Source organism: Vombatus ursinus, unplaced genomic scaffold (genome assembly GCF_900497805.2).
Source record: "Vombatus ursinus unplaced genomic scaffold, bare-nosed wombat genome assembly UNPS02014935.1, whole genome shotgun sequence".
NCBI classification, from domain to species: domain Eukaryota; kingdom Metazoa; phylum Chordata; class Mammalia; order Diprotodontia; family Vombatidae; genus Vombatus; species Vombatus ursinus.
This window is the reverse complement of record NW_020954713.1, coordinates 2,396,825-2,541,003: the sequence shown is the minus strand read 5'-3', so window position 1 is coordinate 2,541,003 and position 144,179 is coordinate 2,396,825. Positions and strand designations below refer to the sequence as shown.

Genomic DNA, 144,179 nt, shown 5'->3' with positions numbered 1-144,179 from the left:
ATCTTCATTGAGTCCATCAGCTCTCTATCTGGAGGTAGGCAGCATCTTTCATCATGAGTTCTTTGGAATTATGGTTGGTTATAATGTTGGTCAGAGTTACTAAGTCTTTTCAAGTTGTTTATCTTATTGTCACTGAGTAGATTTTTCTTCTGGTTCTGCTCACTTAACTTTGCATCAGTTCATTTGAGTCTTTCCAGGTTTTTCTGAAACCATTCCCGTCATTGTTGCTTACAGTACAATAGTATTCTATCTCATTCTTATAGCATAACCTGTTACCCAATTAATGAGAATTCACTCAGTTTCCAATTCTTTGCTATCACAAAAAAGAATTGCTCTAAGTATTTTTGTATGTATGGGCCCTTTTCCTCTTTATTTGATCTCTTTGGTGATACCTAGTAGCAGTGTCACTGGGTCAAAGGGTATGTACAATTTAATAGCTTTTTGACCAGAACTCCAAATTACTTTCCAAAAAGTTGAACTAGTTCACAGCTCCACCAACAGTGAATTTTTCCACAACCCTTCCAGCATTTGTCATTTTCCCTTTTTTTCATCTTAGCCAAACAGATGAGCATATCACAGAGTCATTTTAATTTGCATTTTTTAATTATTAGTGATCTAGAGCATTTTAGAAAAAATAGGGCTATTGATAGCTTGGATTTCTTCCTCTGAAAACTGCCTATTCATATTCTTTGACCATTTATCAGTTGGAGAATGGCTCTTATTCTTGTAAATTTGACTCCATTCTCTATGTATTTTAGAAATGAGACCTTTATCAGAAAACTTATTGCAAAGATTCTTTCCTTCAGTTTCCTGATTTTCTTCTAGTTTTAGATGCATTGGTTTTGTTTGTACAAAACCTTTTTAATTTTATGTAATCAAAATGATCCATTTTACTTCCTATGACCCTTTTTATCTCTTGTTTGGTTGTAAATGCTTTCTCTATCCACAGAGCTAACAGGTAATTTCTTCCATGTCCCACAATTTTGCTTATGATATGAATCTTTATGTCTAAATCATGTGCCCATTTTGAGCTTATCTTGGTATACAGTGTAAGATGTTGGTGTATGCCTAGTTTTTTGCTAGACTGCCTTCTAATAAAAAAAATCAGTTTGTGAGATCTTGCCCTCAATAGCTGGGATCTTTGGATTTATCAAACACTAGGTTACTGTGCTCATTTGTTTCTGTATGTTGTGTACCTAGTATGTTCCATTGATCAGCCTCCCTATTTCTTACCTAGTACCAAATTGTTTTGACATTTTAAGTCTTTTTTGGAGGATTTTGGGAGACAGGGGAGCTCACTGTACAACTTTCTGCTGCTCTACCATGTTGGCTTTGCCTCAGAAGCTAACATTCTAAGGGGAGAAGACAATACACAGGAGGACACTGAAAAGAGGGAGGGAGGATGAAGGTACCATGTGTGTAGATATGGTTTTAAAGTCCAGAGGAAAATAAGAACAGGGCTGTGAGAAGGAAGGCAGGACAGACTTGAGCCTCCACAAGATGGAGGCTCTAGGAGGAACTCCCTAATGGAAAAAGGGGAGGCAGCGCAGATCTTGCAGTGGTATGTTTCATGGTGAGTGGGCTGTGGTGGTTGTAGGCTATCCCAAAGTAGAAAGAATCCAGGCACTGAAGAAAGTGCCAGGATAAGCCAGCAGTAGTTTTGAAATCCAGAAGATATCTGGAACAGAGTGGAGATGAGCAAAGAGGCTCATGGGAAGACTAGTGCCTGATAGAACGGCATTTTTCCTGTTACCTCAAAGCCAGAAGTCTGGAGCACAACATGGGAACTTAGTGAATTTGCTTCCTGGCATGCATGATGAAAGGGTCCACTTTAGGGCTGGCACGAGTATTTTATGACTGTTTCCCATATACTTACTGGGTAATGAAGAAAAGCCTTTTAGTTGGCTGCTGGGCTTGAACTGAGTATGCATGCAAAAGGCTCTAGACCTCTCTCTCTCCCTTGAAGCTATTGAGTGGGGATGGGGAAGGACTGTTATGGGGGCCAAGATGGGTCAGGAACCTCATGATTTCTCTTCCACCAGGGCCAAATGGTCATGAACACATGGCTTCTCCCTTTATTTGACTCATTGTGTTTGTTTGCTCCTTATCTTAAGTAGATGAATGTTGTAGTTGAAGTGGACCAAGTCTTGACTTTGTGGGCTTTGTTGGAGAAACCATACAAGATCCTTTAACTGGAATCCATAGCAGAATGTGCCACAGCCACCATAGGTGAACTAGAATTTCCTCAAAAAGCAACTTGGTTGATGTAACCCAAGAAAGTATTGAACTGGCAGCTGAGAGAGATATCATGCCCTGAAAATAAGGAGTGACTCATCCATTGGCTGTGCCATATTCAGAAGTTAAGATGGTAGGAAGAATGTTTACAGCAGCTCCTTTAAGTTTGAGACTATTCTCCCCAGGGACCAAGGTAGTAGCAGGGTTCTTTCCAGTTTGGGTAAAGGGTATGGTAAGGAGAATGTGTTTGTACTTTTGTCATTGCTGTATCTTCTGGGTAAATATCCTTTTGTTAAATCTAATTGATGTTAACTGTTCGTGGTATTGAGGAGATGACAACTGATTAGAATATATTGAAGAAATAACTGGTCAACTGATGTTGGGAATAATACACTATTTAGAGGATTGAGCCAATAGAATTGTAAGCATGTGCTCAACCCCCAAGGGGTACCCCTAGAACCCAAAGGAGAGATGTAGCTCTGGGGCCTTGACCTGACCATTGGAGTGGATATCCTTCAGAATTGTCTTGGCTCATTGTATTACTGAGAACAGCTAAGTCATTCACAGTTGAGCATCATACAATAATACTATTACAGTGTGTAATGTTCTCCTGGTTCTGCTCATTTCACTTTGCATCAGTTCATGTAAGGGTTCCCAGGTTTTTCTGAAAGCATCCTGCTTGTCATTTTTTTTAAAGGCATAATAGTATTCCATCACAGTCATATACTATAGCTTGTTCAGATATTCCCCAATTGGCAGACATTCCTTCAATTTCCAATTCTTTGCCAACACTAAAAGAGTTTCTATAAATATTTTTGTACCATTAGAGGTCTTCCAGCAAAATCTGCGTGATCTCTATTCAAGGATGTTGTAGAGGGGCTTCCTAGTCTGGTGAGGGTTAGATAAAGTCCACACTAACCTGAAGTTTCAGAATCCTCTCTCAAAAGCAGAAGTTGAAATGCAAGGAGGCTAACCACCAAGCCTTGGGCTTGGTTAACCATTATAAGGAAGAGGAATGAAATACAAGTGCTTCATCCATGGGGAGCACCCAACACAGTCAGACACACAGAAAATGGTCCAAGGACAATTAAACTAACCTGTGGTGCTGAGTCCATGACCAGTGGGTGCTTAGAGGTCAAAAGATAAGTTGCAGCCATCTTGGGAGGGCTTCATGGAAGATTTGGGACATTGAGTTGAGCTTTGAAGGACAAAAGGGCTTTCATTAAGCAAAGGCAAAGGGGAAGAAGGGGAAGAAAAGTGAAGGACATAGGGAAAAGTGAACGAACATAGTATGTGAACATTTGATTAAAATTGTCCTTTACCTTATGGTAATATTAACTAACAGATTTTTGAGGAATTTTTTTTAATTGTATTTACATCATTTGTTTTATATAGCCTCCATTTCCAATTATAGTATATCCCTCCTGTCTTCCCTGCCCAGAGAACCATACCTCCTAGTAACAAAGAAAAAGAAAGACAGAAAACAATTCAGAAAAAAACCAATTTGTAAACAGTGTTATGTAGTATATTTAATATTCCATGCTCATAGATTCCAACACTAATTAATCTTTTAACATCTTTTAACAGGAGACTCCCAGGGAGCCAGATAAAGTAAATCTGTGGCATTCTTAGCTGTGCCCAGGAGAGGGCAGCCCAACCATTCCAAGGTCGGTCCCATTGAGGTAGAGTAGATATAGGGAAGAAGGTGGAAAAGGGAGGAGAGGCAGGCAGATGTAGGCTTCTCTCCTGCTGTTGCTTTGGGGAGGGTGGAATGGGGGGGGGGATGGCCTGTTGCTTATGACTCACCTTTGCCTGGCTCCTGACCCAAAGAGGTCCCAGGCAAGGTCATTGTAACCCTGTGGGGTGCTGTCCTCAAAAAGGACTGAGGACCTTGATCTCTTGGGGCATTTGAGCCCCAAATGGAAACTGTTCTAATCCAGTGCCTGCTGCTTTTAAGTAAGTATTGATTGATGGCTAATCTAGTCCATTTTTGCCACAAGCGATATCCGCAGGGGGTAGACAGCTCATCCCTTCCCAGGACTGAAGTGTCCTCTCTGCACATTAAGGTTGCTGCAGGTGTCCTGTTAACTGGGGAAGTCATCCTGGGACTAGCTGAACCAGGAACTGCCTGTCTAGCTGCCTGTCCGTTTTTCCATCTGCCTGCCCACCTGAGACTTAGTTCAGTTGTTTCTCATGCATCGATCTACTTGTATGTCCCTATGGTGCCTCTCTGCCAAGGAGGGAATGATCCTTATTAGCAGCACTATAGGGTACTGGATAGTTCTGGGATATTGGATTGGGAATTAGAAAGACCTGGGTTCAAATTCCACCCTGATAATTACTAGTTGTAAAACCTTGGGCAAGTTACTTAACCTTTTGACCTTAGTTTCCTCACCTGTAAAATGGGAATAATAATAGCACCTACCTCGCAGAGTTATTGTGAGGATCAAATGAGATCATATTTGCAAATCTTAAAGGGTTTTACACATGTTAGCCATAATTTTATTTCCCTACCTGGAATGCCCTCCTCTTCTCAGTGCAAGTTAGTTGAAGATGAGTCACTGAAATTCAGAAGAAGAATGAGGGATATATGTATGTGTGTGCATACATACATACATACATACATATATACACATATACATAAATATATATATAGATAGATAGATACAGGAAGAGAGAGAGATTTGTTTAGTTGTTTTTCAGTCATTTTTGACTCTGTGTGACCCCTTCTGGAGCTTTCTTGGCAGAGATACTGGAGTGGTTTGCCATTTCCTTCTCTAGCTTATTTTACAGATGAGGAAACTGAGGCAAACAGGGTTAAGTGATTTGCTCAGGGTCACACAGCTAGTAAATATATGAGGCTGGATTTGAACTCAGGAAGAGATACAAACACATATACACACATGCACATACACATATATATATACACACACATATGCATACATACATATATACATATACTCATTTACTGCTTTTGTAGTATATGTAGTATATATACAAATACATACACACACATACATATATACATATATACATATACATATACATACATACATACATACACACACACACACACACATATATATATATATATACACACATATGCACACACAAGTTTGGGAGTCATCTAGACCAAGAAGGACACATGCTGGGAGCTGTCCTGGAAGCCAACCAAGATTTTGTTCTTGTTCGCCTCTGAGGAATATCAGCTAAGAAACCCTGGGTCAGTCACCGATGCCTCTCAGTGCCCCGGGTGACTCTCTGAATCCACAGATTGCAGACAAGGTCGTGCTGTGCTTTGGCAGAGGGAGTTTTTTCACCTGAGAGTTCCTCCTACCAGTGAAATCAGGTTCAGTCACCATCATTACCTGCCTTGAGGTGATGACTGAATCTCTGGATGCTGTGAGATCTCTATGAGAGTGTAGAGAGATAAAAGAGAACTTGGGACAGAACCTTGGGGGCCACTTATGGGTAGGGAGCAAACCTTGGAGAATGACCCAGCAAAGAAGACAGGTAGGAGGAGAACTATGAAAGAAGGGTATAACAAAAGCTGAGGGGAGAGAGTGTCCAAGAAAAGCAGGGTGGTCTACTGTGTCCAATACTGCAGAGATGTCAATTAAACATGAAGGCTCTAGGGCCTCAGTTTCCTCATTTGTGCAATGAATGGGTGGACTAGATGATTAACTCTTGATCTACGATCCTATAAGACCTCCTCCTACTCCTCCACTGTTAACCCTCAGAATACAGAAATAGGTCTAACAATGCTGTCAATGAACTTATACTGTAAAGAAACTCTGGCAGGGACAGCTAGGTGGTGCAGTGGATAGAGCTCCAGCCTTGGAGTTAGGAAGATCTGAGTTCAAATTCAGCCTCAGACACATGACACTTAGAAGCTGTGTGACCCTGGGCAAGTCACTTAACCCCGATTGCCTCACCAAAACAAAAGAAAAGAAAAGAAAAGAAACTCTGACTTCTTATTCCAATTCACACTGGCCTTGGCAGCTCAGATCCCAGAGCACAACTGGCTGTATCTTTCCCTCAGGGTTTAGTGGTAACCCTGAGGGGCAGTAGGGTCCTTCTAATGCTGTTGGCCCATGTCTCCATCTAGTGATTACTGCTCCAATATCATTTGCTAGTTTGAGTTCGTATCTCCCCAGAATCACTTAGCCAGTTGATTGATATCTTCATGATATCATCAATGAGCAATTAAAGTAAATTAACTTTTGCAAAGGGATACTTCCAGAAACCTTCAACCTGGAGCATACTTTTTGGTCTATACCTCAAGCTCTGGAAAGAGTGGGCTTAACCTTGAAGTGGTAGCTGCAAATATTCCTCCCACCAAGTTCACTCCCAGTGTGGTATTGCCACACTAGCATCACCATAGCCAGTGGGTGAGTCACTCCTTTGTTTTCTGGATGTGGTGCCTCGACTCCTGGGTTAATTCACTGCTTGGATGGGTCATGAAGTTCACTCCCTGGAGTTGTGCTGGCTTCTCATCACAGCTCACCTAAGGTGGCTATGGCAATTTGTTCTCATTGCTGGATTTCTAGTGTCTCTCCTGTCCTTTTAAGCTCCCAAGGTCACCCTATGTCCAATACTCTCTCTTTTTTTTTTTTTTTTTGGCTAGGCAATAGGGTTAAGTGATTTGCCCAGGGTCACACAGCTAATAAGTGTCAAGTGTCTGAGGCTGGATTTGAACTCAGGTCCTCCTGACTCCAGGGCCAGTGCTCTATCCACTGTACCACCTAGCTGCCCCACTCCAATACTCTTTCACCAAAGATCAGGAAAGAATAAACATGACAGGGTCAGAAGAAAAGCAGAGACATATATTCATGGGCCACACATGGAGATCTCTATGTGGGGGATGTGAGGAGGAGATATGGCATTGCTGAAGTTGCTATCCCTACCCCCAACTGGAGGCTTACACCATTTCCTCCTCCTTCACCACAAAGGAAGAGAGAGATTAAATTCCTAAATTGGAGGCTTTTATATACACACTCACTTCCAATTTAGCATCCAATTAAAAGTCTCTCATCATACTTTAAGGAAGCAGTGACAGAATGCCTATTGCATCCTCTGAAGTGGAGAGCAGGGTTCTCCATTCTGAATGCCCAGAAGCATACTCACCAAGTCTCGCAGGTGAGTTGGCAGCAGGCAGACCACTCTGTGCATGCTTGGAAGACAGGGGCCCTATTGGCCCTGTTGAAAAACTCTAGTAAAGAGACATCTCATTTGCTCAAATTACTGTGATAGAAAGGAAAATATGTTAACAACAAAGGAGAGGTGGGTGGGGGTGGAGGGAGGTGGCAATGCTTGAAGACATTTGAGAAGAGAGAAGTTAAAGGCAGCTTCCCATCTCACAGAAGAGGGAGGCAACTGAAATGGATGTTGAAGGAAGGAGGAGAAGACTTTAATGGACAGACATGGGAGAGAGTAGGAGGAGAAATGATGAGAAAGCAGTCAGTCTTGGCTAAAGTATAGAAGAGAAATACTTGAAGTTTAAGATTAAGATTGGAGGGGCAGCTGGATGGCACAGTGTATAGAGCTCCAGCCTTGGAGTCAGGAGGACCTGAGTTCAAATCCGGCCTCAGACACATAACACTCACTAGCTGTGTGACTCTGGGCAAGTCACTTAACCCCAATTGCCTCACCAAAAAGAAAAAAAAAGATTATTTGGGGGTAAGGAATTGGATAAAGGACAGAGACAAAAGTGAGTCAGAGGTAAACTAGGGAAAAGGACTCCCATCCCAACTGGTGTGTATGTAATTAAGGAAGGGAATCAATAGATCAATCAGTATGAATGTATTAAATACTATATGCCAGGTGCTTTACTAGATCCTGGGGATACAAAGGATCTATGTAAAAAGTAAAGTAAAAGTAAAGAGCAGTCCTTGCCCCCAAGGAGCTTATACTCTGCTGGGAAGACATGTATATAAATGTTTTATACATACACACATACGTATATATATATATATATATATATATATATATATATATATATATATATACATACACGTACATACATACACAAGCAATGGCGATAATCAGTGGCATCAATCCCCCTGATCTGTTGGATTAGGGCACTTTCCATGGAGTTGGGCAGGCATTCTGGTCCTTTTCCATTGGACATGTCCTTCAGCAAGGGGCCAGAGCACATACTCCACTGAAAGGAGCCAGAGTTCATGTCCTTGGGATTGGGGGGGGGGTGGGGGTTGAACAACAAGATAATCTGTTGAAGGGAGGGAGCAGGAAATGACTCATTTAGGAGGAGGTGTTTGAGGTGAGTTTTACAAAGAAAATTAGGGGTTCTACAAAGTGGAGGGGAGGGGGGATAGTGAATTCCAGACTTGAGGGACAACCTTCACACAGAGGCAAGGAGATGGTAGACAGAATGAGTATGACTAAAGGGGAAACTCTGTCACAAATTTGATCCTTTGACCCTTTCATGAAGACCTGTCAAAGATTTGATCTTGGGGAAACTAGCCAGTCAGGTCCTGCAGTATCATTAACTTTGATCTTCCAGGAAATATCTAAGGCAGGGTAAAATTTTAACTTTGATGAGACCATAAAAACCTTGTTGACTATCAGGTAATTTTCTGAGCTGTGTTGCATAAAAACTGGATTATAAGGTTGAACAGAGATCTGGGAGGAGCCCTTACAAGTGCTCAGGAGTACCTGCAAGGGTGACCACCCATCAAGAAATGGCTGAAAGTGGACAGAGGAGTCAGCCCTTGGTGTGGGGCAGCTCACTGTACGACTCTCCACCCCCACTCCGCTAGCTCTGCTGTTCAGGGATGAGCCCCTGGATCTAGACATGGTTAGATTAACTCTGAGCACAAAACTTTGGCTCCTGCCCTCCTGAGCTTACACTCTAATTACATCAGACACAGAGTCATCGCTTAGACTGAGTTTAAATCCAGCCTCAGACATTTACTAGCTGTGTGACCCTGGGCAAGTCATTTAACCTCTGTTTACATTAATCCACGGGAGAAAGAAATGGCAAACTGCTCCAGTATCTTTGCCAAGAAAACCCCATGGACAATATGGTCCACAGGGTCACAAAGAGTCAGATATGACTGAACAACAACAACAACAAATTAAATTCGAGAGGCAGTGTGGTATATAGTGGAGAGAGAGTTGTCTTTGGAAGCCAGGAATACCAGGACCAGGGTTCAAGTCTCTCCTCTGATAGGTACTGGCTGTGTGACCCTGGGCAAATCACTTAACTTCTCAGTCCTTTAAGCAGCTCTCTAAGACAGTAAATTTCAGAGACAGTGCTGACCTGTGCTGTAGAGTCCTCTGAACTGGGAGCTCCTTTACACCAATGTAATCACAGATCCAGTCCCCCTCCCTTTGATAAATTTAAGTCAGTATACAAAACTTCATCTCCAGAATTTTATTCTTTGTATTTTCAAATGTTACATTTTCCCCTTTTTTTATTTCTTTTTTTCTTTTTCTTTTTTTTTTAAGCTATTACTACCCACCACTTCCTCCTATGTTCAGTAGAAGTCCTCCCTTATAACAATTATAGAAACCAACACACTGTCCAGGTCTGAAAATTGATGTTTCCTTCTGTATCTCTAGTCCATCACCTCTTTGTGAAGAGGAGGAAGCATGCTTCATTATGGGTCTTCTGAAAGTCCCCATTGGTTACTACCATTTCCTTCTAGTCTACTGGAATATGCAGTTACATTTTTGGACCTTCAAAATATCTCCCTGGGCCAAAGTACCTTTTGTCAACAAACGAGAGTACTAGGCAATACCACACAATATAAAGATGACCAGACTCAGAGATGGGGAGTCTAGATGACTTAGGGAAATTCCCTTCCCTTTACTTAAGCTAGCTCAGTCGTCCTCTCCTCCTCAGCTCCTGCTCTTCCTCAGCTTTCATGATGGTGTTCCCTAACCATTCTGACTTCCCAGTTCCTCCAATCTGATGACTTGATCTTCCACCCCACCCTCAGCCACACACAGAAACAGTCACATTCTGGATCTCACCATTACCCATAAATGTTCTGCTTCCTCCATCAAAGACTTGACATTTCTCTGACTGTAACTTATCATTCCATTTCTTTTTATGCCTCAGCACTTCTAAACCTGTTCCTTGCCCTTGGCCCAACCTTCAATCTCTCCACCCTTCAGTACTTTCTCAGGACATTGTTTCTTTTGAATTTAATTTTTCTTCCTTCCCAATCTTAACCCTAGAGTTAAAAAATTCTCCATACTCTCCTTTCCTCTGAAGGGGAAATAGAGACAAGTAGGATATTTTTGAAAGTTACACATTGAATTTATGATATTACTATATCATACTTTATATATGCTTAAAAGGAAAAGTAAGATATATAAAAAAGATTCACAACTTTATATCCAATCCTCCAACCCTCCTTTTCTGTTCTACTTTGTATATGGAAATACTTCTTCTATTTGGTGTTTGTTTAGTTCAAGATAAAAATGTAAAAATTATTTTAAAAACCAAACCAGAAGTGGGGTGGGTCCAGACTATAGTAGCTTTCCAAAGGCAGGCTCTGGAGCTTGAGTTTCATTCTGAAGGCAGCTTTAGCCTTCATTCCCAAAACTTCTTTTTGTTTCCCTGTTGGCCTCTGAGATGGGGCTCTGGGTACACTTCAGTATAAGGGTTTGAGAAAGTGCCCTACCATAATCTTATTACCTGTTTGGAAGCAACCAGTCAGAGCCTAACCCAAGCCTTTTCACATTGAAAAGGATCCCCAAGGTCCTCAAAGACTGGGCATGATACAAGCTGTCAACCTCTTCCTCGAATGTAATTGGCCAAAGCACCGAGGGGAAATATCCACTCAGTTAAAGGCACTTTGCCAAATATTTTAGCACACCCACATCTCCTTTGTGTTCAATGGGATCTTTTTTCAGTTTAACAGAACACATTTATTAAGTGTCTAATATATGCATGATCCTGTGTTAGGTGCCAGCATTTTAAAAAAAAGTGATACAGTTTCTGCCCACACAGAGGTTATGGTCTACTGGAAAGGGAGGGAAGGAATATGTTCCTGTATGTGTATTGCAGGCATTGAAGGGATGTGGCACTGCATTCACCTTCTCTCTACCTGGGATGACATTCTCTGGAACTCCCAGGTTATTCTTGTTGTTTGTCAGTTCTAAAAGAGGAATATGAGATCAGGAAGGTGATGCCTTGATGTACAAATGAACAGGATTATAGTGAGGCAGGGCTGTGCAAAGTCACCAGCCTCACTTTCTCCTCCAGAGCCATCTGGGTCCAGTGGCCAGATATAGGTCAGGATGATTGTAGATGGCCCCCAGTAGGCAAAGGCAACTTCAACATGGAGGAAGTCTCTACAGTGAAGTGGGCCCAGGGTTCTGTCCCAGGCAATGACAGCACAGGAAGCCTAGATCATGCTGACAAGTATAGAAGGTTTTCTGAGCAGGGGAAGAGGCAACCAAGGACACCATACTACTGCAACTCGTGGTCCTGAAAGTAATCCTGGTATAGAGGAAATACATGATTATACTTAGGACTGTAGCTCTTGAATTCCTACTGATATATTTGTTATTTACACAAATTAGTCATAAGGAAACAATGAACTCTTTTTAAAAATATATATTTTATTATTATCTTTTCTTTTCACATCAGCTAGATTTCCCCATGTTTCCTTTCTCCTTCCCCCTCCCAGAGTCATCCCTTAAAATAAAGAATTAACGAAAGACAAAAATTCATTAAGATCAATCAATACATTGACAAAGTCTGACATATGTAATGTTCTACACCTATGGAACATTGACTTCAGCAAGGGATCAGGGAAAGGTGACTTCTTGTATCTTTTCAATGGGGCCAGGTATGTTCATAATTTTGCAACATTCAATTTCAATTGTTTTCTGGTACCATTAATTCTTAAACATGAAACTTTTACTAAATGAAAAGACAAAAGTAAGAATAATAAATAAGAATAATAAAAATTAACATTTATACCACAGAAGACAAAGTCAGGAATAATCAAAATATAAGATTCTGTCTGTTAACCTAGATCACATTCTCCTTCCAAAGCACATAGGTTTTGTATAGGCATAAACTTGGGAACCTAAGCCGTAAGGCAACTAAGTAGGGAGATCTTTGTGCCTAAGGCAATTCACAACTCTGGACCATAGGCCTAGATGCCTATGTTTTCTTTAAGGAACAGTCTATACCACACATCATCTGCTGGGTGGGACCCTCCTTTCCTGCTTCTCTCAGGGTACTGAAACAGTGTTAAGCAGCAGTAAACCTTTTTTTTTTTTGGCTAGGCATTGGGATTAAGTGACTTGCCCAAGGTCACACAGCTAGTAAGTGTCAAGTGTCTGAGGCTGGATTTGAACTCTGGTCCTCCTGAATCCAGGGCCGGTGCTCTATCCACTGCGCCACCTAGCTGCCCCAAGAAGCAGTAAACCTTGAATGTGCAGACCTTCCCCTGGTCTGTTCCATTGGCTAGGCTCTGAAGCAATGTTATACTCTTACAATGAAAAGCAGTTCTCTTTAAACCTGGGATCTGCAAAAGCTATAGCAATCTGCTCTCTCTGGGTTTCTCCCTTTTAGAGTCATAGAAAGAAGTAACAGACAGCGCAGAAGAATCTCTGGGAGTTCTTCCTCTCTCAAGGGTTAGTGATGACAGAGAGCAAAGAAGACTTTCCCCGGCCAATTCTTCAAACAACATAGGGTGCTGTTTTCTCAGTCAGGCCCCATCATCAACACAGTTCCTCCAATCAGAACAGCTCCCTGTACCAACTGCAAAGCACTGCCTGCCTCTAGTCAGCTGACCCTGGCTTTTTTCAGCTCTTTTGGTTTCTATGTTTTGTCTCCAATTTCTGTAAGCACTTTCTCTCACCAGCTTTTCTATCTTTTTAACCTCAAATCAGGACCTTTAATCATGTTAAAAAATTCCAAATCCACTTTTCTGTCAGATGTGCTACAAAGAATTAATACACAATATAGTCTCAGGGTCCAAAACAATTCTTCATTCTAAGTTTTCCAACAATAGATTTCCTAGCCCTCAAATAATAATAATAATAATAAATAATCCGCTGTGAATTAGCTGTTGGGAAACTGCATTAGTCATCTTTACAATTGGTCAATACTTTGTCATCTGAACAGCTTGCTTTCACTCCAATTCTCTCAGGACTTTGGGTCTTTCTTCAAGTTCCTTTTTTCTCAGCACTTGGTATTTCTCTTCAAGGTGCCTTTCTGTGTATTTAACCAAAAACAATATCTATTCACTTTCCCTTTTCAGTAAATAAAATAAGGAAGGGGAAGTATCTTCCATTTATATGGTATGTATGTGAATAAGGATGAGACAAGGTAAAATGTGACAGGGATTTTACAGAGATGCCGATAAAACATTCTAAGAAAATAAGAGTAGGCAGAAAGACTTTATACTCAGGGGAATTGAGGAAGGCTCCCCCCAGGAAAAAGCAGCACCAAGAGTCAGAGCTAAGAAGGGAACACATCCCAAGCCTGAGTGGGGCAGTCTCACAAATGAAAACAAATGGCCAACCAGTCCAGTTTGGCTGTCAAGAAAAGTGAGGTAATGAACCTCCTCCCAGGGTTGTTGTGAGGAGGACAGGAGATAATAACTGTAAAGCGCTTAGCACAGTGCCTGGCACGTAGTAGGTGCTAAAATCAGTTTCCTTATCCGTATAATAAAGGGACTGGATGAGATGACTTCTTAGGTACCTTCTAGGTCTATATCTATGATCCTTTGACAAGTCCTGGGTTTTCCTGGAGGTGGATGGGGCTAGACACCTGCCTTTGTTCCTTTCAACTCAAATTCTTTGATTTTATATCTGTACATGTTGCTTCCTCGCAATAGAACATAAACTCCTTTAGGGCAGGAATTGTCTCACTTTTGTCTCTGTATTCCTAATGCTCAGCACAGTGTCTGGCACACAGTAGGCTCTTAATGCTTGTCAAATGAATGTGAGTGAGACTGGGAAGGTAGAGGGGGGCCAGTTTGGGAAGGACCAAATGATGCAGCTAGGTGGTGGCGCTGGGCACAGAGCGCTGGGCCTGGAGTCAGGAAGACTTGAGTTCAAACCTGGACTCAGATATTTACTAGCTGGGTGACTCTGGGCAAGTCACTTAACCCTGTTTGCCTTGGTTTCCTCATCTGTAAAATGAGCTGGAGAAGGAAATGGAAAATCACTCCAGTATTTTTGCTAAGAAAACCCTAAATGGGTTCACAAAGAGTCAGACACAATTGAAAACGTCCGAAGAATGACAGCAAAATGAGTTTGAATTTCAGCCTATTAGCAATAGGGAAGCATGTAAGACTTTTAAGCAGAGGACTAATATGTTTGGATATATGTATGAGGATGATTTTGATGGCCAAGTAAAGGACAGAAGAGAAAGAGGAACGACTGTAGGCAAAAAAAAAGCCCTTTGGAGCCCATAATAATACCCAGGAAAGAAGAGATGAAGCTTGGGCCAAGGTGGCAGCCACTTGGCATAAGGCCTTTCTCTCCCTCATTTTTATTAGAAACTATGACTTTTAGGAATGGACTGGGTAGGCAGGCAGGCCAGGGTGTGGACAGAACTCATCAGGATTTTGAACCCTACTGGTGGAGTCAAATCCGTGGGTCTCCCAGATTAAAACTAAGCATTCAGAAAACCCCAGCCCAGGTGTTGGCTGAAAATTCTAAGGGAATCTAGACATTCATTCCTCATTTTTCTTCCAAAAACTGTCAACTATTTTCTCTATGGCATGGTGCCTGGAATGCTGGACAGGGACTCAGAAGACCTGGTCTTGGATATTGTCTGAAACTAGCGGTGTGACCATGAACAAATCACTTAACTTTTCTGAACCTGTTTTGTCTATAAAATGTGGATGATGATACTTGGAGTACCTATCTCATAGGGCTGCTGTAAGGTTCAAATGAGATAATGTACGGAAAACGCTCTGCAAACTTGAAGCTTAAGTAGGTAGGTAGATAGATAAATAGATAAATAAATAATAAAAATAAAATAATAAAATAATTTATATAAATAATATATAAATATTATGTTATGTTATATATAATATATTATAGAAATAACATAAACAATAATAAAATTAAATTAAATTAAAATTAAAAATTAAAAAATAGATAAATAAATGCTAGCTTAAGTCAGTATTCTCTGATACGGAAAATGGAGTGAGATGTGAATCTCAATCTGTACTACATTTTGAGGGCAGATATGTGAGAGTAGCTGACCCCTCCCCCCCACCTTGTCTCTCTGTCCCTAGCACTTAGTATAGTGCCTGATATACACACCAAGCACTTAATAAATGTTGATTGGTTGACAAAAGGATAAGGGGCCAAGAGTAAGAGAGATGAGGATAGGGATGAGAGATACATAACAGACCAGATGAAGGGTGAGGAGAAATACTGATGAGAGTTAAGGAGACAGAGGTCCAAAGGGATGGGGAGACAAGGGGAAAGAAGGTTTAGGTTGAGAAGGGACGGGGAGGTGGGAAGAAAAAGAAGACAGGGAAAATGAAAGAAAAGAGGATGAGGGACAAAGATGAATCAATTAACCATGCATATTTATTAAGAGTGTTAGGCACTAGGCTGCCACTATGGACAGAAAGACAGTTTTTACCTCAAGAGGCTAACATTCTAGCAAAAAGATGGGTTGAGGAGAAAGGGAAGAAGGTATCCAGAGGGTGCCTTGAGGTATGTTCCATGGTCCCTAACCAAGATCCTCTAGAGGCAGCAGGTACAACAGGGTTGTAGCCTCTATAGGCTAGGTGGCCAAGAGTTCAGCATTTAGTGTCAGGAAGGGCTGAGTTCAAATCCTGACTCAGATACTTAATAGCAGTGTGATCCTGGACAAGTCACTTAATTTCCTCTCAACCTGTTTCCTTAGCTGTAAACAGCACCTACCTCACAGAGTAGTGGTAAGGATCAAATAAGAAAATATATGCAGTGTTTTGCAAACTTTAAATGCTAACTATTATTTCTATGAACAGTATTTTATTTTCTGCATATTTTCCTAAAAATAAAAAGGGGGTCGGGGATTTTTTGGTTCTCGTCCTTAATTCTCTTCCTTTCTGGGCATTCTAGGCTTTTATTCCATGTTTCATGGTCCTTATGCCTATTTATTCCTTCTTTAGACTATTCCTCGTGGAATTTCCACCGCAGAAAGGCCTACTTTGGGTTCCCTCTTCTAAGCAGCGCCTGTGTTACTGCTAAACGGCGGTGCAATGGCCTGGGAGTCACAAAGACCTGAGTTCGCATCCTGCTTCAGACCCGCAGCAGCTGTGCGCTATCTACTAAGGTAGTTGCGTGGATGAAATAAGATGTAAAGCGCTTTGGAAACCTTAAAGCGCTACAAACACTATTATTATTATTATTATTATTGTTATATCTGGGATCCTATGCCCTGGGTTCAAGCCCTGCCTTGGCCACTACAGCCAGTCTGGCCTTGGGCAAGTCGCGTTCCCCCGCTAGCCCTCAGTTTCCCCCTCAGGCTCCCCGGCCCCGCCCAGCTCCAGAGAGCCGCTCCTGTAACCCCAGGACACAAAGACAGAACCGGCGCTGCCGAGATCTCGCGAATCTCGGCGGGAGGATCTAGAACCAATGGGTGCATTAACGCCTGCATCTCTGCTCCGTGATTGGTCACTCCAGCCGCGATTGATCTCTTTAGTACAAGACTGAAGACGTGAGGGGCGGGATTTAGGAGACGCTTCTGGTCTATGATTGGCCAACATGGATCTGGGAGAGGAACCAATGCCTGGAGGACTCATGCCGCCATTGGTCCCTACCGCGGGTGGGGCGGGACAGCTTCGGAGGAGGCGTGGCCGGGACCAGGACCGGGCGGAGAGTGGGAATCTTTGGCCTGAGGAAAACTTCGGATCCAGCGCGGACCTGACCTCGGTGAGGCCAGGACCTCGGGCCTGCGGGCGGGGAGAGGGAAGACCCGGGCCGGACCGGGCCACGTGGTGGGGAGCCCGAGGAGGGGGAGGAGGGATTGAAGGGGCCTGTGGGAGAGGGGGGCCCAAGGGGGTGTCTGAGGATGTTTAGAGCGGGAGGGGAAAGGAGGGGAAGATGGGGAGGCTTGGGGGGGGGGTGGGTCTGGCAGCCGTGTCTCTTCAGACATCCGGGGTCTGACGAGGGTAGGTGGGAGTCTGGTAGGAGGGGTGTGTGAGCGTCTGAGAACATTGTGGGGGTTTTAGCAGGAGGGGTGTGTAAGCGTCTGAGAAGATTGTGGGGGGGTTCTAGCAGGAGAGGTGTCTGAGGGTCAGAGAAGATTGTGGGGGTTCTAGCAGGAGGGGTGCCTGAGGGTCTGAGAAGATTGGGGGGGGTTCTAGCAGGAGGGGTGTCTCGGAGTTACCAGAAGGGGTGGCTGAGAGTGTGGGGCACAGTCTAGCAGGAGGAGTGTTTGAGGGTCTATGGGGGGCTCTGAAAGAGGATATTGGGGGGGTCTAGCAGAAGAATTCACTGAGAATCTGGGAGGAGAGTGGCCAGAGGGGTGTCTGAGGGGGTGTCCAGTAGGAGGGGTGTCTGAGGGTGGGGGGTCTAGCAGAAGTGTCTGAAGGGCTTTGGGGGGGCTCTAAAAGGTATTTGGGGGGTCTAGCAGGAGGGTTCGCTGAGGATCTATGGGGGGGCTCTAAAAGAGGATATTGGGAGGGTCTAACAGAAGGATTCACTGAGAATCTGGGGGGAGAGTGGTCAGAGGGGTGTCTGGGGGGGTGTCCAGCAGGTGGAGGGTCTGAGGGTCTATGGAGGGCTCACAAAGAGGGTGTTGGGAAGTCTAGCAGGAGGAGTGTCTGAGGGTTTATGGGGGTCTGAAAGGATTTGGAGGGGTCTAGCAGGAGGGCTGACTGAGGGTCTGTGTGGTGGGGTTTGACAGTCTTTGGTGGCTGAGGGTCTTTAGTGTTTGACAGACTGTGGGTGGGGGAAGCTGGGTAGGGGGCTGTCAGCAGAAGAGGTGTCTAGGTGGAGGCAGGGTCTCTGCATCTGTGGCAGCAAGGGGTGTCTGAGGGAGTTGATGAGAAGAAAGGGTGTCAGTGGGTAGTTGAGTGGGGGGGTCGTTAGACTGGGATAGGAGGGGGCCTCTCCTGGCTATCACTTCCCAGGAGAAGATGGAGACAACCCAGCTGAACTTGGGGTCTTGTCTAGGATGCTTATTAGGCTGGAAGGAGGCCCCTTGAGCCGGTTTGGGGAGGGGAGAGGTGTGGGGGTGGGGTGGGAACGGTAGGAAGACTGATTAAGAAGTTAACTTGGGAACCCGGTTCTGCCTCCCCAGCTTTGCATTCTGTGGGGCTGGCTGGGTTTGGTTTCCTGTCCTTTTAAGTCTAGGGAAGGGCAGGGCCTCTACTTCAAAGACTGCGTCCCCTGAAAAGGGAGTTAATTATTACCTGAAGCTTGACTGAACCCACCTTTCCTGGCTTTGGTTTCTGTGTTTAACTTCCCTTATCTTTGTGTTCCTGGGGTTTGGCCCCAGAGCGGGGCTTAGTCAGAGCCTGCCTGAGGCCAGGTAGATGAAATACCCTTATTGGCTTTCTCATGTGGGCCTTCCTCTGTTATTCAGGATGTTCCTCTGTCTGGAGGAAAAGCATTAAGTTGGAGAATTGGAAGCTGCTCATGAGAGGTCAACAGAGACAGTTCGATGTAGTGGAGATAACAGTAACTTGGAGTCAGGAAGGCCAGATATTGCCTCCTGTCTCTGGTACTTAGTAGTTGTGGGACCTTTGCCAACTTTCCTCCTCCATAAAATGGGGATAATAATGGCACTTACCTCCCAGGGTTGTTGTGAGGATCAAAGGTGTTTATATACGTAAAAGGCACTCTGAAGTGTTATATAAATGTTATCTGTTATCATCTGGTCCAACCCTTTCATTTTATGGATGAGGAAGAGACTAGCCCAGGGGCATATAATCAGTCAGTCCACAAACGTTTAAGCATCTGCTGTGTGGTAGTGGGGTTGGGATTCAGAAAGTGGTCGTCTGATTGTTCTGGGTCCATTGCACTAGAACTGAATAGCTGGGAAACAATCAGAAAGTACTTTGTGGATGGGAGAAGAGGCTCCTAGAAAACTTTTGGGGCCTAACTCTTGTTCTGCTCTTCCTGTTTTCTTTTAGTGTGCAGGGGACAATGTCGGTCACCAGCCACGAGACCAGGAAGTCTCGATCCAGCTCTGGCTCCATGAACATACAGATTTTCCACAAGCCAGGCCATGCAGACAGCCTCCTGACCCATCTGAACTTGCTGCGCCAAAAGTGCCTCTTCACTGATGTGGTGCTCAAGGCCGGCACTGGGGTTTTCCACTGTCACCGAGCTGTGCTGGCTTCTTGTAGCTACTACTTTGAGGCCATGTTTGGAGGGGGCCTGAGGGAGAGCAGAGAGGGCCACGTGGACTTTGGGGACAGGCTGCATCCAGAGGTATTGGAGTTGTTGCTTGACTATGCCTACTCCGCCAGGGTGCTCATCAATGAAGAGAACGCGGAGTCTCTGCTGGAGGCCGGGGACATGCTGCAGTTTCACGACATCCGGGATGCAGCTGCAGCCTTCTTGGAGAAAAATCTGCATCCAACCAATTGTCTCAATATGCTGGCCCTGTCTGATACCTTTAACTGTGACAGGCTGTTTGAGTTGTCCTGGAGAATGGCTTTAGCCAGCTTTGCTTCTTTGTACAAGTCTGAAGATTTCCTGAAACTCCCCAAAGAGAGACTGCTGGAGCTTGTGCAAAGTGAAGACTTGGAAGTGCAGGAGGAAAGCCTGGTCTATGAAGCGGTCATTGGGTGGATCAAGCATGAGCTGTCTGCCCGGCACGATGACTTGCCAGAGCTTTTGCGTTCTGTGCGCCTGGCGCTTTTGCCTGAGGCTTACCTCAAAAACCAGGTGGCTCTAGAAGAGGTCGTAATGAACCACAAACTGGGAGAGGAGATTGTGGCAGATGCCGTGCGCTGTAAAATGAGGCTCCTGCAGAATGATGGGCTAGTGACAGGCTTCTGTGCCCGGCCCAGGAAGGTCAGCCAGGCTCTCCTGCTGCTCGGGGGGCAGACATTCATGTGTGACAAGATTTATACAATGGACCAGAGAACCAGCGACATCATCCTCAGGACAGATATCCCTAGTCCCCGGAAGGAGTGTAGTGCTTGCGCCATTGGCTGCAAAGTCTACGTCACGGGCGGCCGGGGTTCTGAAAACAGCGCCTCCAAGGATGTGTGGGTCTACGACACCCTTCACGACGAATGGGCCAAAGCTGCCCCAATGTTAGTGGCCAGGTTTGGTCACGGTTCTGCCGAGTTGGCTCATTCTCTCTATGTAGTTGGGGGCCACACAGCGGTGAGTGGCTCCTTTCCGGCCTCCCCCTCCGTCTCGCTTAAACAGGTTGAACATTATGACCCGCAGACTAACAAGTGGACTTTGGTGGCTCCACTCCAGGAAGGGGTGAGCAATGCTGCCGTGGTAGGGGCAAAGAAGAAGCTTTTTGTTTTTGGTGGTACCAGTGTTAACCAGATTCATCTACCCAAAGTGCAGTGCTTCGATCCCTGTCAGAACCGCTGGACAGCGCCCACCACCTGTCCCCAAGCTTGGAGATACACTGCGGCTGCTGTGCTGGGCAACCAGGTGATCGTGATTGGGGGTGACACGGAGTTCTCAGCCAGTTCTGCCTACCGCTTCCACAGTGACACCTTCCAGTGGTCTAAGTTTGGGGATGTGACAGCCAGAAGGATCAGCTGCCGAGCGGTCACCTGTGGAAATAGACTCTTTGTGGTGGGGGGCTACTGTGGGACTCAGCGCTGCAAAACCCTGGACTGCTACGACCCTTCCTCAGACACCTGGAGCAGCGTCACAACCGTGCCTTATTCCCTCATCCCTACGGCATTTGTCAGCACCTGGAAGTATCTGTCTGTTTGAAGATCTCCCCTGCAGGAGAGGGAAATGAGAAGGGTAAAGACCAGTCTTTCCTAGTTAAGCCTCTGCTAGAGCTCCCCCTTGTTTGCCACACACGGTCCTGGGCCTGTAACGACGAGCCGGAGGACTGAGATGGTGACGTGGGCTCTTTCTCCAGCTGAGCTTTCACTGAATTGCTACTTTCTCAATTCCTGCTGTGGTTTTGCTTTCACTTAAGCCTCCTGAACTATATTTAGATCTCCTTAGCCATGGATTTTTGAAGTGTGGTTTGAGATTAAATGTCATCAGTAACTTGGGCCACTTTGTAAAACTACACTTGCGTAAGCTGCTTTCCTCTAAAACAGATTTATCTAACCATATTGCACAGATCTTTGGGTTCAGGGGAGGCAAAACCTGCCTCGTAGCAAACCTCAGTAATACCTCATGGATCAGGCAGCGGAAATGGAAGCTGAGATTCAGTCTGGTTCAGCCACAGTGAGAACTGGAGCTTGTCTAATGCCAGTGTGGTCCTAAGGTGGCTTTGCTTGGACGTGCCCCTCATGGCACCCGTGGGACTTAGTGGCGCTGACACTGACCTTAAACCTTTCAAGTGCTTCTTACTCATGTTCCAGATCCTCTAACTTCTTAATGGGCCATGAATTGTATTAGAGAAACTTAGTGTGCTTCCAGGATATCATACATAGGTGAATTATTTTGTGTCAGAGCAGGATGGGACCCAATCTTCTCAGGGCCAAGGACAATTAATTTTAATTATCCTTTGAAAAACATGAAAGCTTTCTCTTTGGAAAGGAAAGGACCGTGCCAGGTATTCTCTGTATATCTTATGGCACCCACCTCAGTGCTGTGCACCTAATAAATACTTTTTGAGCTGAAAACATCTGCCTACACATACTAAAAGGAGACAGCCCAGTCCTCTAGTCTTGTGATTCTAATTGGAATTTGTTCTCCATGCCGGCTCTGACTGCATAAGGTAATGTTGTTTCCTTCTCTCCTGCTGCCATCACTATGCAGCCATTAACTACATGCTGCCTTCCTTTATTCTCACAGGAGGCCTGGGCGTCTATCCTCATTTTCTTGCTACAGAGGATCCTGTTCAGCAGCCAAGTGTTGTCACTCTCGGAATGTCCTGTCGGCACCAGAGTCCTGCCCGGCAGCTGGGAGGGTGGCATGTGTGCCGTATGTGGCTCTAGGATCATAGGACCAAGGTGGGCCTGCCACCTACTGAGTGAGAGACTTGACTTATGTTGGTTATGTAGATTTGGGACAGATGCGATGAGCCAGTCGGCTGACGAAGGAGAAGGGGCTGGAGACCATGGGGGGCACCGGGGGGGAGATGGCGATCGTTGTCATTGATGGATGAAGTGTGACCATTGGGAAAGCAGGGAGGCTGACTTTTAGCTGGCACACCGGTGCCTCCCTTCCCAGATGGAGGTGCTGGTCCCGTTGCTGTCGCTGTGCTCTGAAATCTGCTTTGTCAGTCGTGACACATCTTTGTTCATGTTGGTGGATTTTGAGCAGTGAAGAATATTAACCAGTATCAACCCTCCTGGTGAATATGGTGAATGATGAGGCCGAAGAATCCCACTGTAGTCTAGAATGAGGCGGGACTATGAAATGACAGCTGACTTCAAGTGACTTGAAAACTAGCTGGAGGCAGCTTCCAAAGGTCTCTGCCCTGGAAGCAGCTCTAGAATCTGCGTGTCACTTTCCAAGATCAGGCGTTTGAAGAAGACATCCCTTTTTTGGTAACGTAAGGCTTCACAACTGCAGCCATCCCTTATTTAAGAAGAAAAGTCTTCCCTGACATCTTTCTGTCTTGTTCAGTTCCTTACTTTGACTTTAATGGAGTTTTTTGTTCTGGTCTGTATTAACTTTTAATTATTAATTAACAGCATCCTTTATTTAAAAAACTATTAACTACATCATTTATTTAAAATTTAGAAACATGTCTGTTTTTCGTCTGTGGATAAACTTTTTTTTAAATCAATTTCAAAGTTGCCTTAATAAAACCAAGTCATGAGAGAAGAGGGCCGTCACGTCTCTTTATGTTCTCTTAGTCCTGACTGCCTTTCAGCAGCCTAAGGTTAGGAAAAAATAAATTTCAGTTTTGCTCTTTTAAACCACATCACAACCGTGGAGGACAGAGTCCCAGGTGGACCTACTGGACTGACAGAGAGGCTGCCACTACAGGGCCAGTGCCACCCAGAAAGTCAGTTGTGGAATCAGAGACCCTAACTAGAAATTTTCCAAGGTCTAATCACAAAATTCCTAGTACTTTCATACTCTACTCCTCTTGAGAAACATGCATTGACTTGCCCAAGATCATTCAGGAAGCCTGGTCAAGCTAGCAGTAGCTCCTATTGATTAAAAACAGTTCGGACTTAATGAAGTCAGGCCTGCTTCTGTGATAACATGATAATCATTTCAAAATTGATTTTTTAAACAAACATGGGTTGAAGGGAGTTGGGTCCACCCTGATTGACTATTAAAGCCTCAGAGCTGGGATGCATCTTGGAGATGGAGCCTAATGGCATCATATAGATGGGTAGCAGTATGATTTTTGTGCCTTGGCGTTGAGCTATTCCCATCACCAGAAAAAACCTTCAAAACCTCTAATGTCTCAGCCATACTTGTGTGCACACAATGCCAACTTAGAAACTAAACGTGCTTCAAACAACCTACTCCCACTGCTTTTATGAAAGGATATCAAGTGATAGAATTGCCAAATTCAGAATTGAACTCCCAGCTCCTCCTAATGGCTTAGGGAATAGGTGACGTGGTCTTGGGTTTGAATCTCACCTCATACACTTGATAACTATGGCTCCCTGGGACAATTATGTAACCTCTCTGAGCCTCATTTATAACGCCTGTAGAAATGGGAATAATCACAAGACCTACCACACAGAGTTGGTAGGGTTGTTGTTGGGTTGTTGTGAGGGTTGAATGAATGTATGTCAGATGTTTTGCCAACCTTAAAGTATTTCTGAAACACCAGCAAAGAATGATGCTGAAATCGGCACATCTTTCCTCCTATAATTTAGCCTATGACCAACACCTGATGAGCTCTTGGTTTTTGAATGCAGGTTCTTCCAGAGAGCAGCTTGGTCTGAGCACAAATAGTCCCACGATGGTGCCTGAAGTCACCGGGCCCACCTGCTGCCCCTGCAGGGGGGTCAGGTGCTCCTAGATGACTCTTCCTTAATTACCAGCTGACATTTACACATATGGCTGCCATCACTTGCACCTTACAGAGGAGGAAAGTGTGGCTGTGCTTCATGTTAGAAACTCCATGAAGGCAGGAACCATGTTTTAGCTGAACCTCCCATTTCAAAGAGGAAAGCCCCCTGCGGTTGTAGGTGCTTGACAAGCCCCCAGAACGTCGCTCTTCTGACTCCCTCCAGAGGGCTCCATCCCATTTTTTGGTGTGTTCTGGAAGTTTCCAGAAACACCAAAGTGTTCAGTAGGCAGTAACTCTCAATTCGATTCTGTGCTTTGTCCCAGGCCTGGAACAAATAATCTCCCCCAGGGAGGCTGGTCCTCTAGGCTCACACAAGCTTCTTCTATGGCACTCAGCTTGAGCACACCAACTAATGCTCCATCCCCCTAAGAACCTGTCATGGCCCTGGTTCTTTCAGACGTTAGGGAACAGCCGCGTTGGGGTTGCTTTCTGGTAACAATTTAACTACATGTCCATCCAGAGACAGGAATGACATGACCCCTTCCTTTTGCCTTTTATGCCCAGTCCCTTCCTTTCCCTCACATGAGGTCATTAACATCTGGCTAAGATGTAAGACCTAACATTAACAAACACTGCACAGCAGAAATACATTCCCCAACCCATCCTCCCCACTCGGAGGTGCTGTGCTAGTTTCTGTACAGACACTTCAATTTATTAGCCCTCCCTAAACAAATCACTCCAATACTGTCATTGACTTTATTAAGTTGTTATGCTTAGGTGTGACATTCATTCCCCTAGTTGAAGGCAGGGACCCATACCTTATTTTCTTCCTCCCTCAATGTCAAGAGGCTTGGAGTATCAGAAGGAATGCTGGATTTGGAATCAAAAGACCTTTGAAAATCAAAAGACTAATGCTCGAATAGCTACTCCCACAGAGCTATGTGGACATCAATGAATGTCAAGCAGTTTGTGAAACATAAACATCAGTTTTTATTATCACAGCGCAGTAGATATTTCATCCATCTTCACAGAATTTAACCAAATCCAAGACAAAATCTTTACATCAGAGTGGCCTAAGGTGAGAGCACCCGTTAGAAAGGGCTGACTCAGGCTTGAACATCACAGTGGTACCCAAGGAATATTTACTGTAAGTCCTGGAGAGATTTCTGGTGCACTGCATTGGCAAGGTAGAGCCTCTTTGAAGAGTTTATGGAAGGACATGGATTCAAACTACACAGAATAAGAAAGTGTGGGTAGTGGTGAAAACGTTCCAACACCCAAGTTCACGGGTGTACTTAAGTATCCGAGTATATAATTTAAAGGTTCACATGTGTGGTGGACAACAAACCCCATGAAGGCAGGGGCCGTGTATTAGGGTTCTTTGTAGCCCCACATGGGACCCAATAGAAAGTGCTCAATAAATACTTGATTCTAAAAATGATATGTAGACAATTAACAACAATGTAAAGAAATAACACTTTGAAAGACTTAAGAACTCTGATCAATATGACCAATTGTGTTTCCAGAGAACTGATGATGAAGCCTGTTGCTCACTTCCAGACACAGGTGATGGACACACAATTTAGAATGGGGCCCAAGGTGGAAATTTGTTTTGCATGCCTGTTACAAGTTTTGGGGTTTTTTCTCCCTTGAGGTGGGTGTGTGAGAGAAAAAGCTTTCTGTTAATTAATAAAGAGAAATTAATTAAATCAATTAAAGAGAAAAATTAAGTTGAAAACCAACCAAAAAAAATAAAAGAAGCTAAGGATGAGCTCAAGGCCCAAGGTGCAACATTTAAGCTTTGTCATTTACGTTAAGATATCCTCCCAAAGGAAAACTTCTTGTTGTCACTAACCACAAACGCATCCCATCCCCCACCATTCATGGAGGCCGGTGGGGAGGGAGAGGAGGGCTCATGCGGCAGCGCACGGCACCCTGTGACTGTGCAGTCACAGCTCTGTGCTCAGCTGAGACATCACAGGACCGACTACCCCTTAGCAAAGCCCATCTTTCAGAGCAGCACGAAACTGATGTTCAGACACATGGCTTGTTTTAGTAATTTTTTTTATTGCTAGAAATCAGTACTCGGTTTCCAAGACTGTTCTGAAATCGTGCAGTCAAGAGCCAGCACAATCATTGTAAAAACAGAAACAAAAACAAAACAACAAACCAGGAGGTGAACTAAGATCACAGTACAATTAACGAAGTGCACGAGTCAACAGAGATATTAACATGTACTTAACCATCAATTTTACAAATAAAATTAGATACCAACAAGAAGTGATGGGGATACTACTGGCAGGGGAATAACTATTTACAACCTTGCCATTCTAGCAGAACTGAGGAACCTCCCCAACCCCAGGGAAGAAGACAGTCGGTCCTCTCCTACAGTGAGTGGTTGGCTTGAAATTCCCTGAACTTCCTATCATGATGATTCATGAGATCCCTAGATCACAAAGTCACTGGACTGGACCTAAGACTAAACAGCATCAAACCCTATCACAGCTCAGTAAAGAACTATTACGTGAGCACAGCAACAGAATTATGGACAAGAAGTTTTCCTTCCAAGATCAAACAAATTCAAAGTCAACTTTTCTAAAGTGCTCCAATACTTCAATACAAAAATATAAAACACTGATTATAAACATGGCACACATGAAATTTAATGTGTGGTACATACATTTCAAAGGGCAATGTGGAAAGAGTTTTTGAAACGGTAAAAACCACAACTTTTCTCTCTCAGAACTTCACTTGCTGAGTGGGACCGGCAACCATAACAGGAATCGAAATGAATGATATCTCATGATTGTACAACCCCTTCTTCAAGAAGGAGAGGATGGGGATAGGGGTGGGGGAGAAAGAAGAGATTGGGTAGAGACACGATCCCAAGTGTTAGGAATTCATTTCTGGGCAGACGGCAAAGCAATGTTCCAAGGTTTCTCTTACTAGAGTGAAGGTAAGAAGGAAGATGGTTTCTGCTTTCGGTCCCTTCTGCAAATTGATGTGGAAAAGGTTTTAGCAAAATCAGGCACACTTGTTTGCCCTGACCTCCCAGGTTTAACTCGGGTTTGCTCTAGGAACATCTCATAACACAATGCAGCACTCTGGTAGACACAGCAAAAAACACAAGAGCCATCAATCTTTATGGGGGGAAAGCATGGCCACAGAACAATTGGGAACATGTGGAAAAGGAAAAAAGAAAGGTCTTTCCAGGGCTGTGGTGAAAGGCACTCTCCAGGGTACGGTGCAGGATTCTCTAGGAAAGACAAGCCATCTCAAGACTGGCGCCTTTTCTTCTGACCAAGAGCTCAGGCTCACCTTTCTCCAGGGGCATTGTACAACATCAGTAGCAGAATCCCAACAGCCTCAAAAAGGACATGATCTGAATCTAAACTTGCAGGTTGCTGCTCCCAAGATCACAAAAAGAAAGCCAACTGGCTGTGCCCCAACTGTGGTGAACAGGCAAAGGACCCACGCACACTCAGGGCTAGGACCTGGAGAGGCCAGACCAGGCTGCACTAAAAGGAGTCCCATGCTGGCTCTTTACAAAGGCTCCCTCTTCGCTGACCGTTGATCTCGCCTGCCTGGCTTTGCAACGACAACTTTCAAATCTGATTTTGACTCAAAGGAACTGAAAGATTTCTTCCAGGCTCCATTAACAAATACATTTTGGAACCCCTATGTATGTGTTTGGAGTGATTTCCCTGTGAGCGTCTGCTAATAATAAGGAAACAGAAGACTCTCAGGGCCCTTCATCAGGCGCCCAAGCGGCCCCCAGACCTCACGGACACACCTCTTCACTTGCTACAAAGCACAGTCCCTCCTCAGATGAATCAAGCCCCTGCGATCAGGCCTAAAACTTTTATTGTGGGTTGACGATTCCAATGAAGAACTCAGGATCCTTCCCTGGGTATGATGGGTAACAGGCCAAACCCTCCAATCAGCCCAGCAAGTCCCACATCACTACCTTCCGAGCACAAGTCTGAAAGTCTAGGGTTTGGGCCAAAGCTGGAACACGATTGTGGATGGAAGCAGAGAGAAATAATGTCTAGCCACCTCCCTAGTATTATGATTTTGAGGCTATTTTTTCCCCAAGTGTCCAACAGAACCAGAGGCAAACAGTTTCATTTCTGTGACACTGCTGTGTGACAGATTTAGAGTCAGAGAGCCTGGGTTCAAATGTAGATTCTGCTACTTACTCCCAGTGCTGGCCTCAGTTTCCTCATTGGTGATAGTATTAGGCTAGATGACTTCCCTGCTTACTTCCAGTTCTAAAACTATGAAACTACCTTCATACAGAGAGGAGAAAAGAGGGGGACACTTGACACCAACAAAATTTTACTGTAAATCAGTTTTTCCAACAGAATCTGTTTTGTGCTCACCACTAATCCTGTTTTTTTTCTGGCATCTGACTACTGATGATTCTTTCTACAGGAAACGTCAAATAATTTGCCATCTTCTAATTACTGGATAGATATGAGAGATATGTACTTCATTCCAGATTTATTGGTTACATGCAACTCTAACTGAACCAATAGACTTGGCTCCTTAATCACTGAAAATCAGCACAAAATGTTTCTTCGATTACCACCACTCCGTTCAACAGTTACTAAACACGCAATATCTATGAGAATATTCTAAGACGAATACTTTTTAAAAAAATGTGTTTGTCCCCATTTCAGGAACCGGCTTGGTCACTTCCTGAGGCCGATCAGCCCAATGTAGAAAGGACACACTCTGCTTTTCGGGGCGATGGGGGAGAGTGGGGTACACAAAGGAGAACAGGCTGCTGTCATTGAGCAGCTTCCTGGCCTGCGAGCATGGCGTTTTCCCAGACTGCTCTGTGAAGATGGTATGACCTCACTTGAAGGCTCTGTGCGACCCTCCGGCCTGCAGCTTCTGTACATCCACGTACAACGCTTAAGCCTGGCTGCCTCAGGCAAACCCCAAGAGAACTCATCTGCTTAGAGAAACACGTTGACCCTGGGGTGGGTCTGTGACAATCAGAGGAGCTGCGAGCCCCCACAAGGCTTGGGCCTAAACATGGAGCCATGCACCGAGCTGCCATAAGTACACACTGCAGCCTGAATGGTCAAGTTCACTTTCTTCACCATATCAATTTCAGAATGAGGAGGTTTCAAAGTAATAACCCAACAGTTTGCCAATGAAAACTCCATTTCATTACGTGGGCCCACATTCCCTTCATTCTTGATATGTTGCTGCCTCCCAGCCAGCTGCTGATTGGTGAAGACACCAGCACCTCAGAATCCTGCCCTTGTGATAAGAAAGGCCCCCGCTAGTAGGGCATCCACTGTAACAATCCAGAAGACAATAACCTATTGCACTCTCAATTTTGCTAAATTGTTTTAGATTTAGCATCTTCATCAATGATCAGGAAAATATCCCAATCTCAGGTTCACTATGAACCAACATGATTTGCTTTGGGAATCTGTACCACATCCAGCAAAGCCTCAGAAGTGGAGACGAGCTTAAGGCGCCTTTTCTGAAGACAGACAGTACTGGCTGCTGCCAACCTGGGACAGTGAAAAAGGCGGGTTGCTAGGATCACCTCCCCCAGAACGGATACATTCCCTAAATTGGCCTGTGGGGCCTTGAAACCAAGTTAATAGTTTTAAGGCCCCAATATACTCCCACACTCTAGGTCCACCCTTCCAGCTCATGCATAGGGCAGAGAATCCCAGGACCCTAGGATGGCTGGTTTGCTGGCTTGTCACCTAACTGCTTTCTGAAACTGCAACCACTGGCCACAGCTCTGTAAAAACAGATTGAAAATAGATTTTTCTCTTACCCACATGGGGTCCTATCACTTAGAACAGTTCCTTAGTTCATTTATGGTTCAACTTCCAATTAAAACTTTTTCTAAAAAAGAGATTTAAAACTTAACCAAGAATCATTGTAAATTCACCAAAAAGAGCACGTTATGGTGGATGGAACATATCCATAGATTTGGAATTGATATGCCTAGGCGATGTTCAAGTCCATAGTGGTTATGCCTGAAAAAGAGAAAAGCGAGTGCCAACGCTGTCACAATGAGCCCTCTGGAGCTCCCAGGTGAACACTGAAAACCTGGCTTCATCTGAAGCAGATGTCCCTGTGGAGATGACAGGAGACGCCAGCCGGCACTGGGTCTCTGCTGCTCTGGAGTCTCCATGGAGATCCCCTCTGAGAGGATGGCCTTGGGCGCACCCTAGACTATAGCAGTTTAGAAAAAGATCACATCTTCCTTGTTGGTGTCGTCTTCAGAGGGGAGTTGTGTGGGTAGGTGGGCTGGGGGGGAGAGGATGGGAGTGCTATTTGGCCTGAACATATTTCCTGGGCTGAGAGGAGAGCTCTCTGAGGGTGGAATGTCCGCTGGGAAAAATGACTCTGAAAAACACAAGATCCAGGTGATCCCAAGTCAACAGTCACATCTCATTCTAGAAGATTCCCCACAAAACATCCATTAGCCCCTCAGCCCCTCCCTGCCCAAGGCCTTACCCTGATGTACGATAACATTCTGGCTTGCCAGAACAGGACTCGGGGACTGGCGGGTTTTTATAGTGTTTTCTTCTTTGCCCATAAACTTGTTGAGCATCAGTTGCTGTTTTAGGTCAAAGGAGGCTGAAAAAAAGGAGAGGGATTTCCAACGACTGTCCTTGAGTCCTTGAGATTGTCTCCACCCCCCCCCCCCCCCGCTCCCCAAGTCTAGGGATCTATGAAGGGCTGCCAGTCTCTAGATAGGAACCCTTTAGATGACAATGGGAAACAGTGAGGGTTTTCATTTCTTCCCCCTCTGCTGACACACAAGCAGACAGGAGAGATGTGTCGGCCTTTCACCATGGACATTGTCATACGCCCCTGGGCAAGGCCAAGAGGCACCTACCATCTCAGAAGCCTCTGAATCTAAGTCTCCACCTCAAATTCACATGAAGACAGAGAATAACATACACAGAGCCCCTGGTCCATCGCCAATCACTGAAGAGTTTTGTGTCAGAACAAGCACAGGAGGTTGTTTTAGACTTCATACACCTGATCCACAGGGGGTGGAACCCCTGCCCTCTCTTTTTCACAAACAGCAGTAACTGTTTGCTAACAATCTACCTTACGAAAATCTCAAACAAGGAGACAAAAGCCTTAGGAACTGGGCAGTGTGATGCCCAAACAAGGCGAGGAGAGCCAGGCTCCCTCCTCATTGGGTCTTATCTCTCAGCTCCTGCATCACAAGCTAAAGAGCTACCTGGCTTCTGCCTCTCATCGGAAGCTCCCCCTGCTCTGCTCTCTTTTTTCTGGAAGCAGTCTTCCGTTCTGTGTCATAACTACAGCCAGGTCTGTTTTGGGGAGCCATGCAGCTGCCCAACCACAAACCACACCCCAGCAGCCGAGAGGCGTCACTCTCTCTGTGGGCCACGGTGCCAGGCTCCCCAAGACCACACATCTGGAGCACGGCTAAAAAGGATTTTTAAGAAGATGTTTTCAGAAAGTGGCCAGCTTTGTGGCTTTACTGTTGTCTCTCACTGGCAGAGATCACAGCCTTGAATTGTCTTCTCAGTAGCAAATACAGCTTGTGCTTCTGTTTTTGCAACTGTGAAAGTCCTTTAGTGCTGGCTTCCAACCCAGCCTCCACCCCCAAAGACTCAGGGTAGCTCATTTGAGGCGTCCCTACTCTGGCAATCCCTCCACCTCCTTTCTAGTGACCGAGATAGAGAAAAAAGACGTCTCTAAATAGGTGACTTCAGGAGGGTCACCGGGTTCAATAGGTTCTGCTTTCTTTTCAAAGAATGAGTGTTTCAATTTATTACCGATCAAGATTCCCGGTGAATTGTATCTATCAATAGCAATGACTTTAAACCCCTTAAAGCCCTGCTATTTCCCTGCCCAGTGGTGACTGGCTTCTCCTCTGCCCCAGCAAAGTGGCCCATGTGCCTTGTACCAGGACTGTCAGGTCTGCTGTGGGAAGAGGGCACTGGGCATTAGTCATCAGCTGGGGTTACCAATGGAGGAACCCAACCCAGCCCAAGGCTGCCTGGATTGTCCAAAGGGCTCTCAGAGCACCCAAGGAGAGGGGGTACCGGCGGAAACACTAACTGGAGCTGTCGGACCGCTGGGAAGCTTTGCTTTTCCCTCCTTTCTCCTTGCTCCCTTTGGTGAGCACGGCCAGCTTGGTGGGGATCTGCTGCTGGACAGCAGCCTGCTTCTGGATCTGGTTGGTGGCGCTCAGGAGCTGAATCGGCACGTCGCTCTTCACCAGGCGGCCCTCTGCCGTTGTGCTGTCGCGACGAGCCACTTCTGGACGCTCCGAGTAATCAGAGCCGGACGATAGGGTGCTGGTCCTCCCTAAGGACTTGGTCAGCTGCACAGCCCCTTCGAGGCCTTCACCATTGAAACTAGAGGAGGTGCTCAGGGCATGGCCCTAGAAGAGAAAACCATGTTCAGCTCTGACTCCCTTTGATCCAGCAGGGCCAGCCCTGCTCCATCCCCCCGCATTTCCTCCAGCACTTTTCTGTTTAAGCACATCAGGAAACCCTGCCTCAAGGCAGAGCCCATGGTTCCCTGATAATGGGCAGGGACCAGGACTTGTATCCTTCAGTATCTAGACACTCAAATATTTTGGACAACTGAGTAACTGGGGTTTTTCAGGGCATTCAGGTTATACTCTGGTTCACTTCAATAATTGTTTTATTCTAATAAAATTCAAGACTGCGATTCATTTTCCAACTCCCTTAACACTTAGGACTTCTTTCCTGAGCCATTTTCAATCATGAAATCACACTGATTCTGCAGCTAGAAGGGACCTTATCAAATGAATCCCTTCACCAACATCTCAGCCAAACGACAAAATTCTAGAACACACTGATTTGATGGTTAATGTACATCTAGAAAAGCAAAGTGTGTACAAAGAAGCAGTCTGGCAGATCCCTATCAAGCCTGCTCTGCTCATGGAAAGGAAGAAAGGTGGGCAACCTCATTTCCTGGCATTTGTGTGGTTCCACTTAGAGCAGACCAAAGCTTACTTCCTTCTTTTCCATGGTTACTAAACTGATAAAGCAAGGGAATGTTGCAGCTGCAGTCTGACTTCACATTTATCAAAGCAAATGACGACACAAGTAGATGGATTCAGAAATGGTTGAATGGCCAGGCCCAAGGAGTCTGCTGGAAGCTGGTTTCCAGTGGTGCAGCCCAAAGCTATGTGCTATTTAACATTTTTATCGACTTGAATAGAATCACATCAGATACGCATAGGACAAAAAGCTGGGAGGACTGGCTAAGCCACTGGAAGACAGGGCAAGGATTAAAAAACTACCCTCACCAAAATCTCACAGTGAGTCTCAGCCCTGAAGGTGCACAATCAGCCTTTTTAAAATCTACATACAGGACCTGGCAGCTTTGAATTTCCCAATAGGGTTAGTTTTAATTACATCCCCCTATCAAACTAGTTCCACTGCCAAAGCCACAAAGCTCTGGTTCTGATCAGAAGGAAAATTCAGTTTGCAGCCAGAGGCTAAGACGAAGAACTCCCTCCCTCCCAGGTCTTTTCAAAGCCAAGCCCTCCAAAAGAACACGGTCGCCTCACCTCTGCCCCTTCGGGAGGGAAGGGGCCAGGCACAGTGCTCTGCTTCTTCCATTTTTTCAGAAGCTCGATCCGCTCCTTTTCCTTCTCCACAGCTCGCTGGGACTCTCGGAGCCTCTCCAGGTCATGCTGGTAGGCCTCCCGCTGCCGGTCCAGCTCCTCTTTGTCCTGGGTCAGCCGCTCTCTGAGCTGCCGGGACTCATTCTCGCGCTCCCGCAGCCGGGCCTCCGTGTGTTCCAGTTCTTTCTGCTGCCGGCTGCGCTCTCGCTCCCAGCGCTGCTGTTCCTGCTTAAGTTGGTTCTGGAGTTTCTGTACGTTGGCCAGCTCTTCTCTCTGCTTCTCAAAGTTCCGCTGTTTCTCCTGTTCTAACAGGAAGTTTCCACGTGTTGACTGCAGTCTGTATTGTTTTTCTCGGTCCAGGATCATGGCCCTCTGCATTTCAATGCAGCTATCCTGCTGAGCGACCACTGCCTGAAAGACCAAGCACAAACCACGGTCAGGGAGCATCAGGACTGGGGGGGGGGGGGGGGAGGTGTCTCTGTTCAACAGGGCACAGTTTCTGTCACCATTACATTAAAATATTACTTAAAATTATGTCCTCTCTTGGACTACAAGTTATATAAAAACAAGTGATTAATTTATTTTCCAAATATCTGTGTTTTACCTGAAGGTTGAGAAGCAACTGGGATAAAGTCTGTATTCTCTGTACAAGCTGAGAAGAAAAAGGAAAGAAAGGTTTTTAGAAGAAAACGTCACTGGCTTGAATCTGTATTTAGGTGGGGGAGTAGAAACAACAATAAACATTTATCAAGTACCTACTGTGTACACAGCATTGTGCTAGGTAGCTCCTTATGGAGCTAAGAGTCTAGCAGAAAAGAACTGGAAATTGAGGGGATGCCCATCAACTGGGGAATGGCTGCACAAGTTGTGATATATGAGTGTAAAAGCATACTATTGTGCTATAAGAAATGATGTGCAGGCGGACTTCAGAAAAACCAGGAAAGACTTGGGTGGACTGATGCTGAGTGAAGTGAGTAGAACCAGGAGAACATCATACATGGTACAGCCACATTGCGCAATGACTAATATTGACAGACTTAGCTCTTCTCAGCAATGCAAGGATCTCGAAAGGCCTCATGATGGAAAATGCTATCCATGTCCAGAGAAAGAACTATGAAGTTTGAATACAGAACGAAGCATACTATTTGCTACTTTTTTTCTTCCGTTGTGCTTTGTTTCCTCTTTCTGGTGGTTCCTCCTATTGGTTCTAATTCTTCCTTACAACATCACTGATGTGAGAATATGTTTAATAGGAATGTACATGTACAGCCTATATCAGATTGTGCGCTGTCTTGGGGTGAGAGGTGGGGAGGGATGGGGAGAAAATTTAAAACTCAAAAGCTTATGGAAAGAGTCTAGCAGACGGATGAGACATCCACTGCCCCATTACAGTCTAAGTGCCTGTGGTGATATGGTGAGGCCATTACTGACCAAAGGAATCAGGGAAGGTGCATGAAAGATGTGGCAGCTGACTTGGGCTTTAAAGGAAAAAGGTGTTCAACAGGCGAGAGGAGGAGGGCAAGTATCCTAGGTACAAGAAACTAGAGGCACAGATCTGGGGGAGCACAATGCGTGTTTTCAGACGAGACTCAAGTCCAGTTTCAATGAGAAATAAGAGTGCACGGAAAAAAGTAATACAAACTAAAGCTGGGAAGACAGAATGGTGGGGGCCTTGCCTATTGGGCAGAGGGGCTGGAGCTGAGTGCAGCCAGAGCTAGGAGATCTAGGCCTAAGGAGATGCCCCTGGCATATGGAGCACTGATTGGGGGTGAGGGGGTAGGAAGCGGTGGCTCAGGGGGGTGATAATAAAGACTTGCACTAACTAGGGTGGTGGCAGTGGAATACAGATGAGGGATGATGCAGAATATGCAGTGGCGATGGAACTGGCAAGCCTCTGTAAGTGAGACACAAGAGGCAAAGATGATTACAAAAATGGCAAACTGAATGGAGAGATGTGCCACACAGAAGCAGTGAGAGTAGGAGGAAGAAGCTTAAGGTTGGTTTAGTACACCCTGGTAGAGAAGTCTTAACAAGCAGTTTTTAAACCTCTTTTTTTAAATTAACAAGTATTTATTTTTTCTTTCCCATTCTCCCACCCTACATTTAAAGAGAAAGAAAGAAAGGAAGGAAGGAAGAAAGACCAAAGCCTTGTAATAAACATGAATAGTGAAGCAAGGGGCAGCCTAAGGCGGTGCAGTGGAAAGCCCTCCGGCTCTGGGGTCAGAAAGATTCATTTTCCTGAATTCAAATCCTCAGGTACTTACTAGCTGTGTGACCCTGGGTAAGTCATTTTACACTGACTGCCTTAGTTTCCTCATCTATATAATGAGCTGGAGGAAGAAACGGCAAACCACTCCAGTATCTCTGCCAAGAAAACCCCAAACGGGGTCATGAAGAGTTGGACACGACTGAAACTGCTGAACAACAATGCAGTGAAGCAAAGCAAATCACCCCACTGACTACATCCAAAATGCCCGTCACATTCTGCATCTCTGTGTCAGGGGATGAAATGAGTTCAGAAGAGAGGTCAGGATGAGAAGTAAAGGTACAGAAGTCGTGGGCACAGAGACAGGAGTTAAAAGTCCTGAGATTAAAAAGACTGTTAAAGGAGAGAGTATAAAGATAGAAAAAGAGGGCCAAGCATAGGCTTTTATGTGAATATTCACTTCAACAGCACAGAAATGAAGACCAGGATCCAGGCAAACCCTGACCAAAAAGCAGCCACATAGGAAGCAGTGCTAAAAACTGCAAAAAAGGCAAGGAGGCTATAAAGATGAAAAAACCTTCACTAGATTTGTCAGTGAGGGGGGTGGTGACCTCTGAGACAGCAGCGTCACCAGGCCTGCAGCCTGATCACAAAGGGCTGGGCCCGGCCGTTACAGAAGCACGTGGGTAAGTTCTGGGCTGACTAGAAAGCCAAGAGGACTGCTCCGGAGTACCGTACCTCAGGTTCCATTGTGCCTGGTGACGTGCTGTTCCAATCCACTCGGGTAACCTCGGTCTGAAGGGAAAACCACAGAAGGATACAAATTAGTTTCTATTACATAGAAAATAACATATAATCATATTGTTAATAAAAAGTGTAACATTATATGTAATATGTAATTATATTTAGTATAGCACATATTATTTTATAGTTAATAGTATATGTGATTGCATAGTTAATGATATCACATAATTTTAAGTTTATAATTAAGAAGCACGGGGCAATTGAAAAAGTCCTAGACTGAACTGCTAAGGAAGCTGAGGCTTAGAAAGACCAAGGCCCAAGGTCACACTGGTAGCCAGGCCCCCCAGGCTTCGCAAGCCTTGTCGTCACTGGCTACAAGGTTGGACATTGAGGGAGGGCCCTGAGCAGACTAAATTCTCTCTGCTACCCCATCCTAATTCCTACACTCCAATGGTTCTGAAACTTCCCCCGCCCCACCAATGTGCTTTCTGGACAGTCTGTTCCATAGCTAAGAAGCCTGCTTTCATCTTAAAGTCTTTCCCTGATCACTCTTTCCATCGCTCGCACTCAATGAGGCCGGGCCCCCTTCTGATGACATGGCCATCAACCCTGGCTGCTTTTCCCACTACGGCTGGTACGTTCACTCCCAGCAGGGGGCGCGCTGTTCTGAGTGGGGGAGTTTGCATGCTCTTTGCTCCCCATTTGCATGCGGTTGGCCTCAATTTTATTTTTTAAAATAGATTTTATTTCCCCCCCAATCACATGTTGAAACAATTTTTAGACATTTGTTGGTGTTTTCTTTGGTTTGTTTTTTAAGTTTTCAATTCCAAAGTCTATCCTTCCCTCCCCAGGGACAGTAAGCACTCAGACATAGGTTACACATGCACAATCACATAAAAACATTTCCATACTAGTCATTATGTATAAGAAGACTTAAACAAAAGAAAGTGAAAAATAACATGCTTCAGTCTGTATTCAAAGCATATTAGTTCTTTGGAGGCGGATAGTATGCTTCATCATTATAAACTCAATTTTAAAACACAGAGAATTAGAATGAAGAAAAACATACTGTCTGTGATCCTTCTTCAGAATCTCCTGAAAGGTCACCAAGCTGCGAGTCTGAGCTGGTAAAAGGATTTCTCCGGTCTTTAAACCAGGCATCACTATTGTAGACCTTTTTCTTAAAACTAGCATCTTAAAAACAGACAAAAAAAAAAGTCCTAAGACAGTCTCACTAGAATGTCACATAGACCAAATTTAATTTTGGAACCAGAAAGACTAGCATTTGGAATTAGAAACAAGCTTGCCAATTATCAGAGCAACCTTCAAGTTCCAAAATTGGTGATTAAGCAACATTCTGACACCCAAGCGGGTGGGTTTAGTTCTCAGTTTTGAATTTCCACTGGTTACGTGTACAGGGGGCAGGGCCAGAAGGTTCTGCGACTGAAGACAACAGCATGAAACCAGGAAGAGACCTGTCGAGACTGGCCAAAGAAGGAGAGCGGAGAAGCCAACTGGAGATGGATTTGAGTGTCTTTTTAGAAATAGCTCTAGGGATGTCTACGGAAAAAGTTACAATGAAAGGTCTCTCCAGGTCATTCATGCACGGCAGAGCTCTGTCAGATCTGCAGCGTTTCCAGAGAAGCCAGATAACATCCCGTTCAAAGAACTTGGAGAATACCAAGAGAACAAAGTAGACTAAAAGATGACACTGATGTCGACTGGGCTGTCTGAGTGCACCAAGACCGGAGCGGGAAGCATTACATTCAAGTAAAGATGGGGTCCCTGATGACGTCGCTTGGGAGAGGGGGGAGGGGGGAGGAGGGACAGTATTCACTGGGGGCACTGTTTAAAGATCAAATAGACAGAGCAACTTCATCATTCGAAAAGGCAGAAAAGCTGTCCCTCACTCTCTCAGTGTGTCGGGGTGCTTACTTCTATTTGGATTTGCACTGCTGTCATAGCCTCCAAAGGTCTCTGCTCTCCGGGGTAATGAGGGGTCATCCCCACTGCCGCCATCTTCACCTCGACAGCTGACGCTCCCCAGCTGTTTGTAGATCAGGTTCTGGATATTCTCAACTAGAGAAAGGAAGAGAGAGAGCACAGAATTATTGCAGCCACATAATAAGGCGGTCAGATACTAGGAAAGAAACACAGAACATCACACCACTTTGACACAGGGACTTGAGTTCTGGTTTCTGACGAAACCGTCCTTATTACTGCTGCCATAACAAACAAGACACCAACGTCTAAACAGAAAGTTAAAGATACGATGTGGGCTCTCTAATTTGTTTCCCTTTGAAGATGACCGCTAACTATCACTAAAGTCCACATGCTGAGCCGTGTTTGGAGCAGTGTTGACAGATGCACACTGAATCAAGCAACCTCTCCGGTCCAGCCCTTAAGAGTACACACTGGGGAGGTGGCAGGCCAAGGCTGTGGCCGTGGAAGAGACAAAGCAAAATAGTCCGTAATGAAATCTGATCCAGGGATGTGGCTTCAACACAGTGCCCACCCCCCATAGGTTTGGTCCATCGATGCAAGAAAGTTTCATTTTCTGCCATGTGCATTCAGAATAACCAAGGAGAAACAGACAGCAGCTCCATCCATGAATACACGTGTGAAAGCACACCCAAGGTCCAGCACTGCGCCCTTATCATGAGGACAGACCAGGTGGGTCTCTTTCATTCCTTAACCCTGGGCTTCATAATGAATGTGGGATGAGTCAATGCGCGCGGCCCGGCATATCAGATCTACGATATTCCGCATCTAGAACCACCTCCTCATAGATATGTGCCTCAGGTGAGTCACTGACCGGCTCTCTGTACCTCAGTTTCACCTTTTGTAAAATGAAGGGGTTGAGGGGCAGCTAGGTGGCGCGGTGGACAGAGCATCGGACCTGAGTTTAAATCCGGCCTCAGACCAAACACTTGACACTTACTAGCTGTGTGACCCCAACTGCCACTCCCCCGCCCCAAAATCTAAAATGAAGGGGTTGGACTGGGTGGTCGACGACTCCTTGCCAACCACTACATCCTGTGGCTCTGAGGAACATTTTCATAATCATGAGTGTCCCTGGCCACCATTTAGAAGGTTTTTGCTACCTACCTTCAGATATTGCCGACTTCAGAATCACATCGCCTTGCAGGTTCTCTGAGGGTTCCCCTCCTCGGAAAAAGAACCTGGACTGCGAGCCAGGAGGAAGATCTTCAAAGCTGTTAATCTCAGCCATTTCCAAATAAATCTGCTGTTTCTCATTGAGACTTTGGGCAATCAGTTCATCTTTCTTGCTTAAACGCTCTAAGAAAAGGAGTACAGTTAAAAGGGTGTCAATTTATGTCTTATTTATAATACATGTCAATTTATGACTTGTACAACAGAAACCTCTCAGTGCTGCTGGTGTTTGGGGGCAAAGTGACTAAGCACCAGCATTAAAGTCACCTAGGCTAGACTGGATTTTCCTGACAAGAGAATGTGTCAGACACAATCATGAGACTGAGCTGAAATACCTTAGACTTTAAAAAGCATCACTTCTATTAACTGGGTTACCATAGGCCAAAGATCTATCTCTGATTGAACTCAAAGGCTGAAAGTGAAGGCCGAAAAAGTCAACTTGTGATTTAGGTCAGTGAGAACTACTCACGTGCTTATAGCTTGCTATAGGATTTACAAAGCACGACATTCACAATAACTTTACCAAGTATTATTATGCCTGGGTTAGAGGTGAAGTAACTGAAATATCTGAAACTAGATTCAAACCCAGGCCTCCTGACTCCCAGTCTGGCATTCCACCTATCTGTACTGCACTAAGCTGCCTCCCCAAAAGGCAAAGGGTCCCTGAGGAGTACAAAAATCTCAAGAATTCCTTCAGATGACAATGAAACAGAAATGGTTATACCCAACAAGCTGTATTATTAACACTGTCCTAGCTGGGAGGCATCCAGGAGCCGTGGCTCACATCCTCCCCGACATTCCCCACCTGATGTGCTCTGCTGACTGGTCCCCAGGATGACCCCATTATGGTGCCCACAGCACGGCCCTTCCACCTCGATCAGGGACTGCTCCCCTAGCTCACTGTAGAAGACGCCCAGCTCCAGAGAGGCCACTCACAGCCCAAGGACACTGGCCTGGTCAGGGTGGTTCATTTGGTGCTACAAAGTAATTAGGGTCCAGCTCTGCTCTTGGCTGACCTCCACCTGTCCCTTCTGATTCCTGGCTTCTCTAACCCTCCTCTTTCTCCTTGCCTACCCAACAAGATGCCTGAGGAGGATCCTGGGAAAGGACAACCATTTCCATTTTTTTTCCCCCCTCACATACTGGACTGAAACCAAACCACAAGCTGTTGGCAACTCTCGACAGCACTGGATCTACAGTCAGAAGATTTGGGTTCAAATTGAGCTCTGCCACAGACTTTCTGTGCCTCTTCACTTCTCCATGACTTGATTTCCTCATCTATAAAATGAAGGGCCTGGACTAGGTGACTTCCAAGGTCTCTTCCAGTTCTAAACCTACAAACTTATGACTGATTCACAAACGAGTGAGAGTTTAGGTCAAGGGTAAAAGAGGGCAATGTCTAGATTTACAAGCCTAGCGTCCACCCCCCCCCATTGTTTTCTGCTGCCCACAGCTGTCTCAGAACATGAGTGAGAACTGCCCCCCTCCCAGTTCAGACTTCCCTGGTAGAATTTGCTCCCGACCCCTTTACCTTGGAATTCTTTTAATTTTACAGCTCGGGCTTCAGCCATTTTTCTGTCTTCTTCGGCCTCACCGAACGGTTCTTCCTCCCCATCAGGGCAACTGAGGGAAGAAGAGAGGGACACTGCTATGACCTGCCTGTGTGCTTTCCTCTGGGTCATTCTCTGGTTTCTTAAAAAGGGACACTGCTCTTCTGAGGCATCTAACAGAGAGAGGTGCTAAGAAGTTCTTTAATTGAGCAAAACCTGTTTGTTCATCACTAGCTTAGGAAAAAAAGACAGAAGGAGCTGGAAGAAACAAACCGGCAGATATCTGTGGAGAACTCTATCTGCACAAAGCATGAGTTGAAAAGGAAAGTATATACACAACCTTCAACATCAGAGAGCTCACACCTTAAGAAGGGGAGAGCACAGAGTCCGCAAGAACACCCTCAACAGAAAGAAAAGTCAGTCAACATTTATTTGAAGGCTCTGTGCTAGGTGCTATCAACACTTAGCCTCAGCCATATGCAACACTGATGGACTGCTGGAATGAGAAAATGTGGACGGGATTAGCCTAGGAAGCCTTCTTAGAAGCGGTGAGTTTCCAATGGTGAAACCATTTGGCAGAGAGAAAAGGAAAAGCATTCCAGAAAGAGGGAATAGGACCCAGAAAGTGCTCTGAGGAAGCAAAGTTTTTCTAGGACACAAAATGGGTTTGCCTGCCCAGAGCTAGCTAAAAGCCAAGGCTGACATAACAGGATTGAAAGGGTGCCTGAGTAAAAGCGGACAGAAAGTGCAGTGGGGGAAAGAAACAAGGCAAGGAGACAAACCAGTTTAAAGGGGGAAATTAAGTTTGCAAACAACTTGTTGCTGTCATGAAGAACGCTCCATCTAGAATACAAAAATCTGGAATCCACCGATGCCCAGGCCTCTGGACTTCGATGTAGGTAAAACTAGCAATGAATGCACAGGCCCTACAATCTGGCTGGAAAAATAGGAAGTCTTTTGAGCATCTCAAAGGCTGAACTATTGTCAAACACAGACTGCTCAGCCCTTCTCAGGCAGATGGGGGACAGTGCTATCTGCTCTTCTGAGACAAGGGAATCCCTCCCCCTCCCCCAGGCCAGCCCCTCACAAAGGGCTGGAAGAGAGCAGAAAACTAACTCTCCTCACTGCGTTACAGAACCCACATTGGCTGTTTAGCTTTTGTAAAACAGTCTCTAGGTGGTGCTACAAGAACTAAAACACAGTTAACTTTCTTTTGTTCATGAAGGTAAAATACTCACTCTGAAGGGAGCAAATGCACAAATGGGAAAGAAAACCCTTCCAAAGTTTTATTTACCTTTCCACAGCTCTGCGGATCTGGGTCATCCATGAATTTCTCTCTTCTTTGGAGCAGGTATAAATTTCATACATTTCTGGTCCTTTCATTGAGGCACTGATCAGAAACATTGCTTTTTCCTCATTTGCTACCTCCCTTACAATTAGCTTTTGTAATGAAATAATAGGTGGCTTTGAGTCCTGAAAAACAAAACCAGATTGGGGGGGAGAGGTGTAGTTTTTTTGCCTTCACCTTCTCACACAATTGAATATTCCTTCTCCCTAGCAGCAGCAGCAGCAGCAGCAGCAGCAGCAGCTTATTTAAAGGGGAAGGAAGGTGCCCCTGTTCATTTTCAACCCGAGAAAGAAACCTAATAGTACACAGAAAAAAATGTCTCCAGCAGGCTTGGTGCAGAAAAGGCAATGGCAGAGCAATAAATGTTTTTAACGCCATGTCACGCCATCATCCAAGAAGTATTCAAAACCACTGAGACCAGTTTTTAACTGTCTGCATTTGGCCACCCACCCTGCCCACTCAAGCTGCCTCTGTCTCCTTGCTCCTTCGTAGCTGATCTTGGGAAAAGTGGTCTGCAGGAAAGCTCATCCTCAGAGCACTCCCAGCAGGCAGCTGTGCTCGCGACTCCCCTGAACCTCACCACCAAACCCAAAAGCCTTTGCTCAAGGGCCTCTGACCACTTGGATTCAACTCAATTCACCAAATGTTTATCAAGTTTGATAAGCTGAACATTTATCAACACCTACTTGTTACTTTGTGCACGGCATAAGGAGAAGTAGGAATACTCTATGCTCCTCAATCCCGCTTACAGACCCCGGCCCACCCTCTGCTTGCAAATCTAGCAGCCACCTTTCCTCCTCTGAGATTCACTCCCTCTGTCTCCACCCCCTACCCCGTTCAGACCCTTGATGCCATCCCTTACCACGCTCCAGTTTACTTTTCTTTTCTTAAGGAGTTCAGTGTCTGGCTCAGTCTTCTCTCTACCCCAACTCTTGCCCTCACACTCAGGGACTTCAATATACCTAATGATATCCTTATGAAAAGCCCAGCCTCCACTCCCGTTCCTCTGACCTTTTATACCTCAGCCACCCACACAGATGGCAACATGTGACCTCCACAATCCTTAAGGCTGAAATTCTCTTCCCTGATTACAGTCTCTTCTGCCTTCTTCCTCCGCCTTCCTCCACTTAAACCATATTTAATGTGGCTTCCAGTCCTTAAGAGTTTTGACACAATGGTTAACCAGTTCAACTATACACCAGCCTTTACTCTCAGAACTTTTGCTTGCCCTCTTGTTCTGATGCCACTCAAAACTTGCCCCTGTGTTGACTGGGTCCACTATAAATTTGTTATCTATTCTCAACTGGGCCTCACTGATACAAGGCAATTTGACAATTTTTGTTCTCTCCAGTAAACTTTTAATTTTTAATTAACAAAACATACAGAACACCAACATGTCCAACTCAATCCTCGACAGAGATTACAGAAAAAAGCAAGAGACTGATAAAACACCTAGAAATAGTCACTCACATTGTTGCTTCTACTCGCTCTCCTGTTTAGTGACTATCTCTCGTAGATCACTACTTCAGATCAGCCCTGACTACCAAGCTTCCCTTCACTCCTTCCTCTCTCGTACTCTACCACCCCCACCTTCAGCCTAGAAGCTCTGCTCTCCAGATTGGTGGCCCTTTCTTTGTCACCCCAACCTCTCTCCAGTTTTGGAACCAAGAGCAAACCAGCTGCTGTAGTTCCTGGATGGGGTGTGTCCCCATACTCTCCCAAAGCCTCATCCACCACCCTGGTAAATTTCTAGACCAAAGTGACCCTCCCAGGTCACTACTCTCAGAAGGGTTAAGTTTAAGGTATCTTATGAGACATCCAGTCTGAGATGTCCAATGGGCAGCTGGAGACATGAGCATGGAGCTCAGCAGTGAGGTTAGGACTGGATAAGTAGATTTGAGAATTGTCAGCAGAGAGGTGATAATTGAATCCAGGGGGGCTGATAAGATCACCAAGTGAAATAGTACAGAGGGCCCAAGACCGAGCCCTAACACCCACGGTTAGTAGGCATGACCTGGATGAAGAGCTAGCAAAGAAGACTGAGAGGGGGCAGACAGGGGAGGGCAGAGAATATAAAGGAGGAGAAGATTGACAGTGATGGACAGTATCAAAGGCTGCAGAAAAGTCAAGAAGGAGGACTGAGAAAAGGCCGATGGATTTGATGACTAAGAGGTCATCAGCCCCATTACAGAGAGCAGCTTCAGTGGAATGGTGAGGCTGGAAGTTAAGAAGCAGAGGAGAGGGAGGGGAGGCAACTATGGTGGAGGGCTTTCTCAAAGTCAGTCATGAAAGAGAAGACAGAGGAAGGTCAGGAGCTAGCAGGGATGGATGGACAGACATGTTTGCAGGAGGCAGGGAAGCTGCCAGCAGAAAGGGAGAAGTTGAAGATAAGCTGAGAGTGAGAATTATGTGGAGGAGGCAATTGGCTGGAGAAGACAGAATGGAATGGGGGTCACTTGTTTAAGTAGAGGGGTTTGCTCTGGCAAGGAGAAGGTGGTGCAGTGGATAGAATATTGGGCCTGGAGTCAGGAAGGCCCGAGTTCAAATTCGGCTTTAGACACTGCTATGTGATTTTGGACAAGTCACTTAACCTGCTTGCCTCAGTTTCCTCAAGTGTAAAATGAGGATACGGCCATAGAAGACTCTTATATAAAGGCTTATTTCCCTTTCCCTTTTTCATCTCTTCCTGTGAAAAACAATGATTAAGATAGTAGCAGAAGGCATCTGAGTGATGTGAGATGAGGAATAGGAGAAAAGAGAAAGTTCTCTGGGAATGGCTTCAATTTTTCAGCTGAATATGAATTTTTCAGCTAAATATCTCAGCTGAGGGGAGAAATCGAATTGATTAAGGAAATACAAAAAGACGCCTCACTGCAGCGAGGGCCCTATTTCTGTCAAAGAAACTACCAGTCTTCCAACTGCACTGGTTCAAAACCTCAGAGTAATTCCTCAGCTCTTCAATCACCCTCACCCTTATTTCTTTTTTTTTTGGAATATATTTTTTTCATTAGACTTTTTTTTTTTTAGGCAATTAGGGTTAAGTGACTTCCCCAGGGTTACACAGCTAGTATGTGTCAAGTGTTTTGTCTGAGGCAGGATTTGAACTCAGGTCCTACTGACTTCAGGGCCAGTGCTCTATCCACTGCACCACCTAGCTGCCCCCACCCCTTATTTCTAACAGGCTGCCAAATCTGGTCAATTTTACTCCATTTCTTACACCCACCCCCTTCTCCTTATTTATCCAGTTCCCACCTCGGTTCAGGCTCTCCATGGCCCCTTCACCTGGGTCACTGGGGTGGCCTCCTCAAGGGTCCCCCCCCCCCGCCCCAATCACCCTCTGCCCTGCTGTCAAAAAAGCCTCACCATCCAACACTCCCACTCAAAAATCTTCAGGAGATGCTAGTGCCTTGAGTATACAATAAACTCCTCAACCTGGCACCCCAAGCCCTCACTCATCGGGATCTACACGACTGTCTTTCCAGACTCTATCACTTCCTTTCTTCCCTTTTCCCACTACAGACAAGTTGGTCACTGGCTCTCATTCACAGACTTCATAGACTCTTCCACCTCCCAGCCAAAGCGCCCTCCCCCCTCTCCTCCCCCAGCTCTCTCTTCCTCCTCCCTCCTGCACGTGCCCCTAGAGAAGAGAAACTCCAGGAGCGGAGACACCATTTTATTTTTCTCAGCATCCCCAGCAATCTAGGAAATGGGTGCCTTGCTCAAAGGAAGCATTTAATAAATGTTTGTGGAAATGAACTTCTTGCTGGCATCACAAACTCAACCTCAACGGAGAAGCAGCATGATGGAAAGAAAGCCAAGAGCAAAAGGAGCCGAGTTCAGATTCCTGCTGCAACCCTTACTATTTGCACGACAACAATGGGCAAATCACTTCATCTTTCTGACTCTCACTTCCCTTCTTTAGCAGAAAGAGAAGTCTCTTCTAGCTCTCAATCCCAGGTATGACCAAAATCCAATTGACTATATTTCCCCCAAAACTACCTCCCACATTTGCTGCGTGACCTTGGGCAAGAATTTAACTTCTCTGGACCTCAGTGTCCACAATGAGGCAGAGTGGCCTAGATGGTCTCTGTGGCCACTGCTGCCACCTCACAACCTAGAATCTCACATTTCCTTTTTATCTGCTTCTCTGGTGGTGTGTTCAAGAAGCAATGTGGTTAAATCAAAGATTAAAGACCAGAGAGCATGTCTGAGAGAGCCAGGATGACCTGAGCCTTCAAGCGTCCTAGGTAAGGAAAAGCTGCCCCCCCAAGGCAGCCCTTCAGCAGCATTCTGGTCCTGGAGAGTGACCTGGGTCATGAGGAAGTCATGTGCCTTATCCAGGGCTCCCCAGGAAGCACTGACCATGAGGCCAGCTCTCTAACTTCTACTGGGGGTGGGGTTTCATGGGCCTCTCCACAGGAAGAATCATGTTAGATAAATACGAACTAAAGTAAAAATAGGATGGTGTGGGAAAGGCCAGTTCATATCAAACAGGAAACTTACTACATAGTTAGACTATAACCTATAGAAGAGGATACAATTCTTGATGTAGGGAACTGCTTTGAATCTTTGAGAAAGGTAACTGGCAAGAGTTTAATCAGAAAAAAACAAAACCCAAGTCTACCTGCTGCCTTCCCCTCCTTCACCCCTCAATCTGCACAGCAAGTAACCAGGACTTTCAGGGCTATTCAGAAGGACAGTACCAATCAGGAACTAATTCTACTGAGCCAAACTAACACTCACCAAAAGGGATCAGAAATAATGATGAGCCATGGACCTGGAGGGCCAGCGGTAGGTGGGCTACAATAATTACATCTGGATTGGGGGCTCAATAAATAAGCTTTCCTGATCTTTCAGCATCCAGTTGGTTCTTGGTTACCACGGTCTCAGATTAAAGGCAGAATGGCCTGCACTGTTTTCCAAGGTGAAATAGTGGGTCTAATGCCCCTCCCCACAATCAGGCCCCTGAATTAACATGCTACTAACAAGAGAGCTCTTAAAGCAGGATTCCAGCACCAATATCTGATGGCTTTGCGCTCTCCATGCTCAGGAGGAAATGGAAAAATGCAATAAATGAAAGTACTACAAAAAGTAACCAAACTGTTCACATTCTAAAGGTACTGCAACTCCTGAACTCATCGAAACTGTCTTCACTTTGTTTTTAGGCTTTTCCTATAGATTAATATTAGTTAGAATTTACCATTTCTCTCATTTTTTAAAAATGCACTTCAACAACATACCAAAATTTATGGGATGCAGTTAAAGCAGTATTTAGGGGAAAATTTATTTTTCTAAATTCTTACATCAACAAAATAGAAAAACAGATCAATGAATTGGGCATGCAACTAAAAAAACTAGAAAAAGAACAAGTTAAAAATCCCCAATTGAGCACCAAATGAGAAATCCCGAAAATCAAAGATGAGATTAGTAAGATTGAAAAACCTATTGAGCTAATAAATAAATCTAGGAGCTGGTTTTATGAAAAAACCAGGAAGACAGATAAGCTATTGGTTAATTTTATTAAAAAAAAGAAGAAAACCAAATAATCCTGTATCAAAAATGAAAAAGGTAAAATGACCACCAATGAAGAAATTAAAACAATCATTAGGAAATATTTTGCCCAATTATATGCCAATAAATCTTGACAATCTGAACAAAATCAATGAATATTTACAAAAACACAAATTGCCCAGATTAACAGATCAGGAAACAGGTTGCCTAAATAACCCCTACTCAGAAAAAGAAATTGAACAAGCCATTAATGAACACCCTAAGAAAAAATCCCCAGGGCCAGATGGGTTCACAAGTGAATTCGACCAAACATTTAAAGAACTAACTTCAATACTATATAAACTATCTGGAAAAACAGGCAAAGGAGTCCTACCAAACTCCTTTTATGACACAAATATGGTGCTGACACTTAAATCAGGAAGAGCTAAAACAGAGAAAGAAAATTATAGACCAATTTCTAATGAATAGATGCGAAAATTTTGAACAAAAGGCAATTATAGCAATATACCACAAAGATTATACACTATGACCAGGTAGGATTTATACCAGGAATGCAGGGCTGGTTCAATATTAGGAAAACTATCAACAAAACTGACTACATCAATAACAAAACCAACAGAAATCACATGATTATCTCAATAGATGATGAAAAAGCTTTGGACAAAATACACAAAATACAACACCCATTCCTATGAAAAACAATAGGGAACACAGGAATAAAAGGGATGTTCCTTAAAATGATAAGCAGTATCTATCTAAAGCCATCAGCAAGCATTATCTGTAATGGGGATAAGCTAGAAGCCTTCCCAATAACATCAGGGGTGAAGCAAGGATGCCCATTATCACCACGATTATTCAGTATAGTACTAGAAATGTTAGATATAGCAATAAGAGAAAAAAAAATTGAAGGAATTAGAATAGGCAATGAGAAAACAAAACTATCACTCTTTGCAGATGATACGATGGTATACTGAGAGAACTCCATCTCAACTAAAAAACTACCTGAAATAACTAACAACTTTAGCAAAGTTGCAGGATATAAGATAAACCCACATAAATCATCAGCATATTTATATGACCAAAAAAGCCCAGCAGCAAGACAGAAAGAGAAATTCTATTTAAAATAATTGTAAACAACATAAAATACTTGGGAGTCTACCTGTCAAGACAAACCCAGGAACTATATGAACACAATTACAAAACACTTTCCATACAAATAAAGTCAAATCTAAACAACTGGGAAAATATCAATTGCTCATGGGTAGTATGAGACAATAAAAATGCCAGTTCTGCCTAAACTAATTTACTTATTCAGTTCTATACCAATAAAACTGCCACAAAATCATTTGACAGAGCTAGACAAAATAACAAAATTCATCTGGAAGAACAAAAGGTCAAGAGTATCAAGCGAATTAATTTAAAAAAAAAAAATCAAAAGAAGGTAGCCTAGCAACACCAGATCTCAAACTATATTATAAAGCAGTAATCATCAAAACTATCTGGTACTGGCTAAGAAAGAGTGGTAGATCAGTGGAATAGATTAGGTACACAAGACACAGTAATCAATGATCAGTTCAATGACTAGTGTTCGATAAATCCAAAGACCCCAGCCTTTGGGATAAGAACTCACTATTTGACAAAAACTGCTGGGAAAACTGGAAAACAATAGGACACAAACTAGGTATAGACCAACACCTCACACTGTATACTAAGATAAAGTCAAAATGGCTTTAGATTGATTTAGACATAAAGGGTGACAGCATAAGCAAATTAGAACAAGGAATACCTGTCAGATCTATGGGGAAGGGAGAATTAATGACCAAACAAGAAAGGGAGCATAATGAAATGTAAAATAGATAATTCTGATTACATTAAAAAAAAAAGCTTGTGTATAAACAAAACCAATGTAATCAAGATTAGAAGGAAAACAGAAAGCTAGGAAATAAGCTTTACAGCAAATATCTCTGATAAAGGCCACATTTCTCAAATATATAGAGAACTGAGTCAAATTTATAAGAATACTAGTCACTCAATTGTTAAATGGTCAAAGGTTATGAACAGGCAATATTCAGATGAAGAAATCAAAACTATTTATAGGCATATGAAGAAGTATGCTAAATCACTTTTGATTATAGAAATGCACATTAAAACAACTCTGAGGTACCATCTCACACCTATCATATTGGCTAATATGACAAAAAAGGAAAATGATAAATGTTGGAGAGGATATGTGAACTGACCCAACCACTCTGGAGAACAATTTGGAACTATGCCCAAAGGACAACCAAATTGTGCATACCCTTTGACCTAGCAGTATCACTACTAGGTGTGTATTCCAAAGAGATCATAAAAAAGGGAAAAGAACCTACACGTGCATAAATATTCAGAGCAGCCCTTTGCATGGTGGAAAAATATTGGAAATCGAGGGGATGCTGCCCATCAATTGGGAAATGGATGAACAAGCTGTGGTATATGAATGTATTAGAATGCTATTATGCAATAAGAAATGATGAAAAGGCAGATTTCAGAAAATCCTGGACAGACCTGTACGAAAAGATGCAAAGTGAAATGAGCAGAACCAGGAAAACGTTGTACATAGCATTAGCAACACTGTGTGATGATAATTATGAATAACTCAGCTCTTCTCAGCAGCACAATGATCTAAGACAAAGGACTCACAAAGGAAAATGCTATCCAGCTCCAGATAAAGAACTGATGGACTCTGCAGATTTAAACATATTTTTTTTACTTACTTTACTCTTTTCCCCTTTTTGATCTGTTTCTTCTTTCACAACTGTGACTAACATGGAAATGTGTTTTATATGACGGTACATGTATAACCTACATCAAATTGCCTACCATTTTTGGGAGGGGAGGGAAGGGAGAAAAATTTGGAACTCAAAATCTTATAAAAATGAATGCTAAGAATCTTGACATGTAATTGGGAATAAACAAAATACTATTAAAAATCAATAAAATAAAAATGCACTCCAAAATCAAATGCATAGGAGTACAGTTTTCTCAGTGTGTATATACTCACCCTTAGTATACAATTTGTTATACAACACTACACTAACCAGTACATCTTCAATCTCATCCATTAGCATTGGTGGGAAATGGGCCAAGCCTGAGGGAAATAGCCTCTGTACAACTCGAGTCCTTTCATAGGTAAAAAGCCCCCTTGCTAACATCACCAGTGAAGATCTTTGCTTTAAAAACTGCCTTTCTCAGATGATATTTGTAACTCATGAGACCTCTGTCAGTATTAGGGTAGTTGGAGGGAAAAAATTATATGTATGTGTGTTTGTGTGTATATATATATATATATATATATATATATAGATAGATAGATAGATATAGATAGATATAGATATTATATATATATATAGATATGTAGATAAATAGATAGATAAATAGAAAGATAGAGGGCACAGGGTGAGTTGAAGATGAAGGGGTCATATCTGGAGAACAAAATTAAGTGGTGAGAGAGGATTATACTGGGAGAAAGAGAAAGGGAGAGGTAGAGTGGGGTAAATTATCTCACAAAAAACAGAAAAGAAAAGGCTCTCATAGTGGAGGGAAAACAGGGGAAGGTGAGAGGGAATGAGTGAATCTTATTCTCATCAGATTTGGCTTAAGAAGGGAATAACATACACACTCAATTGGGTATGGAAATCTATCTTACCCTACAGGAAAAAAGGGGGGAAAGGGACAAGAGAGCAGGGGGTTTATAGAGGGGAGGACACACTGGGAGAGGGGGTAATCAGAAGCAAACACTTCTGAGGAGGGACAGGGTCAAAAGAAAGAACAGAATAAATGGGGGACAGAATAGGATTAAGGGAAATAGAGTTAGTTTTTCACAACATGACTACTATGGAATGCATAACTGCACGTGTATAACCTGTATTGAGTTGCTTGCCTTTTCAATGAGGGAGAGTGGGGAGAGAGGAAGGGAAAAACTTTGGAACTCAAAGTTTTAAAAACACATGTTTAAAAAAAAAATGTTTTCACATGCAACTGGGAAATAAGAAATATAGGAAATGGGGTACAGAAATCCATGCTGCCCTACAGGAAAATAGAAGGGGAAGGGGATGGGGGGGGACAGAAGAGAGGGCAGACTAGGGGAAGGGGTATTCAGAATGCATGCCATCTTGGGGTGGGGGGAGGGGCGAGATGGAGTGAAAATTTGGAACTCAAAATCTTGTGGAAGTGAATGTTGAAAACTAAAAATAAATAAATTTAAAAAACAAACAAACAAAAAAACTGCCTTTCTCCTTGTGTTGTCCTGAATACAGATCAGAGGAGCTTTATCAGACAAAACTAGGCAAGTCCCACAGGTTCCCAGACAAAACTACCCATCAGTAAAGGTCAGGCTTCCATTTCCTATTTTGGAGCTACCGGTGAGTACACGCAAACATGGCAACACAAAGTTGTGCCTTCCCACAACAGCGCTCCTTAGTGCACAGCGGCATGCTAGGCTTTTCTCTGCAAAAACTCAGTGGGCCAGAAATCTGTGCAGATGGTCAAGCTTTATTCTTTCTTCTCAATCTTGTTCCTTCCACCCTTCCAAAGCAAAACCCTTATCAGAACTTGATGCTCTGGGCACCACTGATTTGTGTGTTACTGTAGCTTAGGGTTGATGGACCACTGCTATTCCTCTCTCAAATATTTATGCCTCTTCTCTCTCTTCCTTCTCAAACCTATACTTTTAAGAAGGTTTAGAGGATCACTTCAGTAGAGGATATGGGGTTCCAATCCCATCCTTGGGTTTGTAATTATGGTAGAGAATGAAGAAAAGCTGGAAACCCCTCCTCCAGAAAAGAGAATCCAGTTTGTATTCATAAGGAACAATTTGAAGTCAGGAGGTTTTGTGGTGTATGAAGTTGTCACTTTTCCCAGTGTACACCAGCACAGCTGCCTTCACAAATTACCCAACAAAGGCCATCCTGTGCAGCATTCTCCAAGGCCTCATGGCAGGTGCCTACCCAGCTTCACCCAAGGAATGCCCCTGGACTCTCTGGCCTCAGACATCACAACTTACATTCCAAAGACACAGTCAGGTTTCAGTGGGACTCTGGGTGTGTCACTCAGAGGCAGGACTAGGAAAAGATCTCAAGAGTCCAGAGGTTCTGTTTGCACTACAGAGTATCTCAGCATCTTTACTGTAAGGAAGGGAAATTTCTGCTCGCATCCATGTACCGATCACTTGACTGTCCTTCTCCTCTTGACCAACCCACTGGCAAGCTCACTAAACTGCCTTCTCATTTCCCATCAGTAAAGAATGACCAGCATCGATACCCTGATACTCTTGTTCACAAACATCTGCAAGCTGGGCAACAGCACAGATGAAAACTAAGCAGCCCTGGAGGGCCTTGACCTCAGGAACTGTCAATGAAGGTCTGGGTTAAGTGTCAATTACAGGGAGGAAGAGTATACAAAGTACATACCACAGATGCAAAGACATATTTTTGGTCCTTTTCTTGTAGCAACAAAAGTACATCAGTCAACAGGACAGCAAGAACATCTGTGAAGAAAGCAAAGTAAGAACGTGAAATACTGTAAGCAGACGACTGAGAAGGATCCGAGTCAGAGGACTGCACTTGCTACCCACACCACCTCAGACAAGTCACTTCACCACTCTGGGACTCAGTTTCCTCATTCGTAAAGTGAGGGGATCGAATGAGATGATCTCTAGGGTCCTATGAGTCTCCTCAGATAGTTCACATGCAGTCTGGGGATAGACTTTAAGTACAATAATTTTGCTCTCTGGCATCTAAGAAGCCCCTTGGTGTGAGTGGAAGTTCTTGGCCTTCTCTCATCTTTGCATTAGTAAAAAAAAGGAAGCGTGTTGCTTTCCCATTTCAACCTCCAGCAAACTCAGCAATAAGCCAATGAACAAGCTAGTCCCTCTCTGAAGGCATACATTCTTGTACAAATCTGACAAGGAAATTCTCTGCACAGTTTGTAACATGTTCCGAAAGGAGCAGATCCATGTGGCTTGGCCACAGCAACACCAAGAACATGGGACATCAAGCTGTGAGCACAGGAAGAAAGGAGCTGGTTTGAAGCTGCACCAGCATGGAAATCTGAACAGCACCAGCTTTTTAAAGACAGCCTTGCTTTCTGCTCTGATCTTGTGTGGGCAAAAAGGTGTCACGGGGTTGACACGACATGGGCTGATGTTTATTTCCTTGACTGCAAACCACGAGTCTCTCAAAATAATGTGTTTTCATGGAAGAGGGCTCATGAAGTACTCACATAAGAGTTGAACACACTATAATTAGCTTAAATATTTCCCCAGACTAGCAAATTAGGGAAAGAAATGATTTGTATAGTTAATGTATCATCATACTTAAGAACCATAATGTTCTAAACTTGGCTTAAATAAACAATAAACCTCCTAATTGCCTTTCTTTACACCCCAGTGCTCAGCACAGTGCCCGGCACACAGCAAGCACTTAATAAATGCTTGCTAAGTGACCCACTTTATTCCTTGTTGAGAGGTTTACCTTTCAGACGCCCTGATGCAGTCTTCCAGCACAGCATTCCATCAAGATGGAGCTGCCTATGGAGCATGTCTTCCTTCCGGAAGGTCAGCCCATTTTTGAGCTTGCCAGAGGACTTGAGGTCCATCTTGCCAACAATCTCTTTGAGACGCTGCCACTTCTCACATTCGTTCACTTTGGCATCAACTTGTGTGATGATGTCTTTTATTAGGCTGAGAGCCTGGTTCAAATCTTCATAATCTTCAGTCCCAGCTACCACGGACAGCAGAGTTAGTTCTTCTCATTGTTTTTTTTTTGTTTTTTTTTTTTTAAAGCACAGCAACCACAAGAAATGACAATCTCACCCAGAGCTGTACAGCACCCCAAGGACCCTTCACAAATTTAAAATTCTCATAGGGCTCCTTGAAACAAAGAACTACTACTTGTGCTAATGCAGAATTCTCGTTTTTAACCCATGAAAATAAATGCAGCTAAGGTGACCCCAAAATACTCTTCATGGCTCAGGGCCAAGGGAAATTCCATAGGGAGTTTTAGTATTCAAAGGCAAAAAGAGGATCGTAATTACAGCACATTAGGAAGACAGTATGTGGGACAACAGTTAAACAATCCACAGTACTTTACTTATCAAGCAGCACTATGACGCTCACAGAGAGGGTTAGAAAATCCAGTACCTTCAGTATTCTGAATAATGCGCTCCACCAGCACAGGATACTTGGTAATGCGCTGAGTAACGAGAAGAATGCACTCCTGAACACCAAGCCGCCTCACAATAGAGAAGTTGCCAATTTTCTATGGAAAGAAAAAGCCAAAGCTTACAAACGCTAACTCTTGAGCAACCAAAATTCAGCCCTCTACACAGACCCATTAACACGACAATTTGCTTTCTATGTCTCCATTTTCTGATCAGAAACACTCGGCCTTCTGACACTCGAGTTACAGGGCATCAGGCTGCCTGTGCTTTTGGAAACACAATTCTCAACTTGTAAAAACTAAAAGAAAAAAAGAAGGGAGGGTGTACCTCCCAGGGAAGACAAGAGGTTTATGCATCAAGCCTGGTTGGAAGCCAGCCCTTCCTTGTCGCTGGAAGGGGGAGAGAAACAAGTTTTATTCTTCAGAGCACATTGCCAATTATCCTTTCATGCTTACAAAGCTATGGAATTATATGTTAAAAAAAAAAAATGCCAGCAGGACTCCAAAGTCATTGATTCAGAAAATAACCAAGAATTTGGCCTTGACCGCCCCGGTGATAACACTACATATTAGCTTTTTTCGCTATTTGGTCAAAATATTTCTCTTAGACATTTTTCTGGTTCTCCAGCATGAGGTGGCACATAGCACTGCTTATCAGATTGGTACATGACCTCCAGGCACCCTCTCCTTTCCCTTCCTGTTCAGTTTAGCTCCTTCTGGACCAAACTAGATTGTTGTACTTTTAAAAATAAATACTATTGCAAACCATTTAGGACTCTCTTGCTCACGAACAACAGCATCAGGGAACACAGGAGGGAGCCAAGTGCTCAAAACTTACAGCCACAAGGCTCTTACTTCTTGTTACCTTTATCATGTTTTGGAATTTCTTGTTTTGCTGGAGCAGTTCCTTGTAGTGAGTGACGGCTTCGTTGTGACCACAACAAAAGATACCATATTTTTCTTTCATTCTTTCTCCATTTTCACCTGAAAACTAATACAGGAGACAGAAAACAAAACATGGGAAGCCTGTTTGCAACCACCAGAGTTTATCTGAATCAACTTCATCAAGTTTCAAACAGACTGTCTAATTTACTTCCAATTTCAGTTTCTCCTCTAAAAAGAAAAGGGAAACTTTGGAGGTAAAATAAGGGCTTTAATAGGCTGCAGAAGGAAACAATAACTTGATAACCTATAAGCCAGAGCGATCCAGAAAATGTGAGGAAAAAAAGCAGAAAAAGAAACAAGGATTGCTGTAACAAGCATTCTTCTTATTAAGAGTACAAAATAACACTCAGTTTACAAATTGATTCAAGAAAGAACTCTGGCATCAAGAGAGAGATTTGCTACTCTCCTCAGGAATTTCTGCTTGTCATTTCAGAAGTGACCCAAAGCATACGTGCCAGCTGGGAACAGATCCTCCCAGAAGTCAAATACCAAGACAGCCCCCTCAAATGGGCACACTCTTTAGTTCTCTATGGTCCCAGACCACAAGCCATCCTACTGATCAAAGACGCTGGAATGCCTACTGGATGCTGACTTCCCCCAACTATGATAGTTCCCACCTGTTGTACCAAGAGGTCTCCAATTTTCTGGATCACATAATTCTGATCACTCCCTTCTGCCAAGGATTCTCTGCGTCGCTCCTTCAAGCGGTACAAGAACTGCCCGTGCATCTCCAGCAAGTCATCCACGCACGGGAAGATGCGGTTGAGGACTCTGCTACTGAACTGCATCTCTTCCTTCAGCGCTTTTGAATAGACTTTCAACATGATCTTCAGGGTTCTGACATGATGCACTTCAGTCTGTATTAACTCTGTAGGGGATACAGAGTGCCCACACTAAGAAGCAGCTGCAGTCCTGTCATGAGCCTTCCCTTCACACGCCTGTTCCAGCTCCAGCCCCCATTCGCTTGTCCAGGCTGACCTGCCACACCCTGAATTTACTTCTTCCAGTCTCCACCTCTCAGAATTTTTCTCTTCTTCAAGACACAGTTCTGGTACCACCTCCTTAAAGAAGGTGATAAACCCCAGTGATTATAGGGTTCTTCCTCCTCAAAGTGTATTGTATTTATTTATCTGGGCAGCTAGATAGCACAGTGGATAGAGCACTGAGACTGGAGTCAGGAATACTCATCTTCCAGGGAGCTCAAATCTGGCCTCAGACACTTATTAGCTGTGTGACTTTGGGCAAGTTACTTAACTCTGTTTGCCTCAGTTTCCTCATCTGTAAAGAGTCTGAAAAGGAAATGGCAAACCCCTCTAGTGTCTTTGCCAAGAAAAACCCAAGTGGGGTCATGAAGAGTCAGACACGACTGAAAGCCTCACATACAGCTAGCTGGGTGCTTAACAAATGTCTGTTCATGATTCTAATCACTATTTAAAGTTAAACTAATTTTCAGGTTTTCAAAGTGCTTCATATATATGAATTACCTCAGTGGATCCTAATAAGCATGGGAAGGATCCTTGCTGAGGGTCACACATCAAATAACACTCAGCAAACATCACAGCAAGTATTTACAGAGATTCCAGCAAATCCACTGCCTGTTGGGTCAATCCACTAAACCTAAGTCTAAGTGAGAAGGAGCTTGGTGTAGACAGAACAGCAGAGGCAAGAAGAAGAGTGAGAGAGAACAGTGTGTGATTAGAGTGTGAAATGGTGGAAAATAGATCTGGAGTCCAAAGACTTGGGTTCAAATCCTAGCTCTCCAACTTAGTACCTGCATGGCTCCAGACAAGAGATTTCATAGCCCAGGGGCTCACTCTCCTCATCTAGGGAAAGGGCAAGGGGCAGCTAGGTGGCGCAGTGGATACAGCTCCAGCCTTGGAGTCAGGAGGAGCTGAGTTCAAATCCAGCCTCAGACACTTAACACTCACTAGCTGTGACCCTGGGCAAGTCACTTAACCCCAACTGCCTCAAAAAAGAGAGAGAGAGAGAGATGGGCAAGCATCTAGATCATCTTTCCAGTTCCTATCAACCCTAAATCCTATGACCTTACAACAGACTGGTTTCTCTGTGTAGTTGGTACACTGACCCCAAAGGTGATTTCAAAAGAGGAGTTCCAAAAGTGTTTGGGGCAAGATGTCAACAGGGAAGGACAGCACTCACTTGGGCACTGCCTGCCTGCCAGGTGAGGGTGGGCACAGGGAGAGGGAGGGATGGAGAAAAGACCCAATCTCATGATTTTCTATTTACTTCTATTCCCATCAAAGCCTTGGAGTGTATCATTAAAGGGGCAGTTTGTGAGCATTTGGAAAGGCAAACAGTGACCAATAAGAGCCAGTCTGGACACAAGAGGGGATGGCAAACTAAATGTCTTTATTGGATTTATGGACAGGGTTACCAGACTGGCAGGGTGATCAGAAGGATGCCACAGACACACCAGAGCTAGACTGCAGCAAGCTACCCGTGTAATGAAGGGGATATGGAGTCAAAGTGATTAACCCCACCCAAAGACTGGTGATAGGACTGGGGGCAGTCTCAAGCTGAGTCCCCTTTGGATCTGTCCTTGGCCTTTTGCTGCTCAACCTTTTTAATCAACGAACTAAATAGAGGAAAAGACAGCACTTTCATCATATTTCTGGATAACTACAAAGCTGGGAAGGATAAGTAACATGCTAAATAAGAATCTAGATTCTAAAAGATCTTAATAGGCTAAAAAGATGGTCTGAATCTACTAGAAGGAAATTCAAAAGTGAGAAAGGTAAAACTTTACATTTGTTTAAAAAAAAAAAAGACAAACAACAGCAATGTAAATGACAACCGTGCAGGATGTGGAAAAGGGAAAAAATTTCCTAACACTCAGAGCTTTCAGAAGTGGAAAGAAGTGCCTCAAAAGACAGTGAGTTCTGAATCACTGCAGGTCTTCAAAGAGAAGCTGAGGGCAGAGGAGATCGCATTCAGGTGTGAGATGACCTGAGGTCTCTTAAAACTCAGGTTCCATGATATTAGATATAATTCATCATTCCATTGCCCTGTTTAAGTAATTTATAATGTGCTTTAGAATACTGCATACTGCTCAGGACAATCAGTTCCTTGAACAAGTATACTTTTTTTTAATATTTTTTTTTTTTTTTAAAAACAAGTATACTTTTAAGACACTCCATTGTTTCCGTGGGAAAGTCTACCCCTGCTACACATAATTTCAACTTCAAGTATTTCCCCCTCGGGGATTTTATGGACCCTTGGTGCATGGACTGACTCCACAAGCAAATACAATATGGAGAAAACTAACTCCAGTTGCTATGTTTTTTGAAGTAACCAATTGAAAGAGCTTTACAACTAGGCTATTACACAACAACAATAGTAATGGTGATGCTTTTGGAATGCAGAAAAAGGAATTAAGAAGCTTATTCTTAATTAACCACATTTTATTTGAGTATACTGGAGAAGCACAGAAGATAGACACAGTTAGCTCTTGACAGAATTGTGAATTGGGAAACCAATCTGAAAAACAATTTGGAATTATGTGAAAAAGATGACGAAAAAGTACATAACCTCTGACCCAGAGATCCCACTGATAGGCATATACCTCCCCCAAGGAGGTCACAAACACCAAAATATTCAGAGTAAATTTTTTGGGGGTAGCAAAGAAGTGGAAAAAGTAAATGCCTATTGTGGTGCAAGAATGTAATGGAATATTAATGTGCTCTAAGAAACAATGACTATGAATTCAGAAGCCTGAGAAGACTCATTATCTAAATGGATAACCAAGTAAAACAAGCAAAACCAGAAAAACAATATATACAATGACAACAATGTAAACAGAAAGAACAAAAAAAAAAAACTGAACCCTGTAATTTCAATGACTAAGTATGGCTCAAAAGAAAAAAATAAGAAAACACAACTCCCTCTTTTGCTTGTAGAAGCGAGAACTATGGGTGTGGAAGAGCATAGAAACTATCAGACCTGAAGTCTTGGTTAGTTTTGCTAATCTGCTTTTTAAAAAAGATTTCTTGTCATCAGGGATGGATTGCTGGGTAGGGAAGAATATATCCAGAAATGAAGGTGGTACAAAACCAAAAGATGGTAATTTTTGAACTGGGAAAACCCTCAATTTTTTGAGTACCTTACAAGAAGGATGGTGGATGGGTGAGATACTTACAACTTACATGTGGAGTTAAGATTTATCTATGTATCAACAATGCAAATTTGCTAAGTGTCAAATGCATGGTAGAGAGGAAATACTACAGAAGAGGAAAGGTAGATAGTGGTGAGCTAGGGCAGTCATGGAATGATCAGTGGAGGTGGTTAGACTGGAACTGTGCCTCAAAGAATGGGTAGAGATTTTAAAAAAGAAGATAGTAATTCTCTCAACCCACAGAATAACAAGACTCAGAATGCCCTGAGTCCTGGAAACAGTTCATCTTTCATTTACTGGTCAGGTCAACTCAGGGTGGGGGTTGATCTACAAGTACAGGCAGTGACTGCCATGGCCTTTTAAAGTAAATTAAAGATGACAAAATGCTTGGGGACAGTGGCCAGGTCAGCCCTTGCTGCCAAGATAAAATAACTTCACAGTCATATCTGTACACCAATTTAGCTCATTCTAATCTGCTGGACCACATAACTAGTGGCTACAGGCAATATAAACAACATACTTGAAAACAGCAAAGAACCCGACAAGTAAGATCACTAATGTGGTCATCCCCTTTGCCCCAACTGTCTTACCAGCTGCATTACTGGGATCTTATTTCCCGCATTTGAGGAAGAAACAAATGCTTCTGTGAGCCAATGATTCAGGAAAAACAATATTCTTATGAGATCCTGAAAAGGACCTCATTTCCTCTTGAAACAATGGTAAATGTATGCAAGAAAAAAAATTTAAGAGCTTTGACATTATTCTTATAAAAGCTGTCTGCATAGGATCATGAACAACATAATCGTTCCTATCAATGTTAAGTCTCCACCAAAATACAGCCCCTCCTAGCACTCTGACAAGGCCACAGACAGGCACTCCTTACAAAAACAGTGACAGCTCACAGCCAGAATCAAAAGACTGGCCACGAAGACCCCAAGTGACTGCACACCTCCTTAGGCCTGGAGTCCTATCAGAAATAATGAGCTGGCTGGCTTTCTGTGAAAACAAAATTGATTCTTCAATTCATTAAGCATTTCTTAAATGGCTATTCTGCGGTGAGCACTATGCTCTGACAAGTGCCAACTGACTCCATGTTAAGGTGCAGAAGGCAAAAGAATAACAATAATAATGCTGTGAGACAGGCGATGTGGAGGTAGGAGGCTAGCCTTGGAGGAGGAAGAAAGACCTGGGTTGAAATGCCGCCTCTGACATACGTAGACACATATCTATATCTATATCTACGTCTATAGCTATCCATCTACTAACTACATGGCCTCTCTGGGCTCCAGGCACCTTTCTAAACCACCAAGTTACCAAGGAGTTGTTCATCTGCACCAGTGGAGAGAATTTTAGTGCCAGTCCTACATCAATGAAATCACAGGTCCAAACCAAGTAACACTACTACCAACTTATCTTTATAAAACAAAAATAACGAGATAGGCTAGAGAGGCAGAATCCCCATCTGACAGAATAAGAAAGGCGCAGTGCTGGACCACCACCTGGTCCAATATTTCTGGCCCCAGAGAGGGCCTGGAGGAAATGGCTTAACACCATGACTGACACTCTGCTAAAAATAAGTCTTTTTCCAACATCTGGAAAAATGAACAACTGGAGGGTATTGCTAAGGAACAAATGGAAAGCAACACTTCTTACCGTAGATGACATCTTGCCTTTTCAGTACTTCCTTTTTTTGTTTCTTTGCATACAGCAGTTCCACAGAAAGACTCCAGGACTCAGCCTCAAATTCCTGTGCGTCAGCCTCTATTTCACTTCTCAGCGAGGCAGAGTAGGAATCTGAGGAAAAAGCACAAATGTTCTGGCTCATGAGATGCAGGCTCCTACTCTAATCCACCCTCCTTTAAGCCTTCTAAACACATGAGCAATAGCATGTGCTGCAAAGCAATTATTTGAAATCTTCAAAATAGTAAAAAGCCTTTTTATACCTTCCACAAAAATAGATTCAGTAGTTGATGATGCAAGTGAAAGAGAATCGTCCGTCGGCTGCTTGAATTTTGTAAATCCTGAGTCGGTATCATCCATCTCTCCTGTACCTGATCTAAACAGGAGAAAAAAAAAACAAAACACAATTTTCATCTGGCCAATTAGATTAGCAGCTAATTAGAGAGGTTTGGCTGTCTACTTTATATGACTTCCACATACACTTTCTCTTTGTTATAGGGATGATAAATTAGGAACACTGACTTATAGGAGTTTTATAACAAATGAGAAAAAAAACTAAGTCTTGAGGATAGGTTGTTGGCAGTCCTTTGGAGCTCATGCTAACCTGCCGGACCAATCTAGTAGTAGCTCCTTGAAGTAAAGAGTGGAATAACAGACCTCTTACTCTGAAAACACAAAGGTAAATGACCCCAGCAACTGTCTGAGGAATCTGATTCAAAGGACCATAATAAAAAGATAAGCATTAGCATAATGAATAGGAAAAAGATGAACACAGCAAGAAAACACAGAATCCTAACAGCTTTTAGAAATACAGGCAGCTAAAAGCCAAATGTTAGTTAGGGTTTCATCAACCAAAGAAAAGGCAGCCGGCAGTTTTACAAGTTCAGGATCATCTTTTTACAGAACATTTTAAATTCAGTGGCACGAAACATGCTTAATTAATCATATTGAAACAGAGATGGAAATCAAGATGCTCTGTGAAGAAAGCCAACCTACCCAAATCTATTCAGAGTTCCAGCCGTGTTCATTGCCGCCTGAAGACTCGCCCTGGTCGAGATAGTCATTCCGACATTCCTAGGCAGAACTGGGGTGCCATTAGATCCCAGGAGGGTGCTACGAGGCTGCTCCTTCAAAGAGGCTGCTACAGATGCAAACACAGAATTGGTGCTCAGAAAACGAGCAGGACATTGAAGATTCCTAGTTCTTAAGCCCCTTTCGGAATGTGGCTGAAGCGATGACAGAATCTTAGATGTTAAGAGTTCATTATCCAAAAAGACATTCTCATTCCATTTTCTGGAAAAAGACCCATAAAAAGACAGCTCGGGATGAGCCGAGAGGGAGCCGTTTCGGCTGCCGCTCTTGGAGCTTGCGCTGCCCATGCTGACCCCTGGGTCCTTCTGAGCGAGCACCGGGAGGCTCGGAGAAGTGCTGGCTTTATAGCCCCGAGTCAGCCTTCTAGAAATGTAAAGCCACTTAATTTACTGGATTGGCTAAAGCAGCAGGTCTGAGGTGCAGGAAATTGGTCCCTACTGTGCCCATTTAGTGTGGAAACTGCAAAGTATCTCCTCCATTTATAAAACACCAGAGCCCAACACTGTTCACAGGTGATAAAAAGCAAATATCATTTTACATCCAATGCGAATAAACAGATGGAAATGTCACTTTTGTGATGTAACGTAATGATGTAAATTACCTTACATCAGCACAACAGTGACTGACATTCATACCTAGGGTTTACTTACATGGACTTAGGATGATTTTTGAAGCTGAAGGGATTGCAAAGCAAAGTCTTTGGCTATACTGTGGTCAAACACCATGAACAGAACTTGAATATCAGATTTTTTGATACTAATGATAAAGAGTCATTTAATATGCAACACATATTAAGAGTTCCTTCCATTTGCTAATTAATTTAGAGATTCAAGTGATATATTTATCCTTATCTTTTCTACTAGAAAAAAATCCATTTCTCAGAATGGAAAAACCATCATTATACTAAATTTTCTTCTCCTCAAAATAACAATTGTAAGGCAAGCCTCACTTTTCGAGAAAGGCTGAGGACCAATTTGATTCTTACCACAAAAAAGCCATTTCAGAACTGCGCTCCATGCAAGGAGACATACATTATAAGGATTAAAATAAATCCGTCCAGTGGCTGGCTTTAGTGGGGTATCTGCTACCATTTGCCTTGAACTGGAAAATCCACCTCCAGGTCAGCAGAAGGGAGAGCAGTAAATGCATTACTTCTCAGCAGCCTATCTACAAACTGGTCCTTTTAGCATGAAGCAAGCCCAGAAAGTGAAGAGTTAGCTAATCCATACTGAAGACTCTCCATTTCAGAACTGGAATTAGAATTCAGATCCCAGGGTAGGCTTAATATGGACTAACATTTACAAGTGATCACAGCTGTACCTTCTTTACATAGAGAAATCATAAAATTTCTGGTAGAGAAGTGATGAAGAATGAGTTTGTAAATAATATTATCATTTAAAGTCTATGATTCAAGTGAAGTGATGTTACATCTAACCCAGGAATTCTTTATCACAAAAGTAACCCACATTTATGTATCAGTCTATATACACTACATCTCATCTGATCCTTCTAGCCCCATGAGCTAAGTACTATTGGTATTATTATCTGTTTGACAGGTGAGGTTAGGTCCCTTGCTCATGGTCCCACAACAAACAAGTGAGCATCAGAGCTGGGAGGTGACTCTAAGTGGGCACCTCGACTGAGTCTGAGCTTTTTGCTCTCCAGAGGCATCAATCTCATTAAATTTGGATTCAATATGGAAATAAGACAGCTAAGAGCTAGTACCAAGCACATGACTTTAGAAAACTGAGGGGGTCTGAAGGATCACAGATTTAAAGCTAGAAGGGGCCCTTTAGAAATCTAATCCAATGCCCTTCATTTGACAGACAGAAGCCCAGAGAGGCTAAATGATGTCCCACAGCCAATCACTCAGCACTTATAAATTCCCCCGGTATGCCAAGGACTGTGTCAGGCAGAACTGAGGACACAGAGGCAAAAAAGTAACAACGTCTGGCCTCAAGGAACTCACATTCCATCAGGGATTCAGTCAGGATTCAAACGCCCCTCTCTACCTGCTAAAAAATTTTCAGTCAACTAACTCTATAATAAAATACAAACTCATGAAGCCCACCACCTCCCGGCTCTCCACTCCATTTCCAGGCTTATTTAATACAATTCTCCTTCACATCCTGTTCACAGGGCCTTGCGGCTCTCCCCCCTTGGCAGTCCAGCTCCCCCTGCCACGCACTTGCCCGGCCTATCTTGCCAGCCCTTCGCGACGCCCTTTCACCTCCCCAGGTCTTTGTGCTCACTTCCTCCCACATTTTCTTGCATTTACTTATCTGCGCCTATGTCTTAGTCCTCCAATATACAGCAAACTCCCTGAGGACAGGACTGGTTTCATTTTCATCTCTGTATCTTTGTCCATCAGAGATGTTGAATAAATGGCTTCTGAACTAGTGTCATGCACAGGAAAAGCAACCAATAAGTATCTGTTGACTGGATTTTCATTTAACCGAACACTCTGGTTAGTAAAAAGTTACCATACATGGATTATTATATCTTTGATGACTTTCGATTATTATATCTTTTGATGACTTAGAATAAACTACTTAAACCTATAACTGAACATAATTAAAGCTGCCTCTGATAATTAAGATGGCATTTCAAGATCTTACTGGGACTCAAGATTATTAGAACAAGGGGCAGCTAGGTTATGCAGTGGATAGAGCACTGGGCCTGGAGTCAGGAAGGCCCAGCTTCTTGAGTTCAAATCTGGCTTCAGACACTTACTAGCTATGTGACCCTCAGCAAGTCACTTAACCCCAATATTGCCCCCCTCCCAAAAAAAATAATTAAAAAAAAAAAGATTATTACAAGTATCAAACATTAGCAGAGTATAGATACATGAAAGTACTAGGGTGTAGTAGAAAAAAAAACCACAACATTTGGCAGTTGGGAGACCCAAGTTAGAATTTTGCCTCTAACATTTCCTTACTATGTGATCACAGGCAAACAATTCACCTTTCTGAGCCTCCATGTTCTCATCTGTAATAATACCTGTACTAGACTGTGAAGTCCTTGAGAGCAGGAATTGTCTTATGCCTTGCTTTATATTCCCAGATGCAGCCCAATGCCTGGCACACAGCAGGCACTTAAATACTTGCTGACTTGATTACTTGTCTTACATGGTTACAGCTGGGAAAGTGCTATATAAACCTTGAGATATAAACATAAGCTATTACTTTTGTAAATAAAATGTACATAACATAATCTGTGATATTTGAAAAGATGCTTGTAAAAATGCACAGAAAAATTTCCTTTTGGGAAAGCTTCAACAAATTCAGCTAGACACGTACCACATCTCTTTCAAACAATTATTTCCTAGAGAAGTTAGCCAGCCAAAGTCCTTCAAAGTTTTCATCTGGACCATTCTACTGCCAAAACATCTTTGACTTTTAAAATGGAAACTATCAGTAACAGGCCAATATTTTCAGTGACGTAGAAATAATTATCCTATAGAGAGAGTACAGGGCATGCTCTGTAGCAGACTGTCAACCTGGGCTCCAAGCTGGACCACCAAATGTCAGGTCAGAGTGTTTTACCCAACTAAAGCTGAAGATAAAAGCACCAAGCAGAGTTTCTTAAAGATGACAAATTCAATTTGTAAAGGCTGGATCACTGTGCCTTTGGCTCTAAGAGAGATAATAAGAGCAAATATTCAGAATAAGATGATATTTCTCTGAAACAAAAATCCAAGGAGCCTGAAGTCAAATGCAATTTCTTAGAGTTTTGCTCTACTGGTCACAAGGTGAAGCACACCATGACTGCCCAGCAGTACCTTCCCTAACACAAAGGCGATCTTTGGAGTTTAATTAGCACTGTCTGTACACTGCTGAGATTTCCTATTGATCGCTGTCAGCCTATCACAGTAACCTAGACTGCGTACCACGAGCTGTTCCATGGGAGATGAACAGTGAAAATCGAACAAGTTGTTTGCCTTAAGAGACAGCTCTTGGCAATAGCGGCAGCCTTGTCTCACTCACAACAAGCACCCTGGTGTTACCTCAGTTTCCTGGCTTATTAAAAAGCTCTCAAGTGAGCATATCAGACAATTATAGCGCAAGTACTGTATGTCATAACCTCGGTTCAGGACCTTACCTGGCCCCTAACATTGTATTTACAATGGTACTCTAGCAAGTAGCCTGATTTTATCCACTTGAAGACAATCTATAACGAATTCTTTACAGAAAGAATCTTCGTCTTACATGTTAACTCTTGAGAGACCCATGTGCAAAAAGACAAGACATTAATAAGGTTTACTGGTGTCACTAACCCATACTTAAAGGTAATCTTAGAGAAAGCACAAATATGAAACAACCATTTTGATATAAACAGTTTGCCATATGTATCCTAAATAAATCCTTCACATGTTAGTGTTGCAAAATACCAATTCTGAAGAAAGCAATTTACATACTAAATGTGCAGATTTCTACTGCTTCTCAACAGCAGAGGTGTTCATTTGTAGCAAAAATTCCTCCACTGCATCTGGCTCATCAAAAAAGCTCCCAAAAGAGAGTCTATGAGAGCACAGCCTCTGAAAGCAAAAGTGTGCTGGACATGGCAGCAAGAAGCCAGTTCAGAAAGAACTGACCCGCTGACGTTTTATACAAGTTTTTAATCCCTCCAAATCATTCTTCATTTCAATGAAGATTTTTCTTTCAGACTGAGAATATCTGTCATCTCTGGAGCCTTCTAGCAAGCCCCAGTTACAGGTTAAGTTTTAAATAGACAATCAGGGAAATGATGTAAAAAGAAGTTTGCAGTTCAGAGTTCTAGTCTTTTCCAAGGTCTGAGAATAGATGCAATCAATGAGAAGCCAACACGTTGATTTCTCTTAACTAACTCATTATGGTGTTACACAGCAAGAAGGCTTAAAACTGAGAAAAAATATCCAAGTGAAAAAGTAAAAACAACAAACCCCAGTCATTTTTTATTCTTGCTGCTTGGGAAGAAAATGGTGCCCTGCTTCTCCGTGAGTAATTTATAAACCAGAAGCACTGCCCTTCTCAAGCACAACTGAAGTTTTTAAAGTTAAATCTAACATATCCCCTTTTAAAAGGGAGAAATGATATTTAGGAACAAACCTTGATAAAGACTCTGGGCTGAACTTTGTGTTGAACTCTGTGGAGATCCTGGAGGTTTGTGCTGGAAATCTTTCTGCTATGGAAAAAAGAACACAAGTAACCATGAAAATTACTTTGGGCACAAATTGAGTTTCATCCTATTAAATAAGTGTACCATCATTGCATCATTTGCTACAAATGTTTCTGAAGATTAAAATGTAAAGGTTCAAAGCTCTCATTACCTTCTTTCCAAATTCTATTAAAATTCATCAAGTTTCAAGCTAGTCTATTTTCAAATTTCACTAGTTCCTTCTCATTTCCCCACCTGTATTTGAATTCAGAATAACCTGTTTTCTAGTAACTAGCCGAGTCACTACTGGTAACGTTTGCAGCAATAATGGAGAATCAGCAAAGCCTCCTGACTCTTGCTCAAACACCTCGAGTCACTACCTAAGGCAAACCCAAGGCTCCATACTTCATATGAAGCTGCTTCAGCAAGTAAAGAGAGCCGAAATTGATTTCCAAGTATTCGTTTTAAAGAATATTTGCTTTTCTTTGGATCGTGAATCAGTGGTTTATCTTGACTGGATAGTCCTCTCAAATGAAACCATAAGTACACTGAGAAGGGTACATAAGTAATCTTTGTTGGAAGGAAGGAAGCCATAGCTTGCTAATAAAGGCCTGAAGAAATTTAATCCAAAGAAAAGTTAGAACCTTGCCCAATTAAATAAACTTTAAAGGACAAGAGAAATGCTGGGGGAATAGAGGTTTTCATTAATTGAATTTTATGGTTAACTTGGGTTTGGCTAGAAAATCATTTTAATTTCAACTTTCCTAGTGGAAAAATCTTTTACTACTAAATGTCTCAGGCGAACAGGAACTATCTTAAGATGTCCTGTATCCCCTACAGTGGCTTGTGCATAGCAGGAACTCACATTTTTAAAAAACTTAACTGAAAATTCAGAGGATGTTACAAAGCCTTCCTCTCAGTAAATGAGAGCACATGTATTTGTAAAACTGCACACCAAAGTAGCACCAAGTGTTACTTTGTACAAGTGTATCCTGCTTAATAACAGTTACCTCCTGTTCATTCTGGCGATTATGGGGAATTTACGGTCCAAGTAAAGTGGTAATGTGATGTAGTAATTATCCATACCTGACATCAGGATTTACTCCTTTTAGGGGTGAACATGCTTAAGATAGGTACATAAAATATAGGCCTACTTCACAGCATGAAAATAGTGATAAAATACTTTTATTCCACATAAGACTTTTATTTTAGAACAGGAACAGGAAAATCTTTGCAAATATTTACTCATGCATCCTAACATCATCCTTGAGAGATGCTGGTGAAAAAGGAGCCATTAATAGACCGATGTTAACTTAGAGAGGGAGGGTGCTACTGGAGTGCCCCAGGGATCCTGGATTCTTCACCTTGGATCAAGACATAGATCTGAAAGTGACCCAGAGATGAGGTATAACTAACACAATGGATGACAAAACCAAGATCCCCAAACATCTCTCTGGCCAGGTTAGGATGAGGAGCCAAATCAATCTAAGAGGGACAATCATCAAGCTGCACACTTGAGTTAAAACAATCAGCTGTACAAGCTTAAGATGGCAGAGAATCAGCTGATTTTTCACATGAAAAAGATCTAGTGATCTTAAAGAATTGCAAGCTCCCAGAGCCATCAGTGGGATACAATAACAATCCTAGGATTCATTAACACTCTAAGCTGTCCCGGTCAGACCACAGCTAGAGTCCTGTTATCAGTTCTCAGAGTCAAGTCTTAGGCAAGGACCTTGACAAGCTGGATTGCATGCAAAGGAGAGCAAGCAGAATGATAAGGGGATGGGAGACTGTGTCCTCTAACTGAAAAGGATCAGTTGAACGAAGTAGGGATATTTCACCTGACGAAGAGACACTTAAAGGGGAGATGCTATAGCTCTGACTTCGTGTCAGAACCAGAACTAGAACAAGTCGGTAAGAGGAGCAGAGAAAACAGATTTTTGACTAGATTTAAGGATACATTTTCAAATCAGCAGATCTGTTTCAAAGTAGAGTGGGCTGTTCCCTACCAACAAGATCTTCAAACAGAGCTGGAATGGCCATTTCTCAGGCATTTTATGGAGAGAGGTCCTGAGCAAGTACAATAACCTCTGAAATCTCTTACCAACTGAGATGAGGAAAGTATGCTTGAAATTTAAAAGATAGGAAAAATGTTGGAACCAGGCATCATACCCTATTCTTAATTCACATGTATTATTTTAGTAGTTTAAGTTATATCCAGTGTTTAAATTGAGAATCTCTGTCAATTACTTTCTTGGGAGAAGAGCTGGGTTTAAAACCTACCTTGAGTTTATTGCTATTACTGCAGTCGGCCAGTAAATTCTTACAATTCTTATGAACATTCACTGCACAGTCTGAAATTTTTAAAAAAGTCTAAATTATTCCATGATATCGGTCCATAAAGGAAAAATATGGTATTTTTTAAATTAAGAGAGAAAGAAAGAAAAGTCTAATTAAGTCAAACCCCACAATCTTATTGACTAAAAAGATAGGGATTTATAAAGCAAAGTTACTGGTTGAGCCACCTAAAGGACAAAGAACAACATTTTTGGCATGAAACCAGTTAGTCATATAACATGACCCCAAAGTACAAATCAAGTACAAACTCATTCTTCACATAGAAAGATTCCTAGATGATAAAAATAATGACCTTTGTGCAAGATCACAAATCTATTTTCCAAAAAGGTCACCTGTGTTATATTATTTATTTAAGGTTGCTCCCTAACCAAAAAAATTAAGAGGAAAAGCTGAACTCAGATAAAGAGGAAAGTTTTATAACACATTTTCCTTCTCTGGTCAAGGAATAAAGTTAACACAATTTCTCCCAGCATAGGCAAAACCACATAATTGGGCATAAACATCAACTCTATTAAAACCTGAGTAACGAAGAATGCTTGGAGGAGTAAAGGATTCTGTTCCAATCTCCAAAATAATTTTTTATTTCCTCTTATTTGATTCCTTCCATTACAATCAAAACTCTCATTCTCCCAGAAGTGAGCTCAACTAAGTATTAAGAGGAAAACACTTCAAGTGAATCATTCACATTCAGGCCTGGATGATTCAAGGCCCCTCAATCAAAAAAGAACCTCTCACAGGTAAAATTCTGGATGGCATGGCATTTAGGACAAGGAGCATTAGATTCTCCACCTCCAAGTATTTTCACAACAGTAGTTCCTAGGGCAGCAAAGAGCTCTTGGTTGTCATTTTTAAGTATAGATCGCTAAAAAGTAGAAAGGTATCTGTACTTTGTGCTCTGAGTGGTAGGCCACCGGACCAAAAATGTCCTCTTCTAACATCAGGGTCTATATTTATATAACAAGTATAGAATAAAACAAAAAAAAGACCCAGAGAGTATTTTGGACTATTTGCATCAACTGCATATAACTGAAAATAAAGAATTAAGCAATATGGCAGCTAGAAGAAAAGGTGATTTTACTGAAAAACACTCAATTCAAATTCAGCTGTATTCAATCTTGTATAGCCTTCCTACCTAAAGTGAAAAGGTTATTGGGAAAGAATAATTCCTATAACTACCCATTCCATACCCACAAAAATCTTTCAGAAAATACCTAACAGAAACTAATTTCTCTTACAACAATAAAAGCACATTGTTAAAAACCAAGTTAGAAGAGGAAAACACACACATACAATGCCAGAGAACCTGTTTGTCCTCAATGTATTAGGGAAATTATTCAAGGACACCGTAGTTGTGTAAAGGAAACCTGAAGCAGTATTAAGGTCAGCGAGACCAACAAAGACCTACTACCAGAAGGCAATGTCTGAATTCCTGCCCAAGGACAGAGTTCACTGACACTAATTTTTCCAAAACATCACCCTACAACAGGAAATAAAATAACTCTGGTTCTTTTAAAGAACATTAGCCCTGACTGCTCCCTCCTGGAAAGAAGGGCTGTATTTCAAACAAATCTGAACTCTACTAAGGGGGATGGATCATTAGCCAGGGCAACCTGGTTCTTTTAGTCCTCATTCCACAGGTGGGCCTAGAATGTAAATAAAGCGCCGGTCAGTAGTGTTATTTCCAGTAAGTGAAAACAAAGTTTACAACTTTAACCAAGGGCATGTTAACTGTGCAAAGCAATGTCAGAGTCCTAAGATGGCCTGTTCATAGAAAACAGGACCGAGGATTGGTTAGGGGACATCTAAAGTTTCCAATGCTTCTAGCAATACTGGCTCTAAGTTAAAGAAGTCAGCATTGTGTTCCGCCATGAGGAAAACTCAAGAATCTTCCAAAATTCACCAGCACGCCTTTTATAACTGCATTACTTTGAGTCCGAATATATTTTAACAGGCTTCCACCTCATCTCCATGGCTAGAGGAAAACCACTTACATTATAGTAATACATCGTTAAATTCTCTTACTGTTTCTAACAGCCAGTTTACACTCAATGTCAGCTCTCAAAGCACAGCACTGTCCTAGTTACTAACCCCCAAGATGGAGATGAAGTCAAATAATTACTCTCCCTTCAACAAAGACTTGCTTTCAAATATTTTAAAGCATCTGTTTAACTGATGTATTTTAAGCAATCTGGGTGTTAAAGTGTTCTCACCTTCCAAACAGAAGCTGAAGGTTCTCCAGACATAAAAACTGCCAATACTCTAATGCCACCACCTTATATTTTAATAACATGTATATCTTTCAAAGTGCTTTCACAGACATCTCACACCTGTGGTCTAAGGCAGCTGTAATGTCACAGAATTATACAAGTAGAAAAGACAGTGCAATGAGAAGGCAGAGGCAGGTCAGCAATGAAAATAATCCAGAAAAATAAAAACCAATTCCATTTGAAAAAAAAAAAAAGCAAAATATCTTGGGAGGTAGAGAATCCAGTTTAACTATAAGAAATTAGGCAATAGAAATACACTATTATCACCAAGAAGTTATTGGTATCTAGCCTAAACTTTTTCTTGCAGAAAATTATGCCCATTTTCTTTGTTCTGGCTTAACTTCAGTTCAACAATTCCACAAATAATTTACTGAACTAAAGTACAGAGGGGCTGGGGCTGTGAGGAAGAAAAGAAGTAGTCCAAGATTCTAACCACCTCTGGACAGACAAAAGCACAAAAAGATAGAATCAATGTGTAGCCCGGGGTATGGCATTTCAATCTGGACTTAAGTAAGCTAATAGGTCAAATAAGCCAGCTGTTCTAGAAGACATTTACATACCCTAACACCCAGGGAAGGAGATACTACCTATATTAGCATCCTCATTTTACAGAAGAAGAAACTGAGGTTCAGGGGTTAAATGATCTTCCTAGAGTCACAAAACTTGTAAGAAGAGGCAGGTTTTGAACCTCAGCTTCTCCAGATTCCAAGTCCAGCACTGTTTCTACTAGGCAGCCTCAGTAACCAGAGGTGGGGAACCTGTGGCCTGGAGGCCACATGTGGCCCTCCCTCTAGGTCCTCAAGTGCTGCCCTTGGACTGAATCCAAACTTCACGGAGTAAATCCCCTCAATAAAAGGATCTGTTCAGGAAAATGTGGACTCAGTCAAAAGGCCACACACCTGAGGATCTAGAAGGCCACAGGTTCCCCACCCCTAGATCTAATTTATGGGACAAAACTCTTCACAGTTAACTCCCAAGTGGAGACACAGAGAACACTACAGGCTGGTGGGGTGGAGAGAAGGCTGCCTGGGAGGACTCGATGGCAGAGGGCAGGGTGAGGCAGGGCAGGGGAGCAGAGACATGATAAAAAGTCGCCCAAGTAGACAAGACATTAGTGTGGTGTTCAGACAACAGTTAGCACAATTAGGGCACAGGCTGAGGCCTTCTGTGCCAGGTTGAGGAATCTGGACTTTCTCCTCTAGGCCCAGGTTTCCTCACCTAGTTTGGTAGAATATGCACCTGAAGGATGCAAATACAACTCAATTCAACATTTACTAAGCACCTTCTAAAGCCAAAGTGACTTAATTTGGTGTTGGGGATAAAAAAATAAATTTAGCTCAGAATCTGCCCTCAAGGACCTTACAATTATAACTGGGGAGATTACACAAAGACACAAGTAATTAGAATAAGGTTTCTGTGAAAAATTTGATGCTGGCAATTTTGGGCCTCCTAAAATCGGGGTCAGCACACTCAGCCCCCCCATGTTTTTGGTACCGCTGGCTAATTAGGAATGTTTTTGACATTGTAAAATGATGTTTTATTGTAATTTAAAGTGTAAAAGCCAGGGGGCTATATTTGGCCCTCAGCAGTTTTGACAACCATGCCCTAAAATATTAAATACGGAATTAAGCACCCAAAGTACTTAGTTCACATGGCAATTTGGTAAAATGAAAATACCTTATTTCCTCCTCCACTTCTATCCACCATTTTCCCGACCCAACTTTTATCCAATGGATATCATCTATTGCCACTTCTGCTTTCCCATCAAGAAACGGTACTTTGGTTCCATCAAGATTTCAAGTTCCTGTGGCCCAACTAATTTGGTGAATTGCTGCAGTCAATGGAGACTGTAATGAAAGTAATACTGAAAAATGAAAATGAATTTAGTAGCAGTGTGGAGGCTGGATTAGAGTGGGAGAAATTAGCCCTTAGAAAGGTCTCTCACATTCCTCTCTCTCTACCATTACTCTCCACCAGGTGTCAAATTCAAATACCAAAGGGGCCACTAACCTATACAGGATGATTTGGGGGGGGGATATTGACTTAATTTTAAAATGGAACATCTGTTTTATTGAATTTTTAATTTAAGTATTTCCCCATTACATTTTAATCTGGTTTCTCCAGACTCTCCATTGTTGCTCACTTTGGGGCCAAATGTTTCACATCTTAGCTCTAAATCACCACCCCACACCTAGATTACTATAAATCTCTCTTTTTCCAATGTCCCCTGATTCTAGTATCAACTCTTCTCAAACCTACCTAACAAAGGTTAACCTGGCAGTAGAGTATGGAGTACTTTCATCATATCATTCTTCTACTCAAATACCTTCAATGGGCCCCTATTTCCTATGAGAAGTCTACATTTTTCCTAGGACCCTCCATAACTTAGCCTGACTCCAGTTCCTCTCCAAAGTGAGGCAGTAGGGAAGCTGGACAGTTTGTTTGAAAAAAGACCTGGGCATTTAAATGGACAATAAGCTTACTGAGCCTAAAGTATGATAAATTTACATCTTTGCAACTTCTAACCCCAGTTTCTAGTTCTGACTTCAGGGGCTAAAGAGAACACATGTGGCGGTCTTTCTAACACTTGAAAACAGCCATGATGTTCCATCCCTCAGTCTTCTCTCTGTGCCAGATGTCCCCAACTGCTCCAGCTGAATCTCATACGGCATGATCTCTATGAACGTTCCAACTGCTAGGTCCTTCCCAATGTTCTAACCTGCCAAGACCTTTCTGGATCCCAACTCTGCTACGCAGTCTGCTTTGTCTCATTCACAAAGTTGGAAGCACAACAGCTACACCTGTAACCAAGCCACAATTTTGCCAGCTCCTTCCAAGATGACAATGGGATCACAGCTTAGACCCAGAGGCCCTTCTCTTTGGATCTGGCCATTCAACCTGTTCTGGACACCACTTGCTGTACCATCTAGCCCATGTCCTTCCATTTTTTCCACAAGAGCAGTTTGAGACTATCAGATGCTTTGATAATATTTTGGTAAACAATATTTTTGCATTTCTCTAATTCAACTAGTCTAGCAACCATGAAAAAAGAAAATGAGGTTCATCTGGCACAACCTGTCCTTGAGGAAGCCAAGGTGACTCTTTGGGATCACTACTACACTTCCTTTCCCTGAAGTTTACTAACCCTCCCTTTAGTAATACATTTTAGCATTTTACCAGGAAACAAAGTAAAGCTATTTGGCAGATTCCACTCTTGCTTTTTTTGGAATTTAGGACATTTACCCTTCTCCAGTCTCAGGTCACCTCTTCCAAAGTGGTTCAATGATCTCACGGAAAGACCACGGACAAGAATAAAACAGGATGGGAAGGTATGGAGGTGTTGCCATCTTTACCAAATGGAAGTACCAAAAGGATGAAATCAAATATCCAGGATAGTATGCATAATGGGGCTTTGCAAAAACTTGCATTCGAAGAATGTTATAGAACATTCACCCTTAAGAGGGTCTGACCTCTGGCCTAGATAACCTCTAAGGTTGCTTCTGCCTTTAAACCAAGCTCTGGAAGTCTGATGTTTCCTACCCTAACTACAAGCAAAAGCAGAAATATAACCTGGTCTGATAACAAGTTCCAAGTTTTATATTTCGATGTGACTGTACAAAATGCAAAAAGATCTAACTGGAGCTGTCATACAACATTATTCGGGAGCCTTAAGAGACATAGAATCAAACCCCATTTAGATTGACCGAGGAGGGAAGTGACCTCCAGGCAAGTGAGATGACTGGCCCCGTGTCATGGAGGGCACGGGAGAGGCAGGAGACCTCAGGCCTCCTGGCTCCTCCAACTCTCTCGGCTGCCCTCTCAGTCACTTCACTAAAATCCCTCTCATGTGCAGGAATAGCTGGCCTTTACCTACCATATTCCACCTGGCAGGCCTAGAGTTGCTACTAAATTGTTCTGTAAATGTAAAAATGAGTTTCAATCCAATACAGCTGCTTCTTACCAATTACTGGAAATAGCCCCATTTTCACAACAAAGCAGCAAAACTGACATTCGCACAGGTTTTTCTTAATTATGTTGTTGTTCAGTCATTTCAGTCATGCCTGACTCTTCATGACGTCATTTGGGGGTATTCTTGGCAAAAATACTGGAGTTCGCTATTTCCTGTTGCAGCTCATTTTGCAGATGCGAAAAGTGAGGCAAACAGGGTTAAGTGACTTTCCCAGGGTCACATAGTTGGTAAGTGTCTAAGGCCACATTTGAACTCAGGAAGGTTAGTCTTCCTGACTCCTGGCCATACACTCTATCCACTTCGACACATAGCTGCCCCTTCACTTAATCACAACTCACATTTATATAATACTTTAAGGTTTGCAAAGGGCTTTACATCCATTATCTCATTTGATCTTTTGAAATTAAATAACATTGCCACCCCTTTACATTACTTAAGACACAAATCAAAATATCTGTCAAATTCATAAATCTGGAAGTTGAAAAGACTGCACTGAAAACCGAGAAAACAGAGAGATCCCCAAAGTACAAATAGAATGAAGTGGTAGCTATGCATCAGCACCGAAGGCATGCCAACCATGTGACAGGTGAACATTCCAGGCTGGTGTAGCATGCTGTCTGATGGCTTTCGTCCCAACAATTGTTGACTCTGTCATAACTAGAATTGCTACTTCTCTCTAACAGGAAAGAAAATCACACTAGCATTTATGCCCAAAGAAACGTACATGCCATTTCCCTAGGGTGGGCTTCCTAGGCAGAAGCTTATGCAACTCTCTAACAAGGAAATAAAAAAAAAAACCCAACTGTACATATGGACTTAAGGACCTTACAAAGGGAAGAGTTGGTCATACAAATAGATTCACAGAAGGTAAGTCATAGCAGGTTGGTGTGATTTGCCCGTGGTTACACAGCAAGTAAGAGTCCCAAGGACAAACTGGACAGAGATGTTCCTGGCTCTGGGTGCAGCATTCTGTCCAGCACCTCAAACTCCTGAACTGGTTGTGGGAATTGCTAGACTTGGAGTCAGGAGAGAAATGGGTTCAAATCTAAGCTCTGACACTTACTGGTGGTACGGCCTCAAGCAATCATTTGACTTCTCTGGGTATCGATTTCCTCATCTGCCAAATAGGAATAATATACCCTAAAAACAGATGCACTTGGTATTTACTTATGTGTCCTCGGGCAAGTCAACTCTTAGTATCTTCATGTGTGAAATGGAAATGATGCTTGTCCTGCCTGCCTCACACAGCTGTTTATAGGCACGGTGTAAATTCTAAAGTGCTACAGGAAAGTACTTCCTCCTACTATAATGTCAGTTGAAAGACTTCTGCTCACTGATGAAACATGCTACTATCGCAAAATCACACCTATGTAAGCCTTGCTCCTTTCTCTACTGACAAGAAAAACACCAACTCCTTCATGCCCAATCACAAAAAGGGGAAAGGATAGGTATGAAAGATGCCATCAAAGCTCCGTGCTACATACACAGGGGCTGAGGAAAAATGGGTTGGATATATTTATAGGCTAACCTTACACTTAGAAGCCCTCCAAATTAGGCAGTCAATTTACTTTAATTTAGAGTCTCAATCTCAGTAAAGTTCTTCAGAACATATGGGAAGAACACAGCTAGGAAAAGAAGAAAGGAAGCACAAAGCAGGGCAGCAGGATGGAAGGAACAACTGGCTCATGCCCATCAGACTCCCAAAAAACACAAAGATTGGATGGGCGATAGAAGACAGACAGATCCACTCCTGCCCCAGGTTGGTGGAATTGGTCCAGTCATTTTGGATTAACAATTTGGAAGGCAGTAGGTAGTGGAACCACAATCTGAATCCAGGCACTTAGATTCCAGAGCCGAAGACCCAAACTAACAAGAGTCACTTAAGTGGAAATGCCCTTCCACTTGGGAATACCATTCCCAGGAGGCTCAAGACAGAGGGAAAGATCCCACATATACAAAAATATGGTAGCATTTCTGTTGCAGCCAAGAACTAGAAACAAAATGAGTACCCACTGACTTAGTTAACAAACAGCTCAATAAACTGTGAATATGAATGTAATATTATATTAGCATACCTAAAGAAATGACAGAATTCAGAGAAACTTGGGAAGATTTATATTTAATTGGTATAGAACAAAGTAAGTAGAACCAGGAGAACAATTTACATTAGGGTCATAATAATGCAAAAGAAAGACCTGAGAACTCTGATTATTGCAGTGCAAAAAGACTTGACTGTGAAACGTGTCTTTCATTTTCTGGCAGAAGTCATAGAATCAGATACTAAAGCAGCAAAAGCACATTAGTTGTGTCCAACCCTCTCAGATAAGGAAACTGAGGCAGAGGTGTTAAGTCAGTCAATAACATTTATTAAATGCATACTATGTGCCAGACACTGTGCAAAGCTCTAGGGATACAAAAGAGGCAAAAGAGAGTCACTGCTCTCTCAAAGAGCTTACAATCTAACGGGGAGACAAGTAAACAATTAGATTCAAACAAGCTACATACAAGATAAATATGAAGTAAATAAGAGAGGCTGGGAAAGGCTTCCTGTGGAAGGTAAGATTTTAGCTCAGACTTGAAGGAAACCATGGAAGCCAGGAAGCAGAGATGAGAAGGGAGAATATTCCAGGCACGGGGGAAACCAAAGAAAATGTCCAGAGCCAAGAGATTCTTGGAACGGCCAGGAGACCAGTATCATAGGATTGAAGAATTCGTGGCAAGAAATAAGGCATAAAAGGACAGAGGTAAGACGGGTCCAGTAACTTGCCCAGGGTCACAAAGCTAGTAACTGAGGCAAGATTTGAACCCAGGTCTTCCTGACTCTGAATCCAGTGCTCTATCCATTATATGAGAGGTTTAGAATGAAGTATACACTTTCATAGGTGGCCAATGTGTGGATTTGCTTTACTTGACTATACAATTATCCCTTCTATTTCTTACTACTTGTTTGGCCTCAGAACAAATCAGTTTTAACCTCTCTGGTCCTCAGTTTCCTCATATTTAAAATTAAGGTACTAGAATACAGAACCTCTAAGGTTCCTAAATCTTACAACCTTAGATAAGAAAGAGTAGAATACAGCGGAAAGTGCACTGACCTGGAAGTCAGGAGTCCTAGGTTCAAGTCTTGATTTGACACTAAACTGTCTAACCTTAGGATTGGGGGGAACCCTCACTGAGAAATCCAAAGATTCTGTCAAAGTCCCATTATATTAACTGTAATACATATTCTGAAATCCTTTAGTCAAAACTGAACACCCTCTCTTTGTTCACTCTATAGTACATAGATACATCTTATCTAAGTCTGTCATTATTGCTTAGACCTCCACAGTACACCTTAGGAGCTGGCATTTTTTTCTGCTAAGAACAGATAAATCTGGTAATAAAGCCCTGGATTCGGTCATTCTCAGAACCAAATATATTCCTGGAAATACCAGCGCAACTTTCAATTATATATATCTATATAATTATATTCCATATTATGATTATATACACACACACACCTTAAACTTAAAAAAAATCCAGTCCTTAGAATCCAAGATTCTTAATAACTAGAAGGCACTTGAAAGGTCATTTGTTTCAACCTCCTCCCTGGCATAGGAATTTGCTTTAAATCTTTCCAAGTTTCTCCTGATTGAGTTGGGCTTTTGTTTTTTTTAATTACAGCAAGTTCTTCCTAATACAAGCTAACCTGTTAAAACTGCAGGTTGATCCTAAAGGATGCCTAGTTTCCCCAAAACCAGGGCCAACCAGTGTAGCCCCACACTCAGCATTAAGGGAGCTGTCTCCACAAAGTACATCCAAACATATGGGGTACCAAACACATGATGCTGACACAGGACATACAGCCTGCCAGGAGAGCCAGCTCAGTATGTGGAGGAGGAAGGACAGGAAAGGACAGAATGGGCAGCTCCCACTGCTGTGGTCAAAGTAATGGGAGCAGCAGCAGTAATACACATGCAACACACTTCTGAAATACAATACCTTCAGGCAGAAGGATAGAGACTACTAATATTAAGACTGTTAAACTTCCCTACCAACATGGGAGGGTGGGAAATAAACCATCCTATTGCCCCATTTGCCCTCTCCTTTCTCCCTCATATTCTTTCTGTCACTAACTCGTCTAGCTTGTAAACCTCCCAATCAATCCCAATATTATATAGACAATATTCATTATTCCTCCCTACTTTTTAAATAAAACATCTAAATGAGAGGTTCTGATCTTGGGGCATTTTTTTCATTCACCAAAAGCTCATTGGTATAGTGGAAATTGTACCCGACTGAGTCAAGCACTTCTTGTTGTCACCGACCTTGGATGGGTCAGTCAGGTTCTGGGCCCAGGGACTCCTGGGCCAGGAAGGCCCTCTCTCCTCACCTCCACTCTCACCATCCCCAGATCCCCACACAGCTCTGCTCCAGGGCAGCCTCCGAGGAAAGGCCAGATCTCTCCCCACCCTGATAATTTGCATTCACTTGTGGGTATACAAGCTGTTTCTCCAGATACAATCTAAACTCTCAGAGGGTAAGGATTATTTCTTTTTTATCAGTGTCACACACTCAGTAGGTGCTTAATAAATACTTTCAGAATGACGGATCCACATTCTCCCTCGGAACTCCTCCCCAAATCTTTTCACCCTTTCTTTCTCAGCTGAGGTCCCACCCACCCCTTCCTTATTCCACAAGCCGAGGAATCCTAAACTTCTTAAACTTCTCCCAACCCAGTACCTTCAGCCTTCCAATCCCTGACCCTTCTCAGGGGGCCCAAGGATGAGACCCCAGCCTCCCGGTCCACTGAATCCTCACCCCTCAGGCAGATATTTCTCCCTTCTTTTTCCATACTGAAAGCCCCTGAAAGTCCCAGGGGCAAGATCTCTTCTTTATCTCTTCCTGTCTACAAACCTGACCCCTCTGCCCAATTCCCTTCCCCCCACTTTTGCTCTCAGTCCCAGCCTCCGTCCCAACCCTTCTCACCCAGTCCTACCTCTAAGCCCCTAAATAGCTACGGAAACTCCATCTCCAGACTCCACATACCTGGAATGCTCTCCCTCATCATCTCCGCCTCCTGGCTTCTTTCAAGTCCTGACTACAATCTCACCTTCTAGTGCCTTCCTTCTGCTGATTATCTCCTTATCCTGTATACATGTTGCATGTATATATCTGTTTAGTTGTCATTTCCTCATCAGACTTCGAGGTCCTTGAGAACAGGACTCAGTCTTCTGCCTTCCTTTGCAACCCCAACTTAACAAATGTTTACTGACTCCTCAAAGCCTCTTCCTTACTCCAGCCCCCTTACATCCCTGATCCCTCCAAGCAGCCTTCCACTCTCCATCTCTGAATCCCTGAGGTCTCACCTCCAGATCTGATCCCCAAGAATGTTCCTCAGCCCTCCCCGCCTCCAAATTCCTGAGAGCCCAGAATCTTGCCTTCTCAGAGAAGGCTCAGCTTCAACTCCCAGCCCCCTAAGCCTGGGGCCCCTCTGCATTCTCCAGGGCACTAGCCCCCCCAAAGCCCTGTCCACCTGAGCTGGGCCCCCAACCCTTGTGCACCCTCTGGTCCCTGCTTCTCTGCACCCCCAGCACTCTCAGCTCCCTGAAATCCCATGACCTAGCACTCTGAACACTCCAGCCCCTACCCACTAAATCTAGGCCTCCGGCCCTGCCTACCCCTAGGTCCCGGCCTTCCTAAGCCCGGGCACTGGCCCCTCTGCACCCCCAGCCTCTCACATCCCCGAGCCCTGGGCCGCAGCCTCCCCGCCCCAGGATCCCGACACCCCAGTGCCTGCCTCGTCCCGCGAGGCTCCCGGCCGCCGCCGCCACCCAGAGGGGCTCACCAGGCCTCGCCGCCGGCGCGTCCACCCGCACCCCCACCGCCGAAGCCGGGATACCGAGCGGCAACGAGCTAGGAGCCGGAAGGGGACGCCGGACCCCACGCTCTGCGCAGGCGCCCGGCCCGCAGGGGGCGGTGCCAGGCCCACGTGACACTGGGAGTCCCAGCGCCCCGGGGCGGGGGAGGGAGGCTCGCGCCAGTCTGTGGCCCGGGGTCAGAGGGCTCCGAGCGGCCGCTCCGAGGGGAGGGGCAAGGAGAGAGGTGAGAAGAGGGGACACCCTCCCGGCCTCCCAGGAGACCTCGCGCGCGCGCGCCTTCCCTTCGGAGCTGGACACGAGGTCCGAGGCCCGCGCGGAGGCCGCTTCCCCCCGGCCCCCATTTCCCCGCCGAGGAAACTGAGGCTCAAGCGGACGCGAGCCACCACGGGAGCATGGGCGCGCTACCGAATCTCAGGTTTTTCAGCCAAAAAATGGGCAGGACCTGCCTCGAAGATTATGTTTGTCAGCACCAGAGCTCGGGACCTGAATTCCAGTCCTACCCAAGGAGTTAACTAGCTGCATGATCCTGAGCAAGTCACTTAATCCCTCAGTGCCTCAATTTCCTCAATCAGTGAAGACAAATAAAACATTTATTAAGTGCTAACTATTAACGGGAAGCAGCTAGATGATTCAGTGGACCTAGCACTGGGCCTGGAGTCAGGAAGACCCGAGTTCAAATTCAACACTCATTAGGCGTGTGACCCTCGGCAGGTCACTCACCGTGTGTTGGCCTTAATCCACTGGAGAAGGAAGTAGCAGACCACTCTAGTACCTTTGCCAAGAAAACTCCGAGGACTACGGTCTGTGGGTCCATGAAGAAGAGTGGAGCACCGGGTGCCTGACGTTAGGAGGACCTGAGTTCAATTCTGGCCTCAGACCAAACACTTGACACTAGGTGTGTGACCCTGGGCAAGTCACTTAACCCCGCTGCCTAGCCGAAAAAATGAAATCTACTGAAAGCTCTTCCACTTGTTCTTTCACAATTTTGCCTCTTTTTGTATCTCCACAGCTTAGCATAGTGCCTGGTATATAGTAGGCATTTAGTAAATGTTGATTGATTAACTAGGGAATCCCTTGGGCTATCCATCTGGGATCATTTACTCTTTGCAAGTGACCAGTGCAACTCATTTTCTGGCCATAAATGTCTCTGCTGATATCTTTAATGCCACTTCTCGTGTACAAGTCATATATATATGCTGTATCCTACTGGCATAAATCTTTCCATTGTCCTTTGGGTCACCAGCAGCTTTGATTGTAGGCTGGCACAGTGGATAGACACTTGGGATAAGAAAGAACAGAGTCCAAATCCATCCTCACATCAGACACTCACTAACTGTGTCATTTGGGCAAGTCACAGCCTCAGTTTCCTCCTCAATAAAATGGGGATATCAAAGCACATACCTCTCAGGTTTAGTATGAGGATAAAAGGAGGAAATATGTGTAAAGCTCTTTGCAAACCTTGAAGTGCTACATCAAAACTAGCTATTCATAGTAATAGTAGTAGTAGTAGTAGTAGTAGTAGTAAGTCTCTCAGGCAGGATTTGAAATCAGTCCTCCTTTACCTCAAGTGCTCTGGCCATTATGCCAATCTAGAATCACAGTTATGGTCTACTTGGAATGGACTACTTTTGATTCAACCTTTTTTGTTGTTTGGTGATTTTCAGTCGTGCCTGACTCTTCATGACCCAATTTGGGGTTTTCTTGGCAAAGACATTGCAGTCCTTCTCCAGCTTTTTTTACAGATGAGGAAACTGAGGCAAACAAGGTTAAGTGACTTGCCCAGGGTCACCCAGCTATTAAGTGTCTGAGGCTGGATTTGAACTCAAGAAGATGGATCTTCCTGACTCCAGGCTCAATGCACTATCCACCTAGCTGCCTTTTTGATGCGATCTAACAGATATTTATTCAGTACCACTATATTCAGAGCATGGAGCTAGGTGCTGGAGATCAAGTTTAGATAAGACATGGTCTCTGTCCTCTTAGGTGAACAAGACACCAACAGAGATATATGCTCTAGTTACTCAAGAGGTCAACAGAAAGATTCATGTCAGTAGGATGCAGTGTATATGTACCTTGAACACAGGAATTGGCATAAAAGATGTCAGCAGGGACATTTCTGTCTAGAAAAGGAGGTGGGCTGGTCATCTGCCAAGAGTGAGGGATCATAGATGGACAGCCCCAAGTGTTTCCCTGGTGTCTACGAAATTGTGAAAGAACGAGGGGAGATTTCAGTGCCTGGGTGGGCTCCTCTGGGCCAGGTGTACCCAAGAGAAAGAACAGGGATCTCCTAAGATGAGGCAAGGTGGGGTTGTGGTCAGCACCACGGGAAGGAGAAGCCACATGGCTCCCTCATGGTACAGAAGCATCTATCTATAGGAGTCATCTGCCCTGTAGCCAAAGCCTATATGTGTATGGTCTTCTTTGACTAGAATATGAACTCCTTGAGAGCAGGGATTGACTCACTTTTCTACTAGTGCTCTCTAGTCCTCAGCACATAATTAAGACTTAATAGATGCTTTTTCATTCATTAACTCATTAATGCTTCACCATGCCCCCTGTGGTGGAGCAAGGCCTTGGGCTCCTCATTAATGATGTGTATGAGGTGCCAGACAGGAACGTCAATAAGGGTGGCTGCATATCTGTGGGAATTATCCTTTAGGGCATTATGTGTGACTAATTATATATTAAGTTTAACTTGCCATTTGATGATTTTCAGTCTGTGGCAGATGGTAATAAACTGGGCTGCAATGTCTTTGCTGGAAGGTCAGAGGGAGTAGCTGCCATCGCCGCTGCTTCAATACCAAGGGCAATGCCAGCTCTCAGCCCCTGGGCCCCTCTATGGGGAGAGATGTCTGCCGCCAACAGTAGATCACAAGTCATAGATGCCCATCTCAAATTATCTGGCATTTATCTGGTATTTACTCATCTGTGCATATGCATGTGGTATCCTCCCAGGTTTCCATCTCGGTAAGCTCAAGGCTTAGCACAGAGCCTTGTCCCAAGTAGGCATGTCATCAATATTTGTTGAATTGATTAGAATTGGATCACAGAATATTAGGGCTGGAAAGGATTTTAGAGATCAATGCCCTTATTTCAACAGAGAAGGGAATAAGGAAGTGTTTTGTGACAGAAAGAGCTCTGGATTTGGAGTTGGAGGACCTGGGTTTGAATCTCAACTCTCACTAGCTGCGTAGTTCCTTCAGTCCTCTAGGCCTCAGTTTTCTCACCTGTAAAATGACCTCTAAAATTCCTACCCACCTTTAATCTGTGATTCTGTGTGGAAACTGAGGAGGACATGTGTAGATAAATTAGTAAATACAAGGTAAATAATTTGAAATGAGCATCTATGTCTGATGAACAGACTGGGCAATCTGTCAATCAATATATATTAAGCCCCTACTTGTGCTAAGCAAAAGAAGCAAAAGACAGTCCCTGCTCTCAAGGAGCTTACAGTGTAATGGAGGAGACAACAAGCAAACAAATATGTACAAACAAGCTATAGACAGGATAAATAGGAAATAATTAACAGAAAGAAGGCACTGGAATTAAGAGGAATTGGGAAAGGCTTCCTAGAAAAAGGGGATTTTAGTTGGGACTTAAAGGAAGACAGGGAAGACAGTAGTTGAAGAATTAGGGAGAGCATTCCAGGCATGGGGGACAGCCAGAGAAAATGCCTAGAGCTGAGAGATGGAGGGTCTTGTTTGTGGAACCAACAGGAAGTCAGTGCACTGGATAGAAGAGTACATGGCAGGGAGTGAGGTGTAAGAAGACTGGAAATGGAGGAGGGGTCAGGTTATGTCAGACTTTGAATGCCAAACAGGATTTTTTATTTGATTTTGGAGGTACTAGGGAGTCATTGAAATTTTTTGAGTAGGAGAGTGACATGGTCAGACCTGCATTTTAGGAAAACCAGTTTGGTGGCTGAATGGAGGATGATTGGAGCTGGGAGAGGCTTGAGGCAGGCAGACCCAAGGCCTCAGTTTCCTCCTCAATAAAATGGGGATATCAAAGCACATACCTCTCAGGTTTAGTATGAGTAGGCTATTGTAAAAGTCCAGATGTAAGATGATGAGGGTCTGTACTAGAGGGACGGCAGTGTCAGAAGAGAGGAGAGGGCATACTCAAGAGATGTTGCAAAGGTGAGATTGACAGATCTTGGCAACATATTGGGTATGGCAGGGGGCGGGGAGGGGTGAGGGTGGGGATGAGAGATAGTGAGGAATTCAGGATGACTTCTTGGTTGTGAGCCTGGGGGACTGGAAGGATGATGTCGCTCTCAAGGGAAGTTAGTGGGGAGGTGGGGGAGGTTTAGGGGGAAAGATAATGAGTTCCATTTTGGACACGTTCCATATGTCTGCTGGATATCCAGTTCAAGATGCTTAAAAGACAATTGGAGATGCAAGTCTGGAGGTCAGCAGAGAGGTTAGGATTTGATAAATAGATTTAAGAATTATCAGCATAGAGATTATAATTGAACACATGGAAGCTGATGAGATCACCAAGGGATCACCAAGAGATTACCAGTGTAAAGGGAGAAGAGAAAAGGACCCAGGAGAGAACACTGTGAGATACCTATGGTTAGATCTCTATGAGGATCCAGCAAAGGGCACTGAGGAGTCGTTTGATAGGTAGAAGGAGAACCAGGAGAGTGGTGTCCCAAAAACCCAGAGAGGAAAGAGCATCTAGGAGGAGAGAGTGATCAACAGTAACAAACACTCCAGAGAGGTCAAGGAGAATGAAGATTGAGAAAAAGTCATTAGATCTGGCAATAAAGAAATCATTGGCAACTTTGGAGGGAGCAGTTTCAGTGGAATGATAAGATTGGAAGCCAAGTTATAAAGGGTTAAGAAGAGAGTGAGAGAAGGACATTGAAGGAATTAGAACAGGCAAAGAAACAAAGCTATTACTCTTTGCAGATGACATGATGGTATACTTAGAGAATACTAGAGAATCAAGTAAAAAATTATTTGAAGTAATAAACAAATTCAGCAAAGTTGCAGGCTATAAAATAAACCTACATAAATCACTGGCATTTGTATATATTACCAACAAAGCCCAACAACAAGAGATAGAGAAATTCCATTTAAAGTTACTGTAGACATTATAAAATATTTGGGAGTCTACCTGCCAAAACAAACTCAGGAACTGTAATGAACACAATTATAAAATACTTCTCCCACAAATAAAGTCAGATCTAAATAATTGGAAAAATATCATGCATAGGCCGAGCTAATATAATAAAAATGACAATTCTACCTAAATTAATTTATTCAGTGCCATACCAATCAAACTACCAAAAAATTATTTTATAGAGCTGGAAAAAAACAATAACAAAATTCATCTGGAAGAACAAAAGGTCCAGAATACCAAGGGAACTAATGAAAAGAAATGCTAGGGAAGGTGGCCTAGCTGAACCAAATCTTAAATTGTATTATAAAGCAGCAATCATCAAAACTACTTGGTACTGGCTAAGAAATAGAAATCTAAGAAATAGATCCACTAAGAAATAGTGTATCAGAGGAATAGGTTAGGTGTGTAAGACAACAGCCAATGACTATAATAATCTATTATTTGATAAATCCAAAGACTGTAGCTTCTGGAACAAGAACTCACTCTTTAACAAAAACTGCTAGGAAAACTGGGAAATAGTATGGCAGAAACTAGGCATAGACCAACATCTTATACTCTATACCAAGATAAAATCTTAATGGGTACATGATTTAGATATAGAGACTGATACTAGAAGCAAACTAGGAGAGCAAAGAATAGTTTACCTATCAGATCTATGGAGAAGGAAAGAACTTATGACCAAACAAGAGACAGATAACATTCATGAAATGCAAAATGGATGACTTTGATTACATTAAATTGAAAACTTTTACACAAACAAAGCCAACACAACCAAGGTTAGAAGGGAAGCAGAAAGCTGGGAAACAGTTTTTACAGCCAGTATCTCTGATAAGGGCATCATTTCTAAAATATATGGCGAACTGAGTCAAATTTATAAGAATACAAGTCATTCCCCAATTGATAAATCGTCAAGGGATATGAACAAGCAGTTGCAGAGGAAAAAATTAAAGCTATCTATAGTCATATGAAAAAGTGCTCTAAATCACTATTGAATAGAGAAATGCAAATCAAAACAACTCTGAGGTACCACATCATACCTATCAGAATGGCCAACATGACAAAACAGGAAAATGATAAATGTTGGAGATGTGAGAAAATTGGAACACTAATGTATTATTGGTGGAGTTGTGAACTGATCCAACCATTCTGAAGAGCAACTTAGAACTATGCCCAAAGGGCTATAAAATTGTACGTACCCTTTGACCCAGCAATCAGCAATATGATAAGGGGGCTAAGGACTTTAGAGAAGAAGACAGTATTGAGTGGAATTGGTTCACCAAAGGGTCAAGATGGGGAAAAAGAGAAGAGTGGCTAGCTCAGGAGAGATGGCTTGGGAGAGAATTGAACAGTTGAGGGATTGAAGGTCACTTTGTGGATGAAGAATAGGGTTTGGTAAGGGAAAGCAGAGGAAGTGGTAAAAAGTCAATAGATTATGGTCAGAAAAGGGGATTTCAGAATTCTTGAACATGAAGGTGATGCATTTGTGGATGATGGCAATGCGGTCAAGGATATGACCATCTTTGGGTATGTGTTATTCTGTCATTTCATTTGTGTCTGACTCTTCATGACCCCATTTTTGGGGTTTTCTTGGCAAAGATATTGGCGTGGTTTGCCATTTCCTTCTCTAGCTAATGTTTTACAGATGAGGAAACTGAGGCAAACAGGTTAAGTGACTTGCCCACGGTCACACAGCTAGTCTGTGTCTGAGGCCAGATTTGAACTCATGAAGATGATTCTTCCTGATTGCAAGCCCAGTGTTCTATTCAATTTGCTACCTATCTGCTCCTCTTTGTGTGTGACTAAGGCCAATCAATAAACATTTATTAAGCAAGCGTCTACTATGTGCCCAGGCACTAAGTGCTAGTGATACAAAAAGGCGAAAGACATTCATTCCCTTCCCCCAAGGAGCTCACAATATAATGGGGGAGATGGTCATGGGAAATAAGTAGGCTGAGGAACTGAGTAGTTAGGGTGTTTGAAGGAGAGTCAATGGGTATGCCTAAGTTCCCTAGTACGAGAGCAGGAGTTAGGGAGGATGATGAGCCATGTGCCTAACTCATTGAGTAAGGAAGGGGGGTTACCTGGTGGTATAAAGACAAGAGCTACCAGGATTTGGAGTGGGTGGTAGAAAGGAGGAGAGGTCACTGAGTGATGGAGATAGGGAGAGAACCAAGGAATATTCCAACTCCCCTGCCTTGACCAGTGAGTCCAGGGAAATGAGCGAAGGTGCAGCCAGTATTGGGAAGGGTGGCCAGGGAGGCTGTGTCATTGGGGAGAGCCAAGTTTCAGTAACAGAAGATAGAAGGAATGGGAGAGGAAAAGATTTAGGAGGAAAGGAAGTTCACTGCTAATGAAACAGGATGTCCCCAGGCAAGTCCATTCCTTTTATGGACAGGGCAGGTAGGTGAGACAGTGGATAGAGAGCCAGGCCGAAAGTCACGAAGACCCGAGTGTATGATACTGGGCAAGTCGCTTCACCCTGTTTGCCTCATTTTCCTCATCTGTAGAATGAGCCGGAGAAGAAAATGGCAAACCACTCCAGTATCTTTGCCAAGAAAATCCCAAATGGGTTCACAGAGAATCAGACATGATTGAAACAACCGAATAACAACAACAATAATGATTAAGCTTTCTCCCACATAAATCCTAAATCGGTCTCTTTGAAACTTCTCCTCATTGCTCCTGTTTCTGCCCTCTAGGACCAAACAGGACAAACTGGATACCTCCTCTGTATGAAAGCCCTTCAAATAATTCACAGATGTCATGGGCTCCACTGAGCATTCTCCTCTCCAGCCTAAACATTTCCATTCTCCTCAATTGGTATTGACAGAACAGGGACTCGGGACCCCTTGCTGTCCCACTTGCCTTCCTCCAATACTTGGAACTAAACACAATATTTCAGATGTGCTCTGACCAGGGCACAAAACACCAGGCTGATCACCTCCTTGGACCTGGAAGTTATTCCTCTCTCACAGCAGCCCAAGATAGCATCAGATTTCAGAGTGGTTATCTCCTATGGCAGTCATATTCAGCATGTAGTCTACTGACATCTTCAAATGTGTTTCAGAAAGATTACTGCCCAACTAAGCCTCTTCCGTCTTATACTTAGTCCAGATGTGGGAGGTCTTGTGAGTAGTGAATCTGTTTCCCACTGACCTAGTATAGTAAAGAGAATAATGGACCTGGGATCAGGAAGAACTGGGTTCAGATGCTGCCTCTGATACTTGCTAGCTATGTGACCATGGGCACATGGCATAACATGTAGGATGCTCTGTTTCCTCACTTGTAAAAAGGAACTCAGATGAAATGATAAATGCAAGGTACTATTGCCAATTTTGCCATAAATGTCAGTGGTAATTATTATCTCCAGCCCTAAAGGCAGGGCTGTGCAAAGAGCAGTCCTTAAAAGTTTCTTAAGCTGGGCGGCTAGGTGGCAAAGTGGATAGAGTCAGGAGGACCTGAGTTCAAATCCGCCCTCAGACACTTGACATTTCCTAGCTATGTGACTTTGGGCAAGTCGCTTAACCCCGATTGCCTCACCAAAAAGCGAAAAAAAAAGAAAAAAAAAGCTTCTTAAGTGGAATTGAATCATCCAGTTTAAACTCCTCGTTTTATAGAAGAGGAAAAGAGAGAAAATGGAGGGACAGAGGATCAAAGAAGGAACAGGATCTTTGCGTGGGAAGGCAGGAGGATGATAACTCTCACCAGAGAGAAGGCAGAGCTAGTCAGCTCCTACTGTGTTTCTGTTTTCTCCCCAAGGAGCATATGTGACCTTTGTACTGGAAAATGACTAACAGGGACTTGATGACCCGGGTGAGTAAGGTGGTAATGAGAGAGCATCGAGCTGCCCTTGAGGAGCCCAGCCCAGATGAACTCCAACCTCAAGTTCTGAAAGAATGGGCAGATGCGATGACTAGGCTGCCATCAGTGACATCTGAAAGATCGTGAAAATGGGAGAAAGGAACCACAAGATCGGGGAAGGGCCGATGTAACAATATGCAAAAAAAAAAAAAAAAAAAAAAAAAGGAATAACAGAATCTTTAAGTTTGACTTCAATTTCTAAGAAAATTCTGGAATCGATCATTAAAGATATGGTTGGCAAAGGTCTAGAAGGGAAGCAGTGATTACAAAGAGCCAGCATGGTAGATGCTAGTAAAGGTCAGGTGAGATTAACCTCATTTCCTTTTTTATGATATAGTTTTTAAGATGGTATAGGAAGGGAAGGCTTTTATATCCCTGATATGTAACTTACTTAGATTTTCAGCAAAGTTTTTGATATCTCACACTATTCTTGTGGAGAAAATGGAGAGATATGGACTAGATGATAATTAGATGGACCCAGAGTTGACCAGATGGCCAAACTCAGAGTAGTTGTTAGCGGTCCAATGCCAGCATGAGAAAGGGTCTTCACTGGAGTGCCCCAGGGATTGGTGCTTTTTAATTTTTTTTATCAGTGACTTGGATGGAGACATTGATATGCTTATCAAATTTGCAGATGACCCAAAGCTGGGAGTGGAGAGTTAGTACACTGGATGATAGTCAGGATCCAAAAGGTTATTGACAGGCTGGAGCACTGAGTTGAATCTAATAAAATGACATTCAATAGGGATAAATGTAAATAAAGTCTTACAGTTGGGTACCAAAATCAGCTTCGCAATACAAGATTGGAGAGGTATGGTTAAGACAGTGGCCATTCTGAAAAAGATCTAGGGGTCTCAGTGGACTGCAAGCTCATCAGAAGCAATCAAACAAACAAACAATTCGGTCTTGGACTGCATTGGGAGGCAAAGTTTCCAGGAATGCCAGAGGGCAGTAGCAATGGCAACTGCATATACCTGGCAATGAGCACAATTGCTGTCCTGGACAAGAGTGAGACTGCACCTCAAGTCTCTGGTTGCCTCTTTGGCTTTGTGTTCCTTTCTCTGAGAATTTATGAGCAAACAGTGATGGTGAGATCGTGGTTTCCAGCCTTCATGGCAACCTCACAAGTTTAAGAGGCCAGAATCGCCTGTGTCCAAAGGCTGACGACCCAAGAGAAGATGATCTGAACATCTTCTTGGAGAAGATAACGAGTGTTATGCTGTCATCAGATTTCAGCATGAGCTTGTGTTCATTTCTGTGCACACAATTTAAAAAGGAGATGGATAAGCTAGAGAGGGTCCGCAGGAGGGCAGCATGGATGGCAAAGGGCCTCGAGTTCATGTCATATGAAGTTCAATTGAGGGAGCTGGGAATCTTTAGTCTGGAGAAGAGAATGCTCAGGGGGAGGGCGATTATGATAGGGGTCTTCAAGTGTTTTCTATGTCAGAAGGAAGCAGCCGCCCAAGGACCTCTTGTTGGGTATGTTACAGCGGCTGCTGAGATCCTTTCCAATTCAGAGTTTGTGATTCTGGGGAAACTGAGGCCCTCAAGGGGAAGCAACTTACTCAGTCACAAAGTTAGGGTTCAAGCTTGTGGATCAGAGTGTCCCAGTCATTAACTTGCTTTTTTTTTTTTTAAAGGCAATTGGGGAATTGGGGTTAAGTAACTTGCCCAGGGTCACACAGCTAGTAAGTGTCAAGTGTTTGGTCTGAGGTCGGATCTGAACTCAGGTCTTCCTGACTTCAGGGCCGGTGCTCTATGTACTGCGCCACCTGGCTGCCCCACTTGCTTTGTTTATTATGAAGGATGGCAGCAACCCTCTGCCACCTAGTAAGAGGTAGCAGAAATCTCCAAGCCAGGAGTTTTTGAATGGGGCTCACAAACTCATTTTTATTAATATGTTTCAATATAGTTGCTTTTCTTTGTAATTCTATGCATTTTATTCAATGTGTTCAAACACCATTATTCACAAGACTGCCCAAAGCATCCACTACCCAAAAGAAGTTAACAAACAAAGCCCAACCCTGCCTTTTCTCCCAAAAGCTAAGTGGGCAGGAAGGCTGACTCAGCAGGGGACTTTCCCCTGCTCTGTGCCCTAGAGCTATCAGACATATAGAACTGCATATAATCTGGCTTTTCCAGTCTTATTTCATACTAGTCCCCTTCCTACCCTGTCCAATTCCAGTCAAACTGGCCTGCTGGCTGTCCCCCATGCACGGTGTTCCAACTCCGCCCTGTTTGTCTTTGTACACTCGTCCTAATGCCCCCACCCCAAATTTCCCCATCTTTTTCATCTCTGCCTAGTTTCTTGAATGCACTGCTCAAGGGAGACCTGCTCCGCAAGGCCTTTCTGGATTCCCAGAGCTGTTAGTACCTTTCACCCTCTTGAAAATACTTCGCCTAGATAGAATGTAAGCTCCATGAGGGCAGGCAGAATTTCATTTTTGTATTCAGATTCCTGGTGTTTAGCACACAGTAGAAGTTTGATAAATGCTTGTTGATTGAAATATGCTTCCTGCTTACTGATATGTACCCATGTTGTTTACCCCAGCAAAATGCTAAGCTCTTGAGGGCAGGAAGTCTTTCCATTTTGTCTTCGTATCCTCAGCCTAGCACAGTGCCTGGCACATAGTGGGTATTGAGTTATATTTAAGAAATGACTTTTGATTGGTTGATTATATGTGCACATGTTCTTTGACCCAGTAGGATAGAAGTTCCTTAGGGAGAAGGACTCTTTCGTCATTGTTTTTGTATCCCTAAGGCAGTATAGCACTTACACATAGTAGATATTTAAGAAATATTCTTAGGGTCACAGTAGCTAACATTTATATAGCACTTTTGAGGTTTGCAAAATGCCCTTTGCATATATTATTTCGTTCAATCCTCACAACAACCTTGGGAGGGAAGTGCTACTATTATCAAAATTTTACAGATGGGGAAACCAAGGCAGAGTTTAAATGACCTGCCCAGGATCACACAGCTAGTAAGTATCTGAGGCAGGAACCAAACACAGGACTTCCTGACTCCAATCAGACCACCGTGCCACCTTGTTGCCTAGATTTAGCATTGGAAGGGACCTCAAAAGCCATCTGGTCTTTACTCTATTGTTTCACCAATATGGAGGTTAAGTGACTGCCCGGGTTCTCATATTTGTTGAATTGAATTGAAATTAATTAAACTGAATGAAGCCTTTCTCCTTGTAGCTTATGAAAATTCACAATTCTGACTAGGTCTTGGACAATAGTTATACATAAAATAGAGAGTGGGAATATCTCTCTACTCTTCTCCCCTCTCTTCCCTCTTTCCTCTCTCTCCTTTCTTCTCTCCCTTCCTTCTCCTCCTCTTCCTCTCTTTCTCTTCCCTATCTCCCTTTCCCCTCCCTTCTTTCCCCTCTCCCTCTCTTCTCTTCCTTCTCTCCCCTCTTTCCTCTTTTCCCTTTCTCCTCTCCCTCTCCCTTCTTTTCCCCTTTCTCCTCTCCCTCTCCCTTCTTTTCCTCTTTCTCCTCTCCCTCTCCCTTCTTTTCCCCTTTCTCTCTTCTACCCTCCCTTTTCTCCCCAATTCTCCTTCTCCTCTCTGTCTCTCTCTCTCCTCTCCTTCCCCTTTCCCTCCTCTCTCCCTTTTCTCCTCTCCTTCCCCTCTGTCCCTTCTCTCCCTTTGCTCTTCCTCCTCCCCTTGCCAATCCTGGGCAACAATAATAAAACCAACCAGGCTGGCATAGTTTCACATAGAGCTGTGCCTGCCACCTATTGACACAAGAAGTTGAAACACCCTTGTAGCTGCTCCAGACAATTCTTTGTGATATAAAATACAACAGAGTTTTTTTTGTGTGTGGGAAGAGAAAATATCATCTGATAAATCCAAGACAATAGCAAGAAACTGGCCCAAGTCTAGATGACCTCTAGACCCCTCCAGCTCTAGGTCTCTGGTCCTATGACCTTTCTCAGCCTCAGTTTCCTCATCTGTAAAATGAGGAGGTTGGGTCTAGATGACCTCTGAAGTCCCTTCCAAGTAGCTGGCTGTGGTCCTATGATATTTCTCTGGCCACCGGGCATGAAAAGGGCCTCCCAAGAGAAGGTGGCATAATCCTAAGTCTTAAAGCTCAACCACTGATTCTCTTGCACCAGCTGCTCAAGAAAAAAAAAAAAAGGTTCATAGTAGGACAAAACCAGTCATCTGCCTGCCAAGAAAGCCCACCTAGGGGCAGGTGTGGACTGAGCCAAGTTCTGAGGAAGCCCCGAAGGAAAACAAGAGGATGACTGAAAAGGAAATCGGAGAAGGAGCTGGCCAAGCATGGAGCTGACCGGCTTCACAGAGCTGGGATACAGTCAGCTGTCTTGACTTGAGGACAGCTCCCTTTTCAGGACTGCCTGTCCAGCCAGGATTCTGGTGGCTTTCCCGGGGGATCTGTCCAGGACCTTCCGTAGGTTTTCTCCTCTCCTTTCCTGGAGGCCTTCCCACAATTTACCATTCTGGCTGGAATTCCTGTCTCATTTATCAGTACCATCCTGGGCAAGCTGCCAAAACCTCCCTTTGGATTTTTCCTGGCAGCTTCCTTTTCTTTCATAAAGAAAGATGACACAGAGTTTGAATTTCAGAAGGCTCTAGACCAATCTCAAGTTATTGTTTTTTTTTTAATTTATCCATTCAGCTTCTGATTTCTTTGGATCACTATTGTCATGAGTCAGAAGGTGCCTCAGAAGCCATAGGAGCATCAATTTAGAGCCAGAAGTGACTTTTGACATCATCAAATCTAGGAACCCTTTGCCAGTCAGTCTGATGACTGTCTGCCTTATGGATGGACCCCTTCTCAGAATCATGTTGTTAAATGTATCAAATAAAACATATAGAATTACAAAGAAAACCAATTATATTGAAATACAGTTCTTAAAATATTAAAACAAAACAAGGTCATGAACTCTAGCACAAGAGAGAGAATGCAGCCTGGAGTCAGGAAGACGAGTTCAAATCTGACCTCAGATATGTACTAGTTGTGTGACCCCGGGCTAGTCATTTAACCTCTGCCTGACTTAGTTTCTTCAAATAGAAGGTGGGGTAATACATCACAACTATCAGATTGGCCAACATGACAAAACAGGAAAATGATAAATGTTGGAGAAGATATGGGAAAATTGAAACACTAATGCATTGTTGGTGGAGTTGTGAAATGATCCAACTATTTTGGAGAGCAATTTGGAACTATGCCCAAAGGGCTATAAAAATGTGCATACCCTTTGACCCAGCAATAGCACTGCTAGGGCTGTATCCCAAAGAGATCATACAAATGGGAAAAGGACTCACATGTACAAAAATATTTATAGCAGCTCTTTCTGTGGCGGCAAAGAATTGGAAACTGAGAGGATGCCCTTCAATTGGGGAATGGCTCAACAAGTTGTGATATATGAATGTAATGGAATACTATTGTGCTATAAGAAATGATGAGCAGGCAGACTTCAGAAAAACCTGGAAAGCCTTGTATGGTCTGATGCTGAGTGAAGTGAGCAGAACCAGGAGAACGTTGTACACAGTAACAGCCACATTGTGCAATGACTAATATTGATAGACTTAACCCTTCTCAGCAATGCAAGGATCTAAGACATCTCCAAAGGTCTCATGATGGAAAATGTTATCCACATCCAAAGAAAGAACTATGGAGTTTGAATGCAGATCGAAGCATACTATTTGCTATTTTTTTTTCATTTGTTTTGTTTTGTTTCCTCTTTCTGGTGGTTCCTCCTATTGGTTCTAATTCTTCCTCACAATATCACTAATGTGAAAATGCTTAATAGGAATGTATATGTATAGCCTATATCAGATTTCGTTCCATCTTGAGGAGGCAGGTGGGGAGGTAGGGGGAGAAAAATTTAAAACTCAAAAGCTTATGGAAGTGATTGTTGATAAATCAAAATAAATTAATAAAGTTAAAAAAAAAGAAAATAGGGTAATAATAGCACCTACTTCCCAGGGTTGTGAGAATCAAATCAGATAAAATTTGCAATAATAAAAGAAAGGATGAAAGAAAGGAAGAAAGAGAAAGAATGAGAAAGAAAGATGCTTAGTGCAGTGTCTGGCACATAGTAGGTGCTATATAAATGTTTTATTTCCTTCCTCATTTCCACCCATCCTCCTGGGAGGTAAATGCTATTATTATCCCTATTTTATAGATAAGGATAATAGATAGCAGCAGAGAAAGGTTAAATGACTTGCCCAAGGTCACACAGTGTCTAAGGCCTGACTTGAACCCAGGTCTTCCAAACTAACACTCTATCAACTACACCTTCTTCCCTCTCAGTGGCAGGCAACTTTTATCTGTCTGTCTGTCTGTGTTAAATACAGCCTGGTAAAATCACAGCCCGTCCAGAAACAGAGTAGGCTTGATCTAAGACAGGAGGCTCCTCTCTCCTCCAACAAGCCTGTTTAAGGAATTATTGTTCACTCTTCATGACACACACAGCAGAGAGCCTGTGATAATACCACCACCTGGGCGCCCTGGGATTCATCTAATGCCTTTATGTAAATAGGAGCAGCTTGTTTATGTAAAGGACTTAATTTAAGTACAGCATCTAGGGCAGGGCCCAGGATGGGAGGGGCTAGAAGTAGGCCGACCCAGGCAGCCGTAGGGGAGTGGACCCAAAAGAGGTCCCGAGGAGGTATAGAGAAAACCAGGAGCAAAGGGAGGCTAAGACGAGTTAAATGACTGTTCCCGGGTTACATAGTTAACAAGTAACTGATACAGGATCTGAATTCAGGTTTTCCTAACCCTGAGTCCAAAGCTTTATCAATACGCCACGCTGCCTGTGTAGGCAGATAAGACGCCCAAACAGGTTAAATCGCCAGCCACGTAGCCTCGCCTCTGAGGCTCTTGTGATGGGGCTACACACACACACATACACACACAAACACACCCAAGAATTTCACCTCAGTTCCCGTAAAGCTCCAGAGTCAGAAACACTGAATCAAAATGACAAGAGATAATGTTTCTATCGCCCAAGTGAGCCCAGTGTTCTGGTAGAACAGAAAATGCCTCGGGCTCTGGGAGTTGGTAATGTTTTCCATTAGCACCAGAAAACAGCTTCCCTTTCAACCCCAACCAACTTATCCAATTAACTCAGCACCACTCAGCCCTGGCCATCACCGGATGGTCTGTACACCCAGCCCTGGGCAGCCAAGAAGGGTATTGGGACCATCGGACAGGACCCGTGGCTGTCGGGGTTTTCCCTGACCTCTGCTGGGGCCAGCCAGGGAGGGACATGGATAATAAGGCTGCACCTTCTCAATTCTCCCTCCTTCCATGGGCAGGTCCCTGCCGTGGCTGAGAATGAGGTCCCATCATCCCTGATCGGGGAGGCTAGGGTCAGTCTGGGACTTACCCAAGAGTCAGGCTTCAGGGAGCTCCTGTGGTATCACACCCTTCAAGTCTCCATGCGGACATAACACTTAGCTCCACCCCTATGGGAAAACTCTTTCCCAAGTACACCTGTGTACTCTCCTCCGCACCCCTAAATTTGCCCTAAATACTCAAATTCCTAGTCACAGCCCTGACTACAGATTATTTCAGACCTAAAAGGAGGGATCAAGAGCTGGTAGGGAGGTGGCACAGTGGATAGAGCACCAGCCCTGAAGTCAGAAGGACTTGAGTTCAAATCGGGCCTCAGATCAAACACTTGACACTCACTAGCTGTGTGACCCTGGGCAAGTCATTTAACTCCAATTGCCTTAAAAAAAAAAAAAAGCTGGTAGGGATCTCAGATGAACCCTCAGAGGCCATCTAATCCAAGCTTCATGTTTTACCCTTGAAAAGACAGTGCCTCAGTGGAGGTTAGGGAATTTGCTTAAGGTTGGTCACATAAGCAGTAAATGGCAACTGGGCGGATAAAGCACAAAACCTGAAGTCTAGAGGACCCGAGTGCAAATCCCACTTCAGATACATCCTAGCTGTGTGACCCTGGGCAAGTCCCTTAACCTGTCTGCCTCAGTTTCCTCATCTATAAAATGCAGATAATAATAATCCCTACCTCCCAGGGTTGTTGTGAGAATTAAATTAAATAATTTTTATAAATTGTTCTGCAAACTCTAAAGAGTTGTAAGTGCTTGCTAGGTATGCCTGGGACACTCACCTTCTTCTACACCATCTACTGACCTGCCTGATTTCCTTCAAGTCCCAACTAAAATCCTTTCTTTTACTGGAAGCCTTTCCCCAGACCTGTCTGTTAATTATTTTCCTATTTATCCTGTGTAGAGCTTGCTTTGTAAATATTTGTTTGCATGTTGTCTCCTTATTTAGATTGTAAGCTTCTTGAGGGCAGGGACTGTCTTTTGCTTCTTTTTGTATCCCCAACACTTAGCACAGTGCCTGGCACATAGAAATAAATGTTTATTGATTAATTGATAGAAAAGTAGAAGTACCTGCTTCCTTATCTACCGTCCCTAAATCTCTGATTGAAAGTTGAGTGCTTAACCTGCCTCCCATTTTGGTCCCCGAGAGAACAAATTATCCATCTAAGAGAGAAGGATAGATTTTTCAGAGCAGCCACCAAGGAAATGCCAGGTATTTGTACTGGTCACAAAAAAATTTTCCCTTCTCAGCAGGGAAGTCACTTTACCTCCATTTGCCTCAGTTTTCTCATCTGTAAAATGGAGATAATAATAATAGTACCTCCTTCCCAGGGTGGTTGTGAAGATCAAATGAGATAATATTTGTAAAGTGTTTAGCACAGTGCCTGGCACATAGTAAGCATTTGATAAATGCTTGTTTTCTTCCTTCCTTCCTCTGCATTTACTCCTGGCCAAATGAATACCATAGGGCAGATCTGACTATGACTTCATCCTCCTTCTGCCACTACCCCAGGCCAGTCAGAGCTCACAAAGTACTGTGTTTTGGAACTACTGATCCACATACGGTCTTTGGTCATTTTTCAGTTGTGTCCAAGTCTTCGTGACCCCATTTGGGGTTTTCTTGGCAAAGGTACTGGAGTGGTTTGTGATTTCTTTCTCCAGCTTATTTTACAGATGAGGAAACTGAGGCAAATAGGGTTAAGTGACTTGCCCAGGATCACACAGCTAGTAAGTGTCTGAAGCTGGATTTGAACTCAGGAAAATAAATGAGTCTTCCTGACTCCAGGCCCAGCACTCTATGCACTATGGTGCCACCTAGCTGCCCAAGGTTACAAAGGGATTAAAGTGGTTATCTTGGGATTCAAACCCAAGTCTCCGACTCCAAATCCAGCCTTTTCCCACTAGACTCCTGTCCTTGACATTGGAAGCTCATGAAGTCCTTTAGGGAAAATAATGAGAATGTGCCCATGCTAACAGTTTGAAAGAGGGAACTGGTTAGAGTGGGGGAGGAACAGTGAGCCAGAGCAGCCAGGCAATGGTAGAAATGGTGGCCCCAGAGGGAGAGAGGAAATCGGGCAGGTGGGAAAAGCACAGCCAGACAGGTGAGTGACAGGACAATCCAGAAGGACAGCCAGGCGGGGAAGGGGTAGGGAGCAGTGTGGAAGGGCAGCAGGCGGGGAAGGGATAGGAGATGAACTTGGGGAGCCAACCAAGGAAAGGCACTCAGCAGGAAGCCAGTTCTGTGAAAGGCCAGCAGCCCGGGGTACTCACTCAAGCATTGCAGCCCATTCCGATTGAGCAGGGGTTTGCTACACAGGGAGCAGTTGATACAGCTGGAGAAAGTCCCTGGCACTAACTGGTGACCATTTATGCTTCTCCATTTTTCCCTCAGCTCTATCTCTTTCTGTTGTTCTTTGTTCTTACCCTGAGAAAGAAGGAAGGAAGGTCTTAGAACTGCTCAGAGAAGCATAGTTTTAGAGCTGAGTTACCTTTATTTTACAGATGAGGAAACTAGAGAAGCTGATGGTGCAGCAGACAGAACACTGGGTCTGGAGCCAGGAAGATCTGGGTTCAGATTTATGGAAGGGGCCCCTTAGTCATCCTGAATCATGTATATATCATATAATTTCATATCATATCATAGATTTCGAGTCAGAAGGAACTGGAGAGGCCATTATATCCCTTTCACTTTACAGATAAGGAAACTGAAGACCAGAGGGGTTGTGCCTTGCCCAAGGACACAGAGTCAGGATTTGAATCCAGGTCCCTGGACTCCAGATCCAGAGTTCTTTGTATCTGATCACACTGAGAACAGCCTTAGCAGGATACAGGGCCCTGAGGGGGAAAATACCCACAGGACAGAGGCCTTACTAGACCTTGGGGTGCTTTCTGGAGAGGGTGGGGATTAAGTTGGGGGACTACCTAAGGGGCATGGGTGTTTGAGGACATGGGCAGCTCCCATCAGAATCTGGAGAGCTCGTGCCCAGTTCTGGCCAGCATACTCCCAGCTGACACCCAATTCCAGCTGGGTGATGGAGCCAGGTTTCCCATCCTCACCTTATCCTTCTGCCAGGAGCCAGTCACTCGACTTCTCAGGGAGCTCAGCCTTCGCTTCACCTTGGTCCCCTTCTCACTCTTTTCACTCTTCCCATCATCTTCCTTCCTGAAGCGGGATCCCCAACAGAGCTCAGGTCAGGGGATCAGAAAAGCCCAGGGGGATCAGGCCAGGGAGATTTGGCTTGGTTCCACCTATCAGACCCCTGGCTGGGTCAGTTCCTCTACTTCCAGCTCCTTGGGCTGGGGCCCACGGGCTCTCCTCAAAGCCCATTAGAACAGCACATTCCTATTCCCTAAAGCTGGTGGGTGTCTCACCTCCCACTTCCCCTGTCCTTGGTTAGAACTTCTTGTGATACCAGGCTCATCCCCAAGAACATTCTCCCACAGACCCCCCATGCTGCAAAGCCAGCTGTGAACTATAGCCATTAGCACTGGCCTCCTCCTGGGAGTCCTTCCCAAGCCAGGCACTCAGTTGGGGCCAGATCTCCCCCCACCCCCTCACATACTCACTCATTGGACAGGAACTCAAACCAAGTTATGTTCTGCTGGGAATCCCTGGGGTCATCCCCTAAGTGAGCCCTTTGCTTCGCCCTGTGCAGGTCAAATAGAATAGCCCAACTCAGCACCTTTTAAGGAAAGCCTTAGATTCTACCAGTCCTGGGCAACATCGTCCTGGTCAGCATCTCTTTAGGTCTGCTGCATACATCTGTTCAAACACAGACTGGGGCTCACCTGTCCTCCCTTCTAGATATGCAGCAGGTGGGATGCCTACAGCTTTCCAGGCGTGTAAAGCAATTCGTCCAGGCCTGAGCTGCCTGACACTTCCTCTACTTCCCCACCTGGAGATACCCTGCCAGGGCCCTTCCTTACCCTCCTGTCTCTGCTTTTGAATCTCAGGACTTTACTGCCATGCCCCAGTGACTTTCACCCTGGAGCTTCCTTCAGTGCTTGGGACTTCCTCTGCCCCCGAAGCCCTCTCAGCCTGGATTATCCCTCTGTCACGCCAGTGCCCTTCTCCCACTGGTGAATTCCTCCCAGGAGCTGCCATCTGGGGAAGGAACTCAGGCTGGCCAACCTTCATTCCCCTCCTGGCTCTACTTCTAACTTTCTGGGCTCCCATACTGTGCCCCCATGGAGGTACCTTCTCCCTCTTGTCAGCTCCCATTTGTGCCTTTTCTCCCATTAGAATGTAAGTTCTTTGAGGGCAGGGGCTGTCTTTCCTATGATGTTGGGACTCTCCCCTAAAAAGATCCCACTTGTTCTTCAAGGCTCATCACCTCCTCCTGTTTCCTCCTTCCTAATGCCAGGGAGCCTAGATGAGCTCTAAATTCTCTAGCCTCACATTCCAGGACAGTCATATGAGACTTCTAGGCAGTCCCTGATCTCTTCCCGTCTTCTCCAGACCCCATGCATTTGTTTAGGCTGTGTGACATGCATGCTGTGGACTCCATCCTCATCTCTGCCTTCCCAAGCTCCTCTTCCTCCAAGGCCCAGCTCAGGTACCACAACCTCCAAGAAGACTTCCCTGATTCCTGCCAGCTAAAGAAGATCTTTTTTCTCTCCTCAAATGTTTTCAAGAGTCCTTTGTCTGGATCTTTCCTTGGTCCCCAGCATACTTTCACTTGGAGCCAGGCTTACTCTTGTATGGGACATAAACTTCATAGAAGGCATCTCTGTATCCCAAGAACCTAACATGGAGCCTGGGTATAGAGGGGGCACTTAAAAAATATTTACTGAGGGCAGCTAGGTGGCGCAGTAGATAGAGCTCTGGCCTTGGAGTCAGGAGAACCTGAGTTCAAATCCAGCCTCAGACACTTAACAATTACTAGCTGTGTGACCCTGGGCAAGTCACTTAACCCTGATTGCCTCACCAAAAAAAGCAAAAAACAAACAAAAAAAAATATTTACTGAAATAGAAATGGAAAGAACAACACAAAAAATTCAAAAATAAATGTTATAAAGCAATAATGAACTAACATGGAAGAATGTTTTACATGACTACACAAGCATAACCTATATCAAACTGCTTGTCTTCTCAATGGGGGTGGGGTGGGGAGGGAGAAAGGGAGAGAATTTGGAACTCAAAATTTTTGAAAAAACAATGTTAAACAATTGTTTTTACGTGTAATTGCGGAAAAATAAAATATTCAATTTTAAAAAAAAACCCATAATGAACAAGCATGATTGAAAAATAAAGATATGAAAAGACACTCCTACCCACCCTTTAGCGGGGGGTGGGGGGAAGTCCACAAAGGGTGTACATTGTACAACTTTTTGGACTTTCTTGATGCATTGATCAGTTATGTCAATTTTTTAACTCTTTCTTTTTCTCTTTAAAAGCACAATTTGTTATATGGGATGATTCTATGGAGAGGAGGAGAGGGAAATTATGGAGATAGAGAAAAACCTACGACATCAATGAAAAATTAATTTTTCAAGAAAGAAAAAATTGTTGAATAGAACCCAATTCCAGTTTTGATATTCTAGAGCCATAGAAAGCATACTGGAATCAGAGTCAAAGGATCTGGGTTCAGATTCCAGCTCTGCGGCTCCCTCGCTACATGTGTGGTCCTCGCCGTTGCCTTTCATCTCTATGGCCCTAACTTTCCTCAACTGTAAAATGAGGGGGTTGAGCCCGACGATGTCCAAGGTCCTTTCCAGTTCTAAATCCACATTTCCCGCAAGGCCTTTCCACATGACCAGGTGACTTCAGCCCGCAGAGAGCAATCTCCCCCTTCTCTGATATCCAGCAACATTGAGTCTACCCTACAGAGCTCAACCTCTGACCATACGTTACAAATGTTCTCTAATTGCTTTATACGGGATTACAGTGATTTAGGGCTGGAAGAGACTGATGAGGTCATTCCCATTTTGCAGATGGGAAAACTGAGGCCCAGAGAAGGCAAGTGACTTGCTCAGGGTCACCCATTGAGACAGGCTCAGAGTTGGGTTTAGAACCCAATGACGCTCATTTACAAATGTTGACTGAGGGCACATACTAGGTGCCAGGGGCTTACAGGGGATCTAGAGATGTAGGAGAGCCAGCCCCTACCCTCATGACCTTCACTGTCTAATTTGATGAGATGAGACACATTACAGAAGCCTGAATAACATTATGAGGCCCTGTGTGAGTAAGTTCCAAATAATTGGTAGCAATAGGTATTAGGAAGACAGTTGCTGAGGAAGGAATAATCCTGGGAGGGCTTCATGGAGGAGGTGAGACTGGAGAGCTGAGCTACACTGTGAAGGAAGCGCGGATCTGAAGAGGTAGAGAGGCGCAAGGAGGAGATCCCAAGTGGGCGGCCAGCATGAGCAAAAGCACAGAGCGTATGCCGTGGTGAGACCAGCTTGGTCCATGCCCCCGGAGCTCTAGGCTGGGCACAAGGTGGGCTCAGGGAAGATGTGCTGAGCTGATGTCAGGCCCCTTTGAGCTCTAACTAGATGATCCTATGTTGTGACTCAGAAATAGAAATCATAGGACATTAGAGCTGGAAGGTGCTTTGGAATCATCCAGCCCAATCCCCTCATTTTACAGATGGAGAAACTGAGGCCCAGAATAGGGGAGGGACCTGCCCAAGGACAGACAGACAGACAGACAGACACACATACATACACACACAGTAAACTAGTGGTTGAGCTGAGTAGCCGAGACTTGAGCCCAAGTCTCTTGGCTCCCAAATCTCAGCATCCTTTCCATTGCATTCTGCTAACCCTAGCTCAGGAAACAAACCAAAAGTCCTGAGCATGAACTAGGGTCAGGTCACCTCCAAATTCTAGGTCATCTTCTCCCTGGAGGAGCCTAGCAGGGCACTAGCCTGGGCCTTAAGAACACTCACCCGTGGTACTGCTTGAGCTCTTGAAGAACTTGCTGGACAATTAAGCTAGAGGGAGATACAGAGAGAATGACACACAGCATTTATTCCAAGTGATGCTCCATATGGCTAATGTGGAAGTATGTTTTACGTGACGTCACGTGTATAATTGATATCATATTGCTTATCTTTTTTTTTAAGGCAATTGGGGTTAAGTGACTTGCCCAGGGTCACACAGCTAGTAAGTGTCTGAGGCCAGACTTGAATTCAGGTCATGCTGACTACAATCCACCGGGTCACCCAACTGCCCCTGCTTGCCTTTTCAATGGGTGGGAGAGGGGCTAAAGGGAGGGAGAGAATTTGGAACTCAAAAAATTTTTAAATGAACCTTACATTTTTTTTTTACTTATTAAGTAAATAAGCCATAATTTTCTGAATCTATGTACTTGGGTCAATCTGAGTTTATGTGTGTTTGTGTGTATCAATCAATCAAGTATGTATTAAGCACCTATTACGTGCCAACTGTTGGACTTGGTGCTGGAGATACAAAGAAAACAAAAAGAAACACTGCCTGCCCTCAGAGAGCCTACATTTTATCAGAGGAATATGAACAAAAGAATGTGTGCAAAATAAAGAAAGGTGGTTGTTGTTGAGTCCTTTCAGTTGTGTCTGACTCTCCATGACCCCACTTTTGGGGGTTTTTTTTTCGGTAAAGATACTGGAGTGGTTTGCTATTTCCTTCTCCAGCTCAATTTACAGATGAGGCAAGCAGGGTTAAGTGACTTGCCCAGGGTCATATAGCTAGTAAGTGTCTGAGGCCGGATTTGAACTCATGAAGATGAGCCTTCCTGATTCAAAGCCCAGTGCTCCATCCACTTCTAAATAAAGACATTTGTAAATAAATACGAGGTGTGAAGCACTATCAGCTGGGACAGGGGATGGAGACATCAAGAAAGTCCTTGAGTTCAGCTTTGAAGGAAACTAGGGAGGGCATTCTAGGCATGGGGGACAGCTTGGGCAAAGACATGGAGATGGGAGCTGGAGGACCATGCACAAGGAATGTGTGTCTGGGTCCCTGTATGTGCCTATGTCTTTGTGTCTGTGCTCATGGTCTCTGCCCCTTGTGTCCTCAGAGCCTAAAGCCTCAGGGGCCAGGTTGGAAATTTCATTAGGATTACCCTGGTCTCTGACTGAGCCTCCCAGGTGCCTGTTTATTTAAAATTTTTGTATCAATGTTCATTAGAGAAGTTGGCCTGTAGTTTTCTTTCTCTGTTTTGGCTCTTCCTGGTTTAAGTATCAGCACTGTTTTTGACTGTTTAAAAAAAAAGGTTTCTTTCCCTGTAGAGTGACAGGGAGAAGGTGAGTGATTCATGGTACATGGTATATCAGAGTTGGAAGGGGTTAGAGGGATTATCAGTGCAGTGTTGGGAGATTAAGCAAACCAAGGATGTTTGTTGACTGACTAGCTGACTGATCAGAGAGAGGAAGGGTCTTGCCCATGACCAAAGACCATATCAGAAAATGGAAGATTAGGGGCAGCTAGGTGGTGCGGTGGATAGAGCACCGGCCCTGAAATCAGGAGGACCTGAGTTCAAATCCGGCCTCAGACCAAACACCTGACACTTACTAGCTGTGTGACCCTGGGCAAGTCACTTAACCCCAATTGCCTAAAAATGAAAAAAAAAATAATAAGAAAAGGGAAGATTAATTATGAAGGGCCAGTAAGTGGTTTCCTGCCTCTCCACCTCCTTTTCCCCACCCAAATTCATCTTGTCACTTGGGCAGGCAGAACACACAGCTCAGCCCTCGGGTGCCTGCCTCTCCCGTTCTTGCCTCTGGACTACTGTAAAATCAGGGGTACTTACACATGATCAGGGGACACGTGGTCTTTTTCTGCTCTTTCCAGCATAGGGGGTTCAACGCCTAGAATAGAACACCAAATAAACACAGAACACAGAGGAATCAGATTCAGGCTCCCAAGATCTGGACCTCACCAGAACCACCCACACCCCACCCTGTGTGGGGTCAATACTGAATGCTGCTGGCCCTGGTTGTAAGGTGAGGCATATGGCTGTTTGTGGCCTGACCCCCTGCTTAGCTCCTCTTATCATGAGACAGGGAAAAGTAAGTAAAGGTCCATGAGGCCCCAGACAAGAGAAAAGGTGAAACATGAGAGCAAATAGCAGAGAGAGAAATCAGGCAGAGAAACAGAGGCACGTGGGAATGCACAGGAAGGGAAGGTGCACAGGAGAGGCAGACACAGCCGGAGACAGACGGAACAACAGAGAGAAAAAGAAAGGGATCCAAAATGAGCTTTCCAGGGAGACAAAGAGCTATAGTGGGTGAGTGTGGGGGAGTTCCCCATCAGCCTGATGAGGGTGGGGAGCCTTTCTTCAGGACTTTTCCCAGTGACCTTCCTATGGAGCAGGGGCTCTTACCTTTTTTGTCACGGACCCCTTGGACAACCTGGTGAAGCCTATGCATCCCTTTGCAGAATCATGTTTTTAAATGCATAAAAGAAAATACTTAGAATTATAAGGGAAACCAATTACCTGGAACTAAAGATATAATTTTTTTTTTCCATTTGAATTCATGGGTCTCCCTGAAATCAAGCCATCCTCTGACCTGGGTTCAAGTCTCACCTCTGAGACCTTACCTCTGATGAAACCTGGGCAAGTCACTTAATTTCTCAGTGCCCCAGGTAGCTTTCTAAAACAACAAATTGCATTACTTGCATTAGGAGAGGGAGTTCCCTAAGCCCAGTGAAATCATAGGTCCAGGCCCCATCCTCTAGGGAGCATTTGGACAAGCCCCTCAGCTTCATAGAAGCTCATGGAAGATAGGTCTGTGGTCAAAGATGTGCTGGTTGGCTTTGTTCATTATGGGAGGAGCTGTCCCTTAGTTGCTCTTCTACAAAAAGGGAGTTTCCCCATGAGAGACTTGGGCTTTTTCTATATTCCTCGTTTTGGAGGGCTTATCAGTGCTGTGGAACTGACCTGGGTCCTAGGAGGAGCTGTTTCTCTCCAGGACCCATGAATGTCATCATGGAATCTGCCCTAAGAAGAGAGTTCTAGACTATGGCCACAGCTACGGAGAGGAGGATCCTGGAAATCCCTTAACTGCAGCTTCTTATATAATGGAGGCAGCAGATTTTCTGTCCAGTATGACCCTAGAACCTAGCCTTCTAGGGAGAAGATTATTTTTACTGGGTAGCGCCAGACTCGGGGTTGCCTCAATGGCCACCCAAGTTTTAAAGTTCTAGAGTCCGGTCCTCTAGAAAGAGAAGGGGTACTTTGTGGTCAACACCACCAACTCCAAGTTCTCTCTCAAATAATTTCAAGTTCTAGAGTTTGGGATCCAACTTTTTGGTGAAAGAAATGGGGTTCCTGAACTGTGCCAACCTCTTGGGGAGAGGATTGGGCACTTGACCCTTCCAAGAGAGTAGAGCAGCAGGGGAGCCATAGCATGGGAGAGAAAAAGATGTGTTAGCAAGGTGGGGGAGGTGGCTAGAACGCTAGTCCCACAGTCAGGAAGACCCAAGTTCAAATCCGGCCTCAAAACGCTTAAGAGCCGAAGTCATTTAACTGCTGCTGGCCTCAGTTTCCTCATCTGTAAAATGGGCATAATAACACCTGCCTCCTAGGGTTGTTGTAAGGATGAAAATGAGATAATATTTGTACAGAGCTTTGCACATCTCAAAATTCCATATAAATGCTAGCTATTATTATAATTTTGCCCTCTGTTACTATGAATTGTCTGGACAGTAAAAGGCCAGTGAGAAAGGGACTTGCTTCTCTAACAATTCCAAAGGTTAGTTGGTTTGGTTCTTTCCCTTATGGGAGAGTTCAAGTTCCCATAAGTCTAGATGCCTCTGTAGGCTGCTGGGGTTAAAGGGAGACTCCTTGAAATAATAATGAAAATAGTCAGCATCTATATAGCACTTTAAGGTTTGAAAAGCATTTTATAAATATTATCTCATCTGACCCTCACAAAGATGTAGGGAGACAGGTGCTGTTATTATCCCCATTTTAAAGATGAGAATACTAAAGCTGAAAGAAACTTGACTTGCTTAGGGTCACATCACTAGTAAGTACCTGAGGAGGGATTCCCCCTTAGGGCTTCCTGACTCTATCCCCTGGCCCTCCTAGCTGCTGAATGTCAGAGAATTTCCTCTCTGGGAACCCCAAGGGAATATGAGCTACAATACTTGAGTCTGGAGGATGGGACCTCAGGTAAAGGTGGGACTTATCAGAGAGGGAGAAGTGTTTATGAGCTGCTGTGATTTCTCTATGGATTTTCCTCATTTTTTTGTGGAGATTGAATTCAGGCTGTCTTATGCCTGATATAAGCATTGCTACTTTAAGTATTTGTGGGAGGCCCGAGACTCAAATCTGTGGACCCCCTAGAGGTGAGCTATTTTTAGGGTACATTCTAAGATTTTCCGAAGGGAAGTCTGGGTGAGGACAAAATGAAGCAAAGAGAATGAGAATTTGGAGCTGCCCTCAAGATCAAGTCTAGTCCCTGGAAAACTTAGGGTGTTGGGCTACAGGTTACACACGCAGAGAAAGAAAGAGAACCCCCCCCCAAAGAAACAATACAGAAAAGGAAACAGAGAGAGTCATCTGCACAGAGAAAGAAGCCAGGCAGAGCCACATAGGCATGGACACATACACAAAGACAAAGGGACAGACAGAATGAGAGATACACATGCAGAGAGAGAGAGACAGAGAAATAAAGGGAGACAGGGGGACAGATGTAGATAAAGAAAGCTAGAAAAGGGGGAAAAGGGAGACAGCAGAACTATAGACTTATGATTTAAAGGTGATTAAAGGTGCCCAGAGACAGCCACACATAGTACCCCTGGAGTACTGGGAGATGGGGAGGCAGTAGTGGAAGGAGAGGCAATCCCTCTGTGTGTCCCTCGTTCCTCTGTGAACAAGCATCTGGTCTCTGAATAGCCAGACCCTGAAGCTAATCAGGAGCAGCTGAATGGAATTTCTACCCAGCCACACATTTCTTCAAACCCAAGTACCTGGGATGCCCTTCCCTGAGGCAGACTGTCTTCCCTGAAAGGGCTGAGGAGTGTCCCACTGGGGCAGGGCTATCCCACTGGGGCAGGGCTGGCCAAATCCTCCTATATTTTCCTTAGGTAGATAATAAAAGAAAAATTTTTTGAAATAGTGAGCCAGGAGCTGGAGTTACCAACTCTGGACCAAACCTGGGGCCCTTATTTTCACTCTCTGTCAAAGAGGAAGTCCCTTGGGCTTCCGCTTTCTGGTCTTGGCTGTGTGAAAGGGACAGTTTACAGATTGGTGGGTAGAGCGAAGGAAGCCTGAGTCAAGGCCACATTGCAGAGAGTGTCCCCTGAGAGACACCCCTCTCCCCCTGTGCAAAACAAACCTTGGGCAGCTGGAATGGAAACCTCCAGGTTCTGAGCGATTCTTGAGGGAGAAACCATATCACCAGTTTGAGGAACAGACCTTGACCTCAGCCTCCTCCAAGAGCTGTCAAATTCCTGCGGGGGTTAGGTATTTCAGTGAGGAGAATCAGGGACCGAAAAAAGAATCTCAGGATGGAAAAAGCCTTGAGAGGGAGAAGCATCTTAGAGAGCACCCAGCCCAACTCTTCCTGCTACCGAGCAAGAAACTGTGACCCAGAGATGGGAAGGGGACACTTGCTCAGGGTCCCATAGCTGGGCCAGGGTACTTGGAGAAGCTGTCAGGTATCCTTGGGGCAAAGGCCCAGGCCCCAAAGGTGTAGCTGATTCAGCAGAGTCCAGTGCTCTCCAAGACCCCTTTTTAAACCACTCCTGGGCTATGGTCTAAATTTTAAAGATGGCGGCACCCACAAAATCTCAACAACATTCCAGGGGTGGAGCCCACCTGGAGAAACCTTGTGGGGAAGAGGACCCAGTCTGGTCCAGAGTCTGATGAAGGGGTAGGCCCAGAGAGGCTTTTTATACCAACCCCAACTCCAGCACCCTGACCAGCCTCCTAGCATTAAGGGTGTAAGATCTATGTGTTTAACAGAATTGTACTGAAAGAAAGTTCCCTCCTACAGTTCAGTTTTCATGTCTCTTCCAATTATGAAATTCCATGACCTTTGGAAGCTATTATAGTTATTAATAAACATTCGTTAAATACCTTCTAGGCATTGAGGTCAAGTGACTTGCCCAGGGTCACACAGCTAGTAAGTGTCAAGTGTCTGAGACCGGATTTGAACTCAGGTCCTCCTGACTCCAGGACCAGTGCTCTATCCACTGTGCCACCTAGCTGCCCCTAATCTTCCTTATTTCTAGAAAGAGTATCACCATCTTTCCGAATCACATAGGATCAAAACCTCAAGGAGAGAAGGGTGAGAGGTAGAGGAGAGGAAGTGGGTTATCTTTGACACCTCATCTCCTCTCATATTGTAGAACTGGTCAACTGATTCTTGTCATTTTTATCTCCACCTTTCTCCCCTCCATTCCTTTCTTTCCACTTTGTTGCCCAACATCTTAATTAAGGCCCTCATCACCTCTTACCTGGACTATTGCAAAAGTCTTCTATTTGGTGTCTTTGCCACAAATCTCTCCCTATGCCAATTCACCCTCCATACATATATCAAAATGCTTTCCTAAATAAACTCCAGTGGTTCCCTATTACCTCTAGGATCAAATATAAACTTCTCTGTTTGGGCATTTAAAGCCCTTCACAGACTGGCCCCTTTCTACCTTTCTAGCCTTATCATACATTACTCTCCTCTAGACATTCTATGTTTCTGCCAGATTGGCCATCTTACTGTTCCTCATACACAATGCCCTCCTCATCTCTGCCTCATGGAATCCCTGGTTTCCTTTAAGATTCAGCTCAAATATGACCACCTTCAAGAGAGGATTCTCAGTCCCTTCAGCTGCTAGTGTCCTTACTATCAGGTTACCTTAGATGAGTTTGTATGTAACTCTGTTGGGGCCATCTCTAGTCACCCTAATCTATATCTGGCCACTGGATCCAGAGGGCTCCAGAGGAGAGAGCAAGGCTGGTGACTTTGCATAGTCCTGCCTCACTTAAATCTGATTCACTTGCAAGTCACAGCATCACCTCCCTGATGTCATGGTCCTCTTCAAGAAGGAAGGGCAAATGGGGCAGCTAAGTGGCACAGTGGATAGAGCACCAGCCTTGAAGTCAGGAGGACCTGAGTTCAAATCTGGCCTCAGACCAAACACTTGACACTTACTAGCTGTGTGACCCTGGGCAAGTCACTTAATCCCAATTGCCTAAAAAGTAAAAAAAAAAAAAAAGAAGGGCAAACAGCAACAGCAATATAAGTCGATACATGCATATTGTCTCCTTCATTAGAATGTAAGTTACTTGAGGGCAGGTACTGTCCAGCTTTTGTCTTTGTTTCTGGCACATCTAAGGAGCATAATAAATGCTCCAGGTGGGGATTGCTTCAAATTCTGCCCAAGTCTAAGGCCCCCTCTTCAATCCTTGTCTTCCATGATGACTTTGCAACATTTGACACTGGTTTTTCTATCCTCCCAGGGAATATTTCCATGACACTACTCTTTTCCCATTTCTCCTACTCTAACCACTTTTGGTCCATTACCAAGGCTTGTCTTCCCCTTCCTACTGTCCAAGTGTGAAGGATCCCTAAGATCTTTCCTTGGCCCTCTTTTTTTTTTTTTAACCTCTGTGCATGGAATGTCTGAGCTGGAAGGGAGCACAGAACCTCCAAAGCAGCCCAATCCACTTTGGATTAGAACTGTTTGTAAACTCTTCCTCTTATCACATCTCAATTTACGTCTCTGCAGACTTCTGCTGCCAGTTCAGCCCTTCAAATACTTAAAGACAGCTCTCCTATCCACCCTAAACCTTTCTTTCCTCTTCTAGGCTAAACGGTTCCAGTTGAATCACTGGCTTGTTCTCCACTCTCACCCACCATCTTGGATGTTTTCCACTTTGCCAATGCCCTTTCTCCAATGCAGAATCCACTAATGGAAAACACATACCAGATGGAGTCTGAGCAGGGCAAAGGACAGTGGGACCATCATTGCCTTTTCTCTGGACTAGTCAGAGGTTGGACTCCAGCATCTCCAGTTTTTCAAATTGGACTTTGGGCAAATGCTAGAAGGATCATGGGCATGGAATATGGCTCCTAAGTCTGTCAATTCAATTGAATATATTTCTACTAATGCTTGCTGTGTGTCTGGCCTCCTGTGGGGTGACATGTGGGGACAAATAAAGTTTCAAACTTTAGGATTTAGAACTGGAGGAGACCTTGGGAATCATCTAACTTCAACCTTCTCATCTTACATCCAAGAAAAATGACACAAGCTCAGAAAGATCAAAGGACTTGTTGAAAATCACTCAGATAGGAATAATAATAATAACAATAATAAGTTAATAATAATAACTAGTATTTATATAGGTGTGAAGGTTTGTAAAGCATTTTGTATGATAGTATCTATATAATACATTATTATAGTATATATTAATAATTACATTCAATTATTAGCCATTTATATTATATATTAAATGTCATGTTATTTGATCATCCTGATGACCCTGGGAGATAGGTGTTACTATTATACCCATTTTATAGATGAGAAAAATTAGGCTGAGGAAGGTTTAGTGACTTGCCAAGGTTTAGTGACAGCTAGTAAGGGTATGAGACCAGATTTGAACTCCTGACTCCAGGCTCAGCTCTCTATCCACTACATTATTTTTTGTTATTAAATATAACCAATGTTGTTAGAATTGAATGATGATCCATAGCCCATATAAATATAAAATATTAATACATAAATATAATTAACACATTAAATGTAATTAATTAATTATTAATTACTATATTTGAGACATTGTGTTGGTAATATAAAGAAAAAACATTAACAGTCCCTGCCCTCAAGAAACTTCCATTCCACTGGAGTGATGAGATGGTAAGCACATGGATGAATAAATACATGATAATTTGAGGCAAGAGAGTCCTAACCAGTAGGGAGATAGGGCTGGGCTTCCTAGAGGAGGGGCAGTACTTGAGCGGGGCTGAGAAGGCAGCTAGTGATTCCACAAGGCAGAGGTGAGGAGGAACGACTTCCTGGCATTTTAGATATATGGAGATGGAATGCCAAGTTAAGGGAATAGGGAGCAGGCCAGCTTGGCTAGAATCTAGAGTTGTGAAAAACGAAATAATAGGTAGGGTAACTACATGGTACAGTGGATAGAGCACTGGCTCTGGAGTCAGAAGGGCCTGAATTCAAATCTGGCCTCAGACACTTGACAGATGTGTGACCCTGGGCAAGTCACTTAATCCTGATTGCCTAGCAAAAAGGGGGAAAAAAAGAAGTAATAGGGAATTAGCCTGGTTTTACTATATTATGGAAATGTTTGTTTTATTTCTTAACTTCAGAATAAAAAAAAAAGCCTAGAAAGAAAAGTGGGAAATATACTGTGGAGGGCTCTGAATACCACGCTGAAGGTTTTCTTATTTTATCCTTGAGACAGTAGAGAGCTACTAAAGGTTTTTGAGAAGGACTGGGCTAAGGAGGACCTGAGTTCAAATCCGGCCTCAGACACATAGCACTTACTAGCTGTGTGACCCTGGGCAAGTCACTTAACCCCAATTGCCTCACCAAAAGCAAAAAAAAGAAAAAAGAAGAAGGACTGGGCTAGACCACGGTACCACTGGCCACAAGGTCTAGCCTCAGAAATAAGCAGCACATCCTGACTTTGCAGCTTGCCTCTGGCCCAGAACCAGGAAAGGCAGTCCGGAGTATGTTGCTTGCCTGTTGTATCATATGCCGACTTACCTGCTGTCTCATTGGCTCTTCCATGGCTATGTAGGGCAGCTCAGGTGAGGCCCTGCCCCGGAAGGTTGCTCGGTGACCTGTCCTCTCTGCCCAGGCCTGCAGGCCCCCTCCAGGCAGATTCAAGGAATGGCTGGCAAATGTTCTGGGCAAACTTCGCTCCTCGTCACTGCCCAAGTCCGAGGCGTCCAGGCTGAGTCTGGTGGGGAGAAGGCAGTGAGTTGTGGTGGGTCATGGAACACCCTCCCTACTCTGCATCTGCGCAGCCATCAACCTCAGAGCTATAACTAGGGATTTTGGTATCTGGGGCAAACACCACAAACCATACCCAGGGCAAGTAGAATGTAGTTTACACTTTGTCAAGGATGGAGGAGTTGGGGGAAGAAGGGAAGAGATTGCCGATGGACTCACTACCCTTGAGGAAATGACCAGTTTACCCCAGAGAGAAACATGCTGGCATCTTTATCCCTGTACTGGCCCCACATGGGAATATTTGACCAAGTTTAGGGTCAGGGACGTGGCCAGGGCCCAGCCAGGTCACGGATTGGGGTGGAGGTTTCCATTGCCTATTTGGAGAGACTGCACAATTAAGGAGAGTGAGGAGGAAGTGGTAAGAGAGAAAACATGTCCGGTGGAGACAAAGGTCTGGGCTTCCCTCTATGCTACTCTGTGGGTGGTCTGCTCCAAGGCAAGTTAGGCCTTAGCCCATTATGAGACATTGAGATGGAGAGGAAGAAAATTGAGGAGATGAAGGGAAGGGAGAGAAGGGGGGTAAGGGAAGGGGAAGGAAGGGAGGAAAGAAAAGGGGAGGAGAGAAGGGAAAGTAGTAGATGAGAGGAGGAGAGAAAAATAAAGGAAAAAAGTAAGAGAAGGTACCGTGCTGTGGTTCTCTCGAAGAGGACCATGACATCAGGGAAGTGATGCCATGATTTTCATGAATTGGATTTCAGTGAGGCAGGACTGTGCAAACTCACCAGCCTCACTTTCTCTTCCTGAGCCGTCTGGGTCCAGTGGCAAGAATAGACCAGGAAGACTGTAGATGGCCCAGGATGCAGTGGGAGACTGAGGCCTTTCTAAGCTAAGGTCTTCTGAGGCAAGACTCATTCAGTGACTAGGGCTTTTTAGAAGTGAGGCAAGGGACGGCCCCTTTAATAAAAAAAAAAATCAAACTGGGAGGGGAAGACCCTCAGGGTTTCTGGCCCAAAGAAATGTTTTTTTTACTTCTTACATTTTTACATTCACTCTGAGTCAAGGGGCCCAAACAGTAATCATTAAGTGGTGCTTGGGTAGGAACCCATTGTTGGCCAATCAAGTAGATTGGGTTTAAGGCATGGGCTTTAAGAAAGAATTTTAGCCAGTAAACCCCAAGATATCTAGGTAGGTTTCAACCTTCAAAATTTACCTCCTTTGGTAGCGCACCTTCAGGTAAGCAGGGAAAGGGAGGACAGAAAAAAAAGGGAGACAGAAAGGAGAGGAGAGGAGCTGCCCTACTGGGAGTGGTCAGTTCGAATCTCAGTGGGCAGCTCCGAGTACTCACGGGTCAGTTTGTCCTTCATTCTGGAAGAGAACCACGACATCAGGAAGATGATGACATGACTTGCATTGAATTGGATTACAGTGAAGGAGGGCTGTGCAAAATCACCAGCCTCACTTTCTCCTCCAGAGCCATCTGGGTCCAGTGGCCAGATACGAATCAGGGTGAATGGAGATGGCCTCTGCCCTCTTTCCCCGCCCCCTCCAATTATTAAAGGTGCCATCCCTTGGCTCACTTTTTTTTTTTTACATTTAGACACACATACTTTTATTGCACAATATGGCCTTAGTATAATATTGGAGTTGAGACAGAAATAACAACTGCTTCACAGGTTAAGTCATAGTGAGCAAAGCACTGGCACTATGTAACTATATATACTAGGGACCTGACAGACCAATGGTCTAATGGAGGCTATTAAAACTTGGCTCACTTTTTAAGCAGCCCTAATCACTGAATGGGTGTTGCCGCAATCAAAGTGAGAACTCAGAAAGACCTTAGCTTGAAAAGACCAAGGTCTCCTATTGCATCCTGGGCCATCTCCAGTTGTCCTGATCCATATCTGGCCACTGAACCCAGATGGCTCCAGAGGAGAAACTGAGGCTGGTGACTCTGCTCAGCCCTCCCTCACTTAAATCCAATTCACTTGCAAGTCACGGCATCATCTTCCTGATGTCATGGTCCTCTTCTAGAACGATGGACAAACCACAACCTATGAAGAGAGGGAACAGGAGAGACAGGAGAGAGGAAACAGAGAAGAAATGAATGAGTCAGATTATCTGGTCAAGGTGTTCTCAGTCCCTTCCCCTCCCTGGTGGCAGTGGCCAGACTCCTGATGAAGGACCCCTCTCACCCCCACTTCACTCTGGCGAAGCCTGACCTCCTTCCGACATCTAAGGGAGACAGAGGCCTCTCCCAGCTGTGTCTCCGAGATGTGGTCATTGAATGGGCCAGCATGGGAAAGGGCTCGACTCCTTGGTCCTCAGGACAGAGGCCATTTGGGCTCTGACGGAAGCAACCAGGTTCCTGGAGCTGTGGGGCTACAAGTTCCCCTGGCGGCTTCTCCTGTGAGCAGGAGGCCAGAGGGACCCATGATGTCATCTCCACAGGTGCTATGTAGCCCAGGTCTCTGTAGTATTCTGTGCCTTGGAGAGCCATGTCTATTGAGAGAAGGTCCTCAGTGCTGCTGTGGGCTTCTTCCAGCTCTGCCACAGAACCACCCTCCTGCCGGAGAAAGAGAAGAGAACTGTCACAAATCTGGCTGAGGTGTCAGCACCACCCCTGTCCCCCCCAACCCCTGCAGCAGCCCTCCCAACCATTCATTCCCTTGGTCTGGGAGCAGCAATGGATTCTAAGGTTTGAAGAGGGAGACACCATGGCACTGGTGAACATGGGACTTGGAGTTTGGAAGAGTTCAAATCCCACCTTAGTCACCTTCTACCTATTTGAGTCTGAACAAGCCACCGTGGGCAGCTAGGTAGTGGTATGGTGGATAGAGTGCCTGGTCTGGAGTCAGGAAGACCTGAGTTCAAATCCAGCCTCAGATACTTACCAGTTGTGTGACCCTGGGCAAGTTTCGTAGCCTTTGTCTACTCATTTTCCTCCTCTATAAAATGGGGATAATAATAGCACCTACCTCCAAGATTTGTGAGGATAAAATTTATGTATAGCTCTGTGCACATCTTAAAATTCTTTTTAAAAAATATTTATTTTTTATTTTTAATTTATGGAAATAAAACAAGCAATTCCATAACATAGGATAAGAAAAAAGATGATTGCATATGAAACTGCAAGTTCTATATAAATGCTAGCTATAATAATAAATTATTGTTATCACAAATAATAATTGTTATTATAAATGGCTCTCATAGGTTCCTGGGATCATAGATTTAGAATTGGAAGGAACCTTTGAGGTCGCCAGTCCAATCCTCTCATTTTATAGAAGAGGAAACTGAGGCAAACAGAGTTAAGTGACTTGCCCAAGGTCACACAACTAGTAAGTATCTGAGGTCACATTTGAACTCAACTCTTCTTGACTCGAGGCCCGGCGTTCTACCCATTGCACCACCTAGTTGCTCTCTATGAATATTACATAGTATATATACATAATATATACAGGCTTAAATTAAGATACATGTACAACACTGTGCAGACTTGAGTGACAGACAAATGTGAGTTATTAATACAGAGTAGGAGCATGCACATGTGACTATGCATGTGTGCATCTATCTATGTAACCATGAATATGCAGGCATGCAAGTATATTTGCACACATGTGAATGTGTTGTAAGTTGCACGTGTATATGGTCCCGTGTGCACACATGCCTGTGTTTGCATGTGCTGTGACTGTTGAATGTGTGGGTTTGTGAGGTCTGTGTGTCTGTTTGCGTCCCTGCAAAGCTGTTGTTTTTGCTGCCAGAGGAGGAAGCACGTTTCTGGTTTCCCAGATCCCCTGGACTCCTCTGGTTTTCATTTTCTTGGAAACATAAACATGTCAGGACATTGTGAACTCATCTGCTGCAGGCCAGCAGAGCTTTGGCAGCAAAAAGACCCAGGTTCCCTCCCACCCTGCAGTCTGGGCTACATCAGCCACAGAGCCTAGCCTAGAGCCTAGAGCCTAGAGCCTAGAGCCTAGAGCCTGGAGCCCAGATCTCAGCCCAGGCCAGAGTCCGGAGCTCAGAGCCAGAATCCAGTGCTCTGTGCTCAGCCTAGCACCCGGAGCTCAAGTCCTCTGGCCTCACTCAACCTCTAATTTTCCCGAATGAAGCGATCTTGGCATAGAATACAGCCCAAAGTTCTATACTGCAACTACGGAAGACCTCAGCTCTCCTACTGACCTGCTTGAAAATCTGCTTAAGCCCTTGAGGGTAGATGCTGTCTCCCATTTATGCCCTTGCTTGGAATGCTCTCACCTATGCCTCCTGGCTACCTTCAAGTCTCAGCTAAAACCTCCCTCTGCAAGAAGCCTTTCCCTTATCCCCCTTAATGGGAGTGCCTTCCCTCTGTTGATTACCTCTGATTTATCTTACACGTGTTGTCTTTCCATTAGACTGGGAGCTCCTTGAAGGCAGGGGCTATCTTTGTCTTTCTTTGTATCCCCAGTGCTTAGCACAGTGCCTGGCACATGGTAGGTGCTTAATAAATGTTTGTGACTTATAAGGAACTTAATAAATCCTTTGATGTTCGATTGAGTAACAGTCTAAATCAACATTTGTTGATGGATTGCTCTGTGAGTAGGTACATCCAGGTCTCTTTCTGGGCCTCTGTTTCGGTCATTTGCAAAATGGTGAGTTGGATTCAATGGTCTCTAAGGTCCTCCCCAACCTGGGAGGCTCAATTGTCCAGTATAATGCAAGCTCCTTGAAGGTAAGAACTAGTGTCTTTGTATACCCAGCAACCAGCAAGATGCTTGGCACATGGTAAGTGTTTGGTAAATTCTTGTTGAATTAAATTGAATTGATTTACTAGTTCTGTCCTGCCTGAAGGCCTGGCCCCAAAGACCCACATTGGTCCTAGGTCCTGCCTCCTCCCTCTGCCTCTGGCCATTGACACGGATTATCCCCAAGGCTTAGAATATGCTTCTTCCTGACCAGCTCAGGCACCAGCTCAGGCACCACCTCCTCCTGGAAGGGCCTAGGTTCAGAGGAGGCCAAATGCTGGTCAGCACCAGAGGCTTATGGGTTAGCCATGTTGGAGAGCCCAGTGTGACCAGAGCAGTCCCAAGAGCAAACCCTTTCCCTCACCCTCAGCCACCTTTCTCTGACTCTCCCAGTCCCTAGAAAGCCTTCACCTTACCTATTAGCTTCCAGCCCCTCTAGTTCCTTTCCAGCCCTGCCTCCCCCTGGCTCCCCCAGCTCCTCTCTAGCCTTTCGGAGCCTCTGCCTAATCCTGGATATCTCCAGATTCACAGCTCTTCTAGATTCCTCTAAAGCCTTTTTTCTTATTATCTCCTCAGACCCCAAAGCCGGAACAAAGCAAACCTCCCCTCTCCCCCTCCTCCCACCCCCAACCGCCCCCCCTGCCCCGTACTTGCCTGTTCCTCAGCCATGGAAGAGAAGAGAACATGGCGGTCAGCTTTTAGGGACACTGGGAGGGAATGGGGGCTGCTATCCAAGGGTAGGTCACAGGCCTTGCCCTCAGAGCCTGTGGATAGAGAAAGAGAGGAGCAGGAGCTATCAGTAGAGGAAGGAACCCAGAGGCTTCCTGGAGTGGGGAATTCTGGTCTGAGGACCCTTTTCAGATCTAAATCAATCATCCTCCTGCCTCCTCCCTCTGCCTCTGGCTATTGACACAGATTATCCCCAAGGCTTAGAATATGCTTCTTCCTGACCAGCTCAGGCACCACCTCCTCCTGGAAGCCCTCCTTCTTTGCTGGCCTACAACCTCTCCTGATTATTTCCCACCGCCTCCATTCTTTTTTGCAGAGTTATTTGTGAATATGGATTCCCTCCCCATTCCCATTCAATTATCAGCTCAGAACCATAGAATCACAGGGTTGGATGGGTCCTCAGAAGGCATCTAATCCTGTCCATGATGGAGCAGAGATCTTCTCTACAACAACCCTGACAAAAAGTCATCCAATTTCTGCTCAGAACCTTCAGTGATGGGGAACTCACTACCTCCAGACAGGACCCATACTTTCTCTCTCTCTGTCTCTCTCCCTTTTTTTAAGGCAATTGGGGTTAGGTGACTTGCCCAGGGTCACACAGCTAGTAAATGTCAAGTGCTTGGTCTGAGGACGGATTTAGAACTCAGGTCCTCCTGACTCCAAGGCCAGAGCTCTATCCACTGCCCCACCTAGCTGCCTCTACTTTTTCTCTTTAATTTAGATGAAATCTGCTTCTCTGCAGCCCCTTCTCCTCAGATACTTACTAACTGTGTGACCTTGGGCAAGTCACTTATCCCTGTTTGCCTCAGTTTCCTCATCTGTAAAATGAGCTGGAGAAGGAAATGGCAAACCACTCCAGCATCTTTGCCAAGAAAACCCCCAAGTGGGGTCCAGGAGAGTCAGGAATGACTGAAATGACTGAATAACAACAACATTTTGGGCATACTTTGAACTTCAAATGCCTGTGGGACATGTAGGTGGAGACATCTAATAGGCAATTGGACATGAAAGACCAGAGCTCAGAGTAAATATGTGTGAAGGCTGGATCTGTAGATTTGGGAGGTATCTGCCTAGAGATGAGACCTGTAGCCATGGGAGATGCATCACTGATAGGGAGTATGGTAAGAGAGATGAGTAAAGGGCTTAGAACCTTGTGTATGCCCACGGTTAGTGAGTAGAGACGTAAGTGCTGTTATTTCAAAAGAAATTGAGAGGAGTAGCCAGACAGATAGGTAAGAAAAGAAGCAGCAGGATGCTCTCTGCATCCAGGAGGAAGGGAGAGTCAGTGGTGTTAAACCCCACCAAGAGGTTGACCATTGGCTTTAATAGTAAAGAGATATTTTTTTGGCAATGTTAAAAAGAAAAAAAATTTTTATAGACTTTAGAACTCTGATCAAAATAATGATAACCATGAGACAAAGAATGCTGCCCACCTCCTGCCAGAGAAGTGATGGACTGAAAATGTGAAATGAGACATACATTTTTGGTCATGGCCAATGTCTGTTTGGCTGGGCTATGCATATTAGTTATGAGGGTTTTGTTTTTCTTCATTTTATTGTTCAACGGGGAGAGGGCTGGGAGAGATAATACATGTTTGTAAAAAAAGTAAAAAATAAGTTTTAAAAGAGATCATTGGTTACTTTAAAGAAACAACAAACATGTCAACACTTATTAAGTACTTACTATGTGCCAGGCTCTGTGCTAAGCACTGGGAATGCAAATATAAGCAAAAAGAAAAACAGTCCCTGCCCTTGAGCAGCTTACATTCTAATGGGGAGAGACAACACATAAAAAGGAACTGAAAAGGGGAGGGATGGAGGAGACACCCAAGTAGGAGCTAGGTAGAGAAGTCCAGAGATCCAGGAGAGGAATGAAGGAATGAGTGTGGCTGGCCTGGGAACTTCTTCAAAATGGAGGATCTGGGAGGAGGGGACAGCAGGGGTGGAGGGATGTTTCAGGGTGAGAAGGCTTCTGGGATGTTGTGAAGTCTACAGTCAATAAGTGGGAAGTGAGAAAGTGGAAATAAGAATTTTTCTAGGAATTAGCTTGTGAAAAGGAGAGCTATAAGAAGATAGCTTGAGGTGGCAGGGTCAAGTGATGAATTTTTTTTTTTTGCTTTTTTTTGGTGATGCAATCAGGGTTAAGTGACTTGCCCAGGGTCACACAGTTAGTAAGTGTCAAGTGTCTGGGGCTGGATTTGAACTCAGGTCCTCCTAACTGCAAGGCTGGAGCTGTATCCACTGCGCCACCTAGCTGCCCCAACTAATAATTTTTTTCAAGCATGTTTTTAGGATACAGGAAAACAGTCAGCGGATAGGGAGAGGCTGAATATTAGAGAGAGGGAATCATTGAAGAGGCAAGCTGCTAGAGGAGACAGAGGGATGAGATCAAGGGAATCAGCCTTGGTAAGGAAAAGTATCAGTATAAAGACAGCCACAAAAGGGGAGAGAATGGGGCAAGTTGATGTTGATGGGATTTCAGGTGTAGAATTGAGGAGAAAAGGGTGCTGGTAAGTAGTGGGTTTACTCAAAGTATCAGGTGAGGTCCTCTTCTGTACATTTTTTTTTCCTAAATTTTTAGGCAATTGGGGTTAAGTGACTTTCCCAGGGTCACACAGCTAGTAAATGTCAAGTGTTTGGCCTGAGGCCGGATTTGAACTCAGGTCCTCCTGACTTCAGGGCCAGTGGAGGTCTGAAATACCTGCTTAAGGGAGTGTGTTAGATAATCAATCAGGAAGGAATAAAAGGATAATGAGGACCCAGTCGAGATTAGATCACAAACTTATTGTGGTCCCAATCAGAAATAGACTTAAAGAAAACTGCAGATGGGAGTGATCCCAGGCTCCCAATAAAAGTGTTTTTGGCCTGGGGCATTCTTCTACTAGCTTTCCCTGATGCAGGGCTCTCCCACACCTTAAATCCACAGCATCCTGTGGTCATGGAGATCAAGGAGGGGAGATGATCCAGGTTAAACCCATGGTCTTAAACCTCTGGGTTGGGTAGTAGGAGCAGTCTGTCAGTGTTCTGGCTCTAGTAAAGATATTCTGAGGCAGAAGGAGAGGGGGACAAAGAAAAAGACAAAGGGGGATGGGAGGGAGGGAGAAGAGACAGATGAAAGGAAAATGAGAGAAGGCAGATAAAGGAGGGATGAGCTTTGGGGAAGAAGAGGAAAAATAGAAAGACAGAAACTTCTGGCAGGGAAGAGAGCTTGAGACTGGACTTTGCAGTTAGTTAAGGAAAGGAAGGAGCCAGGATGTCCCCAGGGCAGGACCATGGAGAGAGGCCACTGTCCCTGGCCAGCCCAGCCCAGAAAGTCCCACAGAGGGATACAGAACTCATCCCTTGGGACTTCACTGGCAGCCCTAACCTAACCCCCATATATGGTGCTCCAGAACCCTGAGCCCAGCCAGCTCTGGAGGGCTGAGCAAAGCCTCCATCAGGGGCTGTTGGCTTCCTTCTTCGGCCAGTGCCCTCCCAGCTAACAGCACTATCACAATGCTTGCAATGTAAAGCAGCTCCAAAGAGTTTACAATTTGCTATACAGACGTTTCCTCATTTAATCCTCCCCAAACCCTTAAGTAGGAAGTAGGCAGGGCCAGGATTATTATCTCCAGGGAGAGGATGTGTTTAGGACTTGGAGCAGTGACAGAGCCAGTACTTGAACCTGGGTCTCCTGCCTCCCAGCTCAGGGTGCTTGCCACCCTCATAGTTACTTCCGAAGTCTAGCGTGGGGGTCTTAGGCAGAGTGGGTATAACATCTATTAGAACCCGTTCTCTAAGCTGGGCCCTGAGGGCCGTTGCCAGAACCTTGGTGGGAAACTGATCTTTCTTAGCTGTTCCCTGAACTCAAATGGAGGGGGAGGGGCACTTCACATTAGCCTCAGTGGGAGCTTTAAAGACAAGAACCCTGAGGAGTGGATTGCTGCAAGGTTGGTCCTGGGTTGGGTGAGTGGGGACACGGTGTGGGAGGGAGGGAGAAGGGAGGCTGGAGAGAAAAAGAAATCACTGTTGGATGCCCAGTTAACTTTGGTCCCTGCCTCACTGGCCCCAAAACAGACTCTGAGTTTTCCCCATTCCCCACTTTGCTCCCTCAGCTTCACAGAGATATCCTTCCTATTCTCCTCTGCCTTCTTCATGAAGTCATGTCCCCCCACCCCACCATCCTTTCCCAAAGTCCAGGGAGCCCCGCCACCCCACAGAAGCTGCCTTCACCCTAACCTCCCTGAGCACACTTGCAGCTGGAAACCATAAATGGGTATTGTTAGCACAACTGTTCCCCAGCCTGGAAGGGGGAGGTTCTTTTAAATCCACAATCTAGGATAGGCCTGGGGGGTGGGGCGTGATGGGCTACAAGGAGGGTGGGCCATAGAGACCTGGGGGGAGACCATCACCCTCATCTGTTTCCCATGGGGGGGGGGGGACTCCTTTCAGCAGACACCAGAACTCCATCACTGATTAGGGCTCAGCTCATCAGCCTTACCTGCCAGAGAAGGGCTAGTTGAGCAAACCCAGGGAGGCTAGAAATGTGCTTATAGTGGGAAGGAAAGGACCAGAAGGAAAAAGTGGAGTCCTTTAGAAAGCAGCCTTTGAATGCTGCAAAGCATTACCTATTCATTCTGCTAGCTCAATCCAGGTTAGTTCAAAGGTTAGAACACAGTATTATTGAGAAAAAGGTTCCAGGTTATATATTCATAGTATCGGGAAGCTTCCCTCTTTTTCCCTGGTCCTAGGCTGAGCCCCAACCCCAAACTGGGATGAAGGGGATGGATATTTGAAATTGGTGCTCTCCAGGGGATCATCAAGGCTTCCCAATTCCTCTTCAACATCAGACACAGAATAAAGGGACTGTAGATCAAGGGGAGAGCTACTAGGTGTATCTCTGTTATTATAGTTGATTCCTATTCCTGGTCTATGCCCATCCTCAGCCCCAATTCCATCCCCCTCTCTGATCACCTCTGTCCCAAACCAATCCTCATCACCATGTCTCCAGTGCAGTCCCCATTTCTATTCTTAACCCTGCCTCGACCTCCCAACTCCATCCCTATCAGATTCATTCTAATTCCTAAACCCTTCTCCATATCTAATACATAGGGTACTGAACTCGGACTCAGGAAGGTCTGGATTCAAATCCCACTTTATTTACTAGATATGTGACCCTGGACAAGTCACTTAACCTCTTTATGCCTCAGTTTCCTCATCTGTAAAATGAGGGGATGGTATTCTATGATTTCTAATGTCTGTTCCAATAAAATCTATGATCTTCTGATTCCTCTCCATCCATTCCTAATCCTCATTCTAACCCTGATCTCTAGATCTCCAACCCATTCTCCATCTCCATTCCTAACCCTACCACAATTTCAGCCCAATCACCATTCCCATACCTCCAAACCCATTCCCAGAAAGGAGCTGGGTGGCCCCCTGGATAAAGTGCTAGGCTTGGAATCAAGAAGACCTGCATTCAAATCCTCCCTCAGGCACTTACTAGCTGTGTGACCCAAGTTTGCCTCAGTTTCTTCACCCATAAATTGAGGAGGTTGAACTTGATGGCTTCTAAGGTCACTTCCACCTCTAAATCTATGACCCTATCTCTGATTTCCATTCCTAAGCCCACCCTTATCCCCTTCTCTGTGTCCCCAAACCTCTCTCATTCCTAACCCCAATTCCATCACCATCTCTCACCAAACCTTATCTCCATCCTTCACCCAATTCCAATTCCCAGCTCCATTCTGACCACCATGCCTGCAGTCACCCTCTGCCCTGATGGCTGTTCAACAGGTTCAGAAGAGGAAATGGTAGGAATCACAATTCCCTCAAAGAACCCAAGTCTTTATTTCCTTTTCCCCATTCCTGGCTTACTTTTCCCAAAGGATAAAGCAAGGCCTGAGAGAAAGGGAAGTCTGGGTTCAGTGTCCCCTTAGGCAACTATAAAGCCCCTCGAGGACTTGCATTCATCTCTCTTATCTGCCAGAACTGGAAGCAGATTACACACTTTTTCATTTTACAGAATTTCATTTAACCTACCTTTTTCATTTTACAGAAAGGGAAACTGAGGCCCAGAAAGGCAAAGGGATTGGCCCAAAGTCATGCTTATTCTTCCTCCCTGAGACATCAGTATGCATCTCCAGCTCTGCCCTCTGAATGTCTTTGTGAGGGCTCCCAGGGGACCTCCAAACTTTAAGGTGAAAGAATGAAGCATATTAGGTGGCCATTTAGGCTTTGCTGAGTGGAACAGGGAGGTCCACAAAGTCATAACCTTGAGTGACATCAGCCCTGCTCCTTCCTCCTTTACTGCCTCCCCCTCTCTCTCTCATACAAGGACATCGGACGGGATGGGTGGTGTAAATGGAGCGAGGTCTGACGGGACCAGACGTGCCAGGCTTGGGGCCTGATGGAAGGTGCTGTCAGGAAATGGAGGGGAGGGGGGGAGGGGAGGGGACTCAGCATTAGTCACAGACCTGCTCCAGGGGGAAGGAATGCGTTACTAAGGAGGAAAACATGTGCCAGGAAGCTCTGTTTATTTCTGTATTACCTTAGCCTGGGTTTCCTAACCTACCTCTAACTGACCCCTTTCTGGCCTGGCCTGAACCCCTCCTCATTGACCATTCACCCTTATTCTGACTGACCGTGTCTTTGTCCTATACCATCCCCCTTCCAACCAACCACAGCCTCCCGCTCTGACTCCATCTCATCCCATCCCACCCCCACTGACCATTCACACTGCTGCTATAAGTGATCTTTGTCTTCTCCTGTCCTGTCTCATCTCCTTTTCTGCTGACTGCCGGCTCCTGCCCCGGCTGATCGCCACAATAGCTGGCACATAGTAGGTGCTCATCACTTTCCCCACATAATGTAATTCTTAGGTGCCTCATGTTGCCCCTGCTGACTTAAATAAACTGTCAGTGTTTGCAGGAGGTGGGGAGGGGGAACCAAAAAACATTTCCTCTGTGCTAGAGAGGAAGTCTTGGACAAATCTGAGACAAAAAGCTAGTGGGTTCAGAGCATACATTGTAAAAGCTTAGGGCCTACCCTGAGCTGAGCAATGGTGGGGGGGAGGGAGGGGTTCGAGCCCTGTGCCTGAAGATTGAGGATGTCTAGAACCACAGAAAGGATGTCAGAGCTAGGGGAGGTTAGGTTAGATCATTTCTAGAATCCCTTCAAGCTCCAAAACCTATGATCTTATGAATTCTAAGAGCCCAATACCTTTATTTTACGTATGGGAAACAGAGATCTACCCAAAGTCACGCCATTAAGTCAGACTAGAACTCAGGTCTGTCCGACACTCTCTCCACTGCATTCCCTTTCCCCGCCACAGCGACTTGCCCAACTGACTTCTGGGCCCAGGTTATCGGACCCCAGAAATAATTCTGGAAAGTATTCAGCACCCTTAGAAAAGAAACCCAGAAAAGACAGTGTCTCTGAAGGAGGAACGGGCTTGGCTGGAGTCTTAAGTCATAGAACCATTGGTTTAGAGCTGAAGAAAGATGAGGCCCAGAGAGATGACTTGCTCAAGGAAACTACAAGTAGTCTGAGCAAGGATCTGGACTTGAACCCAGGTCCTCTGATCTAAACCCAGCCCTCTTTCATGGGTGAATCTGATGTAACCTCAGCCACAACTGGAGACAGGCCTGAATTAGCCCTAGGGAGACGGGCTTAGCCTAGAACTCCGGAGAGCAGATGAGGTCCTCAGACTATGGTGTGGGAGACAGTCAACTCCAGAAGCCAGGTATAAGGCCACACATCCTTAGGGGTGATGATTTATGGGCCGTTCCTTCTGTTTCCAGCTCCCACCCAAGTCCATCCGTTCAGCTGGGGCCCGGAGAGGACACAAGGACCCAGGAAGCCTACAAACTCCTGGTTTTGGCAAATGGTCTTAGCCTATTCTGAGCTCTTCCTTCTCAAAGTCTCCAGAGACCTAGGAGCCCAGTGCTCCCACCGACCGAGAAGAGACAGTTCAAGCATCCATGGGTACTAGACTGGCTTCTATACAAGAACAAAGGGGGATCCGAAGGTTCCTCCATGCCCCAAGCACAAGGCTCCCCTCCTCCAATTCATACCTCTCTTGAAGGTCCACCTCTTCATCCACAGTTTTGAGAAAGAGGGCCAGGAGTGATTGAGCACAGAATCCACCATCAGGATTCCCTCTGGGGATGGGGATGGGGCCAGGCTAAGAGCAACTTCTGCCTGAAGAAGCTTGAAGGACCCAGCAGACAGTGCCTGCTCTAGTTCGGGCTGCAGCCCTGGAACAGGGGCTGCCAAGAGGGGGGTAGGGGGGTGGAGACGCCACCCGCCCGCTCAGCCCGCCTGGATCAGCTGATGGGAGCCAAAGCCAGAGGCAGACAGATGCTGGGGGAGGGAATGCTCCTACCTGAGCTACACTGGGGCCCCAGCTGGCCCTGGGCCCCGGGCTACTCAGAGACCCCCGATCTGCCAACAGTGACCTTCAAAGAATGACCCTCCATTAACCCTGCTCTGGATTCCCTAGGACTCAGTCTGAGCCTCAGCTTTCCACACTTGGTCTTCCGACTTGAGAAACGGGGGCTGGGGGAGGGCAGGAACCAGGAGTACCTCCCACCCTGGGAATGGAGCCCAGAAAAATCCTTCCCTCATTCTCAGGTGGTTGAGGGGGGCTGGTAAGGGGGAGCAGGCAGGCCAAGGCTTAGACCCCTTTTCACGTTCTGGGTGGCCTTGGGCTAAACAATTTCCTTCTCAGTGCCTCCATTTATCTGAAAAGGGGAACTGGACCCAGTGATTGGAGCAAATGATCTCTAAGGCCCCAACAGACAGTGAGTGACAAGCCTGGGCTGGTTCACTGCCCCTGGGGTCTTACCATTGCTCAGCCCAAGAAGCGGACCTCATAATTTGGTTCAGTGCTGCCATCTGGTGGCAGAAGAGCTTCAAACACATCCCCGGCTCTAAGTGGCTCAGCCCACCCATTTGGCCAAGGGCCTCTGAAGAAGGGCCAACCCTCCAAAAGGGAGGACAAGTGGTTGGCCACATTGTGCCGAAGGAAGGCCTCACATTCCACCATTAGTCCAGTCCCCTGGTGGATTAAGGTGCTAAAAGTGCCATTTGGAATGAGGGTGTTCCCTGGTATTTATTACCAATACTTAGATCGTTGAGAGATCATAGGTTACTGAATTTCAGACCTCAAAGTGCCCTTGGAACTGAGGCTCTTAATCTGGGGCCTGTGAACTTGGTTTAAAAAAAAAAAGAAAACATATTCTCTAATAACTGTAATTCAATATAAAGAGGTTTCCTTTGCAATCCTGTGTGTTTAATTTTATGCATTTAGAAACATGAGTCAGAGAAGGGGTCCAAAGACTTCACCAGGCTGTCAAAGGGGTATGTGATGCAAAAAATAAAAAATTTTGCCTGAGAATCATTGACTCGCATAGTCACATAAGTGGCAGAACTAGTCCTGCTACCAAATGCAATGTTCCTTCACCTTTCTGGCTGCTTCCTGGCACAGATTGCACAATTTAAACAGCGTTAGAACAGAGAATGTCAGGTAAGGGAAGGATGTTGGAACATAGAACATAGACTGTCAGAGCCAGGAGAAATATTAGAGCACAAAATGTCAGAACTGGGAAGAGATTTAGAGCCTAGAATATCAGAGGAAGAAGGAGGAGGAGGAGGAGAGGAAGAGGAGAAGAAAGAGGAAGAAGAAGATGGAGAAGAAGGAGAAGGAGAAGGAAAAAGAAAGAAAGAAGAAGAAAGAAAGAAGGGAAGAAGAAGGAAGGAAGGAAGGAAGAAGAAGAAACTGTGGACTTAAGAACTCTTATCAATGCAAAGACCAGTCACAACTCCAGAAGATAGATGAAGCAGGATTACCGGCTCTTGGTATAGAGGTGATCAATCAACTGGGGTAAACTGGAGACTCTCACTGTTAGGAAAAGGCAATAGAGCTAGGCTGCAGCTTTCTCATTGGACTGTTGTTGGAAGTCCTTGAGAAGGGCTTGCATCTCAGGATGGTCGTGGGGTGAACCTCATCATAGGTTTCTAGATGCAGGGGCTTCACCCTGTGGGAAGCAGCATACTGTGCATCTGGTAGTTATGGGCAAAGGCTAGGTAATGTAATCTATCAGTGGGTCCTTCTCTTCTCATGGGGTTCTCAACCTTCTCCTTATTTCAGAAGGGGGTTATTTCTTCCTAATAGTGGCTTGGACCCTAGTGTCCCAGGGATGGACTTCTGATGGCTGCCAGTCCTTGGTCTAACAGCCCTGGAATTCCTGGCCCCAATTCTATGCTATCTGTTCTAACCGCATTCGGCAGAGAGGAAATACCGACAGATATCTTTGGTGATGACCAATGCCACTCCTTGGGGATTGAGGGGAGGGACTGGAATGACAATTTCCTTGCCTAGTTTCCTTTGTAGGACCTTCAAGGGGTCTGCCTAGGAATTTGGGAAGCAAAAACCCCAAGGGCTAAGACTTTGGCCACAGCAACACCTACAATGGCAACAAAAGCAGCTGGCAAACATCCTCACATAAAGAAAGTTCATTTTGAGTCTTTGGCACTCGTGGTGAAAATGAAAGTCAGTGACCTTCCCTCGGTCCCTCTACGGCTGACTAGGCTGAGGTTGCAGGCGTGTTATCTTGTCCAGTCAGTCTGCCCCTAGGCACTGTCCCTACTCCTTAGGGTCTGTGTCACCGGACTTTCTATCCACAAGACATATGGGAAACCCTTGTCTTGAGACACACAGGACTCGTCCAGAATCTGTAGAACCACCCAGTGGACTAACAGTAATGTAGTCCAGCAGTAGTCCACTGAAACACCGATATATACAAGCCAACAAACCTAAATTTGAGTCAGAAACTTGCAGAGCTCAGTCTAGGAGGGCAGTGAACAGATCTCTCCTTAGATCACAGAACTTTGAAAGTATGAAAATATAACAGGCCCCCAGACTGAGCTGTGAAAGCAGCAGAAGGACATATCAGGTCAGATATTCCCCCACTCCCACCCCCAGAAGTAAGCAGAGCCTAACACCACCATAAAGTCCAAAGTCAAGAAGTAGGCTAGAAGAATAAGTACACAAACAAACAAAAAAAGAACTTGACCATAAAAAGCTACTACGGGGACAGAAAAGTTTAAGACATATGTGTAGAAGAAGATAATGACTTGAAAACATCTACAAGCAAAGTTTCAAAGAATGATGCAGATTAAACACAAGCCTAACAAGAATTTCTAGAAGAGCTAAAGAAAGAGGTTAAAAAAAGAAAAAAAACAAGCAGAGCAGTAGAGGAAAAGTGGGAAAAGAAATAAGAGCTATGCAAGAAATTTATAAAAAGAGTATTAATAGCTTGATAAAAGAGGCACAAAATCTTACTGAAAAAAATAAGTCCTTGAAAATTAGAATTGGTTGGGGCAGCTAGGTGGCACAGTTGATAGAGCACTGGCCCTGAAGTCAAATCCTGAGTTTAAATCCGGCCTCACACCAAACACTTGACACTTACTAGCTGTGTGACCCTGGACAAGTCACTTAACCTCAATTGCCTTAAAAAAAAAAAGAAAGAAAGAAAGAAAGAAAATTAGAATTGGCTAAATGAAAGTTAATGACTCCATGGGACATCAAGAAATAATAAAACAGAGTCAAAAGTTTAAAAGAATAGAAGAAAATATTAAATATCTGATAGGAAAAACAACTGACTTAAAAAATAGGATGAAAAAAGATAATTTTAAGAATCATTGATGGGTATGGAAATCTATCTTGCCCTATAGGAAAATAAGGGGGGAAGGGGACAAGACAGCAGGGGGATGATAAAGGGGAGGGCAGATTGGGGGAGGGGATAATCAGAAGCAAACACTTCTGAGGAGGGACAGGGTCAAAAGAGAGAATGGAATAAATGGGGGATGGGATAGGATGAAGGGAAATATACTTAGTTTTTCACAACATGACTACTATGGAAATGTTTTGCATGACTACACATGTGTAACCTGTATCAAGTTGCTTGCCTTTTCAATGAGAGTGGGTGGGGAGAGAGGAAGGAAGAAAATTTGTAACCCAAAGTTTTAAAAACATGTGTTAAAAAAATATTGTTTTCACACGCAACTGGGAAATAAGAAATACAGGAAATGAGGTGCTGACATATATCCTGCCCTACGGGAAAATAGAAGGGGTAAGGGATAAGAGAAGGGGGGGAGAGATAGAAGGGAGGACAGATTAGGGGAAGGGGTATACAGAATGCATGCCATCTTGGGATGGAGGGAGGGATGAGATGGGGAGAAAATTTGGAACTCAAAATCTTGAGGAAGTGAATGTTGAAAACTAAAATTAAATAAATTAAAAATTTTTTTTTTAAAAAAATCATTGGACTACATGAAATCCATGAGCAAAAAAAATGAGCCTAAACATTATTTATTTCAAGAAATTATGAAGGAAAACTACACAGATTTCTCAGAACTAAAGGATAAATTACAAACTAAAAGAATCCACCAGTCACCTCCTAAAAGAAACCCCCACTAAAAGGAACTGCCAGGAATATTGTAGCCAAAATCCAGAACTCTCAAGTCAAGGAGAAAGGATTGCAAGTAGCCAGAAAGAAAGAATTCAAGTACCATGGAGCTATAGCCAGGATCAAGTAAGATTTATTCTAAAGGAATAGGGGACTTGAAATACGATATTCCAGAAGGCAAAAGATCACCACTAAGAATAACCTACCCAGCAAAACTAAGTATAATCCTACAGGAGGGAAAATGTATATTTAATGAAATAAATCCAATAAGGAATTCAAGAAATATGACCCACATGTACAAAAATATTTATAGCAGCTCTTTCTGTGGTGGCAAAGAATTGAAAATTGAAGGGATGCCAATCAATTGGGGAATGGCCAAACAAGTTGTAGTATATGAATGTAATGGAATACTATTGTGCTATAAGAAATGCTGAGCAGGCAGACTTCAGAAAAACCTGGAAAGATTTGTATGGTCTGATGCTGAGTGAAATGAGCAGAACCAGGAGAATGTTGTACACAGTAACAGCCACGTTATGAGACGACTAACTTTGATAGACTTAACTCTTCTCAGCAATGCAAGGATCTAACACATCTTCAAAAGTCTCATGATGGAAAATATTATCCACATCCAGAGAAAGAACTATGGAGTTTGAATGCAGATTGAAGCATACTATTTGCTCTTTTTTTTCTTTTGTTTTGTTTCTTCTTTCTTGTGGTTCCTCCTATTGGTTCTAATTCTTCTTTACAACATGACTAATGTGAAAATACATTTAATAAGAATGTATATGTAGAGCCTATTTCAGATTGCATGCCATCTTGGGGAGGGAGGTGGGGAGGGAGGGAGAGAAAATTTAAAACTCAAAAGCTCATGGAAGTGATTGTTGAAAACTAAAAATTAATTAATTAACTTAAAAAAAGAATTCCTTATGAAAAGACTAGAGTTGAATAGAAAATTTTTCTATTTGACATTGAAACACAGGACTCAAAAGAAACATAAAAAGGTAAACATGAGTGAGAAATCAAAAGTGTTAAGATTAACAATGAAAAGGTTAAATTGTTTACATTTTTATATGGGGAGATGATACCTGTAACCTCTCAAAATTTTATTACTACTAGGGGTGATAAAATCCTTAGTATTTTTAGGGATCTTAGAGGTAGTAGAATTACATAGAGAACCTGGTGATTCTATTGTATTTGAATGATCTCAAAAGAAGAATGGAAAGGTGGGGAAGTAAAATGCACTGAGAGAAGGGTGAAGAAAGAGGAAGAACAGGGAAAATTATCTAATATAAATGAGGCAAGCAAAGAGTCTATACAATGGAGGGGACAGCGGTGGGGAGCAGGCAATGCTTGAACCTCATTTTCACTTGAATGGGTTCAAGGAGAAGAAAATACATATACACATGTAGTTGGATACAGAAATCTACCTTAGTTGATAGGAAAGCAGGAGAGAAAGGGGTTGAGAGAAGGGGTAGGGAGGGGGGAGAATAAGAAAGTTGTTTTTGTCGTTCAGTCATTTCATTTGCACCCATCTCTTCATAACCCCATTTGGGGTTTTCTTAGCAAAGATACTGGAGTAATTTGCCATTTCCTTTTCCAGCTCATTTTACGAATGAGGAAACTGAGGCAGATAGAGGTCAAGGGACTTGTCCTAAATCATACAGTTAATAAATGTCTGAGGCCAGATTTGAACTCAGATCTTCCTGACTGCAAGAAGTTGGCTGCTGCTATATCCCATTGTACCACTTAGCAAGAACAGGTCAGTGGAGAATCAGCAGATGGCATCTCAGAAAAGAATAAGCAAATGGCATTGCAAGAGAGAAACTGCATGGCAGAAGACACCTGCCTATTTCAGCTTAGCAAAGAAGGTAGCAACACTGGAGGTAGTGAGGGGTTCTACCTGCAAAGAATCCCAAAGAGCATAAGTTGCCTCAGCTTTGAGGGTGCCCTCTTCCATACATGTTCCCTGACCACATATGTTCTCTCTCTAGTGGTGGGATAATGTGCCCCTCTATGTACGGGGATATTTTCTTTGTCATTTATCTTGCCATGCTGTTAAGCTACATGCCTTTTGCTCTGAATGTGTTCTCTGGTTTGTCTGGTAAAAGAGAAAGACAGATGGGGGTTCATATGTATACACATATATGAGTTGTGGTTTTTGAATAGATGCTGACTCACAGAGTTCCTTGAATCTCAGGCAGCTTTCAGGGTGCTCACTTTTGAGGGGAAGGAGGAAGAAAAAAAGGAAGAAAGGAGGGGGGGAGGGGAGGGAGAGAAAGGAAGGAGGAAGGGAGGGAAGAAGAGAAGTAAATATTTATTAAGAGTTTAAAACTCCAAATGGCGTAACAAACAGTTGGACACAACTGAAAGATAACTGGACAACATCAACAATGTGTCAGGCACTGTGCTGATAATAATAATGATAATAATAATAATAATAATAATATTTATAGAGTACCTACTATGTGCCAGGCATTGTACTAAGTGCTTTACAAATATTGCCTCATTTGATCCTCACAACAACCCTGGGAGGTAGATGTTATTATTATCCCCATTTTAGCATGGAGGAAACTGAGGTAAATAGAGGTTAAGTGACTTGCCCAGGGATATACAGCTAGTAAGTGTCAGAGCTAGATCTGAATTCAAATCTTCTTGATCATCCCTTGACTATCCTCTGAGTCACCTAACTGACTCAGTCTACATAGAGAGGAAGAAACTGAAGACCCAATAAGAGAAATTCCTATGAAACAGAAGGCTTATTAGACATAGCTTCTAGAGGTGAGGAAGAGCTCAAGACCTGTCTTTTCATTCTGTAAACAAAAGAACTGAGCACCAAAGAGATGCGTTGACCTGCTGGAGGCCACACAGGTTGCAGGGGAACCAGAGTTTTGAACAGAATGCATAGCTCTTTTTGTTAGAACCCACTGCCCCAGAGGAGGCTTCCTGAAGCTGGGTCCTCTAGAGACTCTACCCCGTCCCCTGAGCTGTTCTTTCTCCTGAGTCTGTATCCAGCTACCTCTGCTTAGGGTCGTGTCAAAACTGAGTCAGAAGGCCCTCTGCAAGCTTGGGCTGCTGAAAAGGTCAGGCAGGCACACCAGCCTGATGTAGACAAACCATGGTCCAGAAAGGACCCAGAAGCTGCGTCATGTCCCCCGCTGGCGGTGCTGGTGGATGTCAGAAATACACCCACAATCTACTTCCTCTCTCTGGTCCCTGGGCCCCAGCTGGCCCCAGCCGGTCTGACCCATCCCCAACTATTCCTATTTTTTTCTCATCCCTGCAGTCCCCCTTGGTCAGAAATAGCAGTTGGGAATCACAACGTCTCTCCTCCACAGACCTCAGAGGATCAGCCTCAGGGTCTGGCTCCGATATTTTACCTCCCAGAAGCCTAGGCGCAACTTAAACCTCTTAGCACACAAGCCATAGACAGAAGCCAGCGCAGGCCCTTGGGACCTAGATGTCATTCCTTCTCCAGTCTTCGTTCACATGTCTGTCCTTCCCAGAGATGCCTCCAGGTATGTCCTCTCTAAAGACCACAGTCAGTCAAAAACCATTTATTAAGCACCTACTATGTGCCAGGTACTGTCCTAACTATGAGGGATACAAAGAAAGGCAAAAGACAATGCCAGCCCTCGAGGAGCTCCCCATCAAATGGGAAAGACGACGGAAAAAGATCCTTACGATGTCTCTCCTCTCCCCAGAGACCCCACAACACCCACTTTCTCTCTGGACTGCCTCTGAGAGCACAGCCTTCAGTCCCCACACATCTGTCCTACACTGAGACCCTCTGCAGTCTTGCCCCAGATAACTGCCCCCTCCAGCTGTTCATTCTCTGGTATCCCCAGAGCCAACTTACCTTGCTTTGAGAGGTCTTTCTGCTACTGACAAAAATCGCAAGAGGTCCATAGAGTGAGTCCTGCAGAGCAGGGATCCAGGGTGTCATCTCTGGTCTAGGTTCGGAGAAAGGGTACCTAACCACAGGGCTGACCCACCCCTGCCAAACTTCCTCTTTTCCAAATGACAAAGGCACTGTTCTGCTCCCCTTCCTCAAAAGCACTCTCCTCCCCCACTTCCCTCCTTCCCCTCTTCCCCCCTCCTCCCCAGCCTTCCTCAGCCTTGCACCCTGCAGCTCTGGGCTCCACTGGCCTGTTTTCTCTCTGCTGGGACCTGCAAGTTCCCTCTTCCTGCAGCCACGTGGGGCTCCTAGTCTGCAGCCTGGCCAGGTCAGATCTCGCGGCCTCTGCTTTCTCTCTCTCTGGGCATAGTAAGGGCCAAAACCTGCTTGGAGAAAAAAAAGGCAGCTTCTCTCCCCTCCAGCCAGGTCTTGGGTGGCTCCCTTGGGGTGGGGCAGGTGGTAAAGGTGGGGCTCAAGGGTGGAGCAGGCCTAGGGGGCTCTGGAGGAACCAGGCCCCTGGGGCTGTTACCCTCCCAGCCAGCTTCCTGTAACACACTACCAAAAAACAGATTTCAGAAACCACAGACACACACACACACACACACATACACACACACATGTGCTCACACAGAAACCTCAACTCAGGCTGAATAATAGACATTAGAAAGTCACCCGCACACACACAGTAACATAGAGCCCCACAGAGAAACACGGGCACGCAACAGGGACACGTGGAGGGCTACACATATTCATGTACAAATGAGAGACAGGAACACCCAGGTTCAGATACCACTTTTGACATAGATGGGCTGTGGGGTCCTGAAAAAGTTCCTTAACTTCTCATTGCTTCCCCCTTCACCACCACCCTTCCCCCCAACTCTCTAAGACTATATAAGTAAAGAAGGTGCCAACCTGTGGAGGTTAATGATTGTAAGTGGCAGAACCCTTGATGAGCTGCATTCCTCCCTATACAGACAAAATAACAGACACCCACATCTGTGCATCCACGTGCAATCACATAGAGTAACAATTGCTAATATTTATAGAGTAATAATTGCTAATATTTATAGAATAACAATTGCTAATATTTATAGAGTACTCTAAGGTTTACAAAGAGCTTTCCATATATTATCTTATTGGATCCTCATCACAACCTGTGAGGTAGGTGCTATTATTATCCCCGTTTTACAGATGAAGAAACTGAGACCACCAAGTGTCTAGGGTAGGATTTGAACTCGAGTCTTTCCGACTCCAAATCCAGTGCCCTACCCCAAATGCCTTAGGTACACTCACAAGCCTGCACGCATAAACAAATACAACTCAGAGTGGTTTGTGGTGGATTCGGTTTCTTTTTGGGGTGTGTGCTTTGATATCTAAGTACTTCATGGGGGAGCCCTGAGGGAGACCTATGGGGCGGGAGACCTGATAGCCCCCTGAATGGCTGCAGGGTAGCCGCTGCAGAGAGATGACTCACTTTCTTCCCCTCAGAATGAGAAGGGTAGCAGGGGTGGGGGAAGAGGGTCGAAGGCAGGGATCCTTAGGAGGCAGGAAGATGTAAACCAGAACTAGTCCAATTCATGCAGTGGGAAGAGAACAATGGATGTGTAATCAAGGACCAGCTGTGCTATTTCCTACCCATGCGACCCTGGGCAAATCCCTTCTGGTCTCTAGGGCCTCAGTTTCCCTATCTGCAAAACAGACAGGATGACCGTTCTTGCCCTACCTCCCTCATTATGAGGATGAATAGAGAATGCTCATGTGATTTAGAAACATAATTTTGTTTTGTTTGAGACTGAGTCTCCCTATCTTGTCCAAGCTGGAATTGCAGCAGCTGCTCCTGGCCTGATCTCAGTATTGATTGGCATGAAGGCCTTTGACTCTTCTGGGCTGGTTCTCCCCTCCTTAGGCAGCCTGGTGGCCCTCTACTCCCAGGTGCTTCATCTCCTTATTAGATTTAGCCTTATTTTTAAAAAATATATTTTTATTTATTTCATTAAATATTTCCCAAATACATGTAAAAAATTTCTAACATTCATTTAAAAAAACTTTGAGTTTCAAATTCTCTCCCTCCCTCCCCTCCTACCCCTCCCCCTTCCTTGAGAAGGCAAGCAATTTGGTTTTGAGTATACATATGAAGTCATGCAAAACACATTTCCATATTTGCCATGTTGCAAAAGAAAACCGACAAAAAAAATTAAAAAAACAAAGAAAGTCTCCTTCAAGCTGCATTTGGAGTTCCTCAGTCCTCTCTCTGGAGGTAGAGAGCATTGCCCTTTTTTTTTTATTAATTTATTTTTTTATTAATTTATTTTGATTTATCAACAATCACTTCCATAAGCTTTTGAGTTTTAAATTTTTCTCCCCCTACCTCCCCACCTCCCTCCCCAAGACAGCATGCAATCTGATATAGGCTATACATATACATTCCTATTAAACATTTTCACATTAGTGATATTGTAAGGAAGAATTAGAGCCAATACAAGGAACCACAAGAAAGAGGAAACAAAACAAAACAGAAGAAAAAAAAAAAGAGCAATAGTATGCTTCAATCTGCATTCAAACTCCATAGTTCTTTCTCTGGATATGGATAGCATTTTCCATCATGAGACTTTTGGAGATGTCCTAGAAAGTTAGCCATTGCGTAATGTGGCTGTTGCTGTGTGCTACATTCTCCTGGTTCTGCTCACTTCACTTAGCATTAGTCCATACAAGTCTTTCCAGGTTTTTCTAAAGTCCACCTGCTCATCATTTCTTATAGCACAATAGTATTCCATTACATTCCTATACCACAACTTGTTCAGCCATTCCACAATTGATGGGCATCTCCTCAATTTCCAATTCTTGGCCACCACAAAAAGAGCTGATATAAATATTTTTGTACATATGGGTCCTTTTCCCATTTTTATGATCTCTTTGGGATACAGCCCTAGAAGCGCTATTGCCAGGTCAAAGGGTATGCACATTTTTGTAGCCCTTTGGGCATAGTTCCAAATTGCTCTCCAAAATGGTTGAATCATTTCACAACTCCACCAACAATGCATTAGTGTTCCAATTTTCCCACATCTTCTCCAACATTTATCATTTTCCTGTTTTATCATGTTGGCCAATCTGGTAGGTGTGATGTGGTACCTTAGATTTGTTTTGATTTGCATTTCTCTAATCAATAGTGATTTAGAGTACTTTTTCACATGATTATAGATGGTTTTAATTTCTTCATCTGAGAACTGCCTGTTCATATCCTTTGACCATTTATCAATTGGGGAATGACTTGTATTCTTATAAATTTGACTTAGTTCTCTATATAGTTTAGAAATGAGGCCATTATCAGAGACACTGGTTGTAAAAATTCTTTCCCACTTTTCTTCTTCCCTCCTAATCTTGGTTGCCTTGGCTTTGTTTGTGCAAAAATTTTTCAATTTAATGTAATCAAAATTATCCATTTTGTAATTCATAATGTTCTCTGTCTCTTGTTTGGTCATGAATTCTTCTGTTCTCCATAAACCTGACAGGTAAACTATTCCTTGCTCTCCCAGTTTGCTTATAGTTTCAATCTTTATATCTAAATCATGAACCCATTGAACCAGCCCTGCATTCCTGGGATAAATCCTACCTGGTCATAGTGTGTTATTCTTGTGATAAGTTGCTGTAATCTATTTGCTAATATTTTATTTAAAATTTTTGCATCTATATTCATTAGGGAAATTGGTCTATAATTTTCTTTCTCTGTTTTGACTCTTCCCGGTTTAGGTATCAGCACCATATTTGTATCATAAAAAGAATTTAGTTAGATTCCTTCTTTGCCTATTTTCCCAAATAGTCTATATGGTATTGGAATTAATCCATTCTTTAAATGTTTGATAGAATTCGCTTGTAAATCCATCTGGCCCTAGAGATTTTTTCCTAGGAAGTTCATCAATGACTTGTTCAGTTTATTTTTCTGAGATGGGGTTATTTAAGTATTTTATTTCCTCTTCTGTTAATCTGGGCAATTTATATTTTTGTAAATATTCATCCATTTCACTAGGACTGTCAAATTTATTGGCATACAGTTGGGCAAAATAGTTCCTAATTACTGTTTTAATTTCCTCTTCATTGGTGGTGGATTCACCCTTTTCATTTTTGATACTGGTAATTTGGTTTTCTTCTTTCTTTTTTTAAATTAAATTAACCAAAGGTTTATCTATTTTATTGGGTTTTTTTCTTCAAAAAACTAGCTCTTAGTTTTATTTATTAGTTCAATAGTTTTCTTCATTTCAATTTTATTAATCTCTTCTTTGGTTTTCAGTATTTCTAATTTGGTATTTAATTGAGGGTTTTAAATGTTCTTTTTCTAGGTTTTTTTTTTAGTTGCCTGCTCAATTCATTGATCTCCTTTCTATCTATTTTATTCATGTAAGCATTTAGAGATATAAAACTTCCCCTAAGAACTGTTCTGCATCCCATAAGTTTTGGCATGTCTCACTATTGTCATTCTCTTGAATGAAGTTACTGATTGTTTCTATGATTTGTTGTTTGACCCATTCATTCTTCAGGATTAGATTACTTAGTTTCTAATTATTTTTTAGTCTATCTTTCCATGGCCCTTTATTACATATAATTTTTATTGCATCATGATCTGAAAAGAATGCATTTAATATTTCTGTCTTTCTGCATTGGATTGTGAGATTTTTATGCCCTAGTACACGGTCAATTTTTGTGTATGTGCCATATACCACCGAGAAAAAAGTATATTCCTTTCTATCCCCATTCAATTTTCTCCAGAGGTCTACCATATCTAACTTTTCCAAAATTCTATTCGCTTCCTTAACTTCTTTCTTGTTTATGTTGTGATTAGATTTATCTAGTTCAGAGAGAGGGAGGTTGAGGTCCCCCACTAGTAAAACTTTGATGTCTATTTCTTCCTGTAACTCCCTGAACTTCTCCTCTAAGAATTTGGATGCTATACCATTTGGTGCATGTATGTTTAGTAATGATATTACTTCATTGTCTTTTAGCAGGATGTAGTTTCCTTCCTTATCTCTTTTGATAAGATCTGTTTTTGCTTTTGTTTTGTCTGAGATCAGGATTGCTACCCCTGCTTTTTTTTTTTTACTTCAGCTGAAGCATAATATATTCTCCTCCAGCCTTTTACCTTTAACCTGTGTGTGTCCCTCTGTTTCAAATGTGTTTCCTGTAAATAACTTATTGTAGGATTATGGTTTTTAATCCACTCAGCTATCCACTTCCATTTTATGAGAGAGTTCTTCCCATTCACATTTACAGTTATGAGTACTATCTGTGTCTTTCTCTCAATCCTTTCCCCAACCCTCATTTATGCTTTTCTCTTTCCTTTCCTTTTGACCACTGCCTCCTTCAGTCCCACCTACCTCAGTCTCCCCTCCCTTCTATTAGCCCCTTCCTTTTTCTTCCGCTTTATCTTTACTACTTCCCTCCCTTCTATTCCCCCTTTCTTTTCTTTCCCTTTTTCCCTCCTACTGCCTATAGGGCAAGTTAGATTTCTATACCTAACTGATTATGTTATTCCCTCCTTGAACCAAATCTGATGAGAGTAAGGTTCAAACAATGGAGAGCATTGCCTGTAGAATGGCTCTGATCATTGTCTTGATCAAGTTTTAGCCTCATCATCTCATTAGCGACAGCCCTCCCATGGAATCTGTCAGAGGAGGCCAAACTCAAGGATGCTTCAGGAGACATTCACAACTCAGGAGGAACCTGGGTCCGATGTGGAAGGGGAGGGTGAGGGGAAGAGGAGGGGACTCAGACTTTTTTGGAGCCCAGTGGGGCTTAGAGTACACTTGGTGGTCATTTAGATCAGCTAAGCCCTGGACAAAATACAGGATCAAACAAGACAATACCTGAAAAGCGCTTGGCACATAGAAGGTGCCTAATAAATACTTGTTCTCTTCCCTCTTTAGAAATATTTTGGGACTTCTCCTGAGTCCCAACCCAGACCAAAAGCACTTCAGGGTAGATCCTGGGGACAGCAAATATCATAGGAATAGTAATAATAATTAATATAATAAAAATCAAACAACATACAAATGAAATATATAAAATATAAAATATAAAAGTGTAAAATATAAAATGTGAATAAAATATATGAAATATATGGAAAGTGAATAACAACAGTAATAATATTA

At 43.9% G+C, this 144,179-nt stretch overlaps 2 protein-coding genes across 13 annotated transcripts; one reads left to right on the top strand and one right to left on the bottom strand.

The window, feature by feature from the left end:
• Positions 1–17,035: 17,035 nt before the first annotated feature.
• LOC114029609 (ectoderm-neural cortex protein 1-like) lies at positions 17,036–23,084 on the top strand. 3 transcript variants are annotated; one of them, XR_003567510.1, is made up of 3 exons: positions 17,036–17,112; positions 19,320–22,069; positions 22,147–23,084. XR_003567510.1 is itself a non-coding variant. In XM_027844148.1 (3 exons), exon 2 carries the CDS (start codon positions 19,333–19,335, stop codon positions 21,100–21,102), a length of 1,770 nt encoding a protein of 589 aa, XP_027699949.1. In that variant the 5' UTR covers positions 17,036–17,112; positions 19,320–19,332; the 3' UTR covers positions 21,103–21,135; positions 22,147–23,084. The 3 variants fall into 3 exon arrangements, 2 of the variants coding, with proteins under 2 accessions (XP_027699949.1, XP_027699948.1); XM_027844148.1 differs by having other exon boundaries at positions 19,320–21,135; XM_027844147.1 differs by having other exon boundaries at positions 19,320–23,084.
• A 3,240-nt stretch (positions 23,085–26,324) lies between these two features.
• Positions 26,325–138,190, bottom strand: ARHGEF18 (Rho/Rac guanine nucleotide exchange factor 18). 10 transcript variants are annotated; one of them, XM_027844082.1, is made up of 31 exons: positions 138,001–138,190; positions 121,619–121,728; positions 118,439–118,809; positions 116,058–116,253; positions 111,668–111,782; positions 108,133–108,190; positions 106,292–106,336; positions 102,966–103,046; positions 102,456–102,561; positions 101,670–101,823; positions 70,903–70,973; positions 68,571–68,646; positions 63,388–63,532; positions 62,655–62,767; positions 62,365–62,505; positions 57,197–57,447; positions 56,500–56,625; positions 55,616–55,733; positions 54,948–55,196; positions 53,886–53,962; positions 42,874–43,052; positions 41,561–41,652; positions 39,964–40,155; positions 38,791–38,934; positions 37,925–38,049; positions 36,850–36,906; positions 34,510–34,557; positions 33,849–34,316; positions 32,363–32,687; positions 30,776–30,898; positions 26,325–30,664 (listed from the first exon to the last, which is right to left on the bottom strand). In XM_027844082.1, the coding sequence occupies exons 2-31, from the start codon at positions 121,631–121,633 to the stop codon at positions 30,501–30,503; spliced, it is 4,425 nt and encodes a 1,474-aa protein (XP_027699883.1). In that variant the 5' UTR covers positions 121,634–121,728; positions 138,001–138,190; the 3' UTR covers positions 26,325–30,500. The 10 variants fall into 10 exon arrangements, with proteins under 10 accessions (XP_027699883.1, XP_027699884.1, XP_027699885.1 ...); XM_027844083.1 differs by having other exon boundaries at positions 63,388–63,529; XM_027844084.1 differs by having other exon boundaries at positions 118,466–118,809.
• Between the last annotated feature and the right edge of the window lie 5,989 nt (positions 138,191–144,179).

Excerpts from the sequence above, each read along its gene's own strand:
- LOC114029609 (XM_027844148.1), top strand. The coding sequence starts at position 19,333 with ATGTCGGTCACCAGCCACGAGACCAGGAAGTCTCGATCCAGCTCTGGC.
- ARHGEF18 (XM_027844082.1), bottom strand. Across the intron at positions 111,783-116,057 it reads AAGAGCCAATGAGACAGCAG|GAATTTGACAGCTCTTGGAG; the intron begins GTAAGTCGGCAT and ends TAACCCCCGCAG. Across the intron at positions 62,506-62,654 it reads TGAATCTATTTTTGTGGAAG|ATTCCTACTCTGCCTCGCTG; the intron begins GTATAAAAAGGC and ends CTTTTTCCTCAG.